A 144,179-nucleotide genomic window follows, 5' to 3' on the forward strand; every position below is an offset into this window, starting at 1 on the left:
GAAGGACGAAGAAGCCAATTCAGTGGGTGTTTCCAGGACCCATCCAACAAACAGTGCGGTTCTGCCGAGATCTCCACCGGCTCCCGTGATTACAAACTCTCAGCTTGATTTGGCGCTACAGCCACGCTTTCCCCATTACCTCACCTTGAAAAAAAAGAAGGGGTGTTTAAAATAGGAAGAGGGATTTAAAAAAAAAAAAAAAAAACACGAAAATTTTTTGGTGTGATGGCATCTAGGGGCAGTTGGTCAAGGCTCAGACTTTTTTAAAAATCTCATTTTCTCAGAGTCCCTTTTTTCCTTTTGTCTCCATGAAAGCATTATGTCTTTCTATCTTTCTTCTCTTGCCAGGGAACACATACACCACAGATGTGGAATCAGCCATTCTTTATTGCCCCACTTTATTGCTGTTGGGAATTATGGTTCATGCAGGTCACTGGCGAAAAGAGCAAAGATTTGTTCCTGGAATAAAAGCTCAGGCACAGCAGTTGTTCCTGCCAACCACTGGGCAGTGACCCATTTCCTCCTGGTTCTTGTTTTTGCCACTTCCCAGCTGTGACTGGAGCCGGGCACCCGTAGGCCATTACCCCCGTATCCCCAACTCTTGGGACTTCTGCAGATTATAGGACTCCTGCTGGGGAGATACCATGAGGGTCCAGTCTAGAAAATTCCTTAAACTGCCCTAAAAAGGGTAGGGTGGAGTGGAGGAAGGGAGGAGAAGAAGAGGGTGGGAGATTAGGGAGATGATGAGTCGGGGTGGGGATGGGAGTGTAGGTGGGGAGGAGATGAGAGCAGCAGCCAAAGTTTTCAGAACGTTCTGGTATCGTGGAACATTCTGGCCTCTCCCCAAAACATCCTCATGTGCAGAGTAAGTCTATGTGATTCCAAGTCCCTCAACCAAAACACATCTTAGATAAACCTGTGGTTGTTTTCTTGGTTTTTGGTCTACTTGCGACCAAATATCTGGATCTTTAGATAACCACATTTCGATGATGGGATCTGTATGACCCCAGATATATGCTGGTTATCTATTTGTATTAAAATCAAAGCACTTTGGGCTTCCCTGGTGGCACAGTGGTTAAGAATCCGCCTGCCAATGCAGGGGACACGGGTTTGAGCCCTGGTCTGGGAAGATCCCACATGCCGCAGAGCAAGTAAGCCCCTGCACCACAACTACTGAGCCTGTGCTCTGGAGCCCGTGAGCCACAACTACTGAGCCCGCATGCCACAACTACTGAAACACATGCACCTAGAGCCTGTGCTCTGCAACAAAGCCACCGCAATGAGAAGCCTGCGCCTGGCAGTGAAGAGTAGCCCCCGTTCGCTGCAACTAGAGAAAGCCCGCGCAGTAATGAGACCCAACGTGGCCAAAAATAAATAAATAAAAAATAAATAATATAAATTAAAAAAAATCAAAGCACTTTATACACTGCCTATGGTACTTGAAGGACAATTTCATCTCTCATGAGTGATCTACTTGGTTGTCTTCATTGTGAGCAGGGTTGCATCTCTGGAGCAGTTTGTGCCTGGAGTTGGACCAGAATTCTAAGTACAAGGGGCATAATCGTAGACACTTTGGCTGGTGAGAGTGATCTGGTCTCTGCCAACATAGGCAGCTAGGGAGTTGGGTAGAGGAATTGTTCATAGAGGGTGTGATTGTAACAATGTATGGTGGTTAATTGTAACCAGAATTATTGTGGTGATCATTTCACAGTATACACAAATAGTGAATCATTATGTTGTATACCTAAAATGAATATAACGTTTTATATATATGTGAATTATATATCAATTTAAAATATGGAGAGTGTGAGTAGCTACATAATTTGCAAGATTCATGGCAAAATGAAAATACAGGACCTCTTGTTCAAAAATTTATTAAGAATTTCAAGATGGCAACAGCAGAACATTAAATGTGGGCCCCTTGTAAGCGTGGGGCCCTGTGTGATTGCACAGGTTGAAAGCCCATGGAGCCACCTCTGGTAGAGGCTCCCCTTGGGAGGGTGTGGACTAACAAATTCAAAGAGCTGTGAGATGTCCCCTCCAGTTTAGGTGCCTCTCCATTTCAGTGGCATGCCTTATGTGAGACTTAAGGCTCTGTCAGACTTTTTTTGACACCCACTTGCTGGTCTTAGCTCTATTTTGGGGAGGGAAGGGCAGAGCCTGTGTCCATGTTGGGGAGACACACCTTGGGGAGAGCAGCAGCAGTATCCAGTGTTGGGGAGGAGATAGTGCCCAGATGGCATCCTGTGGCCTTGGAGATGTGGAACAGCCGCAAAGGTGGCAAATGTACCTGGTGAGGAAACCTGCAAATGCCAGGATCATGTTGGCTTTCTTCCGTGATTCCTGCCACAAACCAACAAGAAAGAAAAGTGGGATCCAGGGACTTCACTGGTGGTCCAGTGGTTAAGACTCCGCGCTCCCAATGCAGGGGGCCCGGGTTCCATCCCTGGTCAGGGAACTAGATCCCACATGCATGCCACAACTAAGAGTTCACATACCACAACTAAAGGAGCCTGCATGCCGCAACTGAAGATCGCGCGTGCCACAACTATGACCCAGAGCAGCCAAATAAACAAATAAGTAAATAAACATTAAAAAAAAAAAAAAGAAAAGTGGGATCCAATGAGAATCAGCTTCTCGTATTCTAGAGAAGACGACTTGGAGTCATTGTAATGTGTATATTTAAAAAGTGTGACCTGATTCTCTAGTCTTGGGCTAATGAAGTCTTGGGACAATTTGGTTTGCATAATCAGGCATAACTGGTATGACATGCCTTGTAGCTTAGGGTATAAATATAGTCTCATCTTTTAATTTTCCATTTATCACCTAGCCCCTAACTTTCTTTAGTGGCGGGAAGTCCAATATCTCCTTGGAGACCTTCCCACCACCCTTCTGAATTGTTCAAGAAGGTCTTCTGTAGGTCTGGCCAGGTCCTTACTTGGAAGGGGGAACAGCAGCAAGGAAAGCTTGAGAGAGCAAAGGAGACGATGCCCAGGTGCTCACTGAAGCCGAGAAAGCAGCACCCCCCAAGTTCTACTTTATTTCCTTCCCCTCTTGGTCAGGATCAGGACTATATCTGTGGGTTAATGAGCCAATTACATCCTTCCTGACTTTTTTTTCCTCAGAATTACGAAACCCTGATGAGCTTTCAAAACCTCACTTTTCAGAGACATCAGTCATTAAAATATCAAGACGTAGGCAACACACTGATGACATCTCATATTAAGGAAGTTAATAAAATATATTAAAATATGTTTAAAATGTGTACTTTAAAATGTGTTTAAAATATGTATTTAAAATATTTATGTCTCAATAATTAAAATTGCAGTTTAAAATGAGAATTGATTGTTATAGCTTCTTCCTTCTAAGGAAGGTGACAAAATGCACACTGATAGGGAAATAAATTTCTGTCTTGGGCTTCCCTGGTGGCGCACTGGTTAAGAATCTGCCTACCAATGCAGGGGACACAGGTTCGAGCCCTGGTCCGGGAAGGTCCCACATGCCGCGGAGCAACTAAGCCCGTGTGCCACACTACTGAGCCTGCGCTCTAGAGCCCACGAGCCACAACTACTGAGCCCGCGAGCCACGGCTACTGAAGCATGCGCCTAGAGCCCGTGCTCCGCAACAAGAGAAGCTACTGCAATGAGAAGCCTGCGCACCGCAACGAAGAGTAGCCCCTGCTCACCGCAACTAGAGAAAGCCTGCGCACAGCAACGAAGACCCAACACAGCCAAAAATAAATTAAAAAAAAAAAAAAAATCTCTGTCTTGGTTCCTGATCCTCCCAGGGGCTATTGGGGAAGAAGAAAGGAAAAGAGCTTTCTAAGTGGCCCTGGAGGGTTGGCTCTGGGAAAATGCTCGCAGGTTAGCAGAGCATAGTCAGGAGTCTATCTTTGCAGAGAAGGCCTGGGGTTGAGTTAGCGGGTGGACAGGTCAGTTGTTTTGCATAATGGAGAGAGGGGAACTGAGTTTCTGAGAGGTCAAAGGAAGGGGAGTGGGGTCTGAAAATTGGATGAGCAAGGAGGCTTTGGGGGAGAAATGATGATCAAATTCAATTTGTGGTGTTAGTATTTCTATAACATCTCCCCAAGTCTTCAGTAATGTCTGCTACACACATAAATACCTTAGGCTAACAATTAATGAAACAACAAATAATACTTGCTGTGTATCACATACTATTCTGAGTACTTTACATATACAAACTTATTTAATCCTCATAATAATCTTATGAAGCTGGTACTATTATCCCATTTTTATGGATGAAAATACTGAGGCACAGAGAAGGTAAGCAGTTAGCCTAATATCACTCATGGTTATTTTGAAATGTCACTAGAAATTAACATGCTTTTACTTATTTAAATGCCAGTAATTCAAAGGGTTCAAAAAATTATACATCAAATACCTGATGAATGAATTTTAAGTTATCAAGTTTAAAATTAATGGAGAGATGTAACAAGGAGGAGTGTGGGCCAAGACTGATTTTTGTTGATTTGGTTGTTTCCTATTTTTCCTTCCCACACTAAAGAAGCACTGAGACCAAAACTCATCTACACTGCAGACACTGTAAGGTAGAAAGGGTCTAGCATAGCAAGTGTAAAGACATGAACAATGCTGAGAAGAAATTGAAGTCAGAGGGAGTAAGGAGATGGTAAATGAGCTTTTTAAAAATGCTCCCCCCACGAAAAAAAAGTTTTTAAAAAATGCCCCCAAATCTCTGGGCCCAGAGAATTATATTTCATAGTAGTAAAATAATTTGTTGATGGGATCATGGATCTACTAGCAATTTTCTATCTTTGACCATAAAGTTATAAACATTTTAACTTTAAAAAACTCTTGAGAAGTTGTGGTAAAAATAAAAGGGTGCCAGAAGACAGGAAACATGAAAACATAAATTTCATAAATGAGAAAAGGGCGGATTCCAGAACCTCAGTAGCAGAACATTGATCACAGGAAAAAATCTCAGAACAGTGTATTAAATAGTTATGTTGACACTTCATAAAGAAAGATGTTGACACTTGGAATGAGTTTTCTAGGAATATTTCCTGTCAAATTGTCTGTATTTTATTTTATGATAAAGTTACTAGATGTGTGAATTAGGGCGATACAATAGTTATACTCTATCCTGATTTCAGCAAGACAGTTACAGAATTGATTGATATCATTATGGAAATGATGAAAAATGTGACAAGATTCTAATATGGTGTGCTGGGTTGTATGGGTTAAACAGCTCATGTCAATGTGAACTGATTCAGGGCCTTTGGTCTGTCCTCCTTGGTGTTTCTTTTTTAATTTAATTAATTAATTAATTTTTATTTTTGGCTGCCTTGGGTCTTTGTTGCTGCACGCGGGCTTTTCTCTAGTTGCAGCGAGTGGGGACTACTCTTCGTTGCGGTGCGTGGGCTTCTCATTGTGGTGGCTTCTCTTGTTGTGGAGCACGGGATCTGGGCGCGTGGGCTTCAGTAGTTGTGGCACTAGGGCTCAGTAGTTGTGGCTCCCGGGCTATAGAGCGCAGGCTCAGTAGTTGTGGTGCATGGGCTTAGTTGCTCTGCAGCATGTGGGATCTTCCCGGACAAGGGCTCGAACCTGTGTCCCCGCACTGGCAGGCGGATTCTTAACCACTGCGCCACCAGGGAAGTCCCCCTCCTTGGTGTTTTAATCAAGGACTTAAAGTATTTTTATTAAATTGGTAGATGACAAATTTGGGAGCAATATCTAATGAATTAGCTAACAGAGCCAAGATTCAAAAAGATCTTGTTGTTTTGGAATAATTACTCCAAATCAATAAGAATGTTATTGCATCCTGCAATTAAGTCTAGAAACAGATTGAACAGGTAGGAGATTTTGGATGAATGGTTCTAAAGAAAATCCTATGAAAAACCCTGAGGAGAAGGGGTCTTCATTATATTTAGTATGACTACTAAAAACAGACATTTTTTCTATTATTTATAATAGAAAAAAACTGGAAATGTCTCAAACATCTATCAATAATGAATGGATAAACATACTGAGATACATCCATGCCATGGAATATTACTCAGCAATAAAAAGGAATAAAATATTGATATACACAATAACATGATGGATCTCAAAATAATTACATTGCATGGAATAAGCCAGACAAAAAAAAGAGTATGTTTTGCACTATTTAATTTACATAAAACTCTAGAATATGTAAACTAAGCTATAGTGACAGAAGGCAGATCCGTGGTTGCCCGTGGACAGGGTTGGTGGGTGGGGGAGTGAGGGATAGATTACCAAGGAGCATGAGGAAACTTAGGGGGAGCAATTATCTTGATCATGGTTATGGCTTCAAAGGTGTATATGTGTGTTCAAACTCACCAAGTTGTACACTTTAACTATAGGCAGTTTATGATATGTCAGTTACACCTCAATTAAAGCTGAAGTCAAAAAAAGAAAATGTGTGAAAGGAAATACAGGACACTATAAACAGTAATTACCTCTGAAGTTAGGACTGGGGAGGCGATAATTTAATTTCTCCTTTTTGTGCTGTTTAAATTTTTATAAAAAAAGATAAAAAGTTAACAAAAAATGTTTAAAAAAGAAAACCATTCACACAAGCAAAAAAAAAAAAGCCTGTTTTGAACCCAGAAATTAATGGATTTGGTGAAACTTTTCAAAATGGTTGCATGCAGAACAAAAAAGGCCACTGTAAGAAGCTGTTCAGAGGTGGCCTAGTTAGAACTGCAAAGGCTGAGCTATAAGCTCTCTCAAAGGTTTCCTCATGTTCCTCTTCCCTTGGGGTCAAAGTCTTTGGGACTCATCAGTAATCAGAGAATAGCATTCTGCCTCTCTGGGATTAAATTAGAGGTCTTTAGGTTAAGAACTCTGGTTGTTGTTCACTTTCAACAATGTGTACTTAGTACTTAGAACATGCAAGGGACTAGGAGGGGAACTGATTGTCTTCGCTGTTAGTTGTAATCATCGTCATAGCTAACCTGTGCAAAGAACTCTGCCAGAGCACTTTAGTTGCAGTATCTTGTTTAATTCCAATCATCATGTGTGATATGGATATTATTATTATTATTTTTTTTAATTTTATTTATTTATTTATGGCTGTGTTGGGTCTTCGTTTCTGTGCGAGGGCTTTCTCCAGTTGCGGCAAGCGGGGGCCACCCTTCATCGCCGTGCGCGGGCCTCTCACTATCGCGGCCTCTCTTGTTGCGGAGCACAGGCTCCAGACGCACAGGCTCAGTAGTTGTGGCTCACGGGCCTAGTTGCTCCGTGGCATGTGGGATCTTCCCAGACCAGGGCTCGAACCCGTGTCCCCTGCATTGGCAGGCAGATTCTCAACCACTGCGCCACCAGGGAAGCCCTGGATATTATTTTTAAATCCTCGTTTTACAGATGAGGAAGTTGAGGCAAAGAGAATTATCTTACCCAAGGTAATAGAGCTAATGAGTGGTAGAGCTGGGATTTTAAACTAGGCAATCTTCCTCTAGAACCAGTCTACTTAACCATCACTTTATACTGCCTCTTTAGGGATACTGAGATGATAAAGATAGAGGCCCTGCTCCTGAGGCAACCATGGTCTGGTGGGGAAGACTGGCGCAGGAACACATGGACCCTAGCATGTGAGAAGCACTATGATGAAGGTGTGTACAGAGGACCATGAAAGGACCAAGGAAGGCCCTCCTGCCCTGCCTCTGGAAAATGGGGAAAGTGATACTTGAGCTGGACCTTGAAGGTGGATTTACCACGTAGAGAAGGGGGAAAGAGTATGGCAGGCAAGGGGAACTGCATGTGCATAAGGCACTGGAGAATGAAACACGAAAGCATATTGGATTTGGAGAATAACAAATAGTTTCACGAGAGAATAGGGTGGTGTAGCGAGAGCTGAGAATGGAGGCAGATTGTAAGGGTCCTCAAGGGGTGTTGAGGAGCCATGGAAAGTGTGTGAGTAGAGTAACAGGGTCCGAGCTGTGGTGATGACGCTGGTGTAACTGCCCCTCAACAGCTTAACCAGGAGAACCTAAGACTTTTGCCACAAGTTCAAGAGACCCTGAGCTCAAACTGGTTATGACTTTGAAAGAAGAGTAGTCACTGCTCTGTTTGTTTATTGTTTATTTGCTTTTGCTTAGGGAAGTCAACCTTGGGGTATGGGTTCTAGAAAGAGCAGGAAGAGGCTCTAGCAAAATACTTGTTATTTTCCTGTGAAATAGAAAGAAACACCAGGCATTCCTTGTCCACTGTTATTGCTACCTACATAAGAAGTACTGTATTGGGATGCTTTCAGACAGAAAAATAGACTTGAATAAGGAATTTGTCAGCTCATGATGTTAGGAAGTCCAGAGGCAACTAGCTTTAATTATTATTTTTTTATTTTTTGTTTTTAAATTTTTTGGCGGTACCATGTAGCATGTGGGGTCTTAGTTCCCCGACCAGGATCGAACCCACGTCCCCTGCGTTGGAAGGGTGGAGTCTTCCCGCCAGGGAAATCTGGAGAGACAGCTTAGCTTCAGATGAGGCTTGATCTGGCAGTGAAACAATGTCTTTCTTTCTTCTCTGCTGTCTTCTTACTAAAGCTGACTCCCTTTGGGCTCCCAAGATGGCTAAAAACAGTTCCCAGGGTTACCTGCTTTCTCATTCACACTCAGGAGGAAAGACAGCATCTTTGTCCCAGTATTCCCAACAATAGTCCTGAAAGTCACGTGATTACAACAGTTTTGATCACATGCACACTTTAAACCAATCATAGTGGCAGTGGATAAAATGCAACGGCTACCTTAGCCTTCAGGAGTCTCCTGCTTGACCTCTGAAGTCAGGGGAGGAGTCAGCTTCCCTAGGACTACACAGATCTCCCCATGTAAAATAGGATTACTGGGAAAGTGAAAAGGGGTCAACCAACAACCATCCTCTACCATCAGATGTCAGAGATTCAGACGGCTCGCTCAGTTAAAGCGAGTCATCTGAATATATAACCTCATTATATAACCTCATATAATATAACCTCATTCATTGATAACCTCATTCATTGATTCTTAGTAGCCCCCAAAACTTCACACACATGGCAGTGATTCTCAGCACCTTCAGGGATTCTGATTTCTTGGCCTAGCCATCAGTATTTTGTTTTCAGCTCATCAGATGATTCTAGTGAGCAACCAGGGCAGCAGCAGAGAACTACTAGGTTAATCTTTCGTTATTGCCACTTCTTCAGTCATAGGCTTAGTTTTATGTACAGCTGAACTATGTTGAATCTAACAAATAAAAAGAATATAGGCAAACATATAATAAAAATGAATAATAACTACACTTACTGAGACTTATATGTTCCAGGCATATTACAAGGTGTTTTACATGCCTTATCTCATTTCATCCTCTCAATAATAATCCTATGAAATAGAGAATTTTATCTCTTTTTCACAGATGAGAAACGTGAGGCCCAGAGAACTTAACTTGGTAGTCCAAGGTCATGCATCTAGTATGTGGTTAAGTTAGGACTTGAACCCAGGTGTATCTGATTCCAAAATTCCATGCACTTAAACCCTGTTACACATTGTTTGTTCCAGAATCATGGCTATAAGAGATCTCATTTAGAGTTCCTTTCCCAACCCTTTTTAGTCTCTGACATACTTTTTTCTTCCAGTTTTATTGAGATGTAATTGACTTACAGCACTGTATAAGTTTAAGGTTACAGCATAATGATTTGATTTACATGCGTCATGAAGTGATTATCACAAGAAGTTTAGTGAACGTCCTTCATCTCATATAGGTACAAAATTAAAGGAATAGGAAAAAAATTCTTTTTATCGTGATAAGAACTCTTAGGATTTACTCTCTTAACTTCCATATGTAACATACAGCAGTGTTAATTATTTTTGTCATGTTGTAGTCCCTGACATACTGTTTGTCAGGGCCTGCCAGGTGACATTTAGGCGGGGGTTTTATCTTTAAGCCACCTCTTAGTGTCTCCTGCACAGAATGTATATAAAATCTACCACATTTTATATACATTGTATTATACATACAGAGATTACACCTAGTATATGTCTATTGGTATAAAATAGGGGTATAATCTAAATAAGTGTTCACAAATTACACATGGTGTAATAGTGTTTATATCTATACACACACATATAAAAATTGTGGATGTAGTGTAAGGGGAAGAACACCGATCTAGAGTTCCACTTTTGACTGCCACTGTGACCTTAGGCAAATCACCCAAATTTGTTAGTCTCCGTTTTATCATCTCTAAAAAGCAAATGCTTGCTTTTTTCTAACTGTATGATTATCTGAGGATCAAGGATCAAATGAGATCCCAAACCTAACAAGAAGTCTTGACCATACATTTCTTTGCCTGCTAATGAGCTGTACATTTGAACTCTAGTCAATATAGATGGTGTGCTGGCATCACCTTTTACAGAGTATCGCATCTCTGTGTATCCCAGTTGATGAGCCATAAATTCCGCCTCCCCTTGTTTCCTCATCTACTGACAAACCTTTGGAATTCTGTGTAATATGCATGGGTCAGAGGTTGTGAACTTAATAGAAAGTAGGTGAAAGGACAGAAGGAAAGGGAAAGAGTGGGAGAGGTATTTTTACAATTTACATACTAGCATTTTTTTTTTTTTTTTTTTTTACTACAAAGTAAGTCACTGTTGGCTAGGATGGAAGGAAATGTGCCCTTTTATACACTGTTGGTGGGAGTGTAAATTGGTATAAAATTTTGGGCAGCTTGTTGTCAAATTGAAGGTCAACATATCAATCCCGTTTTGTGTTAGATAATAAAAAATAAAAAATGTAAGCTCATAGTTATGCCAAGATTTAGCAGAAAAAAGGTATGAAAAGATAGACAGTAGATAGTTAGCAGTGGTTATGGTGGGTGGGAGTATCTGGGAGGGGAAGTTTCACTTTACATTTTATATTCTTCCATATGGTTTGAACTTGCCTTACAAGCATTTCTTATTTTTTGCAGAAAACAAAAGAAGCCCAGAGCAGAGGACAGCTAGATATGCACTAGCTATGGACAGCTAGATATATCAGCTGTGCTCCTGTGTCTTTATTCTTTGACTCCTCTCTCTGCAAGGCAGGCCCACAGTCCTCGGAGGGCGGAGGGCGCTGAACCCTGCCCACCAGGCCCTTCCTGTGTTGTTTTGCAGTCCATTACCAGCTGCTTAAGCAGCAGGTTCCCAGTGGCTGGTCAGCTGGAACTGCTTCAGAAGGACAAACAGGAAGGATGCAGCTACCAGTGCAGATTACCCTGTTGGCCTCGTTGACAGAAGAACACTTTTTTAATCTTAAAATGTTGAGGAAAACCTCTTGCTATTAACAACCCCCTCAAGTCTCTGCCTGGAGAGGGGAGTGAGCCGGATTTAGGTTGCCCTGAAAGAACACTTGTAGTTGCATCCATTATAAGCTTCTAGACCCAGATCCTGGCAATTTATCTTCCATGCTTGCTTGCTTAGGCTTCAGTTCCACAGGCTAAATCTCCTGGCGATCCCTATCCTCTAGGTCAAACTGGAGCTTCCACTAGAGAGAACTAAACCGTCTCACCATTCCTGCAGCTAGCCTTCTCTTACATAAGATGCCTGCAAGAGCTCAGGGCAAAGAGAGATTAAGGGAGGCAATGAAATAAGGTAAGAACTCAGGTAGGCGGAGAGCAAACCCCTGCTCTCCGCCCACCTGAGTTGTGTGGTCTTTGGCAAATTACTTTACCTCTCTGAGCCTAAATTTCCTCATCTGTAAAACAGGGACAATAAACCTACTTGTCTTATAGGGTTGAAGGTGCTGCTACCTATAAAGGGTTTAGCACTCTCTGCCTGAAATAGAGGAATGCTCAATAAGAGCTACATTTATGAGGCTTGGAGCCTTATTCCCTACCACTTCCCACAATGGCAGTAGTAAAGAGTTTGGGCTCTGTTATTCATTACAAGTATGATTTTGGGCGAACCTCTTTGGGTCTCATGGGCAAAATGAATATAAAGATTCCTATCTCATATGGATCTTGTGAAGATTAACTGAGATAATGCTCCTAAAACAATAAATTGCCCAGATCACAGGCTTTCAGGAAATGAGGATGTTGCAATTTGCTGATGAAAAATTACCATGTTCCCTATAAAAAGCATGAGCGTTGTGAAACCATCCTCCAAATCCCTGCCTGCCCACTCCCCGAGCACATAGAAAGTGAGCCGCTCGTTCCAATCTGAAATCTTGTCCTGAACTCCTGTGCTGTAGATATTCCTGTCTTCATCCCCTTCCTTCTCACTCTTCCAGCTTCTCTTTCTCTCCCTGCCTAAGCCTCTCATTAGTCCAGTTAATAAACTGTTGCTGTCATTTTAGTTCAACCCCCAGGAGCAGGGTCCCGTGGGGATGCGCATTATGCTGGGGAAGTGAGGCGGCAGGGGAGCTGCAGGGACACCCTCATTTCCACAGGGGAGTAGAACAAGGAAGCAGAGTTGGCAGCAGAGGGGCCACCAGGGGCCCCTGTCTTTCGGGGCAACATCAGGATAATCAGTGAGTACTTCATTATACAGAGTGAGAGTCTGGCTGTTTGGCAGAGTATCAGGGTCCCATTTAGGGACTGGAAGGTTCTGGCCTGGAGATAATGACCAGCCGGAAGCCTCTGGCCTTTGGCTCCCCCTTGGGCATGGACACACACACACTCACACACACACACACGCAGGCACGTACGCAAGTTCCCTGGGTTTTAAGTCAGCTAAAAAGTTTGTGGGTACATTCCAGGCCTGGAAGGCTGGTGAACAGAGTGAAGCTGGAGGGCCCAGAAACGCACGACTGCTCCTGCTGATTGCTGAGAATATCCAAACCCCGAGGTTCCCAAGAGCCCATTAAACCATCACAAGTGCCTCATCCAGAGTGGGAGTAGGTTCCCTCCCAACCTGGGAAGGATAAAGGAGCAGGCCTGGGGAGTGGCTCTGCTGGCCGAAAACAGGCCAATGGACTAACAAGTTAACTCAGAAGCTCAAGCAGCCCAGGGAGAGTTGGTTTGTTGGGTACACAATGGAGTCAGCATTTTCAACCCCCTTTCCCCCCACCATCAGGGTGTGAAACTGGAGTTTATACTGAGGATGGGGGAGGTGGGACAGTGAGGGTTGAGGGGAAGCCAGCCAGGTTACTCTCTCAGCCAGTTACATCACACACACCTGTTTAGGCATATATTTAGGGAAAACTCATTCCACTGACACCTGGCTCCTACCTGCTGTACTGTCAGCACTCCCATTCGCCACCTAGAATTTTGAGCTTCTGTGCTGGCCTCAGCCCAAGGTAAATGCAGAGAATGCCTCATTTTCTTTCACCGCTTTGTTTCCTAGTTTCCCACAACCACAAAAACACATGTGCTGTGTATAATAGACTGTACTGTAGGTCTCCAAGTGTGGTTTTCAAAGTGTGGACCAGCTACTTCAGCATCACCTAGGAACTTGTTAGAAATGCAAATTCTCAAGTGTCACCCCACACCTGCTGAATCAGACACTCTGGGGTTTGTGTATTAACAAGCCCTTCATGTGATTCTGATACTTGCTGAAATTCAAGAACCATTGCTGTATGTTTGTATATAACGTGAAAAAAATTACAATGTAGGGAAGGAGACTAAATTAAAACAGAATTGTAAATAGGACTGTTTGCAAGTCTATAGGAACATAAAAAGGGTCTTTCATGAAGTTTTTTTTTTTAATTAAGTAATTTAATTAATTTTTGGTTGCATTGGGCCTTCCTTGCTGTGCACGGGCTTTTCTTTAGTTGCGGCGAGTGGGCGGTGCACGGGCTTCTCATTGCGGTGGCTTCTCTTGTTGCGGAGAACCGGCTCTAGGCATGCGAGCTTCAGTAGTCGTGGCATGCGGGCTCAGTAGTTGTGGCTCGTGGGCTCTAGAGCACAGGCTCAGTAGTTGTGGTGCACGGGCTTAGTTGGTCCATGGCATGTGGGATCTTCCCAGACCAGGGCTTGAACCCGTGTCCCCTGCATTGGCAGGAGGATTCTTAACCACTGTGCCACCAGAGAAGTCCTCTTTTTTTTTTTTTTTTAAATTTATTTATTTATTTTTATTTTTGGCTGGTTGGGTCTTCGTTGCTACACGCAAGCTTTCTCTAGTTGCAGTGAGTGGGGGCTACTCTTCATTGCAGTGCACAGGCTTCTCATTGCGATTGCTTCTCTTGTTGCGGAGCACAGGCTCTAGGTGCGCGGGCTTCAGTAGTTGTGGCACACAGGCTCAGCAGTTGTGGCTCGCAGGCTCTAGAGTGCAGGCTCGGTAGTAGTGGCGCACGGGCTTAGTTGCTCCACGGCATGTGGGATCTTCCCGGACCAGGGCTCGAACCCATGTCCCCTGCATTGGGAGGCGGATTCTTAACCACTGCACCACCAGGGAAGTCCCGAGAAGTCCTCTTTCATGGAGTTTTTTTTTTTAATTAATTAATTTATCTATTTTTGGCTGAGTTGGATCTTTGTTGCTGGATGTGGGCTTTCTCTAGCTGTGGTGAGTGGGAGCTACTCTTCGTTGCAGTGAGCGGGCTTCTCATTGTGGTGGCTTCTCTTGTTGCGGAACACGGGCTCTAGGCGTGTGGGCTTCAGTAGTTGTGGCTCGCAGGCTCTACAGCGCAGGCTCAGTAGTTGTGGCACTCGGGCTGCAGTAGTTGTGGCTCGTGGGCTGTAGAGCACAGGCTCAGTAGCTGTGGCTCACGGGCTCAGTTGCTCCGCAGCATGTGGGATCTTCCCGGGCCAGGGCTTGAACCCATGTCGCCTGCATTGGCAGATGAATTCTTAACCACTGCACCACCAGGGAAGCCCCTTTCATGAAGTTTTGCTTCCCTCTCTGGAGGTCCACATGCAGAGGTTGATTTCTTCTCATACAAAGACAATTTAAAGCATGTGCACACACACACACACCCCACACCACACCTCTCCATAGAGGCCACAACATTCTTGAATTTGGTGTTTATTATTCACACGCATGTTTTTTTACTACATATTTACTAGATAGTATTTTTTTGTGTATTTTTATCTTTGTGTATTTTGGACATGCTGTACATATCTATTGGCAGTTTGCTTTTTCCATTTGCCATTAAGTTTAAAGATTTACGTTTGGTGCTCCTATATCTGTCTATTTTCTTGTTGATGGACTTTTAGGTTGTTTCCAATTTTCAGTTATTATAAATAATGCTGCAATTAACATTCAAGTATATGTCCCTTTGTACCAAGGTACAAGTGTTTCTCTAGAATGTATATGTAGGAATGGAATTACTGGATGATAGTAATGTGCAACTTCAGCTTTACTGTGTCTTTCAAAGTTATTCTCCAAAGTAGTTGTATTGATTAAGCTGCTACAAAAACAGGGTACAAGAGTTCCTGTTGTTCGTGCCAAATATGGTATAGTTAGACTTTAATATTTTTGTTATATTTGCCAATTTTTGGATGTGAATGGTATTTTTTTGTAGTTTTAATTTGCATTTATCTGATTACTGTTTAAGTTGAACATTTTTTATATGTTTATTTGGCCATTTGGTTTCTTTTGTGATTTCATGTTTATTTCATTTGTCTATTTTTCTATTATGTTATCTTTTCTCCATTGATCTGAGGAATTTTTTTATACTCTGGATATGCATTTTAAGTATCTTTTTTCAACCACAACTTGTATTTTCATGGTATTTATGCTGTTTTGTGGTATAGATATCTTTCATTTTAGTGTAGTCATATTTATTATTTCCCCATCTAGATGGTACTCTTTGAATCATGGTTACAAAATATTTCTTTTAGTGAAGACGGAGATGCCAGAGCAAACAGACCCTAAAATACAGTGGTTTAAAGAACAGAGACATTTATTTCTTTCTCACAAAACAGTCCAGAGATGAGTAGTCCTCATTGCTGAGCTGGTTTTGTTGTACATAGGCAATGAGGGACACAGGTTCATGCTATCTTGTGGGTTTGTCATCCTCCTGGGCATATTACTATTTCGTATAGCCAAATCTGGGTCACTGCCATATTCAGATTCTAACCAGCAGGAAAGAGGAGAGCATGGAGGAGACAGTCCTAATGTCAAGTCCCAGAGCTGCAAGTGGCACCCATCACAATCGTCCTCCTCTTCTGTAGAAGTCACCACTCTTAGCTTTTATAATTTCCTTGCTTTTCTTGATGGTTTTACCGCCTATGTATGCATCTTTAAATAAAATAGTTTTCCTTGTTTTTAAGCTTTATATGAAAAGAATAATATAGTATGCACTCTTTTGTAATTTGGATTTTTGTCTCAACATTATGTTTGGGTTGTTTCCAGTTTTTGGCAATTATAATAACACTGCTATCAACATTTTGATACATGTATCTAGGTGCATAAGCATGCCTATCTCTAAGGTGGACACCTAAAAGTAGAATTGTTGGATCATGGCATAGGTACATTTTCAGCTTTATTATATGATGGTATGCTGCTTTCCAGTGGGTTATGCTAATTCCCATTCCCACTAGCCTTTGGTGAGACACCTCATTGCTCCACTTCTTACCAACGCTTGGGATTGTCAGGTTTTATAATTTTTGTCAATCTGATGTGTGTAGTGATATTTCACTGTGGTTTTATTATTCTGTTTCTCTGGCAAATAATGTGATTGAGCAATGTTTCATGTGCTTTTGGCTATTTGTATTTTTTTTTTCTCTTTTCAGGAGCATGTTAAAATCTTATGCTCAGTTTTCTTTTGGGTTTTTGCCTTTATCTCATTGATTTGTTGAAATTCTTTGCAAATTCTGGATACTTTTTGGGTTAAGAATGTTGCAAACAGGGCTTCCCTGGTGGCGCAGTGGTTAAGAATCTGCCTGCCAATGCAGGGGACACGGGTTCGAGCCCTGGTCTGGGAAGATCCCACATGCCGTGGAGCAACTAAGCCCGTGAGCCACAACTACTGAGCCTGCGCGTCTGGAGCCTGTGCTCCACAACAAGAGAGGCCGCGACGGTGAGAGGCCCGTGCACCGCAATGAAGAGTGGCCCCCGCTTGCCGCAACTAGAGAAAGCCCTCGCACAGAAACGAAGACCCAACACAGCCAAAAATAAATAAATAAATAAATAAATAAATTAAAAAAAAAAAAAAAAAAAAGAATGTTGCAAACATCTTTTTATGGTGTCTTTTGTGAATTAAAATTTATCATTCGTTTATTTAGAACAACTATTTTTTCCATTTTAAGATATCGTTTTGTACTCCAAAGTGAAAAAGATAGTCTTTACTATTCTGTTCTAAAACTTCATGATTTTGCCTTTCATTTTTAGGTCTTGAATTGATTTTTGTATATGGTGTGAGAAAGGATCCAATTTCATTTTTTTCCCATATGATTATCTAATGATCTCAGCCCCATTTATTGAAAAGTCTGTCCTTTCTCCACTGATCTGAAGTTTCACCTGTGTCATAAGTCAAATGTTCAATCAGGTCTCTCTTATGTACCAAAAGTCTATTTAATTTTCCCTGTGGCAATCCTACACTTTTTTTTTGAAAAAATTGAGGTATAGTTGATATACAGTATTATATAAGTTTCAGGTGTACAACATAATGGTTCACAATTTTTAAAGGTTATATTCCATTTATAGTTATTATGAAATGTTGGCTATATTCCCTGTGTTGTACAATATATCCTTGTAGCTCATTTATTTTGTACACAGTAGTTTGTACTTCTTAATCCCCTATCGCTACTTTGCCCCTCCCCCTTCCCTCTCCCCACTGGTAACCACTAGTTTGTTCTCTATATCTGTGAGTCTGTTTCTTCTTATTTATTTATTTATTTTTGGCTGCATTGGGTCTTCGTTGCTGCACACGGGCTTTCTCTAGTTGTGGGGAACCGGGGCTACTCTTTGTCATGGTGCATGGGCTTCTCACTGTGGTGGCTTCTCTTGTTGCAGAGCACGGGCTCTAGGCACGTGGGCTTCAGTAATTGTGACACATGGGCTCAGTAGTATGTCTCGCGGGCTCTAGCGTGCAGGCTCAGTAGTTGTGGTGCACCGGCTTAGTTGCTCCACAGCATGTGGGATCCTCCCGGACCAGAGCTCGAATCTGTGTCCCCTGCATTGGCAGGCAGACTCCCAACCACTGAGCCACCAGGGAAGTACCCATTTCTTTTTTGTTATATTCACAATTATGTTTTATTTTTTAGATTCCCCATATAAATGATATTATACAGAGTCTGTCTTTCTCCGTCTGACTTATTTCACTTAGCATAATGCCCTCCAAGTCCATCCATGTTGTTTCACATAACAAAATTTCACTCTTTTTTATGGCTGAGTAGTATTCCATTGTGTATATACATATACACACACCACATCTTCTTTACCCATTCATACGTTGATGGACACTTAGGTTACTTCCATATCTTGGCAATTGTAAATAGTGCTGCTATGAACATTGGGGTGAATGTATCTCTTTGAATTAATACTACACTTTTTTTTTTTTTTGGCCATGCTTGTGGCATGTGGGATCTTAGTTCCCCAACCAGGGATTGAACCCATGCCCCTGCAGTGGAAGTGTGGAGTCCTAAACACTGGACTGGACCACCAGGGAATTACCCCAAACCTATGCTTTTTAATTGCTACAACTTTAAAACCTATCTTGATATCTGGTAAAGCAAGTTCTACATTTTTTTAATCCAAGAGTGTCTTTGCTATTATTTTCCCCTTGCAATACAATGTACGTTTGGGATTTTTACTGGGATTGCATTAAGTCTACAAATTGACCTGAGGGAATCGATATCTTTGTAATAATCATTCTTTCAGTGTAAAAGCATAGTAAAACTCTCCATCTACTTAAGTCTTTTAAAAATACTTTTCAATAATGTTTTATAATGTTCTCTATATATTGATACTTTTTTTCTTGCACTTCTTTGTTTGATCTAGGTATCTTTTAGTTTACTCTAAGATTCTTTTAGTTTTTACTGCTATTGCATATGCTATCTTTTAAAAAATTATATTTTATTATTCCTCACCTACTAGAATAATATTGATTTCAGTATGTTTATCTTGTAGGCACAAACTTGTTGAAACTTTTTACTAGTTCCAATAGTTTACTTGAAGATTTTTTGGAATGTTTTCTTCAGACAATCATATCCTCTGTAAGTACGGGTAGTTTTCTTTCTTCTTTTAAAATCCTTATGTCTTTATACTGGCACAGAAAAAAAAAAAAAAAAGACACATAGATCAATGGAACAGAATAGAGAGCCAGAAATAAACCCATGCACTTATGGTCAATTAATCTATGACAAAGGAGGCAAGAATACACAATGGAGAAAAGACAGTCTCTTCAATAAGTGGTGCTGGGAAAACTGGACAGCTACATGTAAAAAAATGAGATTAGAACATTTCCTTACACCATATACAAAAATAAACTCAAAATGGATTAAAGACCTAAAAGTAAGCTTTTGCACAGCAAAGGAAACCATCAACAAAATGAAAAGACAACCTACTGAATGGGAGAAAATATTTGCAAATGTTGTGACTGACAAGGGGTTAATATCCAAAATATATAAACAGCTCATACAATTCAATACCAAAAAAACAAACAATCCAATCAAAAAAATGGGCTGAAGATTGGAGTAGACATTTTTTCAAAGAACACATACAGATGGCAATGGGCACATGAAAAGATGTTCAACATTGCTAATCATCAGAGAAATGCAAATCAGACCCATAGTGAGAGATCACCTCACACCTGTCAGAATGGCCATCATCAAAAAGACCACAAATAACAAATATTGGCAAGAATGTGGTAAAAAGGGAATGCGTGTACACTGTTGGTGGGAATGTCAATTGGTGCAGCAACTAAGGAAAACAGTGTGGAGGTTCCTCAAAAACTAAAAATAGAACTACCATATGACCCACCAATTCCACTCCTGGGTATATATCCAAAAAAAAAAAAAAAAAAAAAACCCCAAACCAAAAACACTAATTTGAAAAGATACATGCACCCCAATATCCATTGCAGCATTATTTACAATTACCAAGATACGGAAGTTACCTAAGTGTCCATGAACAGATGAATGGATAAAGAAGAAGTAGTATATCAATGTGATGGGATATTACTCAGCCATAAAAAATAATGAAATTCTGCCATTTGCAACCATGTGGACAGAACTAGAGTGTATTATGTTTAGTGAAATAAGTCAGACAAAGAAAGACAAATACTCTGTTATCATTTACATGTGGAATCTAAAAAATAAACCAACTACAGAATATAACAGAAAAGAAACAGACTCACAGATATAGAGAACAAACTAGTTGTTACCATTGGGAAGAGGGAAGGGGGAGGGGCAAGATAGGGATATGGGATTAAGAGATACTAACTACTATCTATAAAACAGATAAGCAAGGGACCTCCCTGGTGGCGCAGTGGTTAAAAATCCATCTGCCAGTGGTTAAGAATCTGCCTGCCAATGCAGGGGACACGGGTTCGAGCCCTGCCCCGGGAAGATCCCACATGCCGCGGAGCAACTAAGCCCATGAGCCACAACTACTGAGCCTGCGCTCTAGAACCCATGAGCCACAACTGCCGAGCCCACGTGCCACAACTACTGAAGCCCGCGTGCCTGGAACCCGTGCTCTGCAACAAGAGAAGCCACTGCAATGATAAGCCCGTGCACCTCAATGAAGAGTAGCCCCTGCTCACCGCAACTAGAGGAAGCCTGTGTGCAGCAACGAAGACCCAACGCAGCCAAAAGTAAATAAATAAATAAATTTAATAATTAAAAAAAAAGTTAATAAAATAGATAAGCAACAGGATATATTGTACAACACAGGGAAATTTTGTAATAACTTTAAATGGAGTATAATCTATAAAAATATTGAATCACTGTGTTGTACACCTGAAGCTAATATAATATTGTAAATCAGCTATAGTTCAATTTAAAAAATCCTTATACCTTTAATATTTTTACTTGCGTTCCAACCTCTAGTACACTGTTATATAGAAGCAGTGATAGACATTCTTGTCTTGATCCTAATGTGAAATAAACAGTTTTAATGTTTCACTATTAAGTATGAAGTTTGCTGTAGGTTTTGGTAAATACCCTTTATCAGCTTAAGGAAGTTCATATATTCCAAGTTGGCAGAGTTTTCATAATGAATATGTCTAGAATATTATGTTTTACACACATGTATATCTCATATAGTAGATATTTACATAACTCTTATATGGTATATGTGACCTATGTTATATAACATATACTGTACTAGTGTATATATGTGTGCGTCGAAGAAGAAAAACCATACAACTATTTCAGTACATATGTCTCTGTACTGAAATAGAGACAATGGGAGAGTTAATGGGAAATAGATAATGGGAGATGGGACAGCTGAATTTTAAGGGGGTAGTGTTCATACAAAGGTCTGGTATTTATACAGAGGTCTGGAACAAGGGATCTAAAGTGAGCAGTTTTCTTTAGGAGTCTGGAGCTGAGTTATCTCTGCTTATAGGTCACACTGAACTCTAAAAACTCTCCCCAGGTACTTTGGCACCCAAGGATTAATTAGATAATTCTAGGGCAATGAATACAAAAACTATTCCATTTTTAAGGAGAAACAGATCACTAAACTCTTTATTTTATTTTACTTTTAAAAATTTATTTATTTAATTTATTTTTGGATGCGTTCAGTCTTCATTGCTGCGCGTGGGCTTTCTCTAGTTGCAGAGAGCCGGGGCTACTCTTCGTTGCTGTGCGTGGGCTTCTCATTGCGGCGGCTTCTCTTGTTGCGGAGCACGGGCTTTAGGGCACAGGCTCAGTAGTTGTGGCACACGGGTTTAATTGCTCTGTGGCATGTGGGATCTTCCCAGACCAGGGCTCGAATCCGTGTCCCCTGCATTGGCAAGCAGATTCTTAACCACTGCGCCACCAGGGAAGTCCCTAAACTCTTTATTAAAAACATGTATTTGGTAAATCTAGTTGGCTACATGGGGGCTTACACTGTGATTCTCTTTATTGCTACATATATTTTTCATAGCAAGAAAGTTTTAAAAGAAAAATTTTTAGATAACTTTATTAAGTAGAGTGTAAAATAATCTCATCATCTAGTCATTTAACAAACATTTATTGAATGTTTATTATGTGGCAGTTACTGTGCTAGTCCATATGGGAGTACAAAGATATATAGGTACATATAAGTGCTATCAAATATGGTAAAAAAATAATGTGCAGAAGGCATTAAGAGCTAGGAGGGACTCCTAGCTGGTGTGACCTGCACCACTTATTGGGGAAGACACAGGATAGAGAGCATGAATTTCTAAAGAGCCCATAGGGAAGCTTTGAAATTATAATGCAGAGTGGTACTAACATGCCTCTCCCCTTTTTTTTTGTGGGTCTCTTGCCTATGCCCAGTTTCTTAGTGGAGGTCGTTAAGCATTTTCAAGAGCCGGGGAAGTGAGGCTAAGAGTAAGTTTCACTCTGCTGTCTTGGTTTTTTGTTTTTTGTTTTTAATTTATTTATTCATTTATTTATTTTTGGCTGTGCTGGTTCTTCGTTGTTGCGCAGGGGCTTTCTCTAGTTGCAGGGTGAGCAGGGGCTACTCTTCATTGCGGTGCGCGGGCTTCTCATTGCCTTGGCTTCTCTTGTTGTGGAGCATGGGCTCTAGGTGCGTGGGCTTCAGTAGTTGTGGCACGCAGGCTTCAGTAGTTGTGGCACACGGGCTCTAGAGCGCAGACTCAGTAGTTGTGGTGCACGGTCTTAGTTGCTCCGTGCGTGGCATGTGGGATCCTCCCGGACTAGGGCTCGAACCTGTGTCCCCTGCATGGGCAGGCGGATTCTTAACCACTGCACCACCAGGGAAGTCCCCTGCTGTCTTGGTTTTAAAAGTTCAGTTTGGATTGGAGCATTGTCCTTGATTCCAAGAAATATTTCAATATTAAGAAACAGAAAAAGGTTTTTAAAAGCATAATTGTGACTCCAAACCTGCCATGGAAAGACTGATTTCAGTTACTTTCTAGGACAACCCTATGTTCTAGGCATTATCATTTCCTTTTAACCTGTTTAGGTTTTTAATTTACAAGGGTCAGAAAACCCATAGTAATGCCAGCCTACCTCTGTTTCTGGCTAGGTTAGTTTAACCTGTCTGGGCTTGTTTCCTCAGCAGCAGTAACTGTCTTGCCAATTTCACAGTAGTGGAGGGATCAAACAATGTAACAGATGCAAACACTCCTTGCAGAGCATAAAAGCACTAAATGTAAGTGAACTATCACTGTTATTTTTAAAGTCTTATCCATAATCTTGGGTATAATGCACGGCTGAGTGAGTCTAAGGTTGTAACTGAGTAGGACCTTATGTCGCCTTCCCAGGACAGGCCTTCCCCCATATCCTCTGCTTTAGCTCTTCTCTGAAGTACATAGATAACAGTATTTGATGCACATTTCCTGAGTTGTTTTACAGGTGTGAAAAACCCCCACCAAATGGATGATATTAACTACTTGGTGACCATGAGCACATAGCCCCAGGCCTCCTGGAGCCTAAGGACTGATAATGTTAACCCCTGTGACACCGCCCTGTTACCTCACCATCAGCCAATCAGAGAATTGTGCATGAGCTGATCACATACCCTGCGACTCCCCTCCCTCATCTGGCCTTTAAAAACGCTTTGCCAAAACCCTTTGGGGAGCTCAGGGATTTTCTGGGCCTGAGCCACCGGTCTCCTTGAATGGTCCTGCAATAAACCTTTCTCTTCTCCAGACTCCGACGTTTTGGTTTGTTTGGCCTCACTGTGCATCGGGCACACGAACTTGTGCGGACAAGGTGGCCAGACTTCACTGTTCCTGGTAGGTTTTCCACAGCCTCTGCTTCAGAATAAAAAAATTCCTTACATCCAGCCTTTACTTTGTTGACAGTTCGACACCCTCTTTATCTACATGCCCTGCTTGCTTTTTTGAGAGAGTGTAAATATAGGACAGCATTCTCCAAAACAGAGGAAAGAAGAGTATTTTCCTTAAAGACATGCCTTGCAAGTGCGGCCCAATCAACATTTATTGAATTCCAAGACAACAGAAGCTGGAGGTAACATGCAAAAACAGGGCATCTGCCTTGAGGAGCTTAAGAGCCCATCAACTGATAGTGGTAACCTGCTTCCTGTTAGGAGAGTGGGAGTTTCCTTCCACTTGCAGGATTGCAGGAGCCGCAGACCAGGAGGGGCAGAGGAGGACCCAGCTCGGCTCTGGAGACCGTGGGCTACATGAAAGCTCCCGCGCCCCCTTAGTGTTTGCGACTTGGAAGGCACCCCTTCTGCCATTCCCCTTTCTTGGTGCCGGGAGAAGATAAAAGATCCTTTTCTACGACTATAGTAGATACATCTCAAATCAGGACTTAGGACTTCAGCGCTTCAGCCCTCACTCCCTCCTAAGGAGCCACTGCACCCTCCAGCGGAGGAACGGCGGCGGAGCTCCAGGGGGCTCCCCAAACAGCTGAGCACCTTAAAGTCCTCCTTAAGGAGCTCGCTGTCTCCAGCCCCGCCCCTCGTGGAGTCCCGCCCCCGACGCGACCTCGTCCTGTGGCACCGATTGGTTGGCTCCTGTGCGTGAAGACGTTGCGTCGTGGGGCGGGGCGGAGGAGCGTTGTCCGTAGAGCCTCAGCCCTGTGTCCTCGGCCACCGCCCCCGCTGCTGCCCCGTATCCGCCCCTCGCCTGCCTTTAGAGGGTACAGGCGACAGCAGTTTCTCTAGGTGGTCAAACAGCCGCCAAACGTCTCCGTCGAGCTGCCTTTTCTAGCTGGCGGCTCTTCTGGGCTGGGTCCAGGTCGGGGGGTGGGGAAAAATGGCGCCGGCGCCCCAAGGCGTCCGGGAGGAGCCGCTGCTGGAGTGTGGGTCCGGACTGCTTTCCCGGCTACTCTTCCTCGCCCAGGCAGTCCTCCTCCTGCTGCCGGCCGCCCGGGCAGGCCTCTGCCCCGCGCCCTGCTCCTGCCGCATCCCTCTGTTGGATTGCAGTCGCAGGAAACTGCCAGCGCCCGGCTGGAGGGCGCTGTCGAGCTCGCTGCCCCCCGATGCCGTCAGCCTGTGAGTAGAGTTGCCGGGCGGGGGACCAAAGGAAAGGGGGTGCTCCCCTTCCTCGAGGGACAGGAGGGAGACGGGCCTGGTCGGAGGGCGCGGCCAGAAGCCTAAGTTCTGAAGGGGAATGCCATTGCGATGTTGTGAACTTTTTTTTTGGGGGGGGGGTGGTTGGAGCCTGAAAACCTGGTGTTCAGGTTCTGGAGACTTGTACGAAGACCAGGGTTAAAATTCTTGGGAGCAGGGAGTCTCTGATTCCTGGGCTGAGTTGGGGCGGCGATACTGTTAAGGGCTCACTGGTCCTGGGCTCCGGCATTGGCTCTTGAATGGTTGGGGCTCCTCGCTCACTTTGGGCTGCATCATCCTGTGCCTCAGCTTGAATGGTCCCCAAGCACGTGATTTTATAACCACGATCATAAAGACTTATGAACTGTTTTTTGGCTGTAGTTCACGTTTTGGCTAATTTTGTGCTGTATTTTTGACAACTGGGTTAAAACTTCATGTGTTAACTACATCCAGTACCACCTTGAACAAATATCTTTACAAATAGCATTTTTTATCTAATTTAGGATTCACCTTGTAAAGAAGGGAAGGTGTACTGTTACAAAATTAAGTGATGTTTTGTTTTCAGTGCATTTCCTTGTGGCAAAGAACTTAAAAATCAGTCCTCTTTGTTTATGTGTGAGAAGCAAGTACAATGGTTGGATGAATTCTTCCGGAGACTCCGCTGCAGAGTGCTCATCTAGACAGGCCTGTGTTAGACAGTGGCACCTGGAGAGCTCATTAGTCTGAGTCAGCCTGGTGGCATTAGGAGCAACAGTAGGTATTAAATGCTGCAATTATGGGGCTTGTTAACCACTAACATACGGTTATTTCTCTGCTGCTAACTGAGCAATGTATTTATTAATTGACAGACTTCTAACAGAGTCATCTCTAAAAAAAGACCTGTCACAAAAAAAAAAAAAAAAAAGCTCGAGGTGTGATTAAAATATGAGGGGATGTTTGGATTTCCATTGGAAATGGAATACAAATAGAAGGTCTCTCTCTGCAGACGTTAAAGTGTGTATACATTTGCAAATAGCTTATGTTAGATAGGAAAGGAAGCCACCTCATAAATTCCTTGAGAAAATTAAGGTAACTTAAATAACCAAATGTAGTAGCATAGATTTGCAGTGTAATAAGGTGTTTCCTGTTGTTTTATGATAGTGACACCTGTAGCTAATTCTGGTTCTGTTGATGCAAATAACATTTAGAAATTCATATCAGTTGCAGCATAGTCTGAATTAAACCTAGCATAACATCTTAGTAATGCAGTAACTACCTTTTTCTAAGAAATTCTTGAAACAACTACCTGATTCTGAGAAACTGAATCTGATTATGACAGACTAAATCTGGTGCAGGTTTAAAAACAACACAACTTCATTTAGCTGTAATTGAAATAAATGTGGCCTACTTTTTAAGATCCTCCATTGGTAGATAAACAATAATTAGAAATAGTTTTATGTAAGATACATTTATTTTGTGTCTAGGTTTGATTTTTTTTAATCAAGACAAATTGCCTAAAGCCAAATGACATTCAAAAATTTTAAATGTCCTATAATGAAATTGACATTTTCAGTTGAAGTGAAATGCCTTGGAGAGCAATTCTCTTGTAGAAATGTAATTGGATGGAAGTCTTACATTAGCAGAAGAACTCTTAGACTATTAAAGGATGAGGTTGTGCTGTTTTAAACTGAGAAATGTAATATTTTTCATCAGTTGCCTTCAGCTATAAAACAGGTACATGTGGTTTTCTTTATGTAATTTTGAATTTTTAAAACACATGCAATGCTTTAAATGTATTAGTGATTCAAACTCAAATGCTCAGACTTTCACCAATCATCAAAAAGATGGTAGACAAAATTCCTTAACCCTGGGTTTTAAAATATGTATCTGCCCCCAGTTACTGGCACAGAGCCCCTGAAACCCTTGTATCAATAATTTCCAAAGTGATCGGAGAACTAGGAGCACCTTTCCTTTTTATATTTGGTCTTTGACCCTAATTCCTGGCACAGAGCTCCTACATCTCTTGGAATCTCCTGGGTGATAGGAGTATCTTTTGACCTAACGAGGTGACTCTTGGTCGGCTCCTGGATAACTTCAGGATTGGGGTGGGTCACCAGAAAGACCAAGCTGTGCTTAGAAGCTTGGAACTTTCAGCCCCCCCCCCCCATCCTACAGAAGAGGAGAGGGGCTAGAGATTGAGGTAGTAATTGATCATGCCCATGTGATGAAGCCTCCATAAAAATTTTCAAAGTATGGAGTTCAGAGAGCTTCTGAGTTGGTGAACACACCTACCAGGAGGTATGCTGTGAGGGTGGTGCATCCCAACTCCATGGAAACAGAAGCTCCTGCGCCAGACCCTTCTGGATCTCGCGCTATGTATCTCTTCACCTGGCTGTTCATCTGTGTCCTTTATCATGTCTTTTGTTATATAGTTAACCAGTAAACATAAGTAAGTGTTTTCCTGAGTTCTGTGAGGTGTTCTAACAGTGCTTGAATCCAAGGAGGGGGGTCGTGGCAACCTCCAATTTGTAGCCAAGTTGGACAGAAGTTGTGGGTAACATGGGGAGCTACTGCTTGTGATTGGTTTCTGAAGTGGGAGGCCATCTTATGGGACTGAGAGCTTAACCAGTGAGGTCTGCACTAACTCCAGTTAGTGTCAGAATTGCATTGAATTGCAGGACATCTCGCTGGTGTTGGAGAATTGGTTGGTGTGGGGAAAAAGCACACATCTAGTGTCAGAAGTACTGTGTGTGTGAGTAAAGGAAGAAACCAGTGACAAAAATTTTTTGCTTGAGCAAACTTTAGTCAGGCTCCTGAACCTTATCCTGGGCCATCTGTGCACACCCTTGTAAAATGCAGTTTTAGCAGTATCCCTGCTAAGTTAGTTTAGTAGGAATCCCCCACCCTCAACGTCTGATCAGATTCCTCCTCCTGCACCATCCCCCAGGTGATATCTGAGTACCCTGGCCTGTCTTCAGCAAGAATCCTGTTGGGTCTGTTTAGTTAAAAACCCCCTTACCAGATGTTTTCTCTTAGTAGTTTTCCATTCACCGACCCCACTCTGCTCCTTAGCTATCAGTTTTCTCTTATTCATGGAGTATTCAGAGTTAAGCCCAATCTCTTTCCCCCACTTTAAAGTTTCACTGTAGTGGTTCCTTTATGTATCGAGAAAGCCCCGTCCCCCAAAGTCTTCCTTACCATGCTTTAACAAGTATCATTGAGTATTTTTTTTCCTTTTAACAGTTATGGTGCCACAACTCGGGATAGGATCAGATTCATCATTGGACCCCCGGACCTCTCACCCAGGACCCTAAGTGCGTACCTTTGAAGCCTTTATCTTCACTCCTGACTGATTGATCGGGGATCCATTGTTGAGTCCGACTCCTGAACCATTGCTCCGGACAAACGTCCGTGGAAGCTGGTAAGGACAGATTTTGATTGTTAAGAGTCTGAGTACAGTTGACCTTGAACAACATGGGTTTGAACTGTGTAGGTCCACTTATATGCAGATTTTTTTCAATAGTAAATACTCCAGTACTACACGGTCCATGGTTGGTTGAATCCATGGATGCAGAGCCTTGGATACAAAGGAACTGCACGTATGGAAGGCAATTGCAAGTTATATGTGGATTTTTAACTTTGCAGAGGGTCGGTGCTCCTAACCTTAGCGTTGTTCAAGGGTCAACTGTATACTCCAGAAGTTGGGATAGAGTCCCAGATAAACACAGGCTGGGTTAGAGTGCCAGGTTTCTCTGTTTGTAAGAAAGCTCAGTTAGAGTCCTAGGCTTATTTGTCTGAAAGGTACTTACTGGGTTGGAAATCTCTCCTTCCTGGCTCTTTTTTTCCTGAGTGGTGATTATTTATTCCCTGACTGTTTGGGCTGGAAGTCTCTTCTTCCTGGCTCTTTTTTTATTATTCCCTGACTCCTTATGCTGGAAGTCTTTCTTCCTGGCTCTCTGTGAGGCCTCTTTGTTCTCTCTCTTGGGTCCTGCTTTTCCCATGAGAACTTATCAGATGGCTCAAGCCCCCTTCTTGAACCCCTGCTGAGTATATTCTCTGTCTACCTCCATTCTTGTTGGCATGCTTTTGTTGAGGATAATGTGGAACTTCACTGGCTTCTTTCGGAAACTTGTGATCTCTTCACACTGGCTCCGCTAAGACGTCTCCCTTCTCATTGCTTCTGCTCCTCCTTTGCCCTCTCACCACCTTCAGTCTTCCGTCCAGTTCCCTTGAATAGTATGATATGTCCTTCTCAAAGCCCCTTCATCTTCCATCCCCTGCCAGACCTTTTTCCACCTCAGTCTTTATAGTCACTTGATCTTTGGACCCCCTGCCCTCCACTGGAGGCTGTTAAGAAACTTAGGGACCCCCCAAAACAACTACTTGAAGCTGAAAAGGAAAAAGACTAATTGGAAATAGACTGGATGTTTTCAGCAATTGGATGGGCTTTGGAGACCTGCAGACAGCCTCTAGATGCCTCTAGATGTCTCCTTGGTCAACACCTAAAATTTGGTCCATAGCCTCCATAAGATTACATATCAGGGCAAGGGAAGGTGGTCTGTACAAAATTGGTAAACAGGTAACCTAAACTTGTCCCATTTGCCATAAACACAATTCACATAAAAACAGAGAGTAGAGAAAAGACAAGAGATTATTATTTTATATAAACCAGTGAGTTTGTATTACTATGTTTTACTAACTAACTCATGACTAAAATTTTCCAGTGAAAACTTAAGATCTCTATTAGCATCTGTCTGTATGTTTATGTATGTCTGTATATATGTTGTAGAGGTGTGCTGTTTTTCTACTTCTAGATGGTATTACCAAATTAATTTATAAAATCCAATCCTGTTCAAATTAGCTTAGAGATAAATGAGCAATTACATAAATTAAGTATTCCTGAAACTCTCAGAAACACAGAAGCTCAGTGTTTTAAGTTTACATGATCTGGGATAATTTTTTGTAAATCTAATTTGAAAATTGTTGGTAAAATAAAAACAGGCATGTCTTCAGAGTTGTCAGCATTAAATATAGTGCAGACATTAAATCTAAACTAAGAACAAAATGTACAAAAAAAATGAATTGCTTCCTGTATGTCAAGCATGGCAGTAAAATAAAGGAAAAAGGGGGAAATACCATGTATGTAACTTTTTAGGTTTTTGCTTTTGTGATGTTTGCCTAACATGCATGTGCTATAAAAAATAGTTAATAGGGAAATAACTTCAGATGACGGCTGGCTTTGTTTGGTGTTGTGTCTGCCTAAAATAAAAATCAAGGTCATTTGTAAGTAAGATAAACTACTGAAACATTCATTATTGAACCTAAATTTAAGTTTATATACTTTTGGCATCTTGTTTTTACATGTTATAAAGAAACAAGATATTTGGATCTATTAGTAAACATTCTTTTGCTACACTGAAAAATTGTACTAAGAGGAATCATATGCCTCTAGAAATTGCAAAATTGTATATTCAGAAATATACTAGTCTACTACAGAAAACTGATACATGACAGACCACAATTGCCTACTTCCTAGTTTTCTCTGTTAAAAAAAAGGTTATTAATGGTTAAAAATCATAATATATGTAAATGAAACTACTAGAAACTGTAAGAATGAAGGGAAATAACTTTGTATGCAAGGTATGAAGGATGTGTTTTAGTTAAGGGAAAAAAAGATTTTTATTCTAAGGTAGAATGAGTTCCAGAATGAGAAAGAGGAAAACTACAGTACAAAAACTGAATAGATATTAGAAAAATGGTTGTAGAAGATTTGCAGAACAGGAATTTTGTGTTTGGTTAAGTTGCTAAGATTGAATGGATTTATTTATAAGTTACAAAAAAAGTGAACTTTAATATCAAAAGTGTACTGGAATTCCCTCGCGGTCCAGTGGTTAGGACTTGGCGCTTTCACTGCCTCGGCCTGGGTTCAATCCCTGGTGGGTTCAATCCCTGGTCGGGGAGCTAAGATCCTGCAAGCTGCGCGGTGCGGCCAAAAAACAAACACAAAAGTGTACTGATGCAAAACTAGAATCCCAAAGTTTTATTGGATTGTTGGTCTGTTCTTATTAAGAAACTGTAAAAAGGTTTACCTTTTAAGTAGTCTGCCTAGGAAACAAAGATTTTGTGTCTCATCAAAATAATTTCCTGTGTTTCATGTTGTCTTTATCAGGTCTTTGATTACTCTACAACATTGAGTTTTCTCAATATTAGAAGAGCTAAGTTTTTTTTTTTTTTTAAAACAACTATGTGACTTTCTGTATTTGCCTTTGAAATCTTTTGTCACTTTGTCTAAATGGATAACTAAGTATTGTTTCACAGTGACCTGTGATCTTATTTAGTCAAGTGTTTAAACTTTTCAGTATTTTTGACAACTTCTCAAAATCAGATTCTAAATGGAGTCTTTTTGACTCCATTTAGAATGGAGTCTTGAACTAACTTCGAGACTTTCCAGAGGCCCCTGGAAAATCTCAAAGGATATGTCTCTCACATTGTAAAAGGATATGTTAAAACTAATTAGGTTTATTTGGTATTTTAAATTACATGAGAAGCATAGTCAAATAAGTGAGGACAAATATTCTTAGGTTATAGACATACGGATATATGTTACTAATAATAGGTATTCCAGAGAAGTATGAAGTTCATAGAGATTTGAAATAGCCTTGTTGTCTGGTTATTATGATAAAATATTGTATGCCACAGAAATAACTAATTTTTCTTATCAAATGAACTCTCATCAGAACTTTAACCATGGCCATTTTAAGTCTTTTTTCATTCACGGACAAGTTGTTGTTTTACTCTCATTCTTCTCTGAAAGCATAAACAGTCAGCCACAGGCAAGAATGCTCCATGATGCCCATCAGTAAGGCCGTGCCACGAGATTGAGAGAATTTCCAGAAGTAATGAAGAAGCTGATGGATTTATGAAACTGTTAACCCAAGATCAAGTAGAACAAGAATTAATTACATTGGACTGAATAAACTGATGAGGATGGTTATAACTTTTTTATCACTCTTTGTTTGAAACATTACTGGTTCTTTAATGTTTTGTTCTTCAGATTTAAATAACCTTTTTCGGACTTCCCTGGTGGCGCAGTGGTTAAGAATCCGCCTGCCAACGCAGGGGACACGGGTTTGAGCCCTGGTCCGGGAAGATCCCACATGCCGCGGAGCAACTAAGCCCGTGCGCCACAACTACTGAAGCCCGTGCACCTACAGCCCATGCTCCGCAACAAGAGAAACCACCACAATGAGAAGCCCGCGCACCACAACGAAGAGTAGCCCCTGCTCGCTGCAACTGGAGAAAGCCCCCACGCATCAATGAAGAGCCAACGCAGCCAAAAATAAATAAATTAATTAATTAAAAACAAACAAACAAAAAATAAATAACCTCTTTCTTTTCTCTTATGTTATCTATAGCTTACAACAATAATCTGGTAGATAATACCTTTGTGAACAAAGATGAAACAATTACTTTTTCTCCCTACCTGATTCCTCCAGAATTCAGAAACTTTTAGCCAGTATTCTTTTTTTTTTTTTCCCCCCTTTTTAATTAATTAATTAATTTATTTTTATTTTTGGCTGTGTTGGGTCTTCGTTTCTGTGCGAGGGCTTTCTCTAGTTGTGGCAAGCGGGGGCCACTCTTCATCGCGGTGCGCGGGCCTCTCACTATCGTGGCCTCTTGTTGCGGAGCACAGGCTCCAGACGCCCAGGCTCAGTAGTTGTGGCTCACGGGCCTAGTTGCTCCGTGGCATGTGGGATCTTCCCAGACCAGGGCTCGAACCCGTGTCCCCTGCATTAGCAGGCAGATTCTCAACGACTGCGCCACCAGGGAAGCCCTTAGCCAGTATTCTTATTTTCATGACAATGTGGTAGTTTAAGTTCAATAAGAATGTGCTCTTGTAAGAGGATACAATTGGAAATATAGGTTATATTACCATGGCTTTGACTGAAATGTTATATTTAAGAGTGAACTGTGCATAGAATCTGGTTTAAGGGACTAAGGTTGCCTTCATGGAACCAGTTTTTCCAACCTTCTTGGAAAAACTGGCCTGCTGTCTGGCTTACAGGGTTCTCAGCCTCATAGGTGAGTAAGGAAAGTCACTTCCTGGCAGGCCCAGGAACCTTAGGATATCTTGGGGACATCAAGAAGAGAGATATTCACCTGAATCTTTAAGAATGGGAGATGAAGTCTGGTGGCTAGTTCCTGAGCTGGCTTCCTAGCCTCGAGAGGCTTTTAAAAGCCTAATCTGAGATTCCTTATGAAAAGTTTCAGCAAAACCAACTCAAAAAGAGCCTGCCTGTATGGTCAATAACTATTCTTGCTGCACTTAACGTGAATAATCAGGACAAATCTAATGAGACCAGAATTATGTAAACAAGAAATAAAAGGTTAACTATAGAGAGAAGTTTTTTTTGTTTCAGTGTAAAACTGTAATGCACCCTTGTGGCCTCCATCTTGCACACTGGCCCATCCTTACCACATTCTCAATTCTGGTTTCCTCCAGTATCTGACTCTAACTCTCCAAACTAATGTTTCCAGTTTTTTTTTTCCCCACCCTCCTGACGTGATCACTGAGAACTAAAATTGCCCTTTTCCTGAAATCCTGCAAGCTGAAGCTGGATGACTTGATATAAACTTAAAAAAAAAAAAAAAAAGACCACAACACATTGTATATGGGCAACCTTTGTGCCTTCTGCTGTGTGGACCACTTACAGAGTTCACCAGGACATTTAATGCCATCCATCACCAGAGACATTCAAACTGCAAACCAGGAGACTTCTTCAGGTGTCCACTGCCATCCTCATTCTACCATTTAAAGATGCTTCAAGTTCAAATCTAAGAATCCCAACTGGCTACCCTCTGGACTGAGAAACTGGATCTCTAACTATTAATTTTGGCTTTTCTTTTATTTTCATAGAAACTCCCCTCATTAAATACCTGACTGCTGGTACCATTGAGCAAATATAATACCAAGTCCCTACAGAAGGTTCACCTGGTCCTTAATGAGCAAAAGGCTACTGAATGAGAAAATAGACATACTGTTCAGAGGAAAGAAGAATGTCTCTTCTTTCCTTGAACAAGAAAGGGGCCTGACAAAGATTCTTTGACTAAATTTTAATTGACTCCTGAACCACCTTCATCCAGGCTCATCTGTATACTTCCTTGTAAAATGCAGTTTTAGCAAGAATCCTGCTAAGTCAGTTTAGCAAGAAACCCTTGGTACCTGATCCGGTTTCTCATCTTCCATCATCCTCCAGGTGATGTCTGATCACCATGGCTTGTCTTCAGCAGGAATCCACTTAGGTCTATTTAGCCAGAACCCCCCTTACCCTTGTTTCCAGTTTTCCATCCACTGATTTTGTCCACTCTGCTCCATGGCTATAAATTCACACTTGCCCATGCAGTATTTGGAGTTGAGCCCAATTTTTTTCCCCCACTGCAATATTTCATCACAGTGGTCCCTATACCCTTAGAGATAACTTGCACCACCTTGAATAAAGCCTTTCTTAACCAGGTTTTAACACGTGTCATTGAATTTTTTTTTTTTTTTTTCTTTTAACACAGAGTTTTTCCTAGACATTTGGTATCACAGGAGTGAGATTTGCTAGAGTGGATCTGGCTAATGGAAACGTGGTTTGGGAAGAGAGAGGATAAAAAGGCAGGGGATCCAGAACCTTTGATTCCTGGGCGACCACGTGGTCACCCATAGTGTGGAGCAGCAGCTGTGCTGCTCTCAAGTTACTGAAGGTAAAAGTTACCAATGGAATTTAGAGATGGATCCAATTCCTAGCATGTTGGTTCACTGGATGCATAAGGAGATGGGAACTAGTAAGAAAAAGATGAACTGTTTAATCCCTTGGTTATTGTGGTAACCAAATTACAATAGCTAAAATTGAAATAATGTAATAATATAATAAGTAATATGTAAAAGCAAAATTAAAAGAGAGTGCTGGGTCAGACCTTGATGCTGGACCAAGCTCAGATTTCACTAAGTCTGAGCTTTGGTCACTAGCCTCAAAGCTGCCCACCAAGAGAAAAATGAAGCAAGGACAACAGAAAGTACTTCTAAGACCTCTGGTCACCAAGAATGTAGTCAGTGTGTGGGGAGGGCAAAACCAAGAAACTACTGAAATCAGGGAGTACAGTGTGAAGGAGTTGTTTCATTTTGTGGATCAGTAACATCAGCTTCCTGAAGAACCTTTATTAAAATGGGTTGTGAGAGACTTCCCTGGTGGTCCAGTGGTTAAGACCTCGCCTTCCAATGCAGGGGATGTGGGTTCGATCCCTGGTCAGGGAGCTAAGATCCCACATGCCTCGCAGCCACAAAAAAAACCAGAAGCGATATCGTCACAAATTCAGTAAAGACTTAAAAAAAAAATAAAAATAAAAATGGATTGTGAGAGTCATTAATTTAGGAGCAGTATCTGGTTTTAGATGCTACAGTGGGGAAAAGCATGTTTGGGTTGATGCAGGATCCGCAGGTCACTGTGGAACAATCACTGATGGCCATACGTGATCCAGACACAAAGTAGTTTATTCCTGAGGGAACAGCCAGCCTAATGGATTGGGCAGAAGCCACTGTAAGGTCTGTTTATCCCTGAGAAAGAGGACTGTCCGCCTCCTCCAATAAATGCCAAGTGGAAGCAGATGATATGTTTTGTGTATAAGCCATGTGGGATTATCTTTATGATAATTGGGATATTCACTTGCTGAATGTGCCTCTTACCCAGTCCATGGTAAATGCTGTGGTTAAGGGGAAACTCTTACATGGACACCCCGATATAACCTTACTGCTGCAAAACCAAGGGACAGTTGGGGAAGCCTTATGTATTGGCTGCCTCAGCTTCCCCTCTGGGTCTTACAAAGATGCTAATAAAAACATTAGGTTAGTTAACAAGAGAATGAGGAAAGGCAAAGGAGAGAGTCAGGGAACTGATCTTAGCAAGGTGGACATTTTTAAACAGTTATTAAGAAATAAGGTGAATAAAGCAAATATTGTTAGGAGCAAAACAAAGGAAATAGGGAAGAATCATGGAATTCAACCCAGCAGAATGGAAGGCTTTAGATGGTTTTAAGAAATGGGATCAATAAAACAGACATTAGTGGGGTTAAAACAAAGCTTTTAATACTGCACTACCCAAGGTTGGGCAGGCTGAAAAGACCTCCTTCTGATCCCCCAACATTAAAGGTCTCCAAAGAAGTCTGCTCTGTTTAGTTTGAAGAAATCTAAAAATCCAAAGACTGAGATTGCAGTGAGAAACTTGACCAGCACACGCTTGGGTCATTGATTAGACAGATTAAATGAGATAAAAATTGACAAAAAGGTACACTTTCCTGGCTGTCCAGTGGTTGGGACGCCGTGTTTCCACTGCAGGGGGTGCGGGTTTGATCCCTGGTCGGGGAACTAGGATCCCACATACCTTGCGGCACAGCCAAAAAATAGAAAAAAAAATTGACAAAAGGGCCAGGGTCCCTTGGCTCAACCCACAAAGCGGGGGACCCCAAAACCTTTTGCAGTAGAGTGGATAAAATGGTCAGAAGGTAGAGAAGTTCCCAGGATTTCCTGATAGGAGATCATCTTGCACTGTGGTACCAAAACCTGCTGGTGAAACCTGATACAGCTGAGAACATAAAAATATAAGGGTTGGGCTTCCCTGGTGGCGCAGTGGTTGAGAATCTGCCTGCCAATGCGGGGGATATGGGTTTGAGCCCTGGTCTGGGAAGATCCCACATGCCGCGGCGTGACTAGGCCCGTGAGCCACAATTGCTGAGCCTGCGCGTCTGGAGCCTGTGCTCGGCAACAAGAGAGGCCGCGATAGTGAGAGGCCTGCGCACCGCGATGAAGAGTGGCCCCCACTTGCCGCAACTAGAGAAAGCCCTCGCACAGAAACGAAGACCCAACACAGCCGTAAATAAATAAAATTTAAAAAAACAAAACAAAACAAAAAAACCAAAACTTTTTGAATGGATATATGAATGAAATTTTACAATGTTATATTTGTGATTTCTAAAATATATACTGAGACAGTATTCATGATGCCAAACCAGAAAACTAAAAAAAAAAAAATATATATAAGGGTTGATAGGATTATGAAAGTTGGAATGTTTAAACAGGCTTTATGTAAAGAAGTTGTATCTTCTTTACCTGAGTGTTTTATAGGAATGGGTGTTATGTCTGGATGGGGACTGCTTCCCCTACCTAGTATTCTAAAACCAAAATTTGTTTATATAAGCCCCAATGGAGGCTACAGTTAAGAATGTAAGGTGAAAGTTTGTAGGAGAATGGTATATTTGATCAGACTTTTACCTGGTTGTATAATGAAGATGGACATTGTATCTGGCTGCGGAATGTTTTCTCTACCTAGTGTTGTAAAACAGAAGGCATGTAAATCTACACTTCAAGCAGTATTACTAATTGGACACGCTAAATGGGAACCAATAAGGTGGCCCAAGCCCACATAGCATAGAATAGAAGCTGGAGTGTTGGTATGGGAAAATTCTCTGTGTGATAACCCTGTGTGTACCTGAGTGCCTCCCAGAAACAGCTTCTAGGACTTTGGACTGGAGAATTTCCAGTTGAAGGGTAGTTATTGGCTTCCTTTGGACATTAATTGAAGCTGCCAGTATGACTAAAAGCCATAAAGTAATCTTGAAAAGAATCTTGATGTCTTGCATAATGTCTGATAAACACTCCAGTGGGGAGGACAGTGCCCAGAAGACTTTCATAATAAAATAGTAATGGTTTACACAGGAGCATACTGCCTGGGGAATGCAAGGAGATACTAAAGAATAGGGAGCCTCTTTTCCCTTAGGACTGACTCTGGAACTGTGTGAGGAGCTGCTGGATTATGTTGTCACTTGAAAGTGTCCTATAAACAGCTCGTAACTGACCAAAAAAGCTGCTTGGTTGGTGAATGACAGTTGCAAGGTGAACGGACAGCATCCTATTTTGAAGGCCACCATGGATAGAAGAAGGTAAAGACATTAGCTCACTTGGTTGAATTGCGTGCTGTTTTCCTAGAGTAATGCAAGAATTGAACAGTGGTAAAACCCCCTATGTTTGAGTTTTTACTGACTCGTGGACAATGGCCTATGGCCAGACCATATGGTCAGGCAGAAGAGCAGTGGAAACCTGGCCTACTAAAGGGATGCCCTTATGGGGCATAGCCCTATGGGAATTACTGTGGGAATTTGAAGGGTGCATTAAAGTAGGGCTTTGTCGATGTCCACCAGGAGAAGCCCCTTCTAAGTTCAGAAGGTGATTAGAATCACCAGGCAAATACCCCTGTGTGCTCACTTGAGATGGCCACGTGGGTCCATGAAATGAGTGGATATGGGGGCAATGCAGCAATGCAGAGATGGGCTAAATCCAGACGTATTTCTCTTGTACCCTCTGAGGCACAAAATGACACTAAGTATTGACAAAATAATGTTCTGTCTGCAAGCAAAAGAGACAGAGATGGCAGATGGCTAAGTGTCAGATTCCTCTGGGGGAAAGGCCTTGAATATAGCTAGTAAGTGAGACTGATGTTGGTAGACCTGGGGGGCTACAAATGAGTCCCGATAGGAATAGACACTGACTCTGGACCAGGTTTTGCTTACTTGGTGGTAGATGCAAATGTACAAGAGTGCTTTAAAACAACTGGAACAGAAGATAATTGTACCAATTTGGATGGCCGACCATCATCTCTTCAGACCAAGGAATACACTTTATAGCCCATAATGTCCAAGAGTGGGCAGAGAGAGAGCCTCCTCAGGGTACTAGTTTGATGGAGAACTAGAATGGGCAATTAAAACATTGGTTATCTAAAATGGGAGAGAAAAAGACATGAAGGGCTGGCTTATATACCATGGAAGTGTACTCATACTGAACATGGGGTGGGGCTAAAGGAGTGGCCCTACTGTATAGAGTCCTCTTTCTGGTGGGTCTGGGGAAGAAGGTGTGGAATGACTATGCAATTCTTACCAAGGGAGAAGTATTCTGGTGTAACAACTATACTTTTTTCTTTCTTCCCCCTATTAAATTTTTTCCCCCTGCTTGATGCAGTGGTCATAGGACCAGGCCTGCGAATATAAGTGCTGGAAACAGAGATGATTCCTAAGCAAGAAGCTAACTGTAATTTTAAATTTGGGGTCAAGATTCCTAAGTACCTGATGGGGTGGGTTGTGCCTTCACCCCATCTCGCAAAATTGAGGTTAACAGTGAATGCCACTATATTGCCTGGTGGTAAAAATAGCCCAGGTAGTTCTGTAACTGTGTAACCTTACCCTAAATGAACGGTGGACTGAAGGGGAGGAACTTGCTAAACTAGTGTTGCTGTTTGCTATCTAGACCAGCACAGTGGCTGAACCTGATGTTCCTTCCAAAGTTGAAAGAGTTTGGGTATACAGGGAGAGGAGGAGCAATAGTAGCTGAAGATAAAGAAACAAATAAATGGGTTGTGTAGTGAGGGAAATCCAATAACAACACCTCAAAAGGGCTCAGAGTAGTCGATTATATCTCTTAATTCAGTTACACCAGATGACTGAAAGAGTGAAACCATATGTTTGCCTAGACCATACCTGCATTTGGAACCTGACAAGATTAACTGGAAGCCTGCAAACCCGAGTGGCCTTAACTGAAAATTATTTTTCATACCATATGATGATGGACTGGTCCAGTTATTAATGACTGAATGGGATTCTAACAATGTGCCAGTATCTTTTGAGTATATATATTGGTCTCTGCCCCTGGCACACAGCTCCTGAAACCCTTGTAATTTCCAAAGTGATAAAGAGTATTTGGAGTGCCTTTTGTTCTAATATTTGGTCTTTGACCCTGATTCCTGACACACAGCTCCTACATCTCTTGGAATTTTCTGGGTGATAGGGGTGTCTTTTGACCTGATGGGGTGACTCTTGGTGGGCTCCTGGATAGCTTCAGGATTGGGGTGGGTCACCAGAAAGACCAAGCCGTGATTAGAAGCTGGGAACTTCCAGCGCCCACCCCCCCATCCTACAGAAGAGGAGAGGGGATAGAGATTGAGGTAGTAATTGATCATGCCCATGTGATGAAGCCTCCATAAAAAAATTCAAAGTATGGAGTTCAGAGAGCTTGTGAGTTGGTGAACACACCTACTAGGAGGTATGCTGTGAGGGTGGTACATCCCAACTCCATGGAGACAGAAGCTCCTGCACCGGACCCTTGCATCTTGCCCTGTGTATCTCTTCATCTGACTGTTCATCTGTGTCCTTTATCATATCGTTTGTCCAGTAAATGTAAGTAAATGTTTTTCTGAGTTCTGTGAGCTGTTCTAGCAGGTGCTTGATTCCAAGGAGGGGGTACCTCCAATTTGTAGCCAACTCGGACAGAATTTGTGGGTAACATGGGGATTTACTCTTTGTGATTGGTGTAGGGGGAAGTCTTGTGGGACTGAGCCCTTAATTTGTGGGGTGTGCAGTAACTCCAGTTGGTGTCAGAGTTGAATTGCAGGATATCCAGCTGGTGTTGGAGAATTGGTTGGTGTGGGGGAAAAAAACCCAAAAATATCTGGTGTCAGGAGCATTGTGTGTGTGAGTAAAGATAGGCAGAACCTTACTTAGATACTGTCTTTTTTAAAAAGAATTTATAGTTGGTTTACAATATTGTGTTGGTTTCAGGTGTACAGCAAAGTGATTCATTTATATATATATATACATATATCTATTCTTCTTCAGATTCTTTTCCCATGTAGGTTATTACAGAATACTGAGTACGAGTTTCCTATGCTATACAGTAGGTCCTTGGTGATCATCTATTTTATGTATAGTAGTGTGTATTTGTTAATCCCAAACTCCTAATTTATCCCTCCCCTCCATGTGTCCCCTTTGGTAACCATACATTTGTTTTCGAAGTCGGTGAGTCTTTCTGTTTTGTAAATAAGTTCATTTGTATCTTTCCTTTTTTTTTTTAGATTCCACATATAAGTGATATCATATGATATTTGCCTTTCTCTATCTGACTTGCTTCACTTCGTATGGTAATCTCTAGGTCCATACATGTTGCTACAAATGGCATTATTTCATTCTTTTTTATGGCCGAGTAATATTCCATTGTATATATTGACTACATCTTCTTTATCCATTCCTCTGTCAGTGGACATCTAGGTTGCTTCTGTGTCTTGGCTATTGTAAATAGTGCTGCAGTGAACATTGGGGTGCGTGTATCTTTTCAAACTATGGTTTTCTCTGGATATATGCCCAGTAGTGGGATTGCTGGGTCATATGGTAGTTCTAGTTTTAGTTTTATAAGGAACCTCCATACTGTTCTCCATAGTGGTTGTGCCAGTTCATAGATACTGTCTTTTTATTTTGGGCCACACTACTCGGCTTGTGGGATCTTAGTTCCCCGACCAGGGATGGAAGCTGGGCCTGGCAGTTGAGAGCACCGAGTCCTAACCAATGGACCGTCAGGGAATTCCCTAGATACTGTCTTTATGCTGCTGCTTCTTTTTTTAAATAAATTTATTTATTATTTATTTTTGGCTGTGTTGGGTCTTAGCTGATGCGTGCGGGCTTTTCTCTAGCTGCGGTGAGCGGGTGCTACTCTTCGTAGTGGTGCCTGGGCTTCTCATTGCGGTGGCTTCTCGTTGCAGAGCACGGGCTCTAGGCATGCGGGCTTCAGTAGTTGTGGCACGTGGGCTCAGTAGTTGTGGCTCGTGGGCTCTAGAGTGCAGGCTCAGTAGTTGTGGCACATGGGCTTAGTTGCTCCGCGGCATGTGGGATCTTCCCGGACCAGGGCTCAAACCCATGTCCCCTGCATTGGCAGGCAGATTCTCAACCACTGCGCCACCAGGGAAGCCCTGTCTTTATGCTTCTATATGTCAGAAACGCTTTCAAATTTTATTTGGTTATTTAAAACTTGACTGGATTCTCCATGGCAGAGCTCTGTGTCACATTGTTCTGATTTTACACACACAGACGCAGACACAAACACACACACACAGAAGAATTGAAAGACCAGGTATGTTAGTCAACTTCTTGTTTTTTCAAGTAAGGGCATTAGAACCCCTCTCCTCCAACAATTATTTGCTGTTATGGTCATTTCATGATAGCACCAAAAAATTAGGAAGTACATGATTTTGTTTTATTTTAAAAAATTTTTATTTACCTGTTTAGTTTTTCGGCCACGCGGCATGCGGGATCTTAGTTCCCCGACCGGAGATCGAACCCGTGCCCCCTGCAGTGGAACTGTGGAGCCTTAACCACTGGACCGCCAGGGAAGTCCCAGGAATACATGATTTTAGAGTTAAGGAAAATTCTGTAGATTAATTATATTTAGCTTTATGGAAAACTTGTAACCTTGACCTTATTATTTTCATTTTACTGTTGACTGCTGAAAACTTCATCATGGATTTGGGAACCACTGCTGTACTAGATTAATTGGAAAGAGATGGCAGATGACAGCCATCTGCCATCTCTGCCTCTTTTGCTTGCAGGCAGAACATTTTTCTGTCAATACTTACTGTCATTTTGTGCCTCAGAGGGTACAAGAGAAATACGTCTGGATTTCATATGCATTTAGTTGTTACTTCTAGTTTCTTAGTCTCCTCTCTTCTCATAATAGTTACTGTTTAAGATTTGTCCACATTGTTCTTTGGAGCAGTTGTGAACAGATTAGTTCTTTAGCATAGGAAGAGGGCAATTTATGTTGAATCACTCCAGGAAGTCTTTCAGATTTACACATAACTTGAGCTTTAACCTCTTTAGCTGTTGCTCTGTGTGAGTGACATTGGTAAAATGTTTTCACTGTTAGTTACAGGTGGAGTTAGCCTCGATTCCTTCAAAGGTCCTGAGCTCACTACCAATGACTTGCGTGATGTCAAGCAAAAACCGCAGAACTTTGCCTATACTTCATATTTCTTTCCTAAAAGGGCAAATAATTTGTAGTATCCTTCCATTCTACATTTTTAGTGATACTGGTAAGGATTGAGATACTCTTTGGAAAATATTCTTAGGTTTTAGAAAGGTAATATGATAGGGGAGTTGATTTGAGGATGTTTGTTTTTCTGAAAATGAACTCTTCAACCTTCTATTGCATGTAGAGGATACAGGTTGTGAAGAAAACTGAGAGGCAGAAACATAACTTTGACATAACTTGATGCTTTTCAATTGGATAATCCAGCTGGGATGTGAAGAGAAGAATCCACTTTAATTGCTTCAAACCACAAGGTGGTGAACTGAAAAAGAGTCCCTTTAAAAAAGGTACAGATTAGATTTCCCCTCTATTAAGGTCCCTCATATTTACCCCACTTGTTACTATCTACCCTTGTTTTATACCTCCTTCTTCCATTTTGTGTTCCATGATATTTTCACTGCACTTTATGGAGAAGTGAGATTGACTGCGGGGCTGAGCACAGTGAGATTGGCCGTGGGTTTAGAAACGTGGTTTACTCTGTCATCAAACCAAAGTAGGACTTCCCTCTCTTGGCTTCTAGGCCTCCTTAGGTAGGAATCAAGAGGAAACGCTTCTTGCTCTGAATAATATCATCCTATCTCAATTCTACACTCCAGAGTAAAGAAGAACTGTGCTTATTCCTGGGAAGATTCGCCATGCCTTCCTTGCCCTAACCCTCACATCCTCACCACCAACCAGTATCTGCTGTGAGACCATCAGCCCCAGGCTCATTATGCCCTTTATTCTTGTTCACACCAGTCTCCACAAGAAACTCAGGACTTACAGGTTAACTCTCTTCTCCATAGAAAGCCCCAACCCTCTTCTTGGCTTTATTTTTGTCTTTAGTAGGCATCATCTTCTGACGTGCTACATATTTTACTTTGTCTTTTCAATAGAATGTAAATGTCACGGGGGCATGGAGTTTTATCTGTTCATTCATTGCTATAGATGAACAGTGACCAGCAGTAGGTACTCAAAGGTATTTGTTGAATGAATGCAGCAAATAATTGAATTAAAGAAAACCTTTTGAGGGAGATTAGGAGAAACTCTCAAAGAAATTAAAGCAGTCCTTTCTCAATTGCTTCTCTAGTTTTTTGTTTTTCATTTTTTAAAAATTTTATTGGAGTATAGTTGATTTACAATGTTGTGTTAGTTTTAGGTGTACAGCAAAGTGATTCAGTTATACATATATATATATTCATTCTTTTTCAGATTCTTTACCCATATAGGTTATTACAGAGTACTGAGTAGAGTTCCCTGTGCTGTACAGTAGGTCCTTGCTGGTTATCTGTTTTATATATGGTAGTGTGTGGGGGTTAATCCCAAGCTCCTAATTTATCCCCCTGCCCCCCGCAACGTTTCCCCTTTACTTCTCTAGTTTTCTATTTTACATTTATTTTTGGCTGCGTTGGGTCTTCGTTGCTGCGCGCGGGCTTTCTCTAGTTGCGGCGAGCGGGGGCTACTCTTTGTTGTGGTGCGTGGGCTTCTCATTGAGGTGGCTTCTCTTGTTGCAGAGCACAGGCGCACGGGCTTCAGTAGTTGTGGCTCGCAGGCTTAGTTGCTCTGCAGTATGTGGGAACTTCCTGGACCAGGGAGCAAACCCGAGTCCGCTGCATTGGCAGGCGGATTCTTAACCACTGTGCCACCAGTGAAGTCCCTCTAGTTTTTAAAATACCTTATTAGATGATTTCTTTTCAGCGTACCTCATTCCCCATAGTAAACATTTTGAGTGAATCAGTATATTATCTTAGCTAATTATTTCTATTTTAAGATCATCTTTTTAAAAAAAACAGAAAAATTTCTGAATATAGGCATACTAAGTTACTACTAATTCTAACTCCCATCTCACTCTGGGATGTTTTGTTTAATTGCACCAAAATTCAGAAAAACTTTTGCGTAAACAAATAATCTTTCATTTATTCTGATTGTCTTTGTTTTCATAGGACTTTGCAGCGTCTATTAGATATTTACTAAATATTAGTGAATAATCCGTTGCACAAAGTGTCATTATAGCTTGCAGCCATAGTTTGAGGGGTTTTTAATAGTCTACAACTTCATTCCAACCTGTACACCAGCCACCTATTTCTAAAGTTGAGATCCTTCAAAGGCATTTGGATGTCTTTCACGTACCCTGTCTTTCTAGGCGCTAGCAGAAACACCAGTTTTATTCTCTAAAAGAAACAGACCCACTGGTAAATCCCTAAAGCACATTTGGGGGAACGGGGAATACACTGCTATGGTGTTTCCAAAATTCAATATCTGTTGTCCTTGGCTTGCATACTACTGTTATATCGAACTGTTTCACTTCCAACAGTTATTTCAAAGCATGTACAATATGCCTTTCTTGCATTGCATTAAGGATTCTAACATATTTCATCTTCTTTATCCTGGTCTGCCTGGGAAAGTGATAAACAGAAGATGTGAGCCCATGAAATTTATTGTAATCTTCAAGGCATTTTTGTTAGTTCAGAAAATAGCTAAAGAAGAAAGCCTATAATGACAGAGCCTTAAGAAATCTTGTCTAATACATATTTGGTGAAGATCACTTAGATCTTATTGTTAACACAAGTCTACACTGAATTATCTTGATATTTTACATTGAGCCCAGCATAATTTACCAACTTAAACTCCTTTAAAAAAAAAACAAAAAACAAAAAACTCCTTTTGACACTGAGAGTGCCTGTCTTACCATACTTTCCCTAGCATTGATTATCATCATCTAACTTATTTTTTGCTAATTTGGTAGGGGAAAAATCATATTGTTTTAATTGCTTTTCTTTGTACAATTTGTTTGATTCTCTTAATGTTAACTTTGCCCTGCTTCCCTTGCCCTGATTGGCACTTGATTTTAGATGTTAGAACCACTTGGAAAGAGGAGAGTAGTGGTGCTCAGTATATCCCTAAGGAGTTTTACAACGTTGACCTTTGCCCTTTTTGACAAGATCTTTCTGGGCAAGGGAACAATAATTAAGAGGTGAAGAGAGACAAACAAGTTTACTACTGGAAAGTGGTAAAGAAACCTAGGGTCATCTCACCTTGCTATAGACTCCCATACCTAAACCCAAATCCTTACTCTCCTTCCCAGTGAGATATGTAGCCAAGGAGCTATCCAACAATGTACTACTATGTCTTGCTGCGTTTACCTAAGACTTCATTTTTAAAATCTTATTTTAGGGAACATACATAAATTATAAAAGAGCATCTATTCTCATTAAAAGAAATCAAGCAATCCAGAAGAGAATTAAATAGAAATAAAAGCACCCATTCCTTCTTCTGTCCCTTCTATCCCACCCTCCTGTGGTACAAATAGGGATTTACAGGAATTTCATCCTGATAGTAAATATAATTTAGTGGCATTTTGGTGTCAGTGAGACTTTAGTTTAAGGTGATCCTGTAAACTCCAGGAGGGATTATATAAACTCCCCAAATGTCTGTTTTGTTCCATACTACTTAGTGCAGTGCCCGGCATATGGTAGATGTCAAATATTTGAGGACAGTTTCATTGTAAGGCGAGAAAAGGAAAAGAATTGAAAGAATCTTAACAGAGCGTCGTCTGGCCATCAGGCTTTGGGGTATTAGATTTCTGGAGAAGCGCAAGGGTTCTCAGCACTGGCTGCATGTTAGACTATCACTTGGAGAGCCTTAGCAAAATACCAGTGCTTAGGTCTCACACCCCAGTGATTCTGCTTTGATTAGTCTGGATGAGACCCCAGCATCAGTGTGTTAGAATCTTCCCTGGTAATGCTGATGTGCAGCAGTGGTGAAGAACTACTGAACCATAAACAGTTGTTGCTTACTGAATGTTAATTGAGGAGATCTGTGCTTTACTTAATTCTTTAAAAGTCCTTTATGCTTTGGAGGACACTTTTATTTTTATAGAGATTATCATCCTAATTATGTTTCGCTATATTAAAAATATTTTGCATTTCCTTATATACAGCATATATAGTAAGCACATGGATAATCAAAGAATTACTTAATTACTTGTACATTAAGATAATCATTAGGCTTCCTGATGCTAAAAAATATATTTCCTTCATCTTAGGACCATGACATTTTATATGGTATACTTTCTTTTTTAAAGGCCCTTTAATCCTAATGGAAAACTGGCATTTAAGCAGTAGAGAAAACAAATCATATTAAAGAGCTTAGCAAAAATGTTTTTAAAAAAATCTGAATACATTTGTATGATGTTTTCTTTTCTATGCCAAACTAAATGACTCAACTTGTTTATTCTGTGTTATTCCAGTCATCAAAAATGTTAAGATGTTCAGCTGATGCAAATAAAAAATAAAAGCAATTTAGGGACTTCCCTGGTGGCCCAGTGGGTAAGACTCGGCGCTCCCAATGCAGGGGGCCCAGGTTTGATCCCTGGTCGGGGAGCTAGATCCCACATGCTGCGACAAAGATCCTGTGTGCTGCAACTGAGACCCGGTGCAGCCTAAATAAATAAATAAATATTAAAAAATTAAAAGCAATTTAAGTAAATAGATTCCATCCAAATTATTAATTTCATGTTTGGGACAAAAACCAAAGGAACAGAATATTTAATGTAAGCTTTCTTTACTATGCTGTAAACCTGTTTTTTTAAAAAGTGTGTGTAGTCTTTACCTCTCCTTCTCTTGCCCTTCCCCAACTTTTCCCCAAAAAGGAGACTGTAACTGTGTTGTTTGTAATAAACTTAAATGCCGGAATAACTGTCAGAATAACTAGTAGTGATGAGTAGTTTTAAGGTTAAACCATAAACAGTGCAACATTAATGAAGTGTGGTGTAAATAAATTTGTAGCTAAACGCTTCTTAACTTTGGCTTTCTCTTATACATTTTTATTTTTTGTATATCCATTTCAAAATCACTATGACATCTTAGTTATATAATCAAAATCTTGGCAGGTTGCAGCAGGAAAAGCATAGCCAACCCTGAGCATAATTATGCTTATTTGAGGAAATATTAGACTTGGTGCCAGGTTAAGCTACATGGGTATTAAGAGATAATAATGAGAAACCCAACTAATGCTTGGCTTTGATTAGACCTTCTCTGCCAATAACATAAGTGATAAGACAGTTTATATTAAATTTAATATCTATTCACTCCCTAAAATATAATAACTTAATAATTATAATAAAATATAGTCTATCCAAATATAAGTATAAAATAGTCTGATAAGATGTGAACTCAGTTCATAGTCAGAAAATGCTCACTAATGATGATGGAAAGTATGTTAGCTTTCTGTAGATTCTCATGTATAAGCAACAGCCTTTGTTCTGCTATTGCTGAATTATTTTTATTCTAAATGGAAAAAACATTAAAAACATGGGATTAATATGCTGTGTTTTTTTACTGCTTGCTAAAAATTCAGCTGTTCATTTGCTTGAAATTTGAAGGCCAGACAGTGGGTTCTAAAATGCAACTTACTGTTTCATAGATCAGTCCAAAAACTAAACCTAGTATGTGTGTTCCACTATCTTTCTGAGGTATACTACTGATTAGGAATGCAAAATACATCTAATTATTATTTTTTCCTTTGTCTAGTGTCATAATTAATCTGGGTCAGTTTAGAGCATTATTCTGAAAACATTCTGTAAGAAGAATTCTAGTCTCTTAGAAAAGTAACAATTAAAATCTTTTCTAGTCACATTCTGGGCTAAAGGTAGATTTTATGTGTGACTTTATTTTTAAATAATACTTTCCCATGATAAACTATTAAAACAGTACAAAAGCATATAAAATGGAAAAGTAACAAGTTCCTTGTTCCACCTAAGGAAAATTCACTGTAAACTATTTCTTGGGTGTACTTCCACAGAGTTTTACACATACATCTTTTCCCTTTTCTTTAGAAACACCTCCCCACCACAAAGCTGTACTATGCACTATGTATAAATATCTGTTATTCTTTTATTTTTTAATTGAAATATAGTTGATTTACAATATTATGTTTCATGTGTGCTACATAATGATTTGACATTTGCATGCATTTTTTTTTATTTGCATGCATTATGAAGTGATCACCATGATTAGTCTGGTGTCATGATAACCATCTGTCTCCGTACAAAGTTATTACAATATTACTGAGCATATTCCTTATGCTATTCTTTTTACTGGCTGCAGAGATTTCCATTGTATGGAATTTTCATAAGTTATTTAACTGATCCCATTTTATTGAACATTTAAGTTTCTTTTTATTTTATGATTTTGCTATTACAGTAACTTCCTGGTAGATATCTCTTAATAATTATATGACTATATGTAGAATAGAATTCTTAGGTTATTCTAAAACATCGTATCTTGTGATATAGGTTTATACCTCAATAATTTGACCGAATCTTTGGTGGGCTGCCTTGTTATTGGCATCTTTCTCATGAAATTGGAATTCAGAAGCAATATTTAATTTATTACTTTAATAAGCTAATTTAGGGGAGTAGTTCCAATTAATTCAGATTTTACCTTGGGAAGTGTGTACACCTTGCCTGTGTGTACAAAAGATAAATACTTGGAAAAGGTGAGAGTGCTGGACCATCATTCTATTTCAAATCTAGTATTATATAATGACCTACTATTTACACACTGACCTGTATTCTAAGCATTTTATTTATATCCTTTTAATCATCTGAGCAATCCATTGAGGGAGGTACTAGCATCCTCATTTAATGGTAGATGAGACTGAAGTTTAGAGAGGTTAAATGACTTGCCCCAGGTACCAGAACTGGGCGTGCAAAAACTCTATTCTTAAAGGTAACTGTAGAATTCATATTTCTTGTTTTGTTGTTGTAGTCCTCACAGTGAAGCAATGTTTTTAATCATTCAGAACCCAGGGAAAGATAATGGAAGAAAATAAGATATGCCTCTTATTCTTGAAAATTAATGCTCCCATTTTCCTACCACATCCAACTTTTTGGATTCATATAAAAAGTGTTGTACAGTGTAAATAAGTAATGCAATTGAAGGATGAAACTTTAATTTGGAATAGCATTATGCTTCATGCTGTAATACAAGCTTTTGAGAATAGGCTGAAATGTGAACTTCAACGATAACAAAATTTCTGATAAAGGGACCCTTTGCAAAAAGTTAAAAGATAATAACATATTGTATATCCAATAGTTTGGGTATGACAATGTTTTATGTATTTATCCAGCATAATTTGCCCTTTCTTTTGTGAATGGAAATCCCTGTTTTGCTAATTAGAGTGTAGCCAGCATAATTTACTTAAAAAAAAAAATACTTAGGATTATCATTTCACTCATTTATAGTACTGTGATTTATTTATTTATTTATTATATATTTATTTTTAGCTACATTGGGTCTTCATTGCTGCGCATGGGCTTTTCTCTAGTTGCGGCAGTGGGCTTATCATTGAGGTGGCTTCTCTTGTTGCGGAGCATGGGCTCTAGGCGCGCGGGCTGAGTAGTTGTGGCTCGGAGGCTCTAGAGCGCAGGCTCAGTAGTTGTGGCGCACAGGCTTAGTTGCTCTGCATCAGGTGGGATCTTCCCAGACCAGGGCTCGAACCCGTGTCCTCTGCATTGGCAGGCGGATTCTTTTTTTTTTTTTTTCTTTAGTGGGGAAGGAGGAGAGAGGGGAGGAGAGGGGAAGGGAAGGGAGGAGAGGAGGGAAGGAGGGAGGAAAAAAAGTGTCTCCAGCAGGCGGATTCTTAACCATTGTGCCACCAGGGATGTCCCGGTACTGTGATTTAACAGGCTGATTATCTTAAGTACTCTTGGAGTATACTAAAGACAGGGATCCCAAAACAACTCAAAATTCTGTCTGCTTTTAGGTTTACTTTTCCTTTATCACTAACAGCTTTATACCAAAAGCTATCTCAAAACAGCAGATTCTCAAAAACAAAAAAGATTGATGGTGACTCAAAAGTGTACATATATGACTGGGCAGAAGAAAACTTCAACATCTCCATTGCTACAGGACTTCTTCGCAATTAGCTTGCAGAACTTGATTCTCCTCAAACTGTTGTGATTGCTCTGCATATCCCATAAATTATTTACACCCTGATGGTACAAAATGGCTACAGTAATGGCACCTCTGGCTCCACATGGTATCAAGAACTTTAATAATTCATCTTTTATTACAGCTACGTCCCTGTAGATTAGCATGAGTGGGAACTGAGTATAACACTGAGCTAAGTAAGGCCTTCTCTGAGACCTTAACTCTCCAAACATCGTATCCATAAACATTCAGATGTTAGTGCTGTTAAAAAATAAAGATTATTGACTGTTAAAAAGCTAGACTCTTTAGGTTATGTTTGTCAAGCATTAGATTACTTCACGTATTTAAGTGCATTTTAAGGATATTTCAAGGGGAAAATCTTTGAAAGACATTCTCCATTTCAGGACTTGAACTTAAAAAACAAAAACAAACAGATAAACTAGCATTAGTTTATGTGAACTAAATGAAATTAATGACTGGCCACTGGCAAGAATAGAGACTTTCATTTTGAAAATTATTCAAATTCTTAATCTAAGAGTTTTACATCTGATATTTGAAGTCTTCAAATTTATCTTCTCAGTCTTTTTGGACTACCTTAAAAAAATAAATTGGAAATTTCTTATGGAGAGCAAAAGTGTGTCTGTGTACCTTCATATACCCATGTAATATTAAATGCCAGAGTGAAATTTAGATATAAAAGAAAGTTAATTTACGCATTTTTCAGTGAAGGATAGTAGTTGAGTTGATGTTGAATTTATGTTTACTATTTTGAAGTGACTCCACAGAGTACTACAAATGCTGCTTTCAAAAAAGACAAAAAAGTTACTAAAGTTGACAGTGGTTGTAACCTTAGCACTTAGCACAGTGTCTGGCACATGGTTCAGTAAATGCTTATTGCATGAATACCTGGTGATCAGATCAATCCATATAATTCTAGTTACACATCTGGTATTTTGAGAAAACAACTATACGATTTATACTAGTTGCTTTCTATGATAGTACCACTTTGGGAGTGTATTTCAGTTCACTGTTAGTGGTTTTTTTTTTCACTGTTATTTAATCTGTTCAATGTGGATTTGTTGCAGAAAAGTCCAGAGAGCCTCATTATATGCGGTTCTGACCTATGAGGCATATATTCTTTCTTCTTTTTAAATTAATTAATTAATTAATTAATTTTTGGCTGCGTTGGGTCTGTGTTGCTGCGCGTGGGCTTTCTCTAGTTGTGGCAACTGGGGGCTACTCTTCATTGCGGTGCGCAGGCTTCTCATTGCGGTGGCTTCTCTTGTTGTGGAGCACAGGATCCAGGTGCGTGGGCTTCAGTAGTTGTGGCTCACGGGCTCTAGAGCACAGGCTCAGCAGTTGTGGCACACGGGCTTAGCTGCTCTGCGGCATGTGGGATCCTCCTGGACCAGGGCTTGAATCCGTGTCCCCTGCATTGGCAGGCGGATTCTTAACCACGGAGCCACCAGGGAAGCCTGAGGCATATATTCTTTTTTTTAAAAAATAAATTTATTTATTTTATTTATTTATTTTTGGCTGCATTGGGTCTTTGTTGCTGTGCGCAGGCTTTCTCTAGTTGCGGTGAGCAGGGGCTACTCTTTGTGGCAGTGTGCAGGCTTCTCATTGCAGTGGCTTCTCTTGTTTTGGAGCATGGGCTCTAGGCGCGCGGGCTTCAGTAGTTGTGGCACGTGGGCTCAGTAGTTGTGGTTCGCAGGCTCTAGAGCGCAGGCTCAGTAGTTGTGGCGCACGGGCTTAGTTGCTCTGTGGCGTGTGGGATCTTCCCGGAGCAGGGCTGGAACCTGTGTTCCCTGCATTGGCAGGCGGATTCTTAACCACTGCGCCACCAGGGAAGCCCTGAGGCATATATTCTTAAGACAGCATTAGTCTGTAGAGAGGCTCCAAATTATTTCAGGTATCTTTTGGATTCCATCAAAAAGCATTAGAAAAGGAGAAGTAACCACTGACACTGCAGAAATACAAACGATCATGAGAGATTACTACAGGCAACTCTATGCCAATAAAATGGACAACCTGGAAGAAATGGACAGATTCTTAGAAATGCACAACCTGCCGAGACTGAACCAGGAAGAAATAGAAAATATGAACAGACCAATCACAAGCACTGAAATTGAAACTGTGATTAAAAATCTTCCAACAAACAAAAGCCCAGGACCAGATGGCTTCACAGGCGAATTCTGTCAAACATTTAGAGAAGAGCTAACACCTATCCTTCTCAAACTCTTCCAAAATATTGCAGAGGGAGGAACATGCCCAAACTCATTCTGTGAGGCTACCATCACCCTGATACCAAAACCAGACAAAGATGTCACAAAGAAAGAAGACTACAGGCCCATATCACTGATGAACATCGATGCAAAAATCCTCAACAAAATACTAGCAAACAGAATCCAACAGCACATTAAAAGGATCATACACCATGATCAAGTGGGGTTTATCCCAGGAATGCAAGGATTCTTCAATATACGCAAATCAATCAACGTGATACACCATATTAACAAATTGAAGGAGAAAAAACCATATGATCATCTCAATAGATGCAGAGAAAGCTTTCGACAAAATTCAACACCCATTTATGATAAAAGCCCTGTAGAAAGTAGGCATAGAGGGAACTTTCCTCAACATAATAAAGGCCGTATATGACAAACCCACAGCCAACATCGTCCTCAATGGTGAAAAACTGAAACCATTTCTACTAAGATCAGGAACAAGACAAGGTTGCCCACTCTCACCACTATTATTCAACATAGTTTTGGAAGTGTTAGCCACAGCAATCAGAGAAGAAAAATAAATAAAAGGAATCCAAATCGGAAAAGAAGAAGTAAAGCTGTCACTGTTTGCAGATGACATGATACTATACATAGAGAATCCTAAAGATGCTACCAGAAAACTGCTAGAGCTAATCAATGAATTTGGTAAAGTAGCAGGATACAAAATTAATGCACAGAAATCTCTGGCATTCCTGTACACTAATGATGAAAAATCTGAAAGTGAAATTAAGAAAACACTTCCGTTTACCATTGCAATAAAAAGAATAAAATATCTAGGAATAAACCTACCTAAGGAGACAAAAGACCTGTATGCAGAAAATTATAAGACTCTGATGAAAGAAATTAAAGATGATACAAATAGATGGAGAGATATACCATGTTCCTGGATTGGAAGAATCAACATTGTGAAAATGACTCTACTACCCAAAGCAATCTACAGATTCAATGCAATCCCTATCAAACTACCACTGGCATTTTTCACAGAACTAGAACAAAAAATTTCACAATTTGTATGGAAACACAAAAGACCCCGAATCGCCAAAGCAATCTTGAGAACGAAAAATGGAGCTGGGGGAATCAGGCTTCCTGACTTCAGACTATATTACAAAGCTACAGTAATCAAGACAGTTTGGTACTGGCACAAAAACAGAAATATAGATCAATGGAACAGGATAGAAAGCCCAGACATAAACCCACGCACCTGTGGTCACCTTATCTTTGATAAAGGAGGCAAGCATATACAGTGGAGAAAAGACAGCCTCTTCAATAAGTGGTGCTGGGAAAATTGGACAGATACATGTAAAAGAATGAAATTAGAACACTCCCTGACACCATACAAAAAAATAAACTCAAAATGGATTAAAGACCTAAGTGTAAGGGCAGACACTTTCAAACTCTTAGAGGAAAACATAGGCAGAACACTCTATGACATAAGTCACAGCAAGATCCTTTTTGACCCAGCTCCTAGAGAAATGGAAATAACAACACAAATAAACAAATGGGACCTAATGAAACTTAAAAGCTTTTTTTTGCACAGCAAAGGAAACCATAAACAAGACGAAAAGACAACCCTCAGAATGGGAGAAAATATTTGCAAATGAAGCAACTGACAAAAGATTAATCTCCAAGATTTACAAGCAGCTCATGCAGCTCGATAACAAAAAAAACAAACAACCCAATTCAAAAATGGGCAGAAGACCTAAATAGACATTTCTCCAAAGAAGATACACAGATTGCCAACAGACACATGAAAGAATGCTCAACATCATTAATCATTAGAGAAATGCAAATCAAAACTACAATGAGATATCATCTCACACCGGTCAGAATGGCCATCATCAAAAAATCTAGAAACAATAAATGCTGGAGAGGGTGTGGAGAAAAGGGAACACTCTTGCACTGTTGGTGGGAATGTAAATTGATACAGCCACTATGGAGAACAGTATGGAGGTTCCTTAAAAAACTACAAATAGAACTACCATACGACCCAGCAATCCCACTACTGGGCATATACCCTGAGAAAACCATAATTCAAAAAGAGTCATGTATCAGAATGTTCATTGCAGCTCTATTTACAATAGCCAGGACATGGAAGCAACCTAAGTGTCCATCATCGGATGAATGGGTAAAGAAGATGTGTCACATATGTACAATGGAATATTACTCAGCCATAAAAAGAAATGAAATGGAGGTATTTGTAGTGAGGTGGATGGAGTTAGAGTCTGTCACACAGAGTGAAGTAAGTCAGAAAGAGAAAAACAAATACAGTATGCTAACACATATATATGGAATCTAAGGGAAAATAAAGGTCATGAAGAACCTAGTGGCAAGACGGGAATAAAGACACAGACCTACTAGAGAATGGACTTGAGGATATGGGGAGGGGGAGGGGTAAGATGTGACAGGGTGAGAGAGTGGCATAGACATATATCCACTACCAAACGTAAAATAGATAGCTAGTGGGAAGCAGCCGCATAGCGCAGGGAGATCAGCTCGGTGCTTTGTGACCACCTAGAGGGGTGGGATAGGGAGGGTGGGAGGGAGGGAGATGCAAGAGGGAAGAGATATGGGAACATATGTATATGTATAACTGATTCACTTTGTTATAAAGCAGAAACTAATACACTATTGTAAAGCAATTGTACTCCAATAAAGATGTTTAAAAAAAAAAAAAAGCATTAGAGGTTTTTCAAACACACAGAGAAAATTATTCTTTTACCCAGTAGAGACAGTGGACAGTTTTCACTGATACTGAATATATAGTGGTTTATACTCTGTATAAATTGAGTTTAATCTGATTGCTTTAGATTTCTTTAATAATGGTTTTATTTAAAACTGATTATCTGGTCATCATTGACATCCATGAGAGAAATATAGGGGATAGTACAATCAAAAGTTACACTGTCGGGCCTCCCTGGTGGCGCAGTGGTTGAGAATCTGCCTGCCAATGCAGGGGACACGGGTTCGAGCCCTGGTCTGGGAAGATCCCACATGCCGCAGAGCAACTGGGCCCGTGAGCCACAACTACTGAGCCTGCGCGTCTGGAGCCTGTGCTCCACAACAAGAGAGGCCGCGATAGTGAGAGGCCCGCGCACCGTGATGAAGAGTGGCTCCCGCTCACCGCAACTAGAGAAAGCCCTCGCACAGAAACGAAGACCCAACACAGCCAAAAAATAAAATAAATTAATTAATTAATTAAAAAAAAAAGTTATACTGTCAAGGAGGTTAGGGTTTGGAAAGGCATTAGAGGCAGAGGCACTGATTAAAATGAAAGCCCTTAATATGTAAAAGGAAAATTCCAGAAAGCATGAGATGTAGAAGTAAATGATGCTGTGGTAGCCTACTATACAGATGATATTAGCTGTTTGCCAGACCAGCCACCTTGGAGTAGAATATGGAGTATCTAACTTAAATTAGAGCAGTCGCACTTCTCCTTAAGTTGAAACACCACGGTAAATAAACATCTTTTCACTCGTGTGAAATTCTGTGTTTGTTGTTTGTTGTTCGGTAGCAAGTGTGAATTGGATGACAGTGTCTGCATATAAGATTTTTATGTGGAGTGAATTCATGTTTTTCTCTCTTAACATTTCCCAACACACCCCTCCATTCATGAGTGTCCTTGAGCTGATACCTGGTGCCACATATCTTAGAATAAAGGTTTTAGAACTGTGTGAAAAAGTGACAGTTTGATCTAGCCTTAGTTATATTATGGTGTAAATTAAGCTCTTAAATGAAAGTGGCTAGGTTTTACAGATGGACAGACACGAAACTAGCTGAGAACAAATTGTTGTGCTGTGATAGAGACATCGTTCAAAACTGCATGTATCTGTCAACTGCCCATGGTGGTACAGTGAGATAAAGTGATCTGTAATGTTTCTCTAGTGTATCCCTATTGCTAGCCATATTGTAATGTGTAATACATCTCTTGGGCAGACAGCTTGTGTGGGCTAGATTCCACCTCAGTCTTGAAAATACGCCAGAAAGCAGCAAGGTGAATTTTTAAGCCTATTTAAATATTTAGACTCATGACTAATTTCAGTGAAATCTCTGCTGTATCTAATAAACTACTCACTAGAAGTGAGATGGAATTTCAAGTTTTTGACTTCCTCACTTATTAGCTGTGTGACCTTGGATTGACAAATTCAAGGTCACACAGCAAATTCAAATTCAAATTCAAAATCTCTGTCTGTTTCTGTGTCTGGAAAGTGAGGATTGTAAAAGTATTTGCCTCATAAATTTGTTGTGTGGATTTAGGCAGATTATATGTATAAAGTGCAAAGAAGAGTGCCTGGCACTTAATAAATGTTAGCTGCTGCCGCCACCACCACCATCATCATCGTTAACGTAACTTGGAGTGAGATGAATTTCCCTTCCCTGAAGCTAGATTGCTCTTTTTGCTTTTAAGGAAGACTACATCTCTGTCAAGGATGTGGTCAACCCCAATTCTAATACAGAAGCTCACTGTCCTGACTTGTGAAATCTAATCCATCTTCAAGTTTATCTACAGCTAAAGTGTAATATATTATATATTATAATATATATTATGTAAAGTATATATTACTTTAAAAGTATATATTACTTTATATTATGTTACTTTAAAAGTATATATTTCTTTCAAAAGTATGTAAAGCATACTGCATTATAATAAAGTGTAACATAATCACTAGAAGGGATAAAGAAACTATAATATCACTGTGGAATGATCTACAAGATGTGTTGTTAAGTGAAAAAACCAAGGGGCAAAATAATGTGTAAATTATTCTACCATTTGTGTAAAACTTCTGGTACATGCATAAAGTATCTGACAGGCTGTAAAAGAAATGGTATATTTTCACTTGTTGCTGTTGGGGAGGGAAATTGGATGGCTGGAGACAAGGGTGGGAGACTTTTTACTGTATATCCTTTTATACTTTTTGATTATTGAACCATGTGAATGTATTTCCTAGTTAGTAAAAACAAAAACAAAAAACCCTCATAAAAAGGAGAAAGTAAAAGAGCTATTTTGAAATCTACATAAATTTTTATTCATCCTTTATAAACATTTCTTTTTATCTGTACTACTCAAATTCACATTTGATAGGGCTTTTAGATTCCTATTTTCGTTTCGTTTTTTGTTTTTTTTTTTCCTTTAAGTGTGCTTTCCAGGGCTAAACTAAGAATGATCTCTTATCCTCCATTTAGGGATTTGAGTCATAATCGGTTGTCTAACTGGAACATCAGCTTGGAATCTCAAACATTACAAGAAGTGTAAGTTATTTTTATTTATTTAAACTTACATTAAATTCTTTGAGGTGATTTGATGAATTATGAATTTTAGGATGTTCAATGCAAAAATGTCAAAAAATTGAAGGAAAGAAAACTTTAGATTAAAACATGTTTAAAAGCCTAAACTTGTCTTTGGCTTTGTTAGTATCACAAACTCTCTGGGTATTATGCCATTGCATTGGTGATTTCAAGTTGTAAACTGCATAGAAATACTTTTCTACTTCCTTGGGGCCTAATGTAAGATTTTCCCTCTTCAGAGTGAATATATTTTATTTTTTTTTGCCAGAGTTTCAGCCAGTGAAACTCTGTATTGTGTAAATTTTTTTTTTTTTTTTAATGTTTTGACTTGTCTAAGGTGGAAGCATCATGTCTGAAGTAGGTTTATATGAAATACAATATTTTTGGTATCACCTGGAATATGATAGTTAATATAGTTCAGTTTTCCTCTTCATTGAAGTTTTTCCTTTAGTACTGAGATGTATTATTGTGTAGTTTTTGGAGAGAAGTTTCTAAAATATTATTAATACCAGTTATTGCATTGTGGTATTCCCAGAGGCACAACTGTTGAGGCCTATTTACCTCTATACTAAACACCATCAGAATCCTCAGATGAATTTTTCTTTTGAATTTCTTTCTGACAAGGGGTACTTTGTGCTCTCATTGTCTCTGCATTCTCTCCTTCCCTGCCTCAAATTGGCTGCCCCTAATCTGCTGTGGACTGAATGAACAATTGACAAGCTTATTAGCTGAAAGAGCAGGTCCTGAGGAAAGGAAAATGCTCAGTGGGAAGTGCATGAGCTTTATTATTTATTACATGGACTTTGTAACTTCAGTTGGTTACTTGGAGGCCTTTTACTTCTGGCTTCTTTTCTGTATTCTAGATTGTTGAGGTTGTTCAGTGATTGAAAAACAGGTTGGTGAGATGTGATTGCATTAGATTTGCTACTAAAACAATTGAGATAATCTGTTAGGTCTGTGGTCTCAAGCAACTTTCCCTAACTTTGAGTAACAAAAAAATATGTGTGTGTGCGTGTGTATTTCAAAAATTTACTTAATTAACTTATATATAAATTTATTTAATTTATTATAAATAAATATATATAGAGAGATATGAATTATTTTTTCTTTGTTTAAGAAGGACTTAAATTAGCTGTCATAAAAGTAACTATTCAAAGAACCTTGCTGGGATTAAAAATATTTAATGTGCAAAATATTTCCTAACCTTTCTAATATTGGTATCAAATCATAGATCTATACCATGAAAACATTTTTTTATTAAAATCTCTGATTTCTCAGTAGAAAATATTTAGTCTAACTCATTCTGGGTCATAGGCTTTTTTCAAATTTGGCATTTATCCTAAAGAATATGTACTAGCCAGAAACTAGAACTCGAGGTAGCATTTCCCTCACTAAATTTTTATATCTATTTTTCCCCCTACTCAGGAAAATGAATTATAATGAGCTAACTGAAATCCCATATTTTGGAGAACCAACCACTAATATTACTCTTCTCTCTTTGTAAGTAAATAAGATTTCAGGTCTTTTACTTAAATTATGCATAGTACACAGTTTTTTTATTTTTGTTTTAGGTACCCTTGTTGTTGATCCTAATTATTTAACATTTTTGTGGTTAAGGGTGGATCACTGGCAATAGCGTCAATGTAATCTTTGTTTTGTAGAGTCCATAATATAATCCCAGAAATAAACGCAGAAGCGTTCCAGTTTTACCCTGCTCTCGAGAGTTTAGATCTCAGCTCAAATATAATATCAGAAGTCAAGACATCTTCATTTCCTCGAATGCAGCTTAAATACCTGTAAGTAAAATAGAGTTTAAACTAGATTTAATTTGAAGGGCATGTTTATTATTCATTGATATTTATCTTCCCAGATATGTCTTATTTATTGTGATTTTGATATGCTTATGTGAAACAAACCTAGGTTAGATTTTTTTGTTTTTTTTTTTTCTGCCCTTAAAGAGTACACTATTTTCAGAAAATATTAAGTATCCAGGGTAAGTTTTGAGATTTAATTCTGGATTGTGTTTTGCTAACAGTTATGTAAAAGGTAAATGGGAGTAGTTTGTTAAACTGTGCTTAACCTGTGTAATGGTGGTGATAATTAGCGTGAGTGCTAGTGTTTTACAGTTTACAAAGCATATTCACGCATACTGTTTCAACCCAAATGAAGTAGGTATTATCCTTATTTTGTACTTGAAGAAACAAAGCAGTTAAATGATTTGTAAAGTTGCATACGGTTGCTAAGTGGTAGAGCTGGGGCTCAGTCGTAGACTTGAGGCAGCTTTACAGTGGTAGAATGTTTAGTTTCACTGAATTTTTTTTGTTGTTATCTTGTTCATTTTAGGAATTTGAGCAATAATAGGATAACTATCTTGGAGGCTGGTTGCTTCGATAATTTGTCAAGTTCCTTATTAGTGGTAAAGTTAAACAGGAACAGAATTAGCATGATTCCACCCAAGATCTTCAAGCTACCTCACCTCCAATTCTTGTGAGTAACTAAATAGATGGATTATAAGAAGATTGTTTTTTCTTATAGTGTCTGTTTCTTTTTATTATTATTAGGGCAAATAAGCAAACCAGTTTTCTGACTGTAAAACTATTTTTGTTAAAGGGAACTTAAAAGAAACAGGATTAAAATTGTGGAAGGTCTCACATTCCAAGGTCTAGACTCCTTAAGATCTTTGAAAATGCAGCGGAATGGAATTAGCAAACTCAAGGATGGAGCGTTTTTTGGCTTGGATAACATGGAAGAACTGTAAGTACTATGAACTAGAATAGGAGATTGTTAGGAAGGGAGTCTGGGGCTTTTCAGTGCCGAACAGCTAGGATAGTAGCTTTAATTATAACAAAGTACTTTAGCTCTTCCTCCCTTCTCTTATGTGAAATAAATTAAGATTTAAGCTTTGTTATCTAACTGGTATTTTTGTCATCATTCTTCCAAACATTTCATCTGAAAAGTTTATATTCCCTTAATGTTTGGCTGATGAAAATGATCAGGATTTATCCAGAACAGGTATACTATATCTCTTGGTGAGTTGATTTTATAGATATGATATTTTAGACAGTCTTACAGGCTTCTTGCACTAAATCTTAAGAAACATGTACATATTTATGAATAGAATTTGCTCACTTGGGTTGAGCAAAGGTATATGCCTCTCTGTGCAAGACTTAATGAAGATTTTTGGAATCTTCTCATTGCATGCCTTGTTGGTTTTTTTTTTTTTTTTTAAAGATTTAATTTTATTTATTTTTGGCTGCATTAGGTCTTTGTTGCTGCACGCGGGCTTTCTCTAGTTGTGGCGAGCGGGGGCTACTCTTTGTTGTGGTGTGCAGGCTTCTCATTACGGTGGCTTCTCTTGTTGTGGAGCACGGGCTCTAGGATGTGGTCTTCAGTAGTTGTGGTGCACGGGCTCAGTAGCTGTGGCTCACAGACTCTAGGGCACAGGCTCAGTAGTTGTGGTGCACGGGCGTAGTTGCTCTGCGGCATGTGGGATCTTCCTGGACCAGGGCTCGAACCCATGTCCCCTGCATTGGCAGGTGGATTCTTAACCACTGTGCCACCAGGGAAGTCCTGCATGCCTTGTTTTGAAACATATTTCCTCCTTTCTTTCTCTAATTCTGCAGAGAACTGGAGCATAATAACCTTACAGAAGTGAACAAGGGGTGGTTGTATGGCTTGCGAATGTTACAACAGCTCTACGTGAGCCAGAATGCTGTTGAAAGAATCAGCCCTGATGCATGGGAGTTCTGCCAAAGACTGTCTGCACTGTAAGTGTGGGATGGCATTTCAGTGGAAGCTGTGAGACTAGAGCAGAAAGAATAAGTCATTCCCATGGCCAGTAATGAGATCTAATATCCCTCTTTATTAGAAGTTTGAAAGCTCTAAATTTATCATGTAAATAGAATAAGAATATGAAAGTTGAACTAGAAGAGAGTGAATTTTTTTACCTTCCATGTTTCCTGTTTTTAGTGATTTGTCCTATAACCAGTTGACCCGCCTGGATGAATCTGCCTTTGTGGGTCTGAGCTTACTGGAGAGATTGAACTTAGGGGACAACAGAGTCACTCACATTGCTGATGGTGTATTTAGGTTTCTTTCCAATCTTCAGACACTGTAAGTATATCTGTCCTTTTTGGGGATTTTTTTATTTTATTTTATTTTTTTTTTAAACTCTATACTTTATTTATTATTTATTTATTTATTTATCTATGGCTGTGTTGGGTCTTCGTTTCTGTGCGAGGGCTTTCTCTAGTTGTGGCAAGCGGGGGCCACTCTTCGTCGCGGTGCGCGGGCCTCTCACTATCGTGGCCTCTCTTGTTGCGGAGCACAGGCTCCAGATGCGCAGGCTCAGTAATTGTGGCTCACGGGCCCAGGTGCTCCGCGGCACGTGGGATCTTCCCAGACCAGGGCTCGAACCCGTGTCCCCTGCATTGGCAGGCAGATTCTCAACCACTGCGCCACCAGGGAAGCCCCGGGATTTTTTTTTTTTTACTAATTTTTTTAAAGCGCTAAAGCAAAACAGCTAATCAGTGTACATATTATGTATGTTAATATTTTGCAGTTCTTCTCTCCTATGCCTTGGGACAAGACAGTCTTGCTTATCTCTATCCCTGTATGTAAATTTTATGTATCTCTAGCCATTTCAGTTTGTACTTTAATTCTGAGTTACCTAAACAACAAAGCATCTCTTATTGTGCCAGTTACTGTGGAATAAAACACAGTTGCTAGTGTCAGGAATGCACATTTTCTTACTCCTCTGACCTTGAACTGCCAGTAGTGTACCAGATCTACCACTTCTCATTCAAAAGGATGCAGGACGTATAGTGGGAACAGCTCTGGCAGGAGACCTCTTTACTGTTACCAATTTGCTGCATGACTTTGGACAGAAAAAACTAACATTTATTAATGATCTGATATGTGCCAGGTGCATTCAGAGTACTGGGATATTATTGCTCTTTTCCATATTGGGAGACTGAGGTTCAGAGAGATTAAATGATTTGTTTAAAGTCATATACCTTGTAAATGTTTGGGCCAGGATTAGAACCCAGGTCTTTTTCCAGGTCTTTTTCATACTAAAGCTCATGTGCTTTTTTTAAAAAAATAAATTTATGTATTTATTTATTTATTATTTATGTATTTTTGGCGGTGTTGGGTCTTCGTTGCTGCATGCGGGCTTTCTCTAGTTGCGGTGAGCGGGGGGCTACTCTTTGTTGTGGTGCACGGGCTCCTCATTGCGGTGACTTCTCTTGTTGCAGAGCATGGGCTCTAGGCGTGTGGGCTTCAGTAGTTGTGGCACTTGGGCTCAGTAGTTGTGGTGCACGGGCTTAGTTGCTCTACAGCATGTGGGATCTTCCCGGGCCAGGGCTCGAACCCGTGTCCCCTGCATTGGCAGGCGGATGCTTAACCACTGCACCACCAGGGAAGTCCCTCATGTGCTTTTCATTTTACTGTCAGACGAACAAAATCACTTAGCGTTTCCTGGGTTTTTTTTTTTTTTTTTATGTCCAGTGAAGGATGGATATAGGATTAGGTGGTTGCAAAAGGCAGTTTCAACTCTAAACTTCTGTTGTTCTGTAAGTTGAATGTTTTACCCTGATCATGGAATATAATTGAATGAAGAGGTATTTTAATGAAATATAGTAATCTCAAACATAGAGCAGAATAAGAGAAAAAGAGTAATTAATAGAATATGTAGATTCTTAAGTTTCCTGAATAGGGGACTTTTTGGTCATCAGGTTTAGTTGATAAAATGGTCTCAGAAAAGAGACAGGTTCCCAACTTTGGGACCTAACCATAAGTGACAAAGAAAGCATGATAATTTTGTGAAGGTGTCTATGCGTGCACAAGTGTGTGTTTGATGTTTTTTTTCTTTTTTTTTAACTTAATGAAGTAGTCCTCCTTTAGATTTGACCTTGAAAAAGTAAAAGTGATTTCCTTTTTTTAAAAAATTTTTCTCTTTTCTACGTTATCAGAGGTTAAATTAGATCAGTGCAAACTGAGGAATTTATATTAGATGCAGCTGTAGTCTTTTGGCAGTGCATGGGATGGCAGACAGGTTCTTTTATGACGCCACTGATTATTACTTTTAGTATTAAAGTTTAGGAAAGTAATTGCAGACGTAAATGATTATCTAATGCTACAAAGATAGTTAAGGCAGAATTAGGAACAGATCTGAGATATTCTGGCTTTAGACCAATGCTCTTGCCAGAGTAGATATACTTCTTACTCACTTTGGTGAGTGAGTTCTATTTATGCTGTTCTGTGGAGGAGAGGGAAAAGTCCTGCAGAGTTGAGCCATCAGTTGTTTCAGTGTTTATTCTTTAGTAAAATAAAATGATCTTTCTTAGCTTTCACTTCAGGTAAAGACATAGCTAAATGGGAAGAGTGAACTCTTATCTCCTTACTGTTATTCACATAACTTTACATATGTCTTATAAAGCAAAAAACTTTGTGCTTTATTGTGAGATGACTTAAGGAAGCAAAAGTGATTAAATATCTTTAACTGGTATTTCTTCCATTATGACATGGTGTGGAGCAATTGCATTTCGTCTGAGAATGGAACAGTGGATTTTAAAAGATCCATACTTTTCCTTTTAAAGAAAACAGAGTGATCACTCTAGCACATGGGTATATCATTCTTACTTCCCAGGGGGCATGTTTAATTGCTGTTGAGCTGTGAAGCTCTGTATTGACATTACTTTTTGTCAGCCATTTTAGATTTAAGGGCTCAGGGGAAGGCTTGGATCACCCCAAAATCCCATTAGTCTGAAATCAGATTTGTAAGCCATACCCCCTGCATCTTGAAATCCTACTGCTCTTTGTAGGGCCCTGACTATAATTTTTAATATGCTAACACAATTACGGGCTATTAGCTAGGAAGATTAATACGCTTAACAGGTTGCTTAATTTATTTATCAAGGTCGGCTTAATTCTTAGCTTACGAGAATTAGTCCTTACATGCTTATCTCAGGTATTCTTTAAAAAGAAGAGTTGAGTGTTTATCATAAATAGCTTAACCTTTACTCTAAGGATCAAAATTAAAATTAGCATTGTTATGTCAGGATGATGCCTGATGGTGTAATGGTCATGTTGACTAACATAACCTGTCTATCCCTGACATTCTCGTAGAAACTTAAGAAACAATGAAATTTCATGGGCCATAGAAGATGCTAGTGAAGCCTTTGCTGGACTCACAAGTCTCACTAAATTGTATGTACTTATGATACTTATGTATGTCTATGAAGGTATATTTTAAAGAACCAATTGTAAATGTGATTGGATTGTGTCTATTTTCTGTGGCTAGAAAGTCTGAGCCTTTCTGGTTCACCCACTAAAGGAAGAAGCTTTGTTGTTTATTAAGGTTTTTGTTTTTTAGTTTGTTTTTCATTTTGTTTTTTTGTGGTGGGGCACTTTCTGAAAGAACATTCCTAATGTCACTTAAAGAGAAGTTATTTATGGAACTAGAATTTTGATTTAAGTAAAAGAAATGCACTGAAACCAGAATTGAACCATGATCTGTTTAATCATGTGAGATTTACGGGTAATTTAGCAAGAGAGGATTCTCTCAAGTAAGAGTTTAGGTCTTCTCCCATAAGAATGTCTCCCAGGCTTCACACGTGTCTGAGTTTCTTTGACCGGATGATCTTTTGCTGAGAAGGGAGAAACTGGGAATGTAATCCAGTTTATTATATGAAAACTACAGGTGTATCTGTGGTCAGGATGGTTGTTTACAGATACCTCACTGAGCGCTGACATCTTAATAGACACATTTAAGTTCTTTTTTTTAATTAATTAATTAATTAATTGATGGCTGTGTTGGGTCTTCGTTTCTGTGCGAGGGCTTTCTCTAGTTGCCGCGAGCGGGGGCCACTCTTCATCGCGGCGCGCAGGCCTCTCACTGTCACGGCCTCTCTTGTTGCGGAGCACAAGCTCCAGACGCGCAGGCTCAGTAGTTGTGGCTCACGGGCCTAGTTGCTCCACGGCATGTGGGATCTTCCCAGACCAGGGCTCGAACCCGTGTCCCCTGCATTGGCAGGCAGATTCTCAACCACTGCGCCACCGGGGAAGCCCTTAATAGACACATTTATTCTATGCTTCACACTGGTTAATAATGAAGGTTCACGACTTTCTTAAAAATGCATGTTAAGCTTATTTTCACTCGTTACAGGTAAATGTTTATTTTAATGAATTAAATTTTGTTTAGTGGAGAGCTTTATTAGAAAGGTCTGTTTGTATTTCAGAATCTTACAAGGAAATCAGATTAAGTCAATTACAAAGAAAGCATTCATTGGTCTTGAATCCCTTGAGCATCTGTAAGTATTTTTCAGCCACTTTGCTCAGTATATAAATAATCTTTGCTCTTAGCAGAGGTTTTCATGACCATTTAAAGTGTTTATATAACTTAATTGTAGAAACGGTGACTGGTAATGTTTCATTTCTCTTCATTTCAGAGATTTGAACAACAATGCTATAATGTCTATCCAAGAAAATGCTTTTTCCCAGACTCGCTTGAAAGAACTGTACGTAACTTAAGTCTTTTTTTGTCACTAATTGGATCATTATCCACGCTTGTGCTTAAAGTGTGATGAATGTGACCCAGATGTTTCCCAAAGCACACAATTCAGGCAGGAAAAAAGAAAGTGTTAACATTCAGTTATTTTAGTGGCTGGATGTAATTTAAAAATAACTCAACATTGAAAAGTCCAGAGTGTGTGGCTCCAGGACCTTCTGTTTTTTTCCTGTGTTGCTGATGCATATAGTTAAAGAGACCTTAGCAACGCTGCTTATGCTTTATGTTTACCCTACTGTTCCTTTTTTATTCCCCTCTTCCTTTTTGGACTATTGGAGACGTGTGTTCTCTTGGGGTGAGTTACAATTAAGGTATTATGTAATGTTTGGAGGTGATCTAGCACTTTCAGTATAATGGTCACAGAGGATGTCTCTAATCTGTTCAAACTACTAAAATGTTCCCAAACTGTTGAATAGTTATGATAGAAAAATACATATCATTTTAACGTTTTTTCATTCATGATTTTTAAAAAATTGTTCTTATTTCCCAGGGGGGATTTCCCAGGGGTGGGGTGGTTAGTTGGGCGTTGCTCTTAATTTTAAACTCCGGTGATTCAGATACTGAGCCACTGGTAAGAATCAGTGGGCTATATCAACTTATCTTGCCTTGCCTGAAGGCTACTCAAAGGGAGGTCTGTGGACCAGAGCTGATTCATGACGAGAGAAGGATAGAAATTCAGAACAAGCTTTTTAGAAACTTATAGAACAATTTGACCTTACTGTGACACTTCTGTTGAATTTTATAAAAGTATTGATCTATAACAGATTGGGAATTTAAAAAACTGGTCCTTCTCCACATATAGTTTGAGATGCACTGGAAGTATGTGAGTTCAAATTGCCTAGGTTTAGATTCTTGCCCCATTCTTTACAACTGTGTGTTTAGCCTAAGACTCAGTTTCCCTTCTCAATATGGGAAGAGCACTGCCCTCAGGCTTATGTGAGGATAAAATGAGATAATTTGTTTATGGAAGAAATGTTTATTGTCATCTGCTATGTAAGGTACTGTTCTAAATGCTAAAAACGCAGTAGTGAACAAGACAAAGTCTCTGTCCTCGTAGCATATTACAATAAATTCTATAAGGAAGTTAAATAATAAACCAGTAGGTATATAATATCTCATCAGATAATAAATGTTCTGAAGAAAAAGCTGGGTCAAAGGTGTACAGAGTGACAGGGATTGCTGTTTTTAAGTAGTGAGCGAAGGCTTTTCTGAAGATAACAGCCTTTGAGCCAGGCCCTTAGTGAGATGAAATGGCAAACCATTTTATACCGGGCGAAGGGCATTCCAGGCACAGGGAAGAGCAAGTGAAAAGGCCCTGAGGAAGGAGCTTGCTTTTTGTGCTTGAAGAACAGCAGAGACACTGGTGCGGCTGGAAGACAAGAGCAAGGGGAAGAATGGTAGGAGATGAGGTCAGAGACATAAGCAGGCCTGATCATGTAGGGCCTAATAGGCCATGAGGAGTTAGGACTTTTTTCCCCCTAAATGCATTAGAAAGCTTTTGAGAGTTTCGAGAAGATGCTCTACACAGCACCTGGCATAATAGTAAAAGGTGAATAACTAAGGTAATAAAAGTTAGAATGTTATGGAGATCATCTTTTGTTACCTTCTGCCAGATTTGTTTTTTAAATAAGTTTATTTATTTAGTTTTGGCTGCATTGGGTCTTCATTGCTGCACACAGGCCTTTCTCTAGTTGCGTCGAGCGGGGGCTACTCTTCGTTGCGGTGCGCGGGCTTCTCATTGCAGTGGCCTCTCTTGTTGCGGAGCACGGGCTCTAGGCGCGCGGGCTTCAGTAGTTGTGGCACGCGGGCTCAGTAGTTGTGGCTCGCGGGCTCTAGAGCGCAGGCTCGGTAGTCGTGGCGCACGGGCTTAGTTGCTCCGCGGCATGTGGAATCTTCCCGGACCAGGGCTCGAACCTGTGTCCTCTGCATTGGCAGGCGGATTCTTAACCACTGCGCCACCAGGGAAGTCGTCTGCCAGATTTTTAAAGTGGCTTGCTTATATATGTATATATATATTTTTTGGTCTCTTGAGATATTTTGAGTTATTTCTCCTAAGGCTTACTTTAACTTGAAAAGGCACAACTTACTGCATATCAGTATTACCTTTTTTTGGTTGTGCTAATCTGAGGGCCAGCAAGAAAGTTTTAACTCTTGTTAAGAGAAATCAGTTTAAAATATAATTTTTATAGTAGGTGAAAGCAAATATCGTAGTTTCATTCTTCAGAGAGTCATTTGGTGATTTTTGGAGTTGGTTTGAACAAGCTGCTAATTCAGGAACTCTAATGCATCTTATTTACTGAGAAGTTTTAGTTGCTCTTGGTTACTTTAAATTTAAGTCATATTTATAATACGGAATTTCACATCAACATTTATTAAAGTATCTCTTAATACTTTTTGGTATCCTTCGCAGTGCTTTGCATAAATATTGGAGGGAGGTGGGAGAGTCAAATATGAATTAAAAATTGTTTTGCATTAAAATTATGTAATAATCATGGTAGAAAATTAGATAGTTAAACCAAGAGGGAGAGAAAGACCCCAAATCCCCAGTACTCAAAAGACAACCACTGTTGATATTTGATATATATCTATCCATATACTTGCGGAGAAAATGCAGGATATACTCCATTAGGTACAGCAGAGTTCATTAGCATGTGAAGGGTGGAAAGATGCAAAAGAAACAGAAGTGAAGGGAACTAAGTGAATCTTGTGGTATCTGTGGCCAGACACTATGCTAAATGCTTTATTTAAAAAAATTTTTGAGGTAGGTGTTCTTAATCCCATTTTCCAGGAATAGAAACTGAGATTTTGGAGGCATTCAGTGTCTTGCCTAAGGTAAGTAGTGGAATTAGGATGTAAGTACATGTCTCATGAGGCAACTTATATTACACCTGAGAAAGCATAAGTTAGGGCTTCCCTGGTGGTGCAGTGGTTGAGAATCCGCCTGCCAATGCAGGGGACATGGGTTCGAGCCCTGGTCCGGGAAGAGCCCACATGCCACGGAGCAACTAAGCCCGTGCCACAACTACTGAAGCCCGCATGCCTAGAGCCCGTACTCTGCAAGAAGAGAAGCCACCACAGTGAGAAGCCCGCGCACCACAACGAAGAGTAGCCCCCGCTCGCCGCAACTAGAGAAAACCCACGCGCGGCAACAAAGACCCAACGCAGCCAAAAATAAATAAATTAAATAAATAAATTAAAAAAAGAAAGCATAAGTTAGACCATATCATTCCTCTGTTCTTAACCTTCCAGTGTCTTCCCAGCACACTTAGGAAAAAAACAACTCAGGTTCTTTCCTTAGTTTATAAAGCGCTTGCATGGCCTGGTCCTTCTTGCCCATCTCTCTGACCTCATTCCCGTCACTGTCCCCTCGCTTTCTGTGCTCTGGCTTCAGTGGCCTCCTTGCTTTTCCTGGAGCACACTAAGCATCTGCCTCAAGGTCTTTGTGCATAGTTTCCTCCGTCTGTGACACTCTTACCTCAGATCTTCATGTGATTTGCTCTCTCGATTCTTTCAGGTCTTTGCCCAAATGCCATCTCTTCAAAGAATCTTTCCCTGACTGCTTTATCTAAACTGGTAGCTGCTGTCTCTATGTCTCTGCCCAGCTTTGTGTTTTCTTGATAGGACTTAACTTTCTGACACTATACTTTGCATTTCTTTGTTTATTGCTTGGCTCTAAATACATAAGCTTTGTGAGAGCTGTAGTGCAACAGCCTAGAACAGTGCCTGGCATATAGTAGACTCAACTATTTCTCGGTGAATGAATGCATATAACATAAGAATTCTGAAATGCAAAAGGTAACTTTTGGCCTGCTTAATTAAAATTGCCCTTGATAAAGTATGGCTTTTGGGGTACCCTTAAAGACTGTTTGAAACTTCTTTGGAATCAGATCTTAGGTATTTTTATACCAAACTTTAAAATTACTTGAGGATTTTGGTGATGCACGCAAAGCAGGTTATAATGTTGTCAGAATCACTTGCTTTCCCTACTTCCAAGTGGATGAGACATTTAAGGGTCATTAAAATAAAACACTGACTTTTCACGTATATTTTATAGGCCTATTATAACCACAAACCATTTTTCAGTGGTTCTTAGTTTAGGTTGCAGTACACATTGCCACAGGGCGGAAATGTTTTTAGTCTTGATGAAATAATTTGAAAATAATTATATCCTCTCCACAACAAAGATGTCTCTGTGTCCCAATATATATAGTAAGCTCTTCCCCAAATTTCTCTGGGAAAAAATTTAAACGTCAAAAGTTTAAAGGACAGTACAATGAACATCCATATGCCATTTGCCTGGATTCATCAATTGTTAACTCTTTGCTAAATTTGTTACCTGTTGCTCTCCCTCCCTCCTTCCTTCTTTCCCTTTCTCTCTCCTTCTGTCTCTCTCCCTCTTTCCACACACACTCATATACATACACTTATTATTTTGCTTAACCAGTCGAAAGTAAGCTATAGACATCATGACACTTCACTCCTAAAATATCTCAGCATGTATTTCCTATGCAGGGTTATTTTCTTATATAACCACAGCACTATTATCACACCCAGTGAAATTAACATTGATAAAATAATATTATCTAATATGCAGTCCATACTCAGATTTCCCTAATGTCCAAAAATATTCTTTGTGTATATATATTTTCTTAATGAAGGATCACGCTTTACATTTGGTTGTAATGACTCTTTAGTCTCCTTTAATCTAAAATAAATCCCTTACCCTTATTCCCCCCACCCCTTTTATTAGTGTCTTTCATGATGACACTGTCATATTTGAGGAAACAAGGCTGACAGTCTAAATTTGTTTTTTCATGGTTAGAGCCAGGTTAAACATTTTTTTGGCAAGAAAAATGCTTAGGTGTGTAGTAAGCTTTTTTTTTTTCTCTTAATTTATTTACTTTTGGCTGTGTTGGGTCTTTGTTGCTGCGCGTGGGCTTTCTCTAGTTGCAGGGAGCAGGGGCTACTCTTCGTTGCGGTGCGCGGGCTTCTCATTGCAGTGGCTTCTCTTGTTGCGGAGCACAGGCTCTAGGTGTGTGGGCTTCAGTAGTTGTGGCACATGGGCTTAGTTGCTCTGCTGCATGTGGGATATTCCCAGACCAGGGCTCGAACCCGTGTCCCCTGCATTGGCTGGCGGATTCTTAACCACTGCACCGCCAGGGACGTCCCGTGTAGTAAGCTTTTAATGCTGGAGAAACTTGGAATGAAAAGTAAAGGGCACTTCTTTTCCTCTTTGTTTCTGCAGAATTCTGAACACAAGCAGTCTGCTCTGTGACTGCCATTTGAAGTGGTTGCTTCAGTGGCTGGTTGATAATAACTTTCAACATTCTGTGAACGTAAGCTGTGCACACCCTGAATGGCTAGCAGGGCAAAGCATCCTGAATGTGGATCTGAAAGATTTTGTCTGTGGTTTGTATTTTTGTTTTAATATTTTGTATATTACGCACTTACTATCTTAACAACAGAATTTTAAAAAATTTTAAATGAATGCTTTCCCACTAGCATATCTATTTCCATTTCTTTAGATTCTTCTCTAACATTTTTGTGTTGTAATTGTAGCTTAAATTTTGTGTTTTTCGACTTAATATATCATAAGCAGTTTTTTTTCCTCTGTGTGTTCTTAAATGATCATTTAAAATACTGTCAGTATAATAGCATCTTTATGAATGTAGGCCTTTCCCTTTTAGGGAGATTATTAACCTTAGAATAAATATCTAGTAGTAAGATTCCTGAATCAAAAAGTATGAGTTTTTTTTCATGAATTCATTCAAAAGCATGATTTTATATTTAGTAGATCTTGAAAAGTGCTACCAGGTGTTTTCAAACAGATAGCACTAGTTTATGTTGTCACCAGCAATGTATGAATGTACCAGTTTCATTTGGTTTCTATTTTTGATGCATTTTCCTAAGACAGAAGCAGCAGGGTTTGGGAGTTTTTTGGAGGGGAAGGAAGACAGAGACAAGTTGTCATAGACAAGTTGTCTTGATTCTAGCACTTAATTATAATTTCAAGTATACATCTATATATTGTTTTGTCTCAATTTGGAAATTTTTCTTTTACATTTACATTTCCTTTAAAGTAACTAATTCTTAGCTTTACACAGTGGAACTTTTAGATTAGTGTATCTGTGTTGCATATCACTAGTAACTCTGATCATTTAGATACCTGTATATTGCCAGATGTATTTCCACAGTCTACTTAAAGATGCTTAGGACATTTGGAAGTTCAGGCACATAAAACACTTAAGTTGTTTTTACAGATTTTAAGGAAGAAAACAAAGAATCTAGTAATGATTAAATTCTGCTTACATTGCCATGAATGCCCTTCTGACTTTACTTAGTTTTAAACGTAAGCATACACCATACATTTTATGTTCTTTTTTTAGTTATCACTTTTATGGCACAGTGAAATGTTACCCAGTGAAGACATTGGTTAAGAATTCATATACCTGCTTCTCTGAATCAGTCCAATAATATATTATTATTTATGAATCTATAGTTTATTAGCCAGTCCTAAGCCAGTCTTCGTTTGGACATTTGACATGTTTGGAATTTTTCACTATTTTAGGTTGAAAGTTATGCACAAAGTACTTTCAAATAGTATGTTTTATTAATAGGAATACCTATTTTTATATATGTTATATATACACACAAACACACACATGCACATACACACAAGGGGTAATAGAGTTAGAGCTTGTTTTAAAATTCTAATTTAGGTTTCTCCTTTTCTCGGTAACTGGTAATACTTAAGAAGTACGTTCAAAGCGTAAGTGACAGTAAGGGATGGTAGAAAGAGTGCTAAGCCCTGAAGTCTGAAGACCTGGGTTCCAGTCCAGGCTTGGCTGCGGACTTACATATCTTAGAGCAAGTCATTTGACCCTTCTGGGCATCATTTTCCTCATCTTAAAACAAGGAAATTGGATTCTAGCTCTATAGTCCCTTTCAACCTTAACATGACATTTTGTAAACATAACATGCAATTTTACATTATTTGTTTTAAAATTGAATCTATAGAAGCAAAAATAAATAACTGACTTGGCTTCTGCCCCATTTTTTTTCTCCTTAGATGATTTTCTCAAGCCGCAGATAAGAACCCATCCCGAAACCACAGTTGCTCTAAGAAGCATGAACGTGACTCTGACATGCACTGCAGTGAGCAGCAGTGATTCACCCATGTCTACTGTGTGGCGCAAAGACAGCGAAATCTTGTATGATGCTGATATTGAGAATTTTGTTCGTTATCAGCAACAAGCTGGAGAAGCTCTGGAATACACTAGTGTCTTACATCTTTTCAACGTAAATTTCACAGATGAAGGAAAATATCAGTGTATTATTACTAATCACTTTGGTTCTAACTATTCTCATAAAGCCAAACTGACTGTGAATGGTAAGAAATTATGCTCCCTGATAGTTTCGTGGTTAGAAGGATTTTTCATGTTTAATTTTTGAATCTTTGACCAAGAAAATTAGGATAAACCTGACATTGCGGGGGGAGTTCTTACTATTTTTGTCTTTAGGGTTATGACAGTATACAGACTGGATTGCTAATTTACCCACTTACTGTCCCTAATCAGTCTTTGACTGAGGGGTAAAGGTGAATTCTGTGGCTCTAGGAGATGGGCTACTTTCACTTTTATTTATGCTTTTGAAAAAAAAATTTTTTTAATTCTCCATTTTCTTTCCAGAACCATAATTCTGTTCTAAAAACTATGAAATTTATTCCTGACATTGTTCACAGGCCGTCCAATAACTGGGAGTATTGAGAACATTTCTGGGTCCAGTGATCATTATCATTGTCTAAATGTAGTCACACAAAACCATTTTTGAAAACAATGCTCTTTTTCATTGTGGCTGTGAAAGAAAAACACAAAACAGCTTGATTGATCTATCGCCTGTTAGGCTGAATAACTACAACACTTCAGGCTTTGTGCAACCAAAAGATGTACATATGTCTTGCTCCTGGGTTGTTTCATGAGATGTTTGAAGGCATAAATTTTTTTTATCATGCAGTTTTCTTGACAGCTTTGTAGATGTTTGTTTGGGAAGCACCATTTAGTCTCTTAAGTAAGGAAGTCATAGTAAATATTAAGTTCTAAAATATATGTTCAAAAAGGTTTGTGGCTTCTGCTTTTTCTGTCCCTATCAAGGAGATCAGGTAGATTTGCCACGCATTCTAGAAGAGTTAGTCATCACTGTACTCCATGCTCTGAGGTTCTGGGAGAAAAGATGGCCTCTAAAGTAGTATTTATTGTCAATGCAGGGAGCATGTCTTCTCAAAGAAATGGAGCATTACAACAGTTGGTATTTTGCCTAATAGAGTCTCCCTTGTATGTCTGTATGAGTGTATGTATATATATATATTCCCCCCCCCCCACACCCACTTTCTCTTGGTGATCTTTTTTGGAACAGAGATGCCATCTTTTCTGAAAACTCCAATGGATCTAACTATTCGCACTGGTGCCATGGCCAGATTAGAATGTGCTGCAGAGGGGCACCCTGCACCTCAGATTTCCTGGCAGAAAGATGGTGGTACTGACTTTCCTGCGGCTCGAGAGAGACGCATGCATGTCATGCCTGAGGATGATGTCTTCTTCATTGCAAATGTGAAAATAGAAGACATGGGGATCTATAGCTGCATGGCACAGAACATAGCAGGCGGCCTCTCAGCAAATGCTTCATTAATTGTGTTAGGTATGTTTATTGCTCCGTGGGTCCCTGCTTTTGTGGGAGTCTTTTTATTACGGATTGACTCTTGGTCTTAATGGCAAGAAGAATCTATGTTTGAGATTTTAGTTGGGATTCTTATATCTTTGTTTCCTTGTTCTGCCAATTTATGCAGGGTTATGTCAGCCTAGGATATTAGTGGATCAGTTAACTGAAATCTGGGGAAATTCTGAGGGCAGAATTAGAGATTTTTATCCCATGAATTGAAAATTCAAATCCCTTTATCCTGTTATATTTCCCTCTGTAAGTTTTCTACTTCATGTATATGTTTTTTCTACTATTCAGTAGTGCGTTTGCACTTTTATACTGCCTCACATACTGCTTCACAGAGAACTTGAGACAATGTAACTTTCCCCCTTAGTTCATTTTTTAAAAAAAAATTATAAGACGAAAAAAATGATCTGTCTTCTGGTTAGATTTCCTGTTTTCCTTCCAGTGTGCTCCTGTTAATCCTATCCTCTGGTAAAATGTCTTTTCCCCATAGATTTCCCCTGACAAGCCAGTTTGTTTTCTTACGAGAACACTTTTCTTTTCTTTTTAAATTGGGGTGTAGTTGTTTTACAGTGTTGTGTTAGTTTCTGCTGTACAGCGAAGTGAAGTAGAGTTCCCTGTGCTATACAGCAGGTTCTCATTAGTTATCTGTTTTATACATATTAGTGTATATATGTCAATCCCAGTCTCCCAATTCATCCCACCCCCCACCCCCTTCCCCCTTTGGCATCCATACATTTGGAGAACACTTTTCTTCATGGGACTCAAATTCAAGGCAAATTCTCTTTTCCTCTAGATGTTAAGGTTTTTAAAAATGTGTTGGTATGTGTAATTACTTGTGTAATCAGAAAAATAAGTTTATTGTTTAAAAAATTTAAGATATGTAGAAAATTAGAAAAAAAGAGGGAAAGTCACTCAGGCACTGTGAAAGATTTTGACATATTCTGGACTTTTTAAACACTCATCTTGGGACTTCCTTGGTGGTCCAGTGCTAAAGAATCCGCCTTACAATGCAGGGGATGTAGGTTCAATCCCTGGTCAGGGAACTAAGAGCCCACGTGCCTCAGGGCAACTAAGCCCGCGCACCACAACTACTGAGCTCGCGCCTCAACTAGAGAGCCTGCCTGCCGCAAACTGCAGAGCCCACGTGCTCTGGAACCCACGTGCCACGACTACAGAGCCCGCGCACCCTGGAGCCCGTGCACCACAACTAGAGAAGAGAAAACCCACATGCCACAACTAGAGAGAAGCCCACACGCGTGCTGCAAGGAAAGACCCCGCATGCCTCAATGAAGATCCCGCATGCTGCAACTAAGACCCAACACAGCCAAAAATAAATTAAATAAATAATAAATCTTTAAAAAACCCCACAGAACTCATCTTGGGACTTCCCTGGCAGACCAGTGGTTAAGACTTCGCCTTCTGGGACTCCCCTGGTGGCGCAGTGGTTAAGAATCCACCTGCCAATGCAGAGAACATGGGTTCGAGCCCTGGTCCGGGAAGATCCCACATGCTGCAGAGCAACTAAGCCTGCGTGCCACAACTACTGAGCCTGCGCTCTAGAGCCCGCGAGCCACAACTACTGAAGCCTGTGCACCTAGAGCCCGTGCTCTGCAGCAAGAAGCCACCGCAATGATTAGCCCACACACCACAACAAAGAGTAGCCCCTGCTCACTGCAACTAGAGAAAGCCTGCACGCAACAATGAAGACCCAGTGCAGCCAAAAATAAATAAATAAATCTAAAGAATTAAAAAGATCAATGAAAGAAATACTTATAAACAAAACAAAAGCTTCGCCTTCCAATGCAGGGGGTGCAGGTTCGATCCCTGGTCGGGGATCTAAGATCCCACATGCCTCACGGCCAAAAAACCAAAACATAAAACAGAAACAATATTGTAACAAACTCAATAAAGACTTTAAAAATGGTCCACATCCAAAAAAAAAAAAAAAAATCTAAAAAAAATAAAACACTCATCTTTATGTGGTTATGTATACCTACTTTTTTCCACTTAATATTGTATCACAGGGTTACCTTGTCATTGTCTTCATGAATATCATGTGGCTGTGGTATAATTTACTTACTCATTTTTCTGCTAGATTTTTAGATTTTTTCCCTTTACCTTTAAAAATTAGAACTAATTTTGTAATAAACATTTCTGTGTATAAATCTTTGAATTCTTTGCTTAGGATAGCTTGCTCAAGATGGAATTCCTGAGATGAGATTTAGATTTTTTGAGGCTTTTGCTTTTCTGAAACATTAACTTCTAACCCTCCCATGAGCATATGAAAGTGCTTATTTCATCATAACCTAATTAGTCTAATTCAATTAGGAATAAAACTGCCTAATATTTTTTAATGCATCTTTCTGTTAGAGACACCCTCATTTATTAGACCTCTGGAGGACAAGACAGTAACCCGAGGTGAAACCGCAGTATTACAGTGCATAGCTGGAGGGAGTCCTGCCCCTCGCCTCAACTGGACCAAAGACGATGGACCACTGCTGGTGACAGAACGGCACTTCTTTGCTGCAGCCAACCAACTTCTCATCATTGTAGATGCTGGGCTAGAAGATGCTGGGAAATATACCTGCATTATGTCCAACACCCTTGGGACAGAACGTGGTCACATTTACCTAAATGTGATTTCAACCCCCAATTGTGACTCTTCCCAGAGTAGCATTGGGCATGAAGACGATGGGTGGACCACAGTTGGCATTGTCATCATTGTTGTGGTCTGCTGTGTTGTGGGTACCTCTTTGATCTGGGTCATTGTTATTTACCACATGAGAAGGAAAAATGAAGACTATAGTATCACGAACACAGGTGAGTGGTACCCGGTTGACCCTTGTGGCTTATACCTGAGTCAGGAATGTAGTGTAGGATTTGTTGTTAAATATAAAAAACTAAGGAGCTTTGATAATTTGTGTGTGATAGAAGGAAGAGTTTTTCTGTTAAAATGTCCTACTTCCTTGATGTATTGGATGGAGTCCTTATGACAGAGATCAGTCTTTCACACCTGTCCCTCACGCTGAAATCCTGTAAGAGAAGAGGTACAGCCAGATAGATTGCTAAAGTGTGTCTGTGGATAAGATTTCAGACTTTAGGGTTTTTTTCTTTTGGTAATACTTTTAAAATCAAGCTTGGGGGAGAATTCTAGTGAGAAATAATTTTCAGAGAAAATTCGAGGAGTTGTTGAGTTCCTAGGTATATAACATTTTCCTGGCCATTAGTACCAAGGTAGAATACATTTGCAAGATAGTCTTCTGAGTTTTGGCTTAAATTGCCTAACTTTATTTGAGAGTTACAGATGTCTCTTTTACAGACGAGCTCAATCTGCCTGCAGACATTCCCAGCTACTTGTCTTCCCAAGGAACACTGTCTGAGCCACAGGAAGGCTACAGCAACTCTGAGGCAGGCAGTCATCAGCAACTTATGCCTCCTGCCAATGGATATTTACACAAAGGCGCTGATGGTAATGACTTTTTATTATGTATGCTTACAATTTCAGCCTACCCCGTTTAGTTTTTTTTTTTAAGTGTATAGTTTTCCCCGGTAATCTGAAACAATATTTTAAAGTAAGCTACTCAGTGAAAACATTTGGCCCATGCAAAATAGGATGAAAATTGACTAAAGTCTTTTTTTTTTTGAATTTTATTTTATTTATATTTTTATACAGCAGGTTCTTATTAGTCATCAATTTTATACACATCAGTGTATACATGTCAATCCCAATCTCCCAATTCATCACACCACCACCACCGCCCACCGCCGCTTTCCGCCCTTGGTGTCCATACGTTTGTTCTCTACATCTGTGTCTCAGTTTCTGCCCTGCAAACCGGTTCATCTGTACCATTTTTCTGGGTTCCACATACATGTGTTAATATACGATATTTGTTTTTCTCTTTCTGACTTACTTCACTCTATATGACAGTCTCTAGATCCGTCCACGTCTCAACAAATGACCCAATTTCGTTCCTTTCTGTGGCTGAGTAATATTCCATTGTATATATGTACCACATCTTCTTTATCCATTCGTCTGTCGATGGGCATAAAATGGAAGATGGGCATAAAATACCTTATGCCCGTCTTCCATGACCTGGCTATTGTAGATAGTGCTGCAGTGAACATTGGAGTGCATGTGTCTTTTTGAATTATGGTTTTCTCTGGGTATATGCCCAGTAGTGGGATTGCTGGATCATATGGTAATTCTATTTTTAGTTTTTTAAGGAACCTCCATACTGTTCTCCATAGTGGCTGTATCAATTTACATTCCCGCCAACAGTGCAGGAGGGTTCCCTTTTCTCCACACCCTCTCCAGCATGTGTTGTTTGTAGATTTTCTGATGATGCCCATTCTAACTGGTGTGAGGTGATATCTCATTTTAGTTTTGATTTGCATTTCTCTAATAATTAGTGATGTTGAGCAGCTTTTCATGTGCTTCTTGACCACCTGTATGTCTTCTTTGGAGAAATGTCTATTTAGGTCTTCTGCCCATTTTTGGATTGGGTTGTTTGTTTTTTTAATATTGAGCTACATGAGCTGTTTATGTATTTTGGAGATTAAGCCTTTGTCCGTTGATTCGTTTGCAAATGTTTTCTCCCATTCTGAGGGTTGTCTTTTCGTCTTGTTTGTGGTTTCCTTTGCTGTGCAAAAGCTTTGAAGTTTCGTTAGGTCCCATTTGTTTATTTTTGTTTTTATTTCCATTACTCTAGGAGGTGGATCAAAAAATTTCTTGCTGTGATTTATGTCAAAGAGTGTTCTGCCTATGTTTTCCTCTAAGAGTTTTATAGTGTCTGGTCTTACATTTAGGTCTCTAATCCATTTTGAGTTTATTTTTGTGTATGGTGTTAGGGAGTGTTCTAATTTCATTCTTTTACATGTAGCTGTCCAGTTTTCCCAGCACCACTTATTGAAGAGACTGTCTTTTCTCCATTATATATCCTTGCCTCCATTGTCGTAGATTAGCTGACCATCGGTGCGTGGGATTATCTCTGGGCTTTCTATCCTGTTCCATTGATCTATGTTTCTGTTTTTGTGCCGGTACCATATTGTCTTGATTACTGTAGCTTTGTAGTATAGTTTGAAGTCAGGGAGTCTGATTCCTCCAGCTCCACTTTTTTCCTTCAAGACTGATTTGGCTATTCGGGGTCTTTTGTGTCTCCATACAAATTTTAAGATTTTTTGTTCTAGTTCTGTAAAAAACGCCATTGGTAATTTGATAGGGATTGCACTGAATCTGTAGATTGCTTTGGGTAGTATAGTCATTTTCACAATATTGATTCTTCCAATCCAAGAACATGGTATTATCTCCCCATCTGTTGGTATCATCTTTATTTTCTTTCATCAGTGTCTTATAGTTTTCTGCATACAGGTCTTTTGTCTCCCTAGGTAGGTTTATTCCTAGGTATTTTATTCTTTTTTTGCAATGGTAAATGGGAGTGTTTCCTTAATTTCTCTTTCAGATTTTCCATCATTAGTATAGAGGAATGCAAGAGATTTCTGTGCGTTAATTTTGTATCCTGCAACTTTACCAGATTCATTGATTAGCTCTAGTAGTTTTCTGGTGGCATCTTTAGGATTCTCTATGTATAGTGTCATGTCATCTGCAAACAGGGACAGTTTTACTTCTTCTTTTCCAATTTGTATTCCTTTTATTTCTTTTTCTTCTCTGATTGCCGTGGCTAAGACTTCCAAGACTATGCTGAATAATAGTGGTGAGAGTGGACATCCTTGTCTTGTTCCTGATCTTAGAGGAAATGCTTTCAGTTTTTCACCATTGAGAATGATGTTTGCTGTGGGTTTGTCGTATATGGCCTTTATTATGTTGAGGAAAGTTCCCTCTATGCCCACTTTCTGGAGAGTTTTTATCATAAATGGGTGTTGAATTTTGTCAAAAGCTTTTTCTGCATCTATTGAGATGATCATATGGTTTTCTTCTTCAGTCTGTTAATATGGTGTATCACATTGACTGACATGCATATACCGAAGAATCCTTGCATCCCTGAGGTAAATCCCACTTGATCATGGTGTATGATCCTTTTAATGTGTTGTTGGATTCCGTTTGCTAGTATATTGTTGAGGATTTTTGCATCTATATTCACCAGTGATATTGGTCTGTAATTTTCTTTTTTTGGAGTATCTTTGTCTGGTTTTGGTATCAGGGTGATGGTGGCCTCATAGAATGAGTTTGGGAGTTTTCCTTCCTCTGCAATTTTTTGGAAGACTTTGAGAAGGATGGGTGTTAGCTCTTCTCTAAATGTTTGATAGAATTCACCTGTGAAGCCATCTGGTCCTGGACTTTTGTTTGTTGGAAGGTTTTTAATCACAGTTTCAATTTCATTACTTGTGATTGGTCTGTTCATATTTTCTGTTTCTACCTGGGTCAGTCTTGGAAGGTTCTACCTTTCTAAGAATTTGTCCATTTCTTCCAGGTTGTCCATTTCATTGGCATAGAGTTGCTTATAGTAGTCTCTTAGGATGCTTTGTGTTTCTGCGGTGTCTGTTGTAACTTCTCCTTTTTCATTTTTAATTTTGTTGATTTGAGTCCTCTTCCACTTTTTCTTGATGTGTCTGGCTAATGGTTTATCAATTTTGTTTATCTTCTCAAAGAACCAGCTTTTAGTTTTATTGACTTTGCTATTGTTTTTTTTTGTTTCTATTTCATTTATTTCTGCTCTGAGCTTTATGATTTCTTTCCTTGTGCTAACTTTGGGTTTTGTTTGTTCTTCTTTCTCTAGTTCCTTTAGGTGTAAGTTTAGATTGTTTATTTGAGATTTTTCTTGTTTCTTGAGGTAGGCTTGTATAGCTATAAACTTCCCTCTTAGAACTGCTTTTGCTGCATCCCATAGGTTTTTTAAAAAAATTATTTATTTATTTATATTTTTGGCTGCGTTGGGTCTTCGTTTCTGTGCGAGGGCTTTCTCTAGTTGCGGCGAGCGGGGGCCACTCTTCCTCGCGGTGCGCGGGCCTCTCACTGTCACGGCCTCTCTTGTTGCGGAGCACAGGCTCCAGACGCGCAGGCTCAGTAGTTGTGGCTCACCGGCCCAGTTGCTCCGTGGCATGTTGGGATCTTCCAAGACCAGGGCTCGAACCCGTGTCCCCTGCATTGGCAGGCAGATTCTCAACCACTGCACCACCAGGGAAGCCCCATCCCATAGGTTTTGGATCGTCGTGTTTTCATTGTCATTTGTCTCTAGGTATTTTTTGATTTCCTCTTTGATTTCTTCAGTGATCTCTTGGTAATTTAGTAACGTGTTGTTTAGTCTCCATGTGTTTGTGTTTTTTACCTTTTTTTTTCCCTGTAATTGATTTCTAATCTCATAGCGTTGTGGTCAGAAAAGATGCTTGATATGATTTCAATTTTCTTAAATTTACTGAGGCTTGATTTGTGACCCAGGATGTGATCTACCCTGGAGAATGTTCCGTGCTGACTTGAGAAGAAAGTGTAATCTGCTGTTCTAGGATGGACTGTCCTATAAATATCAATTAAATCTATCTGGTCTATTGTGTCGTTTAAAGCTGCCGTTTCCTTATTAATTTCTTTTTATTTTATTTTATTTTATTTTATTTTATTTTATTTTATTTATTTATTTTTGGCTGTGTTGGGTCTTCGTTGCTGGGTGCAGGCTTTCTCTAGTTGCGGCGAGCGGGGGCTACTCTCCGTTGCGGTGCGTGGGCTTCTCGTTGTGGTGTCTTCTCTTGTTGTGGAGCACGGGCTCTAGGCACGCGGGCTTCAGTAGTTGTGGCACGTGGGCTCAGTAGTTGTGGCTCACGGGCTCTAGAGCACAGGCTCAGTAGTTGTGGTGCACGGGCTTAGTTGCTCCACGGCATGTGGGATCTTCCCGGACCACGGCTCGAACCCGTGTCCCCTGCATTGGCAGGCGGATTCTTAACCACTGCGCCACCAAGGAAGCCCCCGTATTAATTTCTGTTTGGATGATCTGTCCATTGGTGTAAGTGAGGTGTTAAAGTCCCCCACTATTATTGTGTTATTGTTGATTTCCTCTTTTATAGCTGTTAGCAGTTGCCTTATGTATTGAGGTGCTCCTATGTTGGGTGCATGTATATTTATAATTGTTATAGATTCTTCTTGGATTGATCCCTTGACCGTTATGTAGTGTCCTTCCTTGTCTCTTGTAACATTCTTTATTTTTAAGTCTATATTATGTGATATGAGTATTGCTACTACAGCTTTCTTTTGGTTTCCATTTGCATGGAATATCTTTTTCCATCCCCTCACTTTCAGTCTGTATGTGTCCCTATGTCTGAAGTGGGTCTCTTGTAGACAGCATATATATGGGTCTTGTTTTTGTATCCATTCAGCAAGCCTGTGTCTTTTGGTTGGAGCATTTAATCCATTCACGTTTAAGGTAATTATCGATATGTATGTTCCTATGACCATTTTCTTAATTGTTTTGGGTTTGTTTTTGTAGGTCCTTTTCTTCTCTTGTGTTTCGTACTTAGAGAAGTTCCTTTAGCATTTGTTGTAGAGCTGGTTTGGTGGTGCTGAATTTTCTTAGCTTTTGCTTGTCTGTAAAGCTTTTGATTTCTCCATCAAATCTGAATGAGATCCTTGCCAGGTAGAGTAATCTTGGTTGTAGGTTCTTCCCTTTCATCGCTTTAAGTATATCATGCCACTGCCTTCTGGCTTGTACAGTTTCTGCTGAGAAATCAGCTGTTAACCTTATGGGAGTTCCCTTGTATGTTATTTGTCATTTTTCCCTTGCTGCTTTCAATAATTTTTCTTTGTCTTTAATTTTTGTCAATTTGATGATTATGTGTCTCGGCGTGTTTCTCCTTGGGTTTATCCTGTATGGGACTCTCTGCGCTTCCTGGATTTGGGTGGCCATTTCCTTTCCCATGTTAGGGAAGTTTTCGACTATAATCTCTTCAGATATTTTCTCGGGTCCTTTCTCTCTCTCGTCTCCTTCTGGGACCCCTATAATGCAAATATGGCTGCGTTTAATGTTATCCCAGAGGTCTCTTAGGCTGTCTTCATTTCTTTTCATTCTTTTTCCTTTATTCTGTTCCGCAGCAGTGAAATCCACCTTTCTGTCTTCCAGGTCACTTATCCGTTCTTCTGTCTCAGTTATTCTGCTATTGAGTCCTTCTAGTGTAGTTTTCATTTCAGTTATTGTATTGTTCATCTCCATTTGTTTGTTCTTTAATTCTTCTAGGTCTTTGTTAAACATTTCTTGCATCTTCTGGTTCTTTGCCTCCATTCTTTTTCCAAGGTCCTGGATCATCTTTACTATCATTATTCTGAATTCTTTTTCTGGAAGGTTGCCTATCTCCACTTCATTTAGTTGTTTTTCTGGGGTTTTATCTTGTTCCTTGATCTGGTACATAGCCCTCTGCCTTTTCATCTTGTCTGTCTTTCTGTGAATGTGGTTTTTGTTCCACAGGCTGCAGGATTGTAGTTCTTCTTGCTTCTGCTGTCTGCCCTCTGGTGGATGCTGCTATCTAAGAGGATTGTGCAAGTTTCCTGATGGGAGGGACTGATGGTGGGTAGAGCTGGCTGTTGCTCTGGTGGGCAGAGCTCAGTAAAACTTTAATCCGCTTGAGTGTTGAGGGGCTGGGTTCCCTCCCTGTTGGTTGTTTGGCCTGAGGCGACCCAACACTGGAACCTGCAGGCTCTTTGGTGGGGCTAATGGTGGACTCTGGGAGGGGTCACGCCAAGGAGTGCTTCCCAGAACTTCTGCTGCCAGTGTCCTTATGCCTTGGTGAGCCACAGCTGCCCCCCGCCTCTGCAGGAGACCCTCCAACACTAGAAGGTAGGTCTGGTTCAGTCTCCCTGGAGTCACTGCTCCTTCTCCTGCGTCCCGATGCGCACAGTACTTTGTGTGTGCCCTTCAAGAGTGGAGTCTCTGTTTCCCCCAGTCCTGTCAAGAGTCCTGCAGTTAAATCCTGCTAGCCCTCAAAGTCTGATTCTCTAGGAATTCCTCCTCCTGTTGCCGGACCCCCAGGTTCGGAAGCCTGACGTGGGGCTCAGAACCTTCACTCCAGTGGGTGGACTTCCGTGGTATAAGTGTTCTCCATTTTGTGAGTCACCCACCCAGCAGTTATGGGATTTGATTTTATTGTGATTGCGCCCCTCCTACTGTCTCATTGTGGCTTCTCCTTTGTCTTTGGATGTGGAGTATCTTTTTTGGTGAGTTCCAGTGTCTTCCTGTCGATGATTGTTCAACAGTTAGTTGTGATTCTGGTGTTCTCACAAGAGGGAGTGAGATCACGTCCTTGTACTCTGCCATCTTGGTTCAGGCTCTGAAGTCTTAACAGAGGAGAAAATCTTCTGACAGAAAGGAGTAACACATCCTTAAACACGGGATTGGAGAACACAGCAGGGGCTCCCAAACCAAAGTATTGTTATGGGAAGGAGATGCTCTAGAAACTTTTTTCAGGTGTCTTTTATCCTTTTCAGGCATGAGCACCCTTCAGAGCATATCCAGGGGAGGTTGTATCTCCTGCTGGCAGGTAGACATTCACCAAAGTTTAAAGGGCATTGATGATTCTCAGCTTATATTGGAGAACATCAGAGAGATATAAAATAGTTAAGTGAACCTGACTTCTCAACACTACTTTTCCCAACTCCACTCTTCCCATAGGGAGTGACAGAACACAGGGAAGTGAATTAAGGGGTAGAATTGGGTTTGACTCCCAGTTCCTCTTTCCAGCCATGTGGTCACCAACAAGTTACTTAAAATCTGAGCTTTAAAAAAAAAAAAAAAAAAAAGAAATCTGAGCTTTAATTTCCTCATTTTAAAAATAAAGAAACAATATTTTATAAAGCATTTCTCTCACGAGTCTTAAATATTCTTTCCACAAATCTGTGTAGTACCTTAAGTACTATACACATGGAAGCTCTATTCCATTATTTTGGCTTTCCATGGAAAGGGGGGTATTTCTAGCTTTTTTTTTTTTTTTTTTTTCTTTTTGGCCATACTGTGCGGCTTGTGAGATCTTAGTTCCCCGGTCAGGATGGCCTCTAGGCACGCAGGCTTCATTAGTTGTGGCACGCGGGCTCAGTAGTTGTGGCACATGAGCTCTAGAGCACAGGCTCAGTTGTTGTGGTGCACGGGCTTAGTTGCTCCGCAGCATGTGGGATCTTCCCGGACCAGGGCTCGAACCCGTGTCCCCTGCATTGGCAGGCAGATTCTTAACCACTGCGCCACCAGGGAAGTCCCCCTCTAGCTTTTTAAAGAATACTTAAAAGCCTCTACTTTTTGAAATTTGTAGGAAATAACACTGCTTTCTGGATTAAACTTAATTACTTCCTGTTCTTTTCCAGTTCTAACATTCTGTTGCTTGAACATGAATAAGTAACTCTCTATTTCTCACTTTCCTCTTTTTTTATCATTCAGTTCTCAAAGCACATAATTGTCCAGGGAGCTCATTATTAAACTTTTACTTCTGCCAGACACACACTTGTCAGGCCGGACTCTTGACCGTCAGAGGCTTTCTCTAGGGGTCCTTTTAGCAATTAGTGCTGCTTAACCTCTTGACTTAACGAAAGTTATGTGGGCTTTTGTGAAATAAAATCATCAAAACTCCTTGTTCTCTGCTTTAGTTTGCTTAAGCCAAACATGTGTCTTGTAGCACAGTGCCAGCCTTATCTTGGCTCCCTTGATTTGAGCATGACGTTATCCAGGCTGGACAAAGGTGGCTTAATGTACTACTCAAGAGCATGGGTGCTGGAGCCAGAGGGCCTGAGTTTAAATTGTAGCTCTTCACTCAGGCAGTATGTCTTTGGGCAAGTTACCTGACCTCTCTGTGTTGTAGTTACTCTGTCTGTAATATAGGGATAATAACAATACTTCCCTCTTAGGGATGTTATAAGGATTAAATTAGTTAGTTCACAGAAAGACCTTGAAACTTCATCCTGTTTATAATGCAAGTTTTGAACAAATGCCAGATATGATGACAGCTGTAGGAGAAAACTGATAGTTGGCAAAACTGATTCCTTAACTGAAGGATGTTTGGGTTCTTTCCCATGTTGTCATTAGGTGGCACTGGCACCCGGGTTATCTGCTCAGATTGTTATGACAATGCTAACATCTACTCCCGGACCCGAGAATACTGTCCGTACACCTATATTGCTGAAGAGGATGTTCTAGATCAGACACTGTCCAGCCTTATGGTCCAGATGCCCAAAGAGACTTATTTGGCACATCTTCCCCAAGATGCCACCACCCTGGAGAGCCTGGTATCATCAGCAGATAGAGAGATGTCTGCCTTTCCCACCAACCATGAGAGGATAAATGAGAAGAAACTTTCCTCCACACAGAAGAGCAGTGGTAAAGGGCACAGTGTTTTTTGTTATTTTGGTTTGTTTTCACTTTCACCTACTTTATTTTTCCTTCTGTCATATAGGTAGCACTCTCATTTGACAGAAGCAAACAAGTTGGTATAATGGAGTAATCAGCTACCATTAATTGGTATAAACTAGAGCCAGAGATTTTTAGAGATTAGATTTAGAAAGAAGTCTGGATCTGTAGGGTGAAAACAGCTTTTGTGGGAGTAACAAGATCTTACTTCTAAAGATTCAGAAGCCATGTAGAAAAAGTTTCTATAAAGAAGTTTCATACAGGCACTACTTCTTTCTTCCATGTTTATTTAAATAATGGAGACTGGAAATGCTAAGGATATAATGATTTGGGCATAATTTGATGAAGATTTTCACTGAGAAGATTTAAAAATGTTTTATTTGGTTGCTGTTCTATCAGGTAAGTGTTGGATGTCAGTATCACTTGGCAGGTATTTGCTTTCATCTGTGAAGTATTACAGTCAGCGCCATAAGTGGGAAAGCAGTTTGGGGATAGTAGTCCAGGAAAAGAAACACATGTTATGTTGTGCCGACGAGGCATTTGAAACAACCCAGTCAATAAAGCAAAGCAAAACAAAACAAAACTCTTTCTAGACCATGAAGGGCACTACTGAGCATGTCTTCCTGTCCATCCAGGCTTTTTATCCACTGTCACCCTCCTGTCAGCCTGAAATGAAAGAGCACTGGAAATAGGGTGGGGCTTTGCACCGCAGGTTTACAGTGGAAGACATTGTATAGTGGTGCTTCCAGGGATGGTTCTGGCTGGAGTGAATGAAATGACATGGACTTTTAAGATGTGCTCTGTTGTTCTTAGTTAAGAGACCACCTCTAAAGTTTTCTAAAGAGGGTACAGGTCAGAGAAAAATATCCTGTTATTGAAGTTAGTCTCTTGTCTTTAAAATTCTGTGTCCATGAAAGAAAGGCGCCAACACTAAATCCATTTCCCTGTGTCCTAGAAGAGATATACACACACAAAATAACTTTAAGTAGAACTAAAAATGCAGTATCTTTCCCCGACTTTAGGGATGTCTTAATTGTTAATCTGGTCTGTAAGTGAGGAAATGAGCAAATGAGAGTGCTTTGGTGCATTGCTTGTTCCTTAGCTAGGGTGCTCTAGCTCCTTGCTACTCAAAGAGTGGTCTATCAGCATCAGCATTACCTAGGAGCTTGTTAGAAAGGCAGAGCATGGGTCCCACCCCAGACCTAGTGAACCAGAGTCTATATTTTAACACAGTCTCCAGGTTATTTGTATGCATATTAAAGCTTGAGAAACCCTGCTCTAGCTTACTTTGCACATGGGTTTTATTTTTATTTCTGAGTGTTTGTTTCTAGAATGTTTGGCTAGCTTTTTCCAAAATACATCCCCATGAAGTTAATATAACTTTCAGTAAATGTTCTCTGGGGAAAGAGCCCACCACTGCAGTAAATAATAATGATAAATGCATATTTTTGAAACCAAAGTACAGATAACCTGATTTAAAATGCCAGCTTTTGGTTATTATTTTGTTGTTAGAGTTATTGGCTTGGTAGGAGCTGGAGGGGAATGGTTATTTTTAAAATGATTTTTTAAAAATAAATTTATTTATTGTATCTATTTTATTTTTGGCTGTGTTGGGTCGTTGTTGCTGCTCGCAGGCTTTCTCTAGTTGCGGTGAGCAGGGGCTACTCTTCATTGTGGTGCGCCGGCTTCTCATTGCGGTGGCTTCTCTCGTTGCGGAGCACAGGCTCTAGGCACACGGGCTTTGGTAGTTGTGGCACGTGGGCTCAGTAGTTATGGCTCGTGGGCTCTAGAGCGCAGGCTCAGTAGTTGTGGCGCACGGGCTTAGTTGCTCCATGGCATGTGGGATCTTCCTGGACCAGGGCTCAAACATTGCATTGGCAGGCAGATTCTTAACCACTGCGCCACCAGGGAAGCCCAAGATGATTTTTTTTAAGATAGGCATTTAATTGTTATTTAAAGATACAATGACTGCACTGAATCAATAATTTTTGCCTATGTATTGTGCAACTTTCATTACTATATGGATACTAATTCTCTTTTAGTCTGTTTCCATGTGTCTAAAGAGTTTTAAGTTTTATAGCAGTAGAAACACCAGTAATAGGTGAAAGTAGATGACACATAGCATGGTTTCAGTAATTAATTGGTAAAGTTGTTGAGTAGAAGGGTTTGAAAGACCATGGTTCCAGTTTTTGTTTTGTTTTGTTTTGTTTGTTTTTGCTAAGAAAATGGCAAGTATACATTTTATCTTAACGTCCTTATTCAGGAATATTGGGTTATTTCTTATTATTTCTTTGAAGACTTGGGTAGAAGAAAATTAAGTTTTAGAAAATTAATTTTAAACTTCCATTCACCACTGATAGTTATTACTGTCTCTCGTTCTCAGAACCCTTGCAGCGGCCTCTGTGGAACATAAGCAAAGAACCAGGTATGCCTCGTCCTCCTTTATCACAGCAGTCAGTCTTTGAGTCACCGCAACTCCATCAAAACGAGGGCCTGGCAGAGAGTGATCCAGACTGTTCCACTTCCCCCACGCCCTGTCACAGGTTACACGACCACACTTTTGATTTTAGTAGGACTCGGAACATTCAAGATGGCAGTGAGGGCACATGAAACTCACTCCAGAATGAAATCTGGGCAGACTCAAATTAGTTGGTTTTGTATTTACTACCTCAGAGTTTGGAAGAAACCCCAAAGTCAGCATTTGCTTTGCTCTTTGTCTACAGTTACATCTGACCACATCAAGGGGGGCCAGACATTTGGGCTTATACTTGACGAAGAAAGGGTAGTGGCTGACAGAAATGGGTACATCTAATAGAAAATGTGCAACACAGGCGGAGGAAGATAGAGGACAGAGTGCTGTCTTATGGTTCTACTGGGATGGGCCCAGGTGCGCATTGCCTGTTACGGAGAGTCTCATTGCTGCTTAACACCCTGGATTGTCTCAACCTACAGAATGATCCTGAGTAAACAACGCTGTTCTATTTTGCCTTCCAAGGAACAAAAATAACTTTGGAGCCCCCCGGGAAGTGTGCCTGGGATTCTGCAGTGGTTTTAATCCTATAGTTGAGAGTGGGGCTTTGATATTCAAGGTCTTCGACAAGAATCCCAGACTTGACCAACTATTACCAGGTTGAGGGTTTTGTATTCTTGTGAATCTCTCTCTTTCTCTCTCTCTCTTTTTTTTTTTTTGGTCCCTATCGCCCAGGGATCTCACTGTATATATATGTGCATTTATAAATAATTTTTGTATTCATTGGTCATATGTGTTGCAATGTAAATATTTTTGATATGCCAAAATTATATATAATATTCAGTTATAATATTGACAGCAGCTTCTCAGACCACAGATTTTGTACAACTTGGTTTAGTGAATCCAAAGACTTTGTTTAAAGTTTTAAATACGTATTTGTTAAGAAGTGTAAGTATAGAAGCAGGGTACCTAGTGATTGCGTACACACAAACACAATCTTGGTGTAATTAACCACTTTCTTTATGCCTAAAGATTTGTACAGCTAATCATTTGTCATCTGTTTACAAGTGCCAGGTAATATAATCTTTCAAGCATAAAAAGGCTTTTTCAAAAGACTAGCAGTCTTGTCATTGTCATATGCACGTAGATAAAGGAAAACTTGTTTGGGGAATAGCTTCTTTCAGCAAAGTACTTAGTTGATGAGGAAACCAAAGATTGCTTTTTTTTCTGTGTGTGTGTTTGTTTTTTAAAATAATATCTCTTCTACCAATGCACAGTATGTCTTAAGAAGGGAAGACTGCTTTTGGGAGTAGAAGAACGTGCAGAAATTCTTATACTGTAAAGCTTTAGAGTGGTCCTTGTTTTGTACAAGTGATTATTTAAGCCAAAAAGTTTTCTTGAATTTCTGATAGCAAAAAGTTTTATGTAAACAAAAGACTTAGTGCTCTAATAAAGTGTAATGGACTAAAGCTCTTCTTTCTTTCTGCTTTCAGAAAAAAAGAAAGGCTGTCGGATTCTGTCCTCTAAATTTAGTGAGGACTAGTTACATACTAGATGACTTCAACCACTTAAATGAAAATAATCTATTTCTAAGTCATTGTGCATTTCAAGGGTTTTAAACACATAATTTCTCAGCTCTTTGCCAGGAAGTTTAGCTGAATTTCATACTGTTTTTCAATCCTAAATTTTTCTCCCATAGGCAGCAGCACTTTTCTAGCTGTTTTATGCCACCATGCCTTTGTCTTTTTCCTTTTTAAATTGTCAGCCTCTCTTCATTTTCACTTTGAACTCCTTAAGTATCACTATTTTCTTCTCCCTTCAATATCTGATCCATCTTCTTACTTACTAGGTTGCAGTATAATTTGTACTGGACTGACTTAGAATCACGAAACCTGATTTAGTTCCTAGCTCTGCTGCTTACTAGTTGTGTAATCAAGGGCAAGTCCCTTTACATCTCAGCCTGACTTTCTCATTTATGAAATGAGGGCATTTTACTAGATGCTTTAAAGCTCTTTCCAGCTGTAACATTCTATGAATCTGTGATCCCTCCTGGAATCAAGGAGGATTATCTACTCTAATAAAAAGCTGCTTTCATGAAATATTTTTTAGAGTAGAACAGGAGTGATGCTGCTTACTCTGACTTGAGCCAGATTTATTTCCTGTCTAGCAGGAGTAATGCTATAAGAAATCCTCATGAGGAGAAGAAATATTCAGCTTCTAAAACAGTGTCAGTAAACATAAAGAATCTTGAGTAGATTGAGAACCACCCTTTGCCCTCCAGAACACCAGGTCTGAATGCTAATGTTACAGCACACCAGAGTATCAGAATCAGTTGAGAGGTGTGCCACAACTAATTTGTAAGTAGTTTGTGACTCACTTACCTTTCTAATGTATTCAAGGTCATCTCTCTAATTATAGTACTCTTACATTTGGATAGACTTTCTTTAGTGAAAAAAGTGGAGTTAGAACAAGGCTGCAAGTGAGCATCAGCTGTTACATGTGAGAGGACAAAAAACAGGCTGCAAACCAGTGCTCTAGAAAACTTAAAATACGTGATTGCTGCCTCTGCTTTAGCCAGTGGTGTCAGGCTGGTCTCCTGAATAGCCAGGTTCTCTGTCAACTCAAATGGTTGATATGTCCTCCCAGGTATTGCTAGCTTTCCTAAATAACTAAAAAACTTGCCTAAAAAACTAGTCAGGAATTTGTTTAAATGGGAATAGCCTATCCCTGGTCTTAAAAATATAGTAAGTTTAATAAATTCTAATCTTAGGAGATGGAATTCCTGAAATTTTTCAGTATTGCATATGTAGAGCATATAGCAAACGCTCTACTATAAACTGGATTAGTGGCTCATCCGTGTTTCTTCCCATCAGTGTAATGTCTGCCTGCCACCAATTTAATCAAAAATGTTGCAAAAACAAGGCAAACTAAAATGCTGAGAGAAATATTGTCCCAATTACCACTTCATATCAGTAGGGATACATAAATTCTCTTAATTTGTTTGTGCCCCTCTTAGACTGATTCTGTAAGTGTACCTGGAAGAAGAAATAACATTGTGCTTGTACTCCAAGTCTTCCTGCCACAGAGTCTATGCCTGACCCGTTGGCTGTCTGTCACTCAGTAACCTCTAAAGTGCTTTCCCTAGATGTAAGTTAATCTGTAGGATAGGAAATACCAGAAACCCAGCCCAGTGTGCCATTCCCTCTAATGTGCCATCTTAGAATGCTTTAAATGTGTATTTTCTCTGTAAGGTAACTTTCGTGTTTAAAAACAGTTGCCTTCACATTGCCCATTGGCAGGTTGTAAAAGAAGAAACATTAAGATGTTAAGCAACTTAGACTCTATTATCCATTTTCCTAAGAAAAGGGAGACATGATAAAAGTCTTTAGTTACTTAAAGGGTTGTCATATGAAACAAAGATTAGATTCACTCTTTTTATTCCAGCAGACAGGGGTCATATCAGTGGGGAAGAAGTTACAGGGAGATGCAGTACATGCTTGCCAATAATTCTATATAAGCTAACACTCTAACAATTAGATTTGTCTGACAATTGGAATAATCAGCCTTTCATGAAAAAAGTGTATACAGAAGCTAAATAATCATCTGTTAATAACATTGAAGAAATTTCTGCGTTGAAATCAAATATGGGCAAGATGACTTTTAGCTCTCTTTCAGTTTTATCATTGGAAATCTTCAGAAGCAAGACAGGCTTAAAACTTTGTCTTTCAGAATTCTTTATATACAGTAAGTGTGGAACACTTAAAAAGTTTTTTTTTTTTTTTTAACTGAAAGATTATGTTCTTTGATTGACAAAAGGAGCCTGTTTTGTGTTAATGGCTGAAAACATGAAACTCTGGGCTTATTCTTCTGAGAAAAATCTATAAGGTTCCTAACCCAAATGGTATGACCATAATAAAAACTTTTAAAGCCTATAATGTATTATAACCTTCCCTTTTACTCTTTAATTTTTATTCCTGTTTCTTTGTATCAGTGGGACTCCATTTGGAATGGGGTTAGAATTGTGATGTTCAAGTTTATACCCAGTATTTTACCCGAGTGTGTTATGGCATCTTCTTATCATTTTAATATCCAAAAGGAAGAAATGCCAAAAGGGTAATGGAGTATCAGAGGTAAATTGGCTGTCATTTTATGCTACAGCCTCCATTTCTTACTTTGCTTCTTGATGCAGATTACCGAAGTAATTGTGAAACAGTTGGACCTTAGAAAGTTGAGCTAAGATTTTTAGGCAACCTGTAAGTAATGTTTCATTTTTCTCTTACGTGGTCTCTTTCCCAGTTCACTGTGGCAGATGTTTTTCCTTCTTGCTTCTTCTAATTTAAAACTTTTTTGTTTGGAGTACAATCTAAGCCAACATCAGTTAGGCTTAATTTTCTTCCTTCCTTCCCCCCTTCCTCCCTTCCTCCTCGTTTGTTGACAAAAATAACATGTTCTGAATTGAGATATGGTACAAGCTTCTCTTAACAAAACAACACCTGAAAGCCCACGAATCATCTGGAGGTTTTGTGGGTAGTAAGGGGTAAGGGTGTGTGTGTGTGCGTGCATGCTTGTGTGAGGAGTAATATTTGGACCTGCTCCTTCAAGGTTGTGTGTTGAGTGTTTCTTAGCAATCCTAATATCTCCACCAATAGGTGGGGTGAAGGTGAATAAAAAGCTTGATTTGAGCCTGTTTTCAAATGTAAGGAGTAGACTGATCTTTTGTCAACTCTGTCTTTAAAGAGAAATTGATCATCAAGGGGTCAAGTGCTCTTGGAATATCTTTTGGCTACTTAAAGTGGCCTCTTGATCCATTGAGAGACTACTTCTACCCTCTACTTTCCCCCTGTTCTCCCTTTTTACTCCTATCAGAGGATGTCAGTCTGAGCAGCCCTGGTACTAGATGTACCTAAAGAGAGTTATAAGCCAAGTTGTTGTGTTCAGTGTGGCCATTTCCTAGTGTCTATTTATATTTTCTCACACATGAGAATGTATATTTTATAAAGCATGTGTTTGTCTACTTGTTTGTCTACTGTAATATGTCTTCAATAAAGCTAAAATACATTATGGTTTTCTGGCCTTCTCTTGCCTAAAGGACAGGAATGAAATGGTTCATTTTTAAGTTTGTGATCCTTTTGAGAGGGTCTCCAAATAGCTGTGCAAGTTAAAATGGGAAAGAGTTGCCCTTCTCTAGTCCCTGCCGTGTTTAAGAGTCACACACACAGCCTCGAGCCTGCCACTGGCGCACCCTGCACTGTGAGCTGCTCCAGGCAGGCACTGTGCACTCTCTTCTTTTCTCCTTCGTGCTGCCCACCAGGGTGCTGTACACTTGGCAGGATGAAAACAAACACACCTAACGGTTTGTTAGAAAACAAGAGTGCTTTCTGCACCGAGGAGAATTTGAAGGCAGTGTTTCTAATCTGGTAAATCTTTAACAAGATACTTGAAGAATGTCAGTATTCTGGTCATCTTCCTCACTGTACCGTGTTAGGGGCTATTTCCTTTGAGTCTGTCAACTCTTTGAAGGCTGAACTGACAATACTGATCCCATCGTCACCTGTGCGGCACTTTATTCTTTATGAGGCACATCCCACAGACATTATTTTATTTGACTCTCACAGCACTCTTAAGATGTAGATTGGGCAGAGGATTTTAATCTCCACTTTTTGTAGTTAACAAAAATGACTCAGTTAGATTATCACCTACACAATGTCAAAAAGCTTTTAAAGCCCGAATTTGAATGCAGAATTTCTGACTGATATTCAGGATTTTTCCCACTGTGATACCTTCCAGTTCTGAACAGAGTATTATGTCTCCAGTCTTTATAAACATTGGAATAAAAGCCTCTGGACATTGATCACTTTCAATATGGTGAAAGTCTGGACTGGAATGTATACTGGAAGTTGATTTTTACTTTATTCCTGACTATCGTTTTCTTATTAGGTAGAATGAAGAAAAATGCCATGGTTTTATCATATTTTTTGTTTTGAAGTGAGATGTACTAGGGCCCAAGTAGTAGGGTCCTGCTGAGTTATGAAAGATATTTATTCACACTCAGCTATTTAGAAGCTTGTAACCTAGTGCTGAAGTTGTCTGTGCTGCAGGACCAGTTGCCATGGACCAGTTCTTTTGTAAAATATAATAAGAATGAATTTCTAGAAAAATAAAGGACACAAAATAGAAGTGTGAAGTTTTTATTATAGATTTAATATATAAAATTATTCTGTCAAACTGCTGTTAAAGTTTCGAAGTGCTTATTCTGTGCTTTGTCATGAACTAGGAGCAAAGAGTTGGCAGATAGGCAAGATCTGCAGACCACTTTTGGAGTAGCACTGCTGCAACCATGTAGTAACACGGTTATGTGTCATGATGGGGGTTGGTCTTGCTCATTTCTGGAGGTTCCCTTTAAACTTGCTGGTTTGCAGTGGTTGAAACGGAGAACTACGCTTCTGTCTAGAGTCTTCCCTGACTAGAAGTAACAATTACAACACCTTTCAGCTCAGCTACCTCCCCCTGCACTAAAGCTCCTCCCTTGTGTGGTAGAGTCCTTTGTAGATGCTGCTTGTGTTCCAGTCCTGTTGTCTTTCATGCCAGTGCTTTCAGGACGGGCTGCCTGTGACTTTTGTTATAGGGGAAATTCTGTCACGAGATAGGCTAAGGAAAGCAGAAGTACAGGGGTGGTCATACTGGGAAGGAGATGGTCTGATGCTCTGGGGGTCTGATGTGGACTTGTGTAACCAAGGCTCTGTTGGGGATGTTCCATCTGCCACCTCTGCTGCTTTGTTCAGCCAATCAAGAAATCTTGAAATCTCTAGGACCAAGTTTGGTCACTTTGTTTATTTAGTTCACAGGCCATCATCAAGGCCAGTTGCCAGAGCTCTTTGACAAAAAGAGACATGTAGGAAGCATTAATCACAATTATTGCTAGGAACAAGTAATGCAAAATTAGCAAATACATTCTGCCTACCCCTTCCAGGTATTGTTAAGCACTTTACATACTCAGCACTTTATCTTCACAACAGTGGTTTGAGGGAGGTAGTCTTATTCCCATTTTACAGATGTTGAAACAAGCCACTTGGCCAAATTCACATAATTAGCAGGCAATAGAACCAGGAGTTGAAATTATGCTTTATGATTCCAAAACACAGGTTCTTTCCCCATGTCAAAGAAAGGAAAAAATGGGAGCTTTTATCAAGGCCCTACTTTGTCATTTAGTCTTTGTTATGGGCTGAATTCCATGCCCCTCAAATTCATATGTCGAAGCCCTGATCTCCGGTACCTCAGAATGCGACTGTATAAGATCATTAAAGGTAATTAAGTTAAAATGAGGTCTTTAGGGTAGGCCCTAATCTAATATGACCAGTGTCATCATAAGAAGAAGGAAATTTGGGCATCAGACCTGCATGTGCACAGAAGAAAGACCATGTGCGAGAAGGACACAGCGAGAAAGCAGCCATCTGCAGGCCAATGAGGGGCCTCGGAAGAAATCAGAGCTGCTGACACATTGACTTTGGACTTCCAGACTTTAGAACTGTGAAAAAATAAACTTCTGTCATTTAAGCCATGCAGTCTGTGGTATTTTGTTACAGTAGCCTGAGCAAACTAAATGCAGCCTTCCAATAACCCAGCCAGGTTGGCAGAATTTTCTTATAACTCAGGCTAAATGAGTTGCTTACAGTCACATGATCTGAAGCCCATGGTCTTCTACTGAGCTGCTGCTGCTTCTCAGACCCCAGTCAATGCTTTGTATACTGAAATGAACTGTAGAGAAACTGGAAATGAAACTGACGAAGACACTGGCTGGCATGCTTGCAGTTCTGAAGCACCACACATCCCCAGCCACACAGCGGTGCAAACAAAAGAGACTACAGCACTGCACGATGCTTTGCCAGAACACAAAAATCTGACACGTGTTTACAGCATAAATGATTGTAAGTTGAGTGCATCTGGGAACAAAGAAGCAAAGTATTTGGAGCATTCAAGAGTAAGTGCTTTTAAGCTTCTATTTTATACTTCTCTCCCAAGGAGAAGCCGGCTTTTTAAATCAACAAGTACAACCCCATATGTGGAATGAGTGGCTGCTCTTGAGTCATATGCCAGATCAAATAGTTTAATTGTGTGTCCCTTTTAAATGTTCCATCAAAGCCTATGTGAATTCCTCTCTCTCAAAAACAAAAGCCATCCACCGCAGGGGTGACAGCAGAAGCAAGAAGAACTGCAATCTTGCAGCCTGTGGAACAAAAACCACATTCACAGAAGATAGACAAGATGAAAAGGCAGAGGGCTATGTACCAGATAAAGGAACAAGATAAAACCCCAGAAAAACAACTAAATGAAGTGGAGATAGGCAACCTTCCAGAAAAACAATTCAGAATAATGATAGTAAAGATGATCCAGGACCTCGGAAAAAGAATGGAGGCAAAGATCCAGAAGATGCAAGAAATGTTTAACAAAGACCTAGAAGAATTAAAGAACAAACAAACAGAGATGAACAATACAATAACTGAAATGAAAACTACACTAGAAGGAATCAATAGCAGAATAACTGAGGCAGAAGAAAGGATAAGTGACCTGGAAGACAGAATGGTGGAATTCACTGCTGCGGAACAGAATAAAGGAAAAAGAATGAAAAGAAATGAAGACAGCCTAAGAGACCTCTGGGACAACATTAAACGCAACAACATTCACTTTATAGGGGTCCCAGAAGGAGAAGAGAGAGAGAAAGGACCCGAGAAAATATTTGAAGAGATTATAGTCGAAAATTTCCCTAACATGGGAAAGGAAATAGCCACCCAAGTCCAGGAAGCGCAGAGAGTCCCATACAGGATAAACCCAAGGAGAAACATGCTGAGACACATAGTAATCAAACTGGAAAAAAATTAAAGACAAAAATTATTGAAAGCAACAAGGGAAAAACGACAAATAACATACAAGGGAACTCCCATAAGGTTAACAGCTGATTTCTCAGCAGAAACTCTACATGCCAGAAGGGAGTGGCATGGCACATTTAAAGTGATGAAAGGGAAGAACCTACAACCAATATTACTCTACCCAGCAAGGATCTCATTCAGATTTGATGGAGAAATCAAAAGCTCTACAGACAAGCAAAAGGTAAGAGAATTCAGCACCACCAAACCAGCTTTACAACAAATGCTAAAGGAACTTCTCTAAGTACGAACACAAGAGAAGAAAAGGACCTACAAAAACAAACCCAAAACAATTAAGAAAATGGTCATAGGAACATACATATCGATAATTACCTTAAACGTGAATGGATTAAATGCTCCAACCAAAAGACACAGGCTTGCTGAATGGATACAAAAACAAGACCCATATATATGCTGTCTTGTACAAGAGACCCACTTCAGACCTAGGGACGCATACAGACTGAAAGTGAGAGGATGGAAAAAGATATTCCATGCAAATGGAAATCAAAAGAAAGCTGGAGTAGCAATACTCATATCAGATAAAATAGACTTTAAAATAAAGAATGTTACAAGAGGCAAGGAAGGACACTACATAATTGTCAAGGGACCAATCCAAGAAGATATAAAAATTATAAATATATATGCATGCAACATAGGAGCACCTCAATACATAAGGCAACTGCTAACAGCTCTAAAAGAGGAAATCGACAGTAACACAATAATAGGGGGGACTTTGACACCTCACTTACACCAATGGACAGATCATCCAAGATGAAAATTAATTAGGAAACAGAAGCTTTAAATGACACAATAGACCAGATAGATTTAATTGATACTTAGAGGACATTCCATCCAAAAAGAGCAGATTACACTTTCTTCTCAAGTGTGCACAAAACATTCTCCAGGATAGATCACATCTTGGGTCACAAATCAAGCCTCAGTAAATTTAAGAAAATTGAAATCATATCAAGCATCTTTTCTGACCACAACGCTATGAGATTAGAAATCAATTACAGGGAAAACAATGTAAAAAACACAAACACATGGAGGCTAAACAATACGTTACTAAATAAGCAAGAGATCACTGAAGAAATCAAAGAGGAAATCAAAAAATACTTAGAAACAAATGATAATGAAAACACGACAATCCAAAACCTATGGGATGCAGCAAAAGCAGTTCTAAGAGGGAAGTTTATAGCAATACAAGCCTACCTCAAGAAACAAGCAAAATCTCAAACAATCTAACGTTACACCTAAAGGAACTAGAGAAAGAAGAACAAACAAAACCCAAAGTTAGCAGAAGGAAAGAAATCATAAAGATCAGAGCAGAAATAAATGAAATAGAAACAAAGAAAACAATAGCAAAGATCAATAAAACTAAAAGCTGGTCCTTTGAGAAGATAAACAAAATTGATAAACCATTAGCCAGACTCATCAAGAAAAAGAGGGAGAGGACTCAAATCAATAAAGTTAAAAATGAAAAAGAAGTTACAACAGACACTGCAGAAATACAAAGCATCCTAAGAGACTACTACAAGCAACTCTATGCCTATAAAATGGACAACCTAGAAGAAATGGACAAATTCTTAGAAAAGTGTAACCTTCCAAGACTGAACCAGGAAGAAATAGAAAATATGAACAGAGCAATCACAAGTAATGAAATCGAAACTATGATTAAAAATCTTCCAACAAACAAAAGTCCAGGACCAGATGGCTTCAGAGGTGAATTCTATCAAACATTTAGAGAAGAGCTAACACCCATCCTTCTCAAACTCTTCCAAAAAATTGCAGAGTAAGGAAAACTCCCAAACTCATTCTATGAGGCCACCATTACCGTGATACCAAACCAGACAAAGATACTACAAAAAAAGAAAATTACAGACCAATATGACTGATGAATATAGATGCAAAAATCCTCAACAAAATACTAGCAAACAGAATCCAACAACACATTAAAAGGATCATACACCACAATCAAGTGGGATTTATCCCAGGGATGCAAGGATTCTTCAATATATGCAAATCAATCAATGTGATACACCATATTAACAAATTGAAGAATGAAAACCATATGATCATCTCAGTAGATGCAGAAAAAGCTTTTGACAAAATTCAACACCCATTTATGATAAAAACTCTCCAGAAAGTGGGCATAGAGGGAAACTACCTCAACAGAATAAAGGCCATATATGACAAACCCACAGCAAACATCATTCTCAATGGTGAAAAACTGAAAGCATTTCCTCTAAGATCAGGAACAAGACAAGGATGTCCACTCTCACCACTATTATTCAACATAGTTTTGGAAGTCCTAGTCACAGCAATCAGAGGAGAAAAGAAATAAAAGGAATACAAATTGGAAAAGAAGAAGTAAAACTGTCCCTGTTTGCAGATGACATGATACTATACATAGAGAATCCTAAAGATGCCACCAGAAAACTACTAGAGCTAATCACTGAATTTGGTAAAGTTGCAGAATACAAAATTAATGCACAGAAATCTCTTGCATTCCTATACACTAATGATGAAAAATCTGAAAGAGAAATTAAGGAAACACTCCCATTTACCATTGCAACAAAAAGAATAAAATACCTAGGAATAAACCTACGTAGGGAGACAAAAGACCTGTATGCAGAAAACTATACAGTATGCGGAAAACTGTATATAGAAAACTATATACAGAAAACTGTATGCAGAATACTGATGAAAGAAATTAAAGATGATACCAACAGATGGGGAGATATACCATGTTCTTGGACTGGAAGAATCAATATTGTGAAAATGACTATACTACCCAAAGCAATCTACAGATTCAATGCAGTCCCTATCAAATTATCAGTGGCATTTTTTACAGAACTAGAACAAAAAATCTTAAAATTTGTATGGAGACACAAAAGACCCCGAATAGCCAAAGCCGTCTTGAGGGAAAAAAGCGGAGCTGGAGGAATCAGACTCCCTGACTTCCGACTATACTACAAAGCTACAGTAATCAAGACAATATGGTACTGGCACAAAAACAGAAATATAGATCAATGGAACAGGATGGAAAACCCAGAGATAAACCCACACACCTATGGTCAACTAATCTATGACAAAGGAGGCAAGGATATACAATGGAGAAAAGACAGTCTCTTGAATAAGTGGTGCTGGGAAAACTGGACAGCTACATCTAAAAGAATGAAATTAGAACACTCCCTAACACCATATACAAAAATAAACTCAAAATGGATTAGAGACCTAAATGTAAGACCAGACACTATAAAACTCTTAGAGGAAAATATAGGAAGAACACTCTTTGACATAAATCACAGTAAGATATTTTTTGATCCACCTCCTAGAGTAATGGAAATAAAAACAAAAGTAAACAAATGGGACCTAATGAAACTTCAAAGCTTTTGCAAAGCAAAGGAAACTACAAACAAGACAAAAAGACAACCCTCAGAATGGGAGAAAATATTTGCAAACGAATCAACGGACAAAGGCTTAATCTCCAAAATACATAAACAGCTCATGCAGCTTAATATTAAAGAAACAAACAACCCAACCCAAAAATGGGCAGATGACCTAAATAGACATTTCTCCAAAGAAGACATACAGATGGCCAAGAAGCACATGAAAAGCTGCTCAACATCACTAATTATTAGAGAAATGCAAATCAAAACTGCAATGAGGTGTCAGCTCACACCAGTTAGAATGGGCATCATCAGAAAATCTACAAACAACAAATGCTGGAGAGGGTGTGGAGAAAAGGGAAACCTCTTGCACTGTTGGTGGGACTGTAAATTGATACAGCCACTATGGAGAACAGTATGGAGGTTCCTTAAAAAACTAAAAATAGAATTACCATATGATCCAGCAATCCCACTACTGGGCATATACCCAGAGAAAACCATAATTCAAAAAGACACATGCACCCCAACGTTCACTGCAGCACTATCTACAATAGCCAGGTCATGGAAGCAACCTAAGTGCCCATTGACAGACGAATGGATAAAGAAGATGTGGTACATATATACAATGGAATATTACTCAGCCATAAAAAGGAATGAAATTGGGTCTTTTGTAGAGATGTGGATGGACCTAGAGACTGTCATACTGAGTCAAGTAAGTCTGAAAGAGAAAAACAAATATTGTATATTAACGCATATATGTGGAACCTAGAAAAATGGTACAGATGAACCGGTTTGCAGGGCAGAAATTGAGACACAGATGTAGAGAACAAACTTATGGACACCAAGGGGGGAAAGTGGCAGGGGTGTGGGGGGGGTGGTGTGATGAATTGGGAGATTGGGATTGACATGTATACACTGATGTATATAAAATGGGTAACTAATAAGAGCCTGCTGTATGAAAAAATAAATATACTAAAAAATACAGAAAACAAAACAATAGTCATGTGGTTAAGGTCAGCAGTGATAGAGGGTAGCTTGAATTATTTATTCTTCTGGGCAAGTTCCAGAGACAGGTGCACGAGTATATGTTCCATGCCACAAATAGCTAGTGCAGAGAAGAAATACAATTGTCATCAAACAGTGAATTACTGCTGCTTCCACGGCCCTGTTCTTTATACAAATAACCTGGGGGTGGTTCAGGGACCACACTGATGAGCTTTTACTGAAAAAGAACTTAAGATTCAAGTGTGTAAATGTTCATTGCAGCTGTATTTACAATAACCAGGACATGGAAGCAACCTAAGTGTCCATCAACAGATGAATGGATAAAGAAGATGTGGCACATATATACAATGGAATATTACTCAGCCATAAAAAGAAACGAAATTGAGTTATTTGTAGTGAGGTAGATGGACCTAGAGTCCGTCATACAGAGTGAAGTAAGTCAGAAAGAGGAAAACAAATACCATATGCTAATGCATATATATGGAATCTAAAAAAAAAAAAAAAGAAATGGTTCTGAAGAACCTAGTGGCAGGACAGGAATAAAGACGCAGATGCAGAGAATGGACTTGATGACACGGGGAGGGGGAAGGGTAAGCTGGAACGAAGTGAGAGAGTGGCATGGACATATATACGCTACCAAATGTAAAATAGATAGCTAGTGGGAAGCAGCCACATAGCACAGGGAGATCAGCTCGGTGCTTTGTGACCACCTAGGGGGGTGGGATAGGGAGGGTGGGAGGGAAGCGTAAGAGGGAGGGGATATGGGGATATATATGTATACGTATAGCTGATTCACTTTGTTATACACCAGAAACTGACACAACATTGTAAAGCAATTATTCTCCAGTAAAGATGTTAAAAAAGATTCAAGTGTGTAATGTTGAGAACTTTTGACTTTTGGAGAAGCACAAAATCACAATAAATTGCAGATTTGGGGAAAAAGCAATGTATCATGTTGGCAGGAGTTTGGCATCATGGACCCCACTCCTCCACAGAACCAGTTTTCTCTGACACCTTAGTCACCTGTCTTACCTCTGAGTATGTACCATTTCCTGAAGGCCCTTTGAGCTGGAAAGACTTTAATACCCAGGGAGGCAAGAAGTTTGAAAACTACCTCCTTGTCTTCCCCTGTTGAATGTCTTGGTGTTTCTTCCTTTGGGCAGTCTTAATTTAGAGAAGGCCCTAAGAAATGGCTGGGTATATTTTCTCCCTCCAGGAAAGGGATTCTATACAGAGAAATTCCAATTTACAGAGATAACTGGTTCATTTTCCCCAGAAGTCCTTTCTTGTGTCTAATTCAAGTTCTAGCATATGTAAGATTTGTTAGTGAAATGGTTACCAGGGGTAGTGAAAGAATTTAAGAATGGCATAGAATTTCTTCTGTAGCTCTTGAAGGCAGAGTGGGCTTTTAGAATACCTTTGGTTTAAAAAGCAAGCCTGTTTTCTTTCTGTCCCCACTAAACCTCCGGTCCTGAATGTTTTCTTCCATATTGATCATCCTACTCTTCCCCCACCCATCCAGTAAGAGAGTTTGGGCAAAAGAAGCAAGAAACTAAACTCCTAAGTCCCGCATCTGCCATCCATGGTGGAAATGCCCTCTTTCAAGCTAGGCCGTGGCTGTGGTTTTCTGCAGAGACAGCTGACTAGTATATGAGGATTCCCTATGAACAGCCAAAATTTGAGTTTCCCTGGGCCCTGCGTTTACTACATGGTTTTTAAGTCACTGATTTGGACTTTGATGTAGAACAGAGCTGTTCCAATCCTACCTTCACCTCTTATAAGTTGTAAAAGCTTAAGCCAGTTCCTTGTACCTCGTTCTCCTTTTCTGTAAAGTGGAAAGAATCATGCCTACCTTATATGGTTGTTGGGAGGAGCTAATGCATTTAAAGTACTAAGCACGGTGCCCAGCACAGCTCAACAAACTTTCACTATTGGCTATTGTTATGGGCACTCAGAAAGGAGCCCTCCCCTTCCCTCCTGCCCCCTCCCGTCCCCTCCCGTCCCGTCCCCTCCCCTCCCCTCCCTTACCCTCTTCTCCATTCTATTCTCCTCCCCTTCCCATCCCATCCCATCCCATCTGGAACAGCTCAAGGTGGGGAATGTTAGCAGTTTCCCCAAAGAGTCATTTCAGGGGTAGCCCTGGAGATTTGGTTTCCTAGCTGGATTTTATTTAGAAACAAGATACAATCTCCTGAAACTGATTAAATGAAAAGAGCCTTCAGCTAGGAATCAGTTGAACTGGGATTCTGATCAGCTCTGCCACTCAGAGCTGTGGTCTTGGGGAGTCACTTAACTGCTGGGTCTTGATATCATCTGCCAAGAGAGCATTTGGACTGTCATCAGATGCTCTCAGAGGTCCCTTCCAGCTCTGAAATACTGTAATTTTTCTGGGTGAAGAGACCATCCTCACCACTGTCCCTATTGTGCCTTTGTTTCTTCCAATTTTTGTTTAGTTGTTCACCTTTTCTCTCCCAGGAGGAAACTCACTTTATCAGAGAATAATAATTACAACACTTGCATGGGATTTTATAGGGGACACTAGAGCCTGTCTAGCTTAAATGAAAGGAATGAAGTGGGAAACAAAATCAAAAGAAGTCTTTTTGTTTAATTGAGAAACATTGAGCCTCCCAGAAAGGTCAGTGAACTGACCTCCAGTGAGCATTATTTCTGAATGAGGGTCATCCTTGGTCTACAAATTCCACCTTAAAGTGTAGTCCTAATGACTGTGTAAGAATTCTTGCAACAATCTGTGGCAAACTGAATTGCTTTTCAGAATATTCTCTTCAGTACTTAATACATTGACTTCATGCCAAGAGAGATGGTGACCTTGGGAAAACTGGAAGCAGAGCACTTGAGTTCAAATTTTGGCTACTTCACTTACAGGAAAATTACTCACCTTCTTTTAGCCTCCATTTCTTTCTCTGCAAGGCAGCAATGATAATAATACTCATCTCAGGATCTCACATCGAGATTGCTGTGAACACCAAGTGGAATTGTTTCTACCGGGGAGAAGCAAATTTCAGTTTTAGTAAATCTAACTTATTTGAGAGTATAGGTGAAAGAAATGACAACTTCACTTCCTCTGGGCTCTTTGGCCAGTCAGTGGACTGCAGTTTATCCATGAGAAAGAGCTGTAGCTTTTTAATGGATTCTAGTTTTCCCCAGGCTCCTCAGGGTTTACCCTGAGTTTGAATTGTCCTTGGGGTGAAGAGGGACCAGCAGCTGTTTGCAGGCAAAGATGTGTTGTCGCCCCTGTGGGTATTTCATGGATACTGCACATAGTGCCATCTTTAAGCAGCATAAACTAGGACGCTTTGATGGACAATGAGAGCTTGAATATTTTATGTATCTTGTCTTCCAATTATACTTGAGTTCAGGAAGCTCAGTAGTAGGAAACTAAATTGCAGGTCTGGCAAAAGATTGAAGAGAAAAACCTAAAGTAAGAGGGTTTTAAAAAAAACTCCTTGCTCAGTTTGAGAGCTTTGGCTTACTTTTCTTGATACTTTTCTGCTACCATCTGGCTTGGATTTTCTTCAGGCAAATATAACTCTGTGCTGATTTTGAAGTATTGGCTTATCTTTGATGCCTTTGTAGACTCACCCAGCTACTTCTGAATAAATGGCCCACGATAAATGTGTGTTCACGCTCAGTGTAGGGTAGCTGATTCCAGAAATGTAAGCAGAATCAGCAAACTCTCCCCAAGAGGAGGACTTATCCACTGAAAAACCATTTTCCCAAGCTAGCCAGAGAGTCTGAACTTTGGGGTAGGAGAGGAGGGGCAGATGGTTGGGGTCCGGGCTGCAGGGCAAACTGGAGGCTTTTCTTGGCGTGTTTGCTCTTCGGGTCTAGAATTTAGAGTATGTGAGAAGCAGTGACATTCTCACACTGGTCCCTAGCCATGGAGGAAACCCTGTCCAGTGAGAAGCTGAGACATTTCAGCTCCTGACTCAGCAAACGACAGGGGGGGCCTGGTGAAGGGACTGATGGGCTCCTCTTACTGGTCCTCTGCCGTTTTCTTGCCTTTTAGTCCTTTTAACATCTCTTTTCCGCGTTTCCCCCTGCCGAGGCAAATTTTGAAACGTACCTACACAGTCGTTTGAGCTAAAGATGGCCTCTAGGTGGCGCTTCAGCACAAAGAATGGCAGTGGCTGGCGTCCCTCGGGCCAACATTTCTCAGGGATATTCATTATATAAGGGGATTCATGGGAATCGGGCTCCACGGGTTGCACAATAGAGGGGAGACCTGGCCTTTGTCACGTTCAAGCTACAACCCTGAAGAGATCACGGGCGGCAGGGGTCCGCAAAAGCGCCTAGTTCCAAGCAACATCACACAGGTTTAGGCTCCTGCCACGCAGAGCCCAGAGTAGCTTGGCCTGGGCAGCAAGGTTTGGGCTTGACCGGCTGGGAGAGTGAGCCCAGGGCTTCAGGCTTTGTCCGCTCACATCCAGGAAGCCTTGTCCAGGCTCCCAGACCCATACGGAGCACTTAGCTCGGTCAGCTGCCTGCCCAAGTTCTCCAGACATGGCAGACAGTTCCCGGGTTATGGCCCTCCCCTCCTCCCTGCATACCTCATTCTCACCCTCTGCTGTTTACAAAGCACTCTCCCCTGTGTGATCTCATTTGCTGCTCACAGACTCCCAGGGCGGAGTGACAGGATGGGGCCCTCCCTTGGTTTCTGGAGCCTTGAGAGGACACAGGGCATCATAAAGACCCTTTTCCCTGTCTGTCTCTGCCAGCAAATAGTGAGTTCCTTGGGGGCAACTACTGAATTCAACTTAGTGGTTTCAGGGTTTAGCAGTGGTGCTTGGCACACAGAGGCGCTCACAATTGTTTACTGAATGAAAAAACATCTACAGATGAAGAAACCAAATCAAGGGACAGTAGGTGGTAGAGTCCAGTCTAGAGATTAGGGCCTCAGGGTTCTAGGACCAGTGACATTGCTGCACTAGGTACTAATTACATCATATATTTTTTTCCAGTCAAAAAGATGGTTTGCTATTACAGGGACCCATGCAGATCTGTCTCCACGTCTGGCATTCAAGAACATGAACATTGTAAGCTGGGTCAGGCACTGGGGCCCCAGTCTGCTGTCAAGGGGACACCAGGAGATGTGGGTGGGTCTGGGGGAGTGGCTGGCCTTTGTGAGGACTTCCTTAAAAGTATGAGGGCATGTTAGGCACTCTGAGCTTCTCATCTACCAAAACCCTTCTATCGGGAATTCCCTGGTGGTCCAGTGGTTAGGACTCCATGCTCTCACCGCAAAGGGCCAGGATTCAATCCCTGGTCGGGGAACCAAGATCCCACAAGGCACACAGCGTGCCCCAAAAAACAAAACAAAACAAAAAGGCTCTTCTGTCTTTGATAGACTATCTTGGGATCAAAAGCTCCATCCAGCTATTATCCACCCCCCCCACCCCCCACCACTCCAATCTATGAATTAACACTTTCTTTGTTGTTAAATGTACATATTTCAGGTAGTTTAGGACTCTGCAATGAGACTACATGAGTTCAAGTCCTGGCTCCATCACTTCCGAGCTGCTGGCCTTGAGCAAGTCATTTAAGCTCTTTGTGCCTCTATTTCTCATCTTTGGAATGATGATAATAAAATATTTAATTCATAGCATTATGGTGGGGATTCAGAGAGTTAATATATATAAAACACTTTAAACAGTCCCTGGTAATAATAAAAGCCTGGAGAGTATTCTGTTGATCTCTCTCTTTTTTTTTTTTTTTTTTTTTTTGGGTGATCTCTCTCTTAATTGTATTCTGGATTTGAGACTGGTCTGTGTTCACCTTATGGGGACTCTTCGTGATTTTGTAGAATTCCCTGGAATTCCTGCGTTCTAGCTGCCAGGCTCTCAATTTGCTCCCACTCAGTTAAAGCTCTTTTGAGATCTCAAGAAGAGAGAAAGTAACTTGAAATTCATTTTTCTGCTGATCGGAGCAGTGACATTATCTTTGTCTCCACAGAGCCTCCCCTGGTGGCTCCCGTTGCTGTTCAAGGGCTTTCTTCTCCACAGTGGTGCTCACCACATAGCACATAGTAGGTGTTTAATCAGCGCTTATGGCAGGAGGAAAGGAAGGAGTATGCTGTACAGAGGATAACATTAGTACAGAGTAGTTTATATGGACAAGGTCCCTATGGAATTGAGACTTGTGCCCTAAGACCTACTGACTAAGCATGAAAATCACCAAGGAAATGTGATCAGCTTGGAGGAGAAGGAGGGGGTGGAGGAGAGAGAAGAAACCGGAGCAGCCTGCTACCTGACTGAAGATATCAGTGTTTCCAATGATGATGGTTCCGTTTGTTCAGGCCAAGTTGAAAACCTTGCCGCTGCTGAGGGACATCAAAGGCATCTCCAATTGCTCTTTGCCCCAGAGATTCATCTTTCTAGGGGTAGTTTGTCATTTGTCTTGTAGCCGCTCAGGTGCTCTTCTTTTTGGCTAGAGCCTAGCCAGCTCACCAGACACTTCTTTGGGTTTTGGCAGGAGAAAGAGACAGGAGGTGGACAAAGCTCCAGGACAGTTCTTAGTTGAAGCCCTTCTGACCTTGGCAATCTTATTCTAATTCTTATGCCAAATTAGACTTCTAATAGAGCCTCTCCCACAGCCCAGATCCTCCAGCCTAAAAGACTTGGAATAGATAGGCTGTAACTAGAGACTGGTTTAAGTTTCCATAGAGAGTTGAAATTGAAACTCAACAGAGCTTTTCTAGTAAACACATCAGCTATTTAATCAACTAGGTCATTGATGGTAAGTAGGACTGTCTCAACTGGCATGCCAACTTTGACTGATGGATAATACCTGCCTGGGGAACAGTGTTGAGAAGGATTCTGAATCTACATCATCACATCTGGGGCTTAGGAGCAAGTGCTGTGATCAGTCAACAGTGTCTGTCGTAGATGTGGGAAAGGGGAGTAGCCCCCAGAGGGGTAGATATTTACCTGCTAAACTTGCTAATGAGAAGAGGAGGCTGTTTATTTGGAAGCTGGGAAAACAAAAATGTTTGAATGGCCACCCACGCTCATGTAAGGAAATCAAGATGGACCTTGAGAAATTCAACGTTGGGGGAAAATGTGGTACCAGCTCAAGAAGGAAGGCGAAGAAGGAATAAGGATGGTGATAGACTAGTGTTCTAGTTCCACGTCGCTGTAGGACCTTGACAGTATTCAAAAACAGCCAGATGGAGAGAGAGCAGGCATGACAACCTTAGGTGGTTGTTCTGAGTTGGAGTTCAAGACCTGGGCAGACCCCAGAATAGAGTCAAGTCATTGATAAGCAGGTGGAAGATCATAGTGTTTCCCAAGCTGACTTCCGTGAATCACTTAGTATCCATGAGATGTTATCAGTATTTTGCCATGAAAAACAGACAGTGGTGGGGAGAGGATGTTCCACAGTGTTCAAGTTTGGGAAACCCTCTGTCAAAAATATTCAAAAAAGTCAATTGTAGCCCAGGGTGGCTGTTGGCCAGAGGGGGTTATGGAAGAGAAATGCAATAAGCTATAAAAGCAAAAATGTGGGTTGGTTTTGGTGCTGAAAGGCCTTGAATGACAGGCTGAGGAGTTAGGGTTTGATGGGTAGGCATGGAGGATTGTAGGTTGGAGACGTAATGCAATCAGATTTGGGGTTAGGAAAATGTTGATGCCATGAAGGAGAGATTGAAGAGGGGAGAGATGGAAGGGCAGAAGATTAGCTGGGAAGCTGTTGTATGGTCCAAGCAAGAGGTATTAACAGCCTAAACTGGGGCAGCAGCAGTGGGAATGGAACCATCTCACCAGTAGTATTGTTGGAACCAGGCTGACTTCAAGCAGCACTCAAGGTCATGAAGGTTGTGCTGAAGGGCACCAAATAGCCCTGCTCTACAACTCTGAGAACAAAGCCCTCAGGGCTGGAGGTAGATTGCTGAGATAGACTGTCTGATTAGACAGAAAGTATAACTTTTCACCTCTAGGGTTGATTAAACCCTGGGAGAGCATCAAGGGCATCAGCATTATTCTTCCGGAGCTCTCGCACAGGCACGCGGCCATCTGCCCTGGGCCCCTAAGGTGCATGATCACTGCAAGCTCCTTTTTCTCCATGAGTCTATGATTTTAACTTAGCACATGAATATTGGAGAGGGCCTTAGAGCTTAGCTTGTCAGTGGCTTTCCAACCTGACTGAACATCAAGATTCTCCAAGGAGCTCATTAAAATGCAGATTCTCAGTCTCCCTTTCCAGACTTGGATTCAATTGCCAAAATCTGGGAATCTGCATTTTATGATGTCCTGAGGTGATTTGGATGCATAGTCAAAGTTAGGAATTATTTAGTCCCTTCTCTTCATTTTGTAGGTGAGTAAACTGAGGCCCAGATTGGAGCAAGGATATGCCCAAGGCCCCAGGCCTCTGCACCAAGGCCCCAGTTAGTGGCAGGGCTAGACTAGTACTCCATGCTTAAGGCTCCTCCTGTGTAGTGTGAACTAGTACTTGGTCCCATTGCTAGTCTCTAGGCTGAGGGTTACACTGTGATTCAAAGTTCAGAAACCTTTTCCTATCACCTCCCTGCACTGTGAGACCCTCCAGGAGATGTGTTGCTTGAGTCTAGGATATACACAGAAGAGTGCTGAGGGCAAAAATAATAACAATAATAGTAGCTAACATTTACTGTGTGCCAGGCATTGTTCTAAGCACTTTGTACGTAGAACTCTTTTAATCCTCACAATAACCACATGGGTCAATATTATCCCTATTTTACAAAAGAGGAAACTGAGGCATAGTGAGGTTAAGAGGGCAAGAAACTGCTTTCTTTTTTCTTTTTTTTGGCTGCAGTGGGTCTTCGTTGCTGTGCATGGGCTTTGTCTACTTGCGGTGAGCGGGGGGGCTACTCTTTGTTGCGGTGCGCGGACTTCTCATTGCAGTGGCTTCTCTTGTTGTGGAGCACGGGCTCTAGGCGTGCGGGCTTCAGTAGTTGCAGCATGCGGGCTCAGTAGTTGTAGCATGCAGGCCCTAGAGTGGGCAGGCTTCAGTAGTTGCGGTGCGTGGGCTCAGTAGTTGCAGCCCGTGGGCTCTAGGGCATGTGGGCTTCAGTAGTTGTGGCTTGTGGGCTCTAGTAGTTGTGGAGCACAGGCTTAGTTGCTCCACGGAACGTGGGATATTCCTGGAGCAGGGATTGAACCTGTGACTCCTGCATTGGCAGGCAAATTCTTAACCACTGTGCCACCAGGGTGGTCCCAAGGAGCTGCTTTCATTATGTCCTGTTCAGGTGACTGTTTTCCTTTGCCTTGGCGTGCTCCTAGCCCCTACTTCTTTTATTCCACACTCAGAGCTGGCCCCTTCCCCTGCCTCCTTGCCCACAGGGAACCATTCAGCACTGTGCTGGGGGAATTTGGCTACAGTGTTGCCCTCAGTGCCAGGCTCTGCTATGGGCCTCCCTTTACTGAGGGGCTGCAGTCAGAGAGCCAAGCCATCAGGAGTGTTTAAGCAGCTGGCAGCATGCCCTGGCCACCAGCCCTGCCAGTCAGCCTGGAAGGGGCCTGCCCGTCAGCCGGGCAGGCAGTGGGGAGAGGCTGCTTCTCCTGACAGCCCCAACTTGTGCTTAGATGGGCAGGCATATCCAGGGAATTCATTCATCCGTGCAGGAGGAGGGGCCAGAGCAGAGGTGTAGATTTGTGTGTGGTGCCTTAGATGAGCTTTATTTGCAGCTGATACATGGCCTCAGAACTGCTGTTGAAACATTGTCTAACTCTGTTACTCAAGGCCCTTGTGTTAGGACTCACTTGATGAAAGTTCCTCTTGGGCTTAGTGAACAAAGTTTATCTCATTTGGAAGCTGGGAAAACAAAGATGGTTGAATGGTCGACTATGTTCATTTAAATAAATCTAGGTGGGCCTTGCAGGTCCTGGTGGTGAGTTCTCTTGGCTGTGTTTTTATTTTTGCAGTGGCTGCTAGGAAGCTCGGGTTTCTATTTGTTGCTTAAGTGAACACTGCATCTGATTTTGAGTTCTTGATGAAATTAACTTCCCCTCTCTAGTTTTCATGGTTATTAATCTCAATCAATTTTAATTTGCCATGTTTCTAACCACAAGATATGAAAGTATCAGTTTCATTGCCTCTTATCCGTTAATCTGACATTTTTAATAGGTTATTTTTGGTTGCTATTTAATTTTCATATCTTTGTTGAACTTTTTTTCATGTTATTTTCTTCTATAAACTTTTGTGCTTTATGTCCTGTCCTCATTAATCTAAGTGATATTAGTGCTTACTTATGATCTGTATAATTTCTTTAAATATTAAAATTAACCTTGTGTTGTAAAAAAACTTTTCTTTAAATTGCTCAGTAGTGTGTGTGCTTTTATTTTAAGCTGCCTCAAATAGTTTACCAGAAATAAGCAGGGCAGAAAATGAATGAATGAATTAAATTTCTTATTTTTGTACCACAGTGAGTGTTTATGGAGCAGTCTTTTTGACATTCCACTTTATCTGCATTTGGTTTCTGGCGATAAGAGCAATAGCACTGATTGAGTGGTTATTATGTGCTGGACACTGTTCTTTACACGTGTTAACTTATTTCATAACAATATTATGAGGTAGGTATTATTATTATCCCCATTTTACAGATAAGAAAACTGAGGCCTGGATTAAACAACCTGCAGTGCTCACACAGCTAGCAAATGATAGAGCCAGGGTTCAAACCTAAAACCTTGAAGACTATACAGCAGTGGTTCTTAATCAAGGGGTTATTTCACCCCCCAGGGGACATAGGAAATGATTGGAAACATTTTTGGTTGTCACAACTGGGGAACTGCTCACTACTACATAGTAAATAGAGGCCAGGGAAGCTGCTAAACATTCTGCACTGCACACGGCAAAGAATGATCTGGCTCAGATGTCAATAGTGCCAAGTTTGAGAAACCCCGTGTAGACCACCCATTATAGTATCTCTTTAGGATTCCCGAAAGCTCTTTTACCTGGTTCTCCATCTTTGATCTGCCTGCGCAACTGAAATGCCTCACAGTGGGGTGGGCTGCTGTATCCACAGTGGCCCATCCCACGGAGGGGAGCACAGGCATCCTGAGAGCACACCCTGGCTCTTGGGGAGCCTAAAGTGTAGAAACCTCATGAGAAAAGAGTGCTGACTGCCAGAAGCAGAAAGCACAAGGCTTTAGGTCCATTGTCATTGCTGGTCCCAAGAGGGGCAGAGGCTGCGGAAGGAGCTTGTGGGTTTGTTACCTTAGGGAGGAGTGCCCCCTCCCCTGACAGGAACCAGCCAGAAAGCCCCAGGTCACTGAAGCCCCAAAGAGAGTGCTTCACATACCCCACATACCTGCTTCTCCCTCTGCTCCTGGCCCCCAGACACTAACCCCACATCTTACCCCATCCAGCCCTCTGAGAGCAGGTCCTTCTTACCCGCTCCATCTCATCTAGATACTGACCCAGCCACCACTGGAAGCTTCCTGGGGTGGGGTGAGTCCTGTTTCCCTTGAACCCTCACACTAGCTCACTGCAGGTCCCTCGTGGGGAAGTCTCAGTTGCATCCTTCCAGAGGACACAGCAGGAAGAATGCTCCTAACCCTGGCAGCTCGGGCATCACTTTTGGAAGGCAGTGCTGTTGTGGAAAGAACACTGCACAAGGAATTGGCGGACCTAGGCTGGTGGATCTGTGTACTCAGGGGCCTGGCATGGGAGTCAGTGCGAGCCTGAGTTACATTTGTCTCCTCCACGGTGCCTGGCACGGGGCTTTGCATGGGGCTGGCTGTCAACAGTTATTTTTTTGGGTGGAATAAATGCATCACTGCTCTGCTCTGCTCTCTGATCTGGACAGATTGAAACCACCTCCACAGATAGATCTGGGTGGCGGCGGCAGTCTGCTCCACGGCAGAGGATGCAGGATACACGTGATCCCTGTATGGAACACGACTGAAGGGCTTACCAGCCTCCTCCTGCCTGCCGTGCAGGTGCCTGGACAGCGTGGGCATGGTGAGTCCTGCTCTTGCCTGCGGACTTGTCTCAGCCCACCTCATTCTACCTCCCAACCACGCACACCTGGGCTAGAGGACCTTTGCAGTGAGGGGCTGGAGAATTAAACGGAAACTCATTAGGGGACTACTTTGTGCCAAAGACTGGGCCAAGTGTTGCGGACACAGCAATGAATAAGAAAGGCGTGGTCCCTGACTAGTGGGGAATAGAGATTTTGAACTAGTAAATATTAGTGGGATGTGTGTAATGAGGAAGTACAGGGGAGTTTGTTACTCTTTATTACTGATATATAGAAATGGTAGAAATTCAACGGATACAATTTTCATCTCAGAAGCCGCATTAGTGTCCCATTCCTCTATGCGGTTCCCGCCCATAGGCAAAGGTGGCGGTTATGTGTATGGCCTGATTCATTTCAAGTTATGTCCACCCCAAAACATCTGGCCCTATGGTCTATTATGCTGTAGTTAAAAGAGTACATGGTCTATTATGATATAGTTAAAAGAATTTTGAAAAGATCTGGTTTTGAATCCTGTCTCTTCCTCTTCTGGTCTGTTAGTTAATGTTTCTGAGACAATCTCCCCTTCTGTAAAATTAGAATAACAACAACCAACCCCAGAATTCCAGGAAATGCCCCTTGAGTTACTACATGGAGTCAGCCTTGGGACAGCCCTCATTTTCTATGACTGAAAATCCCTGCAACCAGAGTGAGGTGCAGCCACAGGACAAGGTCGCGTCCTAAGAGGCAATAATTAAAAGTCCACTCTAGTTGAGGGAGGAACAAAGGCAAGGCCTGGTCCTCTACCCAATGGGCTAGTTTGTAGACCACCCTTGAAGGCCCTAGTCCAGGATTCCCAAATGGTAGAAGTCAGACAGTGACAGGGGGAGTGAACATTTCTAACTTTACTATCTAGTGTTGATTTTAATGTGTTTTGGGAAATACAACCAGCATAACAAATGCATGATTTTATGAATATTTTTGTTTCGAATGATGCTAGGTTTAAATAAATGCATTAATTTAAAGAACTAGGTAGATAATTGTTCAGTTGGCACAGCGATACAACAAAAGTCATGAAGGCGGCTCACAAATGCCTGGAGTATGGAAAACATTGGTCTCATAAGCCTCTTCATGTTAGTGCTGAAAAAACTGAGGTCCAAAAGGGTGAAGTTTAAGGTTGGCAAGAAGCAGACCTGGGGTTAGAACTGAATCCTCCAGAGCCCAGCGTGGTGTTCTTCTTAGTAGCCCAGGCCACCTTCCCCCCTTGAGCTCCCTGCACCAGAAGGCATTTTGATTAGGGCTCTTTGGCTTTTAAATAACAGCTTTATTGAGATATAACTCCCATATCATAAAATTCACCCTTTTAAACTGTGCAATTCAGTGGGTTTTAGTATATTCACAGCATTGTGCAACCAACAGCACACTCAATATTAGAACATTTATCACCACCAATATCAGCACCACATCCATTGGTAATCACCCTCCCCCTCAAGCCCCTGACAACAACTAATCTACTTTCTATCTCTATTGGTTTACCTGTTCTGGACATTTTACATAAATGAAATCATATACTATGTGGTCTTTTGTGCTGGCTTCTTTCCCTTAGTGTATGTTTTCAAAGTTCATCCGTGTTGTAGCATGTATCAGCACTTCACTCCTTTGTAAGGCTGAGTAATATTCCATGGTATGGATATACTACATTTCAGTTACTCATTTATCAGTTCATGGACATTTGAGTTGTTTCCACTTTTGGCTATCATGATGAATGCTGCTAAGAACATGGGTGTACAAGTTTTTGCATGGATATATCATTTTTCTTGGATATATACCTAGAAGTGGAATTGTCTGGTCATATGCTATGATTGGGGTTCTTGATTGCAGACAACAGAAATTGGCCCTGGCCCTCTTGAACAAAGAAGAAATTATCAGCAAGATAGTGGAGGCTTCCAGAATCCACAAGGGGAGAGGCTGAAGGGCTGGGCCTGGAAAACGGGACAAGAGCCACAGGTAGGTCAGTGGCCAGGCAATTGAGCCTCAGGCAGGGCCACGCCTTGGAAGTGCTCAGGCCTGCACACCACTGTAGCCTGCCAAAGGGAAATTAAGGAAACGGTATGAAGTTGAAGTTGGAGGGAATGATGGACATCCCCCAAAAGACAAACATCTACTACAACATGGACAGATTATAAGGGGGAAAGGCCAGGCCTCCTGGAGTAGCAGAACCTAGCAAACCTGGGACAAGAAAGGCAGGCAGAATGAAATACAGAGGTAGGAGTAGGTAAGGAGAGCAGGTGAGAGAGGCTCAGCTGTAGGGTGGCCTCTGCTTGGGCCCCAGACTGATCTGCCTCTCCGTTTCCCCCCATCTCGACTTTTCCTCCATTCTTCTGTCCTCCCTTGCTGGCTTCTTCTGGCAAGATTTTGAAGACACTGAAAGGAATATATATACACACTGGAGGAATTCACTAGGCTGTAAGCTCCACGAGAACAAGGGACCAAATCTGCCTTTCTCCCCACAGTAGCCTCACTGCCTAGAACAGTGCCTGGCACATAGTAGATGCTCAATACATACCTATTGAAATCATGAATGAATATGGGCAAAAAGTAGTTGAGAAAAAAAGAATCCCACATCACATAGATTGAATTATTACTCCCAGTTCTTTACTCTTTCCTGTTACAGTTACTATACATACATGTCCTTTGCCATTTAACTTTGCAGTACCTGTTACAGAGTAGGTGAAGAATATGTCCCTGCTCCACTGATGTTGGGCACAGCCATGTGATTTGCTTTGGCCAATGAACTGTTAGTGGACATGAGGCCAGCAAAAGCTTAAATGTGCTTGTGCAACTTACTTGGTCCCATGCACTCCTCCATCCACCCTGAGAACCTGGGTGGCCCCCGAGTAGCCACTGGCCCAAGAAAAATGAGGAGGTTTGTGGAGCCATTCTGAACACAACCTGCAGCTGGAGCCAAACCCAGTGGGTCTCAGGAGAGCCACAGCTGATCCACAGACCTGCGAGTGAGAAAAATGAGTGTATAAATGACTTTAGAGTCCAATAGACCTAGGTTGAACTTGAGCTTATTAATTCTGACAAAGCAACATGCTGTATGATTCCAACTACGTGACATTCTGGAAAAGGCCAAACTATGGAGACACTATAAAGATCAGTGGTTGCAAAGGGTTCAGAGAAGTGAGAGAGGGATGAGTATGAGGAGTACGGGGATTTTTAGGGCAGTGAAATTATTCTGTATGATATTGTAATGGTAATATACATCATTACACATTTATCAAAACCCACAGACTATGCGATATGAGTGAACCTTAATGTAAAGTATGGACTTTAGTTGATAGTAACGTATCCATATTGGTTCATCAGTTGTAACAATTGTACCATACTAATGCTAGATATTAATAATAATAGAGGAAACTGAGTCAGGGATAGTGGTGGTGGTGGTGAGGAGGTATAGGGGAATTCTCTGTACTTCTCAATTTTTCTGTAAGCCTAAAACTCCTCAAAAAAAAAAGTCTATTAATTAATTTCAAAAAAAACAAAACCAACCAACAAACAAAATTCTATCATCCTGTACTTAATGTCTCCATGTCTGTTTCCATGTCCCTAAAATGGGGATAACGCCTGCCTTATGGAGTGTTGTGAGGGTGAACATATTTAGCTGCAGAGCCTCTCACGGCGGCGCTTGGTAGATTGTTGGCTGCCCATGAAGCATCCATTCCCTCTCTCACAAATCCCAATTTTTACATAGGTTTCGCACACGTCCTCCTGTGCTTCCTGCGAAACTGATCTCACCCTGAACTTCGGAGCTGGTCTTGATTGGTGTAGGGCGATCCCAACCCTCTCACCACCATTATTGGTTCAGGAACTCAGATATGTGCTGGTCAGCAGAGAGCACGGGTCCAGCCCCAGCCACGTGCTCAGGAACGGGTGTGTGGATCAGTCAGGTTCTTAGCTGCAATAACAGAAGCTGACTCTGGGTGATTCAGCACTTTACAAATTTATTAAAAGGACAATGGGTGGGTGGCTCACAAGATCATAAGGAGAGCTGGAGATCCAGGCTCCAGGCCAAGCTGGCCCAAACCACTCCACAGTGCAGAGCTACAAGAAAACTGCTGCCACCACCAAGCTCTGGATGCGGGCGCTGCAGACTGTACCCCAGCTGCTTCTGTGCCAGGAGCTCAACTTTACTGCAACCACTGATGCCTGCACTGCAGGAGGGAGAGAGGAGGGAGGAGAAGCAGGCTCTGTACTTTTCTTCTCGCATCACTAGCTGGAGTAAAAGTCCTGTGTCTGTGTCAGGAGAGCAAAATCTGGCTTCCACCTTGGGGAGGTGGGACTAAACATTTTAAACTTGTCCTAATAAAGGATGAGCGTTCAAAAGAGCCAGAGTGGTAACAAGTATGACAGATTCTGCCACAAGGTTGGCTCCAGTTTGAGAAAATGAGGCACAACAGCATTGTTTGTTGGGACTTCTTAGGAAAACTCTCTTCCTCATGCATAAGACAGACACAAGAAGAGACTCTCTTTTCCTCTGGACATTGTGATGTGTTGGTGTGGTGTTTGGGGTGCAATAAATCATTTTGGCATGAGGGAAGCCAGCCTGAAAATGAAGCCAATACACGCAGGAGGGAAGAAATAAGAGAGGAGCAGAAAGTGCACAGAGCCACTGTCCTCTGCTTCTGAAGCCATCCAACCTCTGCACTTCCAGCTACATGAGCAAGTGTGGCTTGGATTTTCTGTTGCTTGCAGCCACATGCATCCTAATGGATGCAGTAGCGATTACACACAAAAAACTACTAGAGACAGCAAAAGGCAAGGAAATCAGTGAAGACCTGGGTTCTAGCCCCATTTCTGCCTTGCTCCTCTTAGCCAAAGCATTTAATCTCTGAGCCGCAGTTTTGCCTCTTTCACAGAGCTGTTCCCGAGTGAAATCAAGGCTGGAGGATCCCTGTGTAGACCAGTCTAAGCGCCGCGGATTATTATTCTTCCCTACAGGCTCTTGTGATCAAATGAGACAGGGGCAAAAACATGGTAATAAATGAACAAACAAACAGCTGTTTTCTCAAAGGCTTTAACATTCCAGGTCCCCATTTGGCCCAAGTTTTCATGTATTCTCTATCCTTGGCAGCTGGGTGGGAGGTAACGGGAGGTTAGGAAAGAGAAGGAAATGCTTTGAAGTAGAATTAGGTCAAAGCTGATCACTAAACTGCGTGTAGATTTGGAGAGTTTGCTTTTCCCTTTCTCTGTATTCTTAAAGATGCATCAGGAAAACTGTAGGCTCTTGTTCAGGAGGGCAAGGAAGGAGGGAGGAAGGATGCCAGATATGCCTGATGTTTTACCTTTATTCTCTTATATTATCCTCACAGCAGCCCTTGGAGGTAGGGATGTTTGCTTCTGTTTTCAGGTGTGGGAACGGCTTAGAGAGGTCAAGTCCCCTGCTCTCGGCATGAACTTGAACTTAGTCCTATCAGATTCCAGACTGCGTGCTCTGTTCAGTATCCCTCGCCAGCCCCCAGGAAAACATGGAAACACGCTCCGCCTGGTTATTGAGCTCCAGAGGTTTAAACTGAAGCTTAGAGAGGGCTGAGGGAAGGCACTGTTTCCTTGGGTTAACTTCAAACGTTCTTTTCCCCTGAGGGAGGCACTGGTGGTCATATGTGTAAATACCGAGGATGTCTTTGCAGGATGTGTGAGGGTGGCAGGGAAGGGAACAGGGCCTCTGGGGGATGGCGGAGAGACAGGCGCTAACTTTTCACTGTTGGCCTTCTCCTTGGTAAACATTGTACTATGTGCATGTATTACCTACTGAGAAAGTAAATTACGTGATATTTGGTGTTTAGGCGTTAGGCTGCTGCTTTCCAACAGTGACCTGGACTAGTCACTCTTTAATATTTCCTCATTTGTAAAATAGGGATAAAAATGTCTACCTCTCAGACCTGCTCGGAAGGTTAGATCATAAAATGCACAGGAAAGGGTTTGGCACTGAGTAAACGCTCAATAAGCAGAGGCCGTTTCTCGAAACTGCAAAGCTCTAGCCATATGAAAGCTACAATTAATAGGCCATTATTGTTTATCGTTCAGGGCATTTACACAGATAATTTTGGAATATTTAAATTTTCAACCTGTACTACCTCTTGGGTCTGAAATAGTTTGGCAAGTTCACCATGAGGATAAGCCATATGTTACAGGAGAGAACATAGGTGTGAGGTCAGAGAGATCTGACTTCAGAACCTAAGGCTGTGTAACCCTGAGCAAGGCGCTCAAGCTCTCTGAGCTTTAGCTCCCTCGTAGCCCTGGGATGATTGGATTCTCATGGGTGGTCTTCGTTCCTCATCAGATGCCCACATCCCAAACCAGATTCAACTCCATAACACATTAGTTAGAAATCTGTTGGGGGATATAGGGAAAAAGACACAGATCACACACTACATAAGGGACACAATCAAATTCTCCATCAGACACCTTTCTTTTCCATCCATCCTCCCAAATTCCTCTTCCCTGCCAATCATTTTCTTGCTCTCTTCTTTTCACCTCTATAACTTTTAAAAACTCTCTGTTGTCGGGAGCAGTTCGTCTCTACCCTCAGCAGGTGAGCCCCACTCAGCAAAACAAAGACGAAGCAGAAGACACATTTTTGGTTCTTGAGTGTGTCTCTTTGGAGAGGGGATGGGGGCAGCCTCAGTCCATCCTGCCATGTGTAATTGGGGGATAATTATACTTACCTTGCCAGGCTGTTGTGAGGATGAGCAGAACTGGAATTCAAGTCCGAGTCTTCTGACCTCAAGTTCAATATCCCTTCCCACAGCTACAACAGAATATTATAGGATCTTGGTTACTAGAAACTCACCTAGCTTGAACTCTCAATCTAACTTTTTCTAATTTTGTTGTTGTTATACGTTCAGCTTTTAGACAAGACAAAGAGCTAGTCAGGAATGTGAAAATAAAAATTCAGTTTCCAGAATAAGTGCTGGGGTCAGTACAATTTTATGCCAACGTCTTATTCTCTCTGTATCTGTGATGCCAACCAGGGAGACTTGAATTTAGAGTGATGACCCCCGAAGCAGAGCGACATCCTCCCTTGTCAATGAGCCGTCTTACTGTGCTTACTCACCTCCACTTAGGCAAGAAGTTGGACTGAGATGTTTCAAAAATCATCCGCAAGACTTGAGATGTGATGAGGTTGTCTTCTTAGTCTGACTTCCCACTTTGTAAAAACCTTCTAGCAAGTTGGGATTTCACTGTATAAGACCTCTCAGAAAGTGAAAGGAGCAAGGGTGACCAAGCCTATCAAGAAGCTCAGCAGAGAGGCAAGCTGGCTGAGGCAGTCAGCAGCGGGGCCAGGTGTAGATTGTGTATAAGTTTCCTAGGGCTGCTGTAACAAAGTATCGCAAACTCGGTGACTTAAAACAACAGAAATTTATCCTCTCAGTTCTGGAGGCTGTAAGTCCAAAGCCAAGGTGTTGGCAGGGCTGTGTTGTCTCTGAAGGCTCTAGGGGAGGATCCTCCCTTGCTTCTTCCTAGCTTCTGGTGTTGCCGGCAATCCTTGGCACACTTTGGCTGGTAGATGCATCACTACAGTCTGTGCCTCAGACATCACACACGGTGGTCTCCCTGTGCGTCTCTGTGATCTCTTCTTTTTTATTTCTTATTCTTTTTTTTAAATTGAAGTATAGTTGATTTACCATGTTGGGTTAGTTTTAGGCGTACAGCAAAGTGATTTCTTTTTCATATTCTTTTCCATTATAAGTTATTACAAGATATTGAACATAGTGCCCTGTGCTATACAGTAGGACCTTGCTGTGATCTCTTCTTATAAGGACACCAGTCACTGGATCAGGCCTGCCCAATCCAGTATGACCTCATCTTAACTAATCACATCGGCAAAGACCCTATTTTCAAATAAGGTCACATTCACAGGTCCTGGGGATTAGGACTTCAACTCGTCTTTTTGGGGGACACACTTCAACTCACAACAGAGTGTTCTTCCTATCTTCCAAGTTTGTCAGACAAGGTACCTGCTGAAATGATTCAAAAGCTAGCACACAACTAACAGTGACCAAAGGGAGGAGGCTGGTGGGAAGGCGAACTTGTGGGCATTTCCAAAAATGGGGCAGTGGAGGCCTTGAGTGCCAACTCAGTTCTTAATCTCCTCCTCCAGTCCTGGTGGAGGCACAGTTTCATAACATCCGAAGTACAGGATACTTTGCTAGTCTTAACCTAACCCATAACTTCAAATTAATGTTGGCAAATTGGCTCATTCATCATTTATAAGATACGGTTTCACATGATGGTTAACACCCCCTTCCAAGGTAGATGTGCGTGTAATTCATTCCAGTTTTTAAGAGACATCTCCCAGAATTCTCAAATTTATTGTCAAATAACAGTTCCAAAAAATTGCCTCTGATGCTGACTCAGACCTGGCAGGGAGAGTTGCCACTGGCACTGAGCTCTGGCACCGATTTTGACTTCCCAGCGGGAGAACCCCAGGGATGGAAGCCCACAGGCGTGATTGCCCTCTTAGATTAAGATTTAATAGGATGGCCTCCCCCACCCAGGCTGCCAATCCGTGCCGGATCAGTGCCACAAGCCAACACTTGGCCTTGCTGTGCACAAGGGCCGTGAGGAAGACTTGGCAAAATTTTAATTAACTGAAGATAAATAAACATACAGAGGGAGCATGAGTCCATTAGCTGGCACCACCACCCGGAGAGAAAAGACCTCACTAATCACATGCCACAGCAGGTGAAAAGACCTGCAGACCAGCAGTGTCCATTTGCTCTCAAATTGAAAACCATATTTTCAAAATAAATATGCATGGGGTCTCTGTTTGTCATGTTGTTTCTCCTGAAAAGCAGGAAAGCTGGGATATTAATGAGCAACTGTTTTCGATATTTCAGCCCAGGAAAGCTGAAAACATAAGTGCAGCAAAACAAGGCTGGAATGGCCCTTCCCGTGGAGGAGAGAGAGAGGGAAGTTGTTCAGGAAGCCAAGCAAAGGCAATCAGAAATTGAGGACCCATCTCCAAGGGAAAACACAAATAACGCAGTCAGCCTGGGCTGGATCAACTGAATCTAGAAGTGGTGGAAGATCAGGTGTGGCAGAGGTATGCTATTTGCTCAGAGTCAAGGAGTCAGCAAGGTTAGATCCTAGGTAGGCCTGCAATTCACCAACCTTGGTTTGGATTGCAAGATGGACAAGAGACAGGGCTGGAGCTTAAGTTTACAACATTCTAGAGGAAGATTTTATACAGTTTTAGAACCTCGTCAGAAAGCAGGCACTTCATTTACTTATTACGGTATTTATTCATCACTTACCGCATAACAAGTGCTATCCAGATCTGGAGGCACAGCAGTGAGGAAGATTTTTTTAACAAAGTCTCTATTCTCACGAAGCTTACATTCTAGCTGGAGGAAGGGAATGACAAAACCAGAAAAGATCAGGTGGCAGCTAAGTGCAGAGACCTGAATGGCCAGAAAGAGCTGGCTGTGCAAAGACCTGGAGAGCATTCCAGGGAACAGCAAGTGCAAGGCCCCGTGGGAGGTGGGAGCTTGGTCTCTTGGAGGAATGGAGGAAAGGCCAGTGTGGTTGAAGCTCAGTGAGAAAGGAGGCGAGTAGTAGAGGAAAAGAGTAGGCAGGGACAAGGTAAGGAGATTGGATTTTATTCCAAGTGCAATTATTTATACTTATTTACATGAAAACTGCCATTCCCTCTAGATTACAAACTTCAAGAGAGCAGAGACTATATCTGTCTTGCTTATTCCATACCTAATTTGCATTCCAGGACATGTACTGCCTGCTTTTTTTTTCTTTCTCCTCCCTCCCCTCCTTCCTTCCTTCCTCCTCCTCCTCCTCCCTTCCCCTCCTCTCCCTCCTCCTCCTCCTCCTTCTTCTTCCTCCTCCTTCTTCTTCCTCCTACTATTACAGGTATATAAGATTTCTCCCCCACCCCCAACTAAGTTGTAAACTATTTGATGGCTTGAGTCTGGTCCTCTTCTTCTGACCTTTCTATAGTGTGGTGGGCCAGCCTCCAAGATGACCTCCAGTAATCCTTGCTTTCTTGCATGGTCCTCTTTCACACTGAATCAGGTCTGTCACTGTGTGACTAGTAAATAAGGTAGGAGGGATAGTGTATGACATTCAAGGCTAGGCTGTAAAAGTCACTGCAGCATCTGACTTGGTCTCTTGGTTTCTTGCCTGGGGGGAGGCCAGCTGCCATGCCATGAGGGCACTCAAGCAGTGACATGGAGAGACCCACATGGAGAAGAACTGAGTCCCCTGACCACAGCCAGCAGCAGTTTGGCAGTCAGGTTAGTGAGCACCTTGGAAGTGGATCCTCCTGCCCTAGCCAAGCCTTCAGATGATTGTAGCCCCAGCTGACATATGACTGCAACCACATGAGAGACCCTGGGCCAGAACTGCCCCCTGCGTCCTTCCCAAATTCCTGACCAACAGAAACTGTGAGAGATAATAAATGATTGGCTTTTAAAAAATAATTAATTAATTAATTAATTAATTAATTTTTGGCTGTGTTGGGTTTTCGTTTCTGTGTGCAGGCTTTCTCTAGTTGCGGCGAGCGGGGGCTACTCTTCATCGCGGAGCACGGGCTTCTCATTGTCGTGGCTTCTCTTGTTGCAGAGCACCGGCTGTAGACGCGCAGGCTCAGTAGTTGTGGCGCACGGGCTTAATTGCTCCACGGCATGTGGGATCTTCCCAGACCAGGGCTCGAACCCGTGTCCCCTGCATTGGCAGGCAGATTCTTAACCACTGTGCCACCAGGGAAGCCCGATTGGTTTTTTTAAGCCATTAAGCTTTGGGTGACTTCTTAGGCAGCATTAGATAACCAGGGGGCATAGCATAAGGTCATGCACAAAGTAGCGGGGTGAAAACACAGCTATGAGGAAGGCCCTTTTTCTGTGGGACAGAGGGTCAGGGAGCACCTGAAACAAGGGGAGGGCTAATGCTATGCCTGAGGGCATCTAAGAGTCAGGTCTGAAAGAAGGGACCACTGATGAGACCATTCAAGAATAAATGTGCAGGGCAGAATTTTTCAGCTATTATCTCCTGAAGAGAAGACAAAAGCCAGGAGATCCAACCAAATTATATCTGCAAGAATCTAGAACCTGTGTAACTTCCCCAGGTTTGTTGTTTTTGTTACCGTGGTCTAGTTTTGCAGAGTGAAAAGCTCTTGAGTGTTTGTTTAGGGTAACACATCACTAAGAGTCAGGGAGAGGGGTGGGAGGAGGCAGCTACCAGTAGACGAGGCAAGCGAGTGAGGCCCTGGGACCTGCTGAGGGAATCAAGTCAGGACAGAAGCCCAGCTGGGCCTGAGTCACGCCCCCAGGGCTTAATAGTTGAAAGTCTACTGTACATGCGTGTTGCACAGAGTGAAAACGTTTCAGTAACATCCTGGGGCATAGGCACAGCCGTTTCCAAATCTGCCCTCTTCCTAAGACTCTGCTTTTGTCAGAGCTGGCACCTCACAGGTGGAAACGTGGAGTCATCTCAATTAGCTGTGTGAGGCATATGCCCAGCAAATTATTTATCCTCAAACAACCCCCTCCTGACAACTTTGGCTGGCTGCTTATTTGTGTAATTAATTTACGTCGTTCAGTTGAAGTCTGTTGAATTATTTGAAAATAAGTTTTATCTGGAACGCCCATATATGAAACCAATAAAAGCAGTGTTGTTGCAGTTAAGGCGGGAATGGGAGAGGGTGCTGGACCCTGCCTCCCCTCAGCTTCCCCTCGTTTCCCAGGAGCCCTAACGTTCTCAAGATCATAGCTTGAAAGTCACAGATCAAGGGTATTCTAGAGTCTGCCACAAGGTTTTATAATGATCTGACATTTGTGATGATTTATGCTGCTCTTTTCTTCCATGACTGAAAATAAATAGATTGATCTTCCTCAGATACCACCTTATCACATACTTCCCATGCCTAACACCTCTTGTGCGATCCTGCTTCTCAGAAGTTAAAGTGCAAACTGTTTTCTCGGTATTGTCTCTGCTCCTGGTAAATAACCCCCTCTCCAGCCACACTCCCTCTTCACAGTCCCCGTGTGTCCTCCCTTCAGGCCCCGTGTTTGCATCTCCTCCACTGGAACACCATCTCCTCCCCCATCCACATGGGCACTGCTTAGACGCCACTTCCTGGGGACTTCTCTGCACTCCCCCCCCACAGAGGATTTCCCTCATCTGTATTCCTTTGGCAAACACTATCTGGACCTGCTGACGACCCTTAAAATTACTATGGATCAAAAGTCACAGAAACATGAGGGTTGCCAGGAACCTGAGGGATGGTCTATTTCAAGCCCTTATTTCATAGATCAAGAGAATAAAGCCCAAGAGCTGAAGTAACTTGTTCAAGGTCACACAGCTAGTTAGTGCCAAAGTCACACAGAGAGTCCAGTTCTTCAGGCTAGGTTCAATACTCTGGGAGCCTCTTGAAGGCAGAGACTGTGTTTTATATTTCCTTGAATTCCTTACATGTAGTAGGTGTTCAATTAATACTTGTGACAGTGTTGATTGATCGGTGGTTGAGGACTTCTCTTCACCTTAGTGGTTAATCAGAAGCCAAGGCTGAGGATGAAGTCTCAGAGGCAGCAGCTGCAGAAGACAGTGTTTGTTACCCAAACTACAAGTGCCAGAGCCTGCATCTGGAGGGCAAGCGTAAAAGAAGGGCAAAGAAACGTCCCTGACCCTGAAACTGTGTTTCTCTGAGTGTTAACCTTCTGGTCTGTAAAATCAGGATAGTATGAGGATTGGGAAAATGTATGTAAAGTACCTGGCACACCTAGGGACTCAGTAAATGTTTGCTATTTAAAAAAAATCACATTACTCTTGTTTCTAACATTTTATTGCAAAATTTTTCAAACACATAGCAAAGTGGCAAGAATTTTACAGGGAACAGCTGTCTACCAGCCACCTAAATTCTACCATTAACATTTTACTAAAATTGCTTTCTCACACGTTTATCCATCTATCCACCCATCAATCTATTTTATTTTATTGGTGCATTTCAGTGTAATTTGCAGACATCAGAACACTTTCCCCTAATTACTTAAGCAGGCATATCATTAACTAGAGCTCAATCTTTGTTTAGTTTTTTCATTTGAGGTAAAATTTAGATACAATGGAATACACAAATCTTAAGGGTACTTTCACTGAGTTTTGACAAATGCAAGTGCCTGTGTAATCCAAACTCCCATCAAGATGTAGAGAACACTTCCATCACCACAGAAAGTTCCCTCACACCCCTTCCCATTTCATCTCTTCCCCGAGCCATAGAGGCAACCATGGTTTGGATTTTTTGCCCACCCTTAATTACCTATTAGAGAGCATCATATAAATGGAATTATATAGTATGTACTCTTTTACATAAGGCTCCTTTCACTCAGCATAATGTTTTTGAAACCCATCCGTGATGGTGTGTGATTAGTGGTCCATCTTTTTTGTTGCTGAATAGTATTCCTTTGTATGAATATACTACAATTTGTTTGTCCATTATCCTGCTATGAATTTTTAAAAAATCCTGCTATGAATTTTTTAAATGTTTATTTATTTATTTTCTTATTAGTCATCCATTTTATACACATCAGTGTATACATGTCAATCCCAATCTCCCAATTCATCCCACCGCCACCCCCACCCCCTGCTGCTTTCCCCTTTGTTGTTCATACATTTGTTCTCTACATCTGTGTCTCAATTTCTGTTCTGCAAACCAGTTCATCTGTACCATTTTCTAGGTTCCACATATATGTGTTAATATATGATATTTGTTTTTCTCTTTCTTACTTACTTCACTCTGTATGATAGTCTCTGGATGCATCCACGTCTCTACAAATGACCCAATTTTGTTCCTTTTTATGGCTGAGTAATATTCCATTGTGTATATGTACCACATCTTCTTTATCCATTCGTCTGTCGATGGGCATTTAGGTTGCTTCCATGACCTGGCTATCGTAAATAGTGCTGCAATGAACATTGCAGTGCATGTGTCTTTTTAAATTATGGTTTTCTCTGTGTACATGCCCAGTAGTGGAATTGCTGGGTCATATGGTAATTCTATTTTTAATTCTTTAAGGAACCTCCATACTGTTCTCCACAGTGGCTGTGTCAATTTACATTCCCACCAACGGTGCAAGAGGGTTCCCTTTTCTCCACACCCTCTCCAGCATTTCTTGTTTGTAGATTTTCTGATGATGCCCATTCTAACTGGTGTGAGGTGATACCTCATTGTAGTTTTGATTTGCATTTCTCTAATAATTAGTGATGTTGAGCAGCTTTTCATGTGCTTCTTGGCCATCTGTATGTCTTCTTTGGAGAAATGTCTATTTAGGTCATCTGCCCATTTTTGGATTGGGTTGTTTGCTTTTTTAATATTGAGCTGCATGAGCTGTTTATATATTTTGGAGATTAATCCTTTGTCTGATGATTCGTTTGCAAATATTTTCTCCCATTCTGAGGGTTGTCTTTTCGTCGTGTTTATGGTTTCTTTTGCTGTGCAAAAGCTTTTAAGTTTCATTAGGTCCCATTTGTTTATTTTTGTTTTTATTTCCATTACTCTAGGAGGTGGAACAAAAAAGATCTTGCTGTGATTTATGTCAAAGAGTATTCTTCCTATGTTTTCCTCTAAGAGTTTTATAGTACCTGGTCTTACATTTAGGTCTCTAATCCATTTTGAGTTTATTTTTGTGTATGGTGTTAGGGAGTGTTCTAATTTCATTCTTTTACCTGTAGCTGTCCACTTTTCCCAGCACTACTTATTGAAGAGATTGTCTTTTCTCCATTGTATATCCTTGCCTCCTTTGTCATAGATTAGCTGACCATCGGTGCGTGGGATTATCTCTGGGCTTTCTATCCTGTTCCATTGATCTATATTTCTGTTTTTGTGCCAGTACCGTATTGTCTTGATTACTGTAGCTTTGCAGTATAGTCTGAAGTCAGGGAGTCTGATTCCTCCAGCTCCGCTTTTTTCCCTCAGGACTGCTTTGGCTATTCGGGGTCTTTTGTGTCTCCATACAAATTTTAAGATTTTTTGTTCTAGTTCTGTAAAAAATGCCATTGGTAATTTGATAGGGACTGCATTGAATCTGTAGATTGCTTTGGGTAGTATAGTCATTTTCACAATATTGATTCTTCCAATCCAAGATCATGGTATATCTCTCCATCTGTTGGTATCATCTTTAATTTCTTTCATCAGTATTCTGCATACAGTTTTCTGTATATAGTTTTCTATATGCAGTTTTCTGCATACTGTATAGTTTTCTGCATACAGGTCTTTTGTCTCCCTACGTAGGTTTATTCCTAGGTATTTTATTCTTTTTGTTGCAATGGTAAATGGGAGTGTTTCCTTAATTTCTCTTTCAGATTTTTCATCATTAGTATATAGGAATGCAAGAGACTTCTGTGCATTAATTTTGTATCCTGCAACTTTACCAAATTCACTGATTAGCTCTAATAGTTTTCTAGTGGCATCTTTAGGATTCCCTATGTATAGTGTCATGTCATCTGCAAACAGTGACAGTTTTACTTCTTCTTTTCCAATTTGTATTCCTTTTATTTCTTTTTCTTCTCTGATTGCCATGGCTAGGACTTCCAAAACTATGTTGAATAATAGTGGTGAGAGTGGACATCCTTGTCTTGTTCCTGATCTTAGAGGAAATGCTTTCAGTTTTTCACCATTGAGAATGATGTTTGCTGTGGGTTTGTCGTATATGGCCTTTATTATGTTGAGGTAGGTTCCCTCTATGCCCACTTTCTGGAGAGTTTTTATCATAAATGGGTGTTGAATTTTGTCAAAAGCTTTTTCTGCATCTATTGAGATGATCGTATGGTTTTTATTCTTCAGTTTGTTAATATGGTGTATCACATTGATTGATTTGCATATACTGAAGAATCCTTGCATCCCTGGGATAAATCCCACTTGATCCTGGTGTATGATCCTTTTAATGTGTTGTTGGATTCTGTTTGCTAGTATTTTGTTGAGGATTTTTGCATCTATATTCATCAGTGATATTGGTCTGTGATTTTCTTTTTTTGTAGTATCTTTGTCTGGTTTTGGTATCAGGGTGATGGTGGCTTCAGAGAATGAGTTTGGGAGTTTTCCTTCCTCTGCAATTTTTTGTAAGAGTTTGAGAAGGGTGGGCGTTAGCTCTTCTCTAAATGTTTGATGGGATTCACCTGTGAAGCCATCTGGTCCTGGACTTTTGTTTGTTGGAAGAGTTTTAATCACAGTTTCAATTTCATTACTTGTGATTGGTCTGTTCATATTTTCTATTTCTCCCTGGTTCAGCCTTGGAAGGTTATACCTTTCTAAGAATTTGTCCATTTCTTCCAGGTTGTCCATTTTATTGGCATAGAGTTGCTTGTAGTAGTCTCTCAGGATGCTTTGTATTTCTGCAGTGTCTGTTGTAACTTCTCCTTTTTCATTTCTAAAGTTATTGATTTGAGTCCTCTCCCTCTTTTTCTTGATGAGTCTGGCTAATGGTTTATCAATTTTGTTTATCTTCTCAAAGAACCAGCTTTTAGTTTTATTGATCTTTGCTATTTTTTTTTGTTTCTATTTCATTTATTTCTGCTCTGATCTTTATGATTTCTTTCCTTCTGCTAACTTTGGGTTTTGTTTGTTCTTCTTTCTCTAGTTCCTTTAGGTGTAACGTTAGATTGTTTGAGATTTTGTTTGTTTCTTGAGGTAGGCTTGTATTGCTATAAACTTCCCTCTTAGAACTGCTTTTGCTGCATCCCATAGGTTTTGGATTGTCGTGTTTTCATTATCATTTGTTTCTAAGTATTTTTTGATTTCCTCTTTGATTTCTTCAGTGATCTCTTGCTTATTTAGTAACGTATTGTTTAGCCTCCATGTGTTTGTGTTTTTTACGTTGTTTTCCCTGTAATTGATTTCTAATCTCATAGCGTTGTGGTCAGAAAAGATGCTTGATATGATTTCAATTTTCTTAAATTTACTGAGGCTTGATTTGTGACCCAAGATGTGATCTATCCTGGAGAATACTCTGTGCGCCCTTGAGAAGAAAGTGTAATCTGCTCTTTTTGGATGGAATGTCCTCTAAGTATCATTTAAATCTATCTGGTCTTTAGTGTCATTTAAAGCTTCTGTTTCCTTATTAATTTTCTGTGTGGATGATCTGTCCATTGGTGTAAGTGAGGTGTCAAAGTCCCCCTTATTATTGTGTTACTGTCGATTTCCTCTTTTAGAGCTGTTAGCAGTTGCCTTATGTATTGAGGTGCTCCTATGTTGCATGCATATATATTTATAATTGTTATATCTTCTTGGATTGATCCCTTGACCGTTATGTAGTGTCCTTCCTTGTCTCTTGTAACATTCTTTATTTTAAAGTCTATTTTATCTGATATGAGTATTGCTACTCCAGCTTTCTTTTGATTTCCATTTGCATGGAATATCTTTTTCCATCCCCTCACTTTCAGTCTGTATGTGTCCCTAGGTCTGAAGTGGGTCTCTTGTAGACAGCATATATATGGGTCTTGTTTTTGTATCCATTCAGCAAGCCTGTGTCTTTTGGTTGGAGCATTTAATCCATTCACGTTTAAGGTAATTATTGATATGTGTGTTCCTATGACCATTTTCTTAATCATTATGGGTTTGTTTTTGTAGGTCCTTTTCTTCTCTTGTGTTTCGTACTTAGAGAAGTTCCTTTAGCATTTGTTGTAGAGCTGGTTTGGTGGTGCTGAATTCTCTTAGCTTTTGCTTGTCTGTAAGGCTTTTGATTTCTCCATCGAATGTGAATGAGATCCTTGCCGGGTAGAGTAATCTTGGTTGTAGGTTCTTCCCTTTCATCATTTTAAGTATATCATGCCACTCCCTTCTCACTTGTAGAGTTTCTGCTGAGAAATCAGCTGTTAACCCTATGGGAGTTCCCTTGTATGTAATTTGTCATTTTTCCCTTGCTGCTTTCAGTAATTTGTCTTTAATTTTTGCCAATTTGATTACTATGTGTCTCGACGCGTTTCTCCTTGGGTTTATCCTGTATGGGACTCTCTGCGCTTCATGGACTTGGGTGGCTATTTCCTTTCCCACGTTAGGGAAGTTTTTGACTATAATCTCTTCAAATATTTTCTTGGGTCCTTTCTCTCTCTCTTCTCCTTTTGGGACCCCTATAATGCGAATGTTGTTGCATTTAATGTTGTCCCAGAGGTCTCTTAGGCTGTCTTCATTTCTTTTCATTCTTTTTTCTTTATCCTGTTCCGCAGCAGTGAATTCCACCATTCTGTCTTCCAGGTCACTTATCTGTTCTTCTGCCTCAGTTATTCTGCTATTGATTCCCTCTAGTGTATTTTTCATTTCAGTTATTGTGTTGTTCATCTCTGTTGTTTTGTTCTTTAATTCTTCCAGATCTTTGTTAAACATTTCTTGCATCTTCTCGATCTTTGTCGCCATTCTTTTTCCAAGGTCCTGGATCATCTTCACTATCATTATTCTGAATTCTTTTTCTGGAAGGTTGCCTATCTCCACTTCATTTAGTTGTTTTTCTGGGGTTTTATCTTGTTCCTTGATCTGTTCCATAGCCCTCTGCCTTTTCATTTTGTCTATCTTTCTGTGAATGTGGTTTTTGTTCCACAGGCTGCAGGGTTGTAGTTCTTCTTGCTTCTGCTCTATGAATTTTTAATAAATGCTAGTTAGCTCCCTTCTTTCCTTATGGTGGCTAATCATCAACGAAATCAACCACCACAAAACTCAGCTTGAAGGGAATTGGCATTTCTGAAATAGAAAAGGCTCTGGGCCAATGGGAGAAAATGCTTCTCACAGTGAGTCTTCAGCTAGTTCTTTCCTGGCTTAAGTCAGCACATAGATAGAGCATCATTCTAGTAGAAGATTCTATTTTAATTTCCTCCCAGGAGATCTCTCACCCTGTCTTCTTCTTATTCAGTGCATTTTTCCTAGCTTCCTCCACCATGAAATAAGTTGGAGCCTATTAAGAGCCTTCTGCCTTCTCATCAATGATATTTATGACTATGGAAATATTTATGATGCATGGAGAGGGCTTGGGTCAGAGAGGTGTCCGCGCTTTTACTGTCCTTGTAAATGGGATTTGTCTCCTGCTTGCTTTGTCAGGCTTTGTCAGGCTTGTAAAAAGGAGGGCGCATCATATAGTTTAAGGGTTGCTTTTTTTTCTTCTTCTAACCTTTGCATTCAAGCTGTGGATTAAACGCTTTTTTATTACTGACCTCCGTGCTTGGAATGAAAGAGGCGTTTTGGTTTTCTGGACTCTTTGATAGTGTTACCTCCTTTTTCTGAGCTTGCCCTCAAATGCCCTGTCCAGGCTAGAGCTATAATGTTCTAGGGTAGACATTTTAAATCCAATGACAGAAATCCTGCATTCTGTAAGAGGCTCAAGAGCTTCTGAAATCCATCTAAATGCCTCTGCATAAATAAGAAAGAGTCAGAGTTGTTTCATGTTTTGGGAAACTTGCTAGGGAAGCAGTCCTTTCACTGCAAAATATCCATTTTTTTTTCTTTTACCCTCCCTGCATGCCGTCATTCCTTTCTTCCAAGAATGTCCATTTCCTGACCAAGTCTAAGGCCTCACCTGCATCCCATGCTCTCCTACTCAGACCTAGCTTGCCTCCATCTTCAAACACTCCATTGCGAATGGTTCTTCCACCTCTGCCCACAGTCTGTTTCTATCTCTCCTATATATTCAAATATAGTTATAAAAACAAATATACATATGATTACACATTTTTAAACTTTTTAATTTAATTTTTAAAAACATGTTCTGGGTCATGTTAAGCCTTAGTCTCATTTTTTAGAGACTTACAGTTTCATTTTTTCCCCCCATTTATTTATTTATTTAGTCATGGCTCCATTGGGTCTTTGTTGCTGTGCACACCTTTCTCTAGTTGCAGCGAGCAGGGTCTACTCTTCAACGCAGTGCGCGGGCTTCTCATTGCGGTGGCTTCTCGTTGTGGAGCAGGGGCTCCAGGCATGTGGGCTTCAGTAGTTGTGGCTCGTGGGCTCTAGAGCACAGGCTCAGTAGTTGTGGCACATGGGCTTAGTGGCTCTGCAACATGTGGGATCCTCCTGGACGAGGGATGGAACCCATGTCCCCTGCATTGGCGGGCAGATTCCTAACCACTGGACCACCAGGGAAGTCCTTGATTACACATTTTTATGAACAGATATATTTATGGTATGCCTCCTTTGTGGCAAGCTGCCCTTTCCTTTGACTGCCCTCTCTTCCCTTCCCTTCTCAAATTCTTGAAACTGCACTCGCTGCCTTAGTTTCCTCACTTGTTGCCTCCTTGTAGTGTGGTCCACCCTCACTACTGTACCATGAGGGCCCAGAAGGCACCTTCAGCTTCTCAGCTGACATATGGAGCAGCCCCTCCTCACTCCCGTCTCCTCTGGTCCCGGTGACCCGTCCCCTCCCCATCGACTTGAGTCAGCAACATTCCCATGACCTCCCACAACCCTATCATTCTGTCTTTTCCTTTGTTGCGCTGTGTATTTCCTCCCACATCCCGAAGGTGGTCCTTCTTCAAAGTGATGTGATACCTTCTCCCACCAGTGTCAGCTCTCCCTTGGGCAGCTGCATCCCAAATCTGTGTCTGGCTCCAACCTCCTCTCTCATCCTCAGCCCCACATTCCACGTTGATCACTAGATCCCTCTTCCTGAGTCACATTACACCTAAACTCCACCTTAAAGAGGTATAAAACGTGGGTTCTGCCCTCTGGGAGCTTATAATTTAGTTGGAGACACACAGGCAGACTTTGAAATGTTCTGTAACAAACCCTGAGATTTAATTAAAATGAAAGGTTATGATATAACAAGTCACACCACACGTGAAGTCAGTCCCTGTGCACTTATCAGTGCTTAGGGCCAACGAAGACATTTCTTGGGCCCAGGGAGTGTCTCACAAGAATACTATAAATGTATGACTGAGGAGTTGCTGGAAATAGTCACGATGCTGAAGAGACACCTCTGCGGGAGGCAAGACTGAAAAGATTTGTAGCCGGGAAGCCTGCAGCCTAATCAATGGTGCTGTCTTATCTGGGGGAAGACTGTCAACAGATGACGGGAGTCCAGTCGGTTGGTCTGTTGGTCAACGAAAAGCTACCCAGTAACTACTATGTCCCAGGCACTGGGCTGGGCGCTGGAATAAAGCGCGAACAGGGCACTGTCCCTGCGCCCAGGTGGGGGCGGGGGGAACAGGCAAAATTACTGGAGACATAGACACATACATCCAGACAGACATAAAGAAGATTACAGGTCAGCAGGGAGCCTAGAGGATGGTGGGTCTGAGAGCAACAATTGGGCAGGTGTAGTCAGCCTTCTCAGGGAAGGCAGGGGGGTTCTCAGTCACTGGTCACTTGATAACTGGCTCCTCAGGTCTCCCCAGCGCTGGAGGAAGACCACAGGGGCTGAACGGGGCAGGGCCCTGTGCTCTGGAAGTCAGAGCCAGGAATCAGAGCCCAACTCCAGGCTGCGGGCAGGAGCAGGACTTGGCCTGGGACAAGGGGCCCAGGAAGATGCCGGTTGGTCACCAGGAAAAGGGCTGAGGGCGTGGTCTTGGTCTTACTGGCTGTCGAGCTTGCGGGGGCATGCTCTGATTTAAAAGAACTTACCAAGTTGTGGATGAGGCGTGGGGGAACCACAGGGATGTTGGGGTGATTCCGCAGCTGGTCAGTGGAGCTGTAACCTCCTTAAGTCCTAAGTGAAGGGGAGGGAAGTGAATACCGAAACCAGGAAGGGGAAGAGTAGAGATGAGAAGGCTGTCTCGAGAGAGACTGAAGGGCATAACTAGGCTGGGTCCTCCCCTCAGGGAGGCCACCAGGAATAAATAGTGTGACCTTTCTCCCCTGCCCTCCAGTCTTCTGTCAGCTCCCACTGGCTGAGCCCAGTGAGAAGTTAGAGAACAGAGAGCAAGGTCCGAGGGGTGAACAGAAGACATGCAGCACAGGATGACCAGCAGGACACAGGCAGTCCTGCTACTGGAAAGAAACCCTCCACTGTAAACAAGAAGCCTGTCTCCCATGAGACTGGCTAGCTTCCCAAAGGAAGAGGAACTAGGAACCAGCCTGGCACCGGCCCCCGATGCGATTCTTTTACCTTGTCCGTCTAACTGCATCAGGTACCACGACCTTCCTCTAGGGATGTGTCTACCTCTCCACATCCCCACTGCCACTGCCTCTGGCCACCACCTTCTCTTGCATTTCTCTAACAGCCTCGTGCCTGGACTTCCTGCCTCTGCCCCTATCCAGTCTTCTCTCCACCTGGCAACCAAATCTTTCTCGCGTGCTGATCTGAGCATGTCATTTCCTTTCCTAAAACCACCTCACCAACATAAAGTCCAAACATCTTACCATGGCTTATGAGGCTTTTTCATGGTCTGGCTCTGGTTTACATGTCTGGCCTCGCTTCTTGCCAGTTCTACCTCTCCACCTTCCCTCAGCCAAACTTTCCTCCTTACATCCAGCTCACTATGGTCTAGCCATACAGAACTGCTTTCTGATATCTCTCTAATCCTAGGGCCTTTGCACATGCTGTTTCTTCTCCTGAAAGTCAGGAAGTCAATTCTAACCTGACTAACTTTTGCTTATTCCTCATTCCTTCACTGCTGCTGCCCTTGGCAAGGGTTCAGTGCCTCTCCTTCATGTTCCCATAGCACCCTGGCCCTGCACAAATTGTAATATTTATTTTAAAAATTAATTTGATACTTACTGAATACCTGTCATGCACCAAGCCCTTACCACCCCAAGGCCTTTAATTACTCATGCTGTTCTTTCTGCTTGGCATGTTCTTTTTTTATTCTTCTTCTGACCAACTCTTACCCTTTCGGTCTCAGCTAAAATATTTCCTATGAGAAGTTTTGCCCCCTTATTCTCTCCTGCAGGATACTGTATGATTTAGTTTATCTGATATCGGTGTCTCCCTCTCCACACCTAGGAAGGTGCAAGATCTGCTTCATCTACTACTGTGTGCCCATCCCTAGCTCAGAACCTGGTATTCAGTGATCACATATATGATGAGCAGGCGGAGGCAGTTGAGTTTTCCCATGAGACCATGACAAGGAGTAAACCATGACCGTATGCTCCAGGGGTGTAGGAGGGGCCTGAAACTTAGACAATTTGAAGGGCCCTCTTTAAGAAAAATACAAAATTACAAAAACAAAATTAGGTGTGAAAGTGGATCTTTATTTAGATTGAGAAAAGAAATGACAATAAATTGTAAGACTTTTAAAGCTGAAAATTTTCACAAATATCACAAGATACAGAAAAATAATACAATGTTTTTATTAATTAACTGCCTAGCACACTGCTGTAATACTTTCTTCCGCTGCATTTTTTGTCTGAATACTCTTTTATCACCTCTTTATATAACAACAGTTTTGTAATATTTGCTATATAGAGAAAGGAAAGAGAAGTAAGTCTTTCCTCCAGCATAATCAAAATTAGATTTATTATGGATGATTGGGATGCATAAAACATGCATAAAACCAGACATACTTGCTGTTTGTAGGACTGCTACAGTTGATACCCTACAAACATATTTTGGTAAGTCCTATTTGGCATAATTGTCATCAAAAAAGAAAAAAAAGTATAGCATAGAATTGCATAACTGTATTACTGAATATTCCTACTATATATGACTAGGTATCTGTGAGAACTGAATCCTGCATTTAGAATGTTACACATCTGACAATTGGAAGACTTTCCCATAGACTGGCTTTTGGCTCTATGCAATTCAAATCTTGTTTCTTTCCCCACCCACATACTTCCAGTGCCAGTTTCCGTAGGACACATTCAAATCTGATGTGAACTTTGTCCCTGCTCCTTAGTGCCACATGCCACATGAGAAGGTACCATGGGCAATAGGAGGATCCCTGGAAGCCATTTCCACACTGAGATGGCTAGCAAAAACTTATTTAAAAAGTGACTGCAAACCACCCCACAAAATGTAAACCCAGTTGCATCCCCAACTTAACTTGCCCTTAGCCAGATCCCATGAATGCCACTTCAGTGTCATCCTACACTAAGGGAGATGTGACGGAGTCTGAGTGGAAAGAGACAGCATTCTTAACTAAGTGTGGTTAAAATAGCTCACTTTTGCAAAGTTTACCAAAACGTGAACGACATTGCTAGCAGCCCTTTCTGGACTTGTGCTAATGGGAGGACCTAACGCTTAAGCTTCTTTAACTTCATGGTAAATTTGTCTCTGTATCTTAGTTGTTATTACATATTGTCCCTGGCACCTCTCCTGGCACACAGTACAGTAGTCCCCACCTTATCCTTTTGCTTTCTGCAGTTTCAGTTACCCCGCAGTCAGCCGTGTCTGAAAATATTAAAGGGGAAATTCCAGAAATAAACAATTCGTAAGTTTTAAATTGCGTGCCGTTCTGAGTGATGTGATGAAGTCTCGCGTGTCCTGCTTCATCCCGCCTCCTCCTGTGAGGAGGAGACGCATATCGTCCCTTCCCTTCGTCCAGGATACCCCGCCCATTAGTCACTTAGTAGCCATCTCGGTTATCAGCATGACTGTTGTAGTATCGCAGTGCTTGTGTTCAAGTCACCCTTATTTTACTTAATCATGGCCCCAAAGTGCGAGAGTTGTGACGCCGGCGGTTCGGTTATGCCAAAGAGCAGTTGCAAAGCGCTTTAAGTGAAAAGGTGAAAGTTCTCCACTTAGGGAAAGAAGAAAATCGAGTGCTGAGGTTGCTAAGATCTACGGTAAGAATGAATCTTCTATCCGTGAAATTGTGAAGAAGGAAAAGAAATTCGTGCTAGTTTTGCTGTCCAACCTCAAACTGCAAAAGTTAATGCCACACAGCCTGGATGGGAGGGGAGTTTGGGGGAGGATGGATACATGTATATGTATGGCTGAGCCGCTTTTCTGTGCACCTGAAAGTATCCCAACATTGTTAATCGGCTGTACCCCAATATAAAATAAAAAGTTAAAAAAAAAAAGTTAATGCCACAGTGTGTGATAAGTGCTTAGCTAAAGTGGAAGAGGCATTAAATTGTATCATAAGATATTCTGAGTGAGAGAAAGAGAGCGAGGGAGAGACCACGTTCATATAACTTTTATTCGGATATATCATTATAATTGTTCTATTTTATTATTAGTTATTGTTAATCTCTTACTATGCCAATTCATAAATTAAGCTTTTTCATAGGTATGCATGTATAGGAAAAAAAGCATAGTGTATATAGGGTTTGGTACTACCTGCAGTTTCAGTCATCCACTGGGGGTCTTGGAACATACCCCCTCGGATAAGGGGTTACTGCTCCAGTTTGCTTAATAAATATAGGCTGAGTGGGGAAAAGTGTTGCTTAGCCGCATTATCCAGGACATATTCTTTCCCCCAGTAGAGCTCATTGCCTTGAGTTAAAGCTGGTGCTCAAGAAATAGTCGAACAGAGTTACTGGAGGCAGTGGGAGGGGGGAAGAGGGGACCGCTTGGCTGGATGAGCTTTCCCATCCCCTCATCACTGGGCGAATGAGCCAATGCCAACACACCAGCTGCCCTCATTAGCAGTGAGGCTGCCCTGGCTGCCCTCTCCGGGTAATTCTAATTGGCTCCAGTCAGGGAGAGCTGGGTCTGGGCTTTATTAACACTGACAGCAGCTCCACCGTTAGAATTGCAGGTAGAAAGGTCACATTGGAAACACCATTTCTGAGCACAGAGTACTCACGGACAGAACTCATTCTGGCTTTCACAGCTATGCTGAAGAATCTTTATTTATCCAGCCCTGCTCCTGAGGGCCTTCCTTTTCCTGCTTCCATTTTCTTCCTTGTTGTGAGGGGGGTTGGCCTTACGATTCCCACATACATTTTTCTTCATGGCTGCAGGTCCAGCAAACAAAAACAGTCTGAATTCCCAAGGGGCTACAAGGGTTTCCGCTGCTGAAGAATTCGAGTCTAAAATTCCAGAGAAAGGAGAATGGGCTGCATTTCTAGACAAAAGATGGTTGGTCATTGGAGGCCAGTGGTTTACATGGACTGGTGTATGAAAACCAAGGACACTTCGCACTTTCTTGCAGCCACTTAGCATGTGCAGCTCATGTGCTGTACTTTGGTGAAATCTTCCCTGACCCTCAGGCAGTGAGTCATTCCTCTCTTTGTGCTCCCACAGCATTTGGCTCATGTCTCTATTACAGGACTCATTGCACTGTATTTTATTTATTTACCTAGCCATATGTCTTCCAAGATGGACTGCCAACTCCTCGAGGGCACTGACCAAATCATCCATATTTATATTCTTGGTTTATTCTCTAGCTCAGAGCCTGGCACTTGGTAAATATTTATCGAATGATTCTCCAAATGAAGGGAGTGGAAGACTGATCATAATAAGATGAACCAGTGTGGGTATAGAGTTGTACAGTAGAAACAGCATGTCCAATTGGTTAATTTTGGCCTTTGGAGTCAAACTGGTTTAAGTTCCAGCTCCACCACTATGTTAATTAGGACTTGGTTTGTCTGTAAATGACAGGGAACCCAAAATAATGGCTTAACCAAGTTGGATGTTTCTCTTTCATGTAAAAAAGTCAAGGGGTGGTTACCTCAAGATGGCTGAGTTGATTTGGTTCCATGGAGTCCACGGGGACCGAGGTTCCTTCTACCTTGTGGCTCTGCTCTTTGTGGCCTTGGTCATGTCACAGCTCGAGCTGGCACCCCTCCAGCTCCAGCTCTCAGGCCAGCATTCCACCAGCAGGAAGGAGGAAAGGAGAGAAGGCTGACATTTCCAGGAAGTTGCATTTACCACTTTTGCTTACATCTTGTTACCCACGATTTAGTCACAGGGACACACCTAGCTTCAACAAAATCTGGCAAATAATAGTCTTGATTCTAGGAGGCCACATATTCAGCTAATAATGGGAGTCTATTATTCTACAAGAAGGAGAAATTGGATTTTAGAGGAAAATAGTCCCTGTCATATTCACTTACTAAATGTGACTTTGGGGAAGTGAATTGACCTCTCTGATTCTGTTTCCTCATTCAAGAGTTAAAGGAATGCAAACAAATGCCTTAGCAAAGTGCCTGGCACTCACTAAGGGTTCAGTTATTTTTATTATTACTGTGGTGCAGCTAGGCTGGCAGGAGGAGGTGTCCCTAGCAGGGAGCTTGTGCACTCAAGTCAGACTGCCTGAATCTGAGTCTTAGCTAGTACCACTTACCTACTCTGTGACTTGGGGTTAGTTACTTGACCTTTCTGAGCCTTTTCTCATCTATAGAATTTCTCATCCATAGAACGGGGGTAATAATACTCCTTTCTTCACGGAGTTGTGAGGATTATTTGAGATATTTACGTAAAGCATTTTGCACAGTACCTAGCAGTAAATACTCTGTCATTGTTGGCTTCTTCTATTACTAGTCCAGGCAAGTCCTGAGTGACGTTGAGATGGGCCATGAAGAGGATGATGGAGAAGATTCCACAGGATTCTGCCTGGCCACCGGACTCCAAAACTCAACTCTTCCTAAGGGGACGGGACCACTGCTGTAACCAGGAGGCAGTAAATTAACTTGGCCTGCAGTGACTGCATGAGTACGCTTGCGTTTTGAATGAATTGCCTCCAAATGGAGCTGACTTTAAATGCAATGGGAACGTCCTCTGCCTTCCTGCTTGTTTCCATTTCCCAAAGCTGTCAGAAATTCTCATCGACTGGGGTCTTTTCCCAAAGGGGTCAGGTAAGAAGCTCTGAGAGGAGGAGTGCCAAGAGCCGGAAGGAATTTCTGGCCGGGGCAGGAATTTCTGGCTGGGGCTGTGCCCAGGCTGCATTTGTGCTGGGACTTCTGTCCTCTCAGGCAGGAGTTGCAGGGGAGCAGAAAATATGCCAAGATCAGGCTCAGATAGATTGCAACTTGATGAAATGAGCAAAATACATCATTTCTCTTCTGCTCAGGCTCCTGGGATTAGCGGTTAGGTCCCCCTAGTGTCCTGAGTGTTTATTCTCAGGAGACCCAGTGCTCAGCGGCCTGGGAAGAGCTGAAGGCACAGAACCTCCCCAGGTAGCGTGTTGGTTTTGCTTCTTGCAGCAGCTGAAATGGGACCCTCTGTCGTTTACCCGCTGTGTTCACAGGCTGCTTCCTACTCAGTGCTGGCTGAGTAGCTGCCAGGGGTCCCTGAGAGGCAGGCAAGTCTGGGTGGGAAAAGGCATGATCAAGCCCGGCTCTAGCTCGCTGGCTCCCAGCCCTCCCTCCCCACCCAGGCTTTCCTCCATGTTGACCGCTCCATCATCACCGTGGCCTCGGGGCGACTCCTGGATACCCACCTGTAAATGGAGCCACTGTTTGGTACCAGAAGACTCCCAGTTAAATCAAGAATCTGCTGCTTTTCTGCAGTCTGCAAAGGAATGCATCATTTGAAGCGAAAAATTGCCAACAACCTAATGACTAAGGAAAGAATGACTGTGCAAATGAGGGTTCCATCACTTCAAGTGATACTATGCGC

The 144,179-nt window shown here is 41.1% G+C and overlaps 1 protein-coding gene across 6 annotated transcripts; it reads left to right on the forward strand.

Moving 5' to 3' along the window:
• Window positions 1-24,507: 24,507 nt before the first annotated feature.
• Window positions 24,508-94,185, forward strand: LRIG2 (leucine rich repeats and immunoglobulin like domains 2). Of its 6 annotated transcripts, none has more exons than XM_068540530.1 (18): window positions 24,508-24,946; window positions 58,300-58,365; window positions 59,827-59,901; window positions 60,063-60,197; window positions 60,745-60,888; window positions 61,012-61,155; window positions 62,025-62,168; window positions 62,371-62,514; window positions 65,530-65,610; window positions 66,642-66,713; window positions 66,852-66,920; window positions 72,216-72,379; window positions 74,040-74,360; window positions 75,383-75,664; window positions 78,062-78,511; window positions 79,011-79,160; window positions 87,691-87,981; window positions 90,395-94,185. In XM_068540530.1, the coding sequence occupies exons 1-18, from the start codon at window positions 24,708-24,710 to the stop codon at window positions 90,619-90,621; spliced, it is 3,198 nt and encodes a 1,065-aa protein (XP_068396631.1). In that variant the 5' UTR covers window positions 24,508-24,707; the 3' UTR covers window positions 90,622-94,185. The 6 variants fall into 6 exon arrangements, with proteins under 6 accessions (XP_068396631.1, XP_068396632.1, XP_068396633.1 ...); XM_068540535.1 differs by lacking the exon at window positions 24,508-24,946 and adding an exon at window positions 28,346-28,403; XM_068540531.1 differs by lacking the exon at window positions 66,852-66,920.
• Window positions 94,186-144,179: the final 49,994 nt, after the last annotated feature.

The sequence above is a fragment of the Eschrichtius robustus genome, chromosome 3, assembly GCF_028021215.1.
Source record: "Eschrichtius robustus isolate mEscRob2 chromosome 3, mEscRob2.pri, whole genome shotgun sequence".
Taxonomy (NCBI): domain Eukaryota; kingdom Metazoa; phylum Chordata; class Mammalia; order Artiodactyla; family Eschrichtiidae; genus Eschrichtius; species Eschrichtius robustus.

Excerpts from the sequence above, each read along its gene's own strand:
- LRIG2 (XM_068540530.1), top strand. The coding sequence starts at position 24,708 with ATGGCGCCGGCGCCCCAAGGCGTCCGGGAGGAGCCGCTGCTGGAGTGT. Across the intron at positions 61,156-62,024 it reads TTGGATAACATGGAAGAACT|AGAACTGGAGCATAATAACC; the intron begins GTAAGTACTATG and ends CTAATTCTGCAG. Across the intron at positions 62,169-62,370 it reads TGCCAAAGACTGTCTGCACT|TGATTTGTCCTATAACCAGT; the intron begins GTAAGTGTGGGA and ends TCCTGTTTTTAG.